Source organism: Staurois parvus, unplaced genomic scaffold, assembly GCF_062004578.1.
Source record: "Staurois parvus isolate SC_StPar_1 unplaced genomic scaffold, SC_StPar_1.0 ptg001417l, whole genome shotgun sequence".
Classification (NCBI taxonomy): domain Eukaryota; kingdom Metazoa; phylum Chordata; class Amphibia; order Anura; family Ranidae; genus Staurois; species Staurois parvus.
The window spans coordinates 288,765-398,492 of record NW_028319213.1 but is presented as its reverse complement, the minus strand read 5'-3'; the positions used below and the strand labels follow the sequence as shown (position 1 = coordinate 398,492).

General features: G+C 41.6%; 1 protein-coding gene across 1 annotated transcript; it reads left to right on the top strand.

Moving 5' to 3' along the window:
• The first annotated feature begins 9,721 nt into the window (after nt 1–9,721).
• Nucleotides 9,722–93,552, top strand: LOC149436154 (low-density lipoprotein receptor-related protein 6-like). The gene is made up of 21 exons (XM_089661963.1): nt 9,722–9,915; nt 26,921–27,117; nt 29,804–29,935; nt 35,603–35,999; nt 38,463–38,634; nt 55,753–55,969; nt 56,075–56,364; nt 57,394–57,620; nt 62,917–63,101; nt 65,250–65,576; nt 65,664–65,863; nt 66,850–67,061; nt 71,215–71,405; nt 75,135–75,344; nt 77,356–77,481; nt 79,159–79,395; nt 80,327–80,437; nt 80,921–81,151; nt 84,160–84,296; nt 84,401–84,498; nt 86,192–93,552. Exons 1-21 carry the CDS (start codon nt 9,722–9,724, stop codon nt 86,472–86,474), a joined length of 4,374 nt encoding a protein of 1,457 aa, XP_089518089.1. The 3' UTR covers nt 86,475–93,552.
• Nucleotides 93,553–109,728: the final 16,176 nt, after the last annotated feature.

The window sequence follows — 109,728 nt, the reverse complement described above, 5'->3', positions numbered from 1 at the left end:
ATAGTAAACAGTGTTCAAACCACACACATGAGGTATCGCCATGAACGTCGGGGCAAGAGCAATAATTCTCACACTAGACCTCTGTAACTTTACACTGCTAACCTGTAGACATTTTTAAAGCATCACCCATGGAGATTTTTAAGTAGCGCAGTTTGACGCCATTCCACGAGCGTGCGCAGTTTTAAAGCGTGACATGTTTGGTATCTATTTACTCGCCGTAACATCCTCCTGCATATTTTACAAAATTGGGGTATATATTGTTTTTTGTTTCTTTTTTTCATTAAAGTGTGTAGTTTTTTTTGTTTTTATTATATATATGTATATGTGTGTGTGTGTGTGTGTATATGTGTATATATGTATATATATGTGTATATATATATATATATATATATATATATATATATATATATATATATTCATATTTAAAAACTGTGCATTTCTGTTTTTGGCCAAGTGCATTTTGAATGTTCGGTTTCGGCACCAGAATTTTAATTTCGGTGCACCACTACTCCATAGACAGGTGTTGTCACCCTACAGCAGGGATTGTTACTGGCAGGATCATCAGGTGAAAATAAAGCAAAAAAAAATGCATTACATTTTGTCTTTGGGTTCCTGTTGGCTTTGCGGTTTCTGGGTTTTGTAACGTTACTAGGTCCTTGTTCCAACCCGTGCGTGTATTTGCAGCAGAGTTGCCCTGTTTTACTGTGAATCTGAGAATGTTCAGTCTGTACTCTGGTTGAAGAGCTCCTGGTAACAAAAGCCATTAGTGAGGCTTTCTGTAGTTACACATTCATGTAAAGCGGATGGCTCTGGGTTTTTCTTGTAGGGGGAGGTGCTGAGCCTGGGCTAGTCCCATGGTGGAATGCTTTTGAACTTGAGTTGCAAAATACAAAGCATGAAATGGAGCATGTGTTGATGTACAGCTGAGAGCTGTGCTGATGTGCCTGTTTTCTCACATTCCATCCCCCCTCCTCCTCTGTCCCCCACCATCACCGGCCAACCTGCCGCTCCTTGGCATACTTGGTGATCCCTGAAAGAAATGGGGGTACCTGCCATTGCTGACTGAAACCATAGTCCCTGACAAGCTGGATTTGGTTTAAATCAAGTTTATTTAAATCACTAGTGAAAAGGTTCAATTTAAATCATAATTTTTAAAGAGCAGCTGTCATCTCTGTCCCACAACGGCTCCTCTGACCTGGTGTTGACTCACCGACAGTCCCATTCACTTTAATGATGATGCTGCGGTGATACAAGGTGAGGCATGTGACGGCAGCAGGTGAGTGGATGCCCGCTAACAGCCGCTGCCATGATGGATCTGAAATGACAGGTGCTCTTTAGATGTAAGGAATCTGACTCATTCTTGCTGGTATTTAGAATCTTTATTATTTGCAAACCAAGTGAAGGTTTGCTTTTTTAGAATTATAAGCTGTCAGGTTAGTAAAACAGTGATATCAGAACCGATTTTAGGTTAATAGGTTAATCGCACATAGTTGAACTACTCAGATTCTTTTATTTCATGTTTTTTTTTTTTTTCCTCATGGTTACTGTGAAATTGTGTGAATGCATCAATGCAGTGCATGTCATCTCAGCTTGCAGAGCTTGGATTCATTGAGTGAGTTTTCCAAACATGCAAATATTATAGAATGTACAGCCTGCAACATAACTAAGCTCCATTTCATGCTGAATAAACTAAATTAATGTATTTTAAATAGAAAACCATCTTTAAATAGATTTTTACTCCAAAAGCATTTTATTAAAATACATTTGATTTAAAAATCTAAATCAATAGATTTTTATTAATAGATAAATAACAATCCGATTTAAATTAAAAAAAAATCCGTTTTTTTTTTTTTTTTTTTTTTTTTTTAAATCCACCCTGGTCCCTGACCTGGAAGAAACATGGAAATTGAAAAAAAAAAAAAAGTGAAGTCAGAACTCATGATCTGCATATTTGGTTAGTACTAAAGTCAATTGAGTCGATTAGTATGAAGGTTACTACTTTAGTTTTTTTTGGGCAGAGATCTTGCTTTACCCTGATGTGTGTTCTCCATTGCTAATTGGAAGCCTCAAATGTGACGAAGGAATGTGATCAGTTCCTTTTAAGGAGTGGGGGGGACATGTGATTCCAATGAAAGCAATGCATAAGACTGAAAATTGCGGAGCTTGCAGCAACAGCTAGAGAAACTCAGGTTGCCCAACCATTGATGAATACAAGATGTGATTTGGTTTAAAGGACATACTGCCGAAATATGAATGTATTTTAGTAATATGGTGCAGATAAAAGTAACCAATAAAGTGGTTCTAAAGGTTCAAATTTTTTTTTCTTTAACCGCTAGCCTACAGAGCACTTATACCCCCTTCCTGCCCAGGCCAATTTACAGCTTTCAGCGCTGTCACACTTTGAATGACAATTGCGCGGTCATGCAACACTGTACCCATATGAAATTTTTATCATTTTTTTGAGACAGAGCTTTCTTTTGGTGGTATTTAATCACCTCTGGGATTTTTATTTTTTCTTAAACTAAAAACCACTGAAAATTTTGAAGAAAAAAATGTTTTTTCTTAGTTTTTGTTATACAATTTTGTAAATAAGTGATTTTTTTCCTTCACTGATGTGCTCTAATGAGGCTGCAGTGATGGGCACTGATAGGCTGCACTGATGGGCACTGATGAGGAGGCACTGGTAGATTGCACTGATGGGCATTGACAGGCATCACTGATGCGCGGCACTGATGCGTGACATTGAAAGGCAGCTCAGATGGGCACTTATATGTGGCATTGATATGCACTGATATGTGGCACTGACTGGCACTGACAGGTGGCACTGATGAGCACTGACAGGTGGCACTTCTCGGGCCACACTGATCATCAGGGCACACTGATAATCAGTGCCCTGATGATCGGTGTACATGTCCCCTCCGCGGAAAGCCGATTACCGGCTCTCCTCTCGAGCTGTCGGCGTGACCGCTCAAGAGGAGAGAAATGCCGATAACCGGCATTTCCGTGTTTACATGTGATCAGCTGTGATTGGACACAACTGATCACATGACCGAGCCAACATCTTTGGCTCTTTCCGTGATCCGCTGTGACCGAGGGACACAGCGCACCGGTGATTGCTGTGCGCTCCCTGAGCCGCGCATGTGCAGTGAGAATGATAGAATGTCATATGATGTCCTATCAGAACAAGAGAACCACCTTGCACCCATCGTACTATAGGGCGGGCGGAAGGTGGTTAAAATAAACACTTATCTGCTCTCTGCAATGGTTTTGTACAGAGCAGCCTCGATCCTCTTCTCTGGTCCTCTGCCAGCGCTTCTGGCCTCTCTCCTATGCCAAGTACATAAAAAAATCACTACATGCTTTTCTGCAGCATCTCCATTGAACTCCATAGAACCAATAATGTAACATTTTGCGTTTTAAAAAAAGTCCCTGACCATTTTCAAAAAACACACTTGGAGAAAATGTGGAGATTTGAACTTGTCCCATAGGAAAACTCAACAGAAAACGCATAGATATTTATTTCAGATACTTACAGCACCATCAATTTACGCAGCTCTTTACATATATATTGTACATTCATATCAGTCCCTAACCCTCAAGGGGTGTACAATCTAAGGTCCCTAACTCACATTCATACATACACATACTAGGGACAATTTAGACAGGATCCAATTGACCTACCAGCATGTCTTTGGAGTGTGGGAGGAAACCCGAGTACCCGGAGGAAACCCACGCAGGTACATGGAGAACATGTAATATGAACCTAAAGGCTGAAGGTTTTTTACCTTCATGCATTCTATGCACTAAGGTAAAAAAAACCTTCAGTGTGCAGCATCCCCCCCACAGCCCATATCCCATGCACGAATGTACAAAACACCTTCAACCTTTAGAACCCCTTTAAATATTAACTTCAAGATTTCTGAGCTGCATGTGGTCAAATGTATTTATAGTATACAGAGTTTGCATGCAAGGAGAACAAAACATAATTTTTCATGTTTCTACATGCAGTATTTACCTCCGTTTGTAAAGGACCCAAAGCTGTGGATTTCAGTGTCCTGTCCTTACACCGCTTGTAGCATAGCCTGTTGACAAAACCCATGTGCTTGAAATGCATTGGAATTTGAAAGAAACTGCAAAAGCAAGCTGGGACAAAATTTAAAAACTTTACGTGCCTATTCACACTAGAAACTGCACATCTACTGCATGTTTTTCTTTGCACATTTGCATGCATTTGCACATTTTATGCGCATTTGAGTGTAATTTATGCTCATTTGCATGCAGTTGATGCACGTTTTTCTATCTGCATTTGTTCATTGAGGTCACTTCCTCCATTCTTTCCTTCTATGTGAGTTGCAGTGCATTTGCGTGTGTTTTTGCAGTTCGGGAAAAATGCAGCATGTTTTTTTGGACTGCTCTGCACTGCAATGGTATGAACTATGCCCATAGGATAGCCTGGGGTTCGGACTGTGCATTTGGAATGCAGTCAAAAATTTGGGGCTTAAAAGTCCAGTTGGAACACACTTTCCAATAAAGTGACCATGCAGATAATGGGCCTCAGTAGATTAAAACAAACTGATCAGCTCTTAAAAATATTAATTACTGTAGATGCCATACCCGTAGGCCATTTTCTGACCTCCCGAGGCTTGGCTGAAATACTGCCATCTTTACATTCTCCTTCTAGCTAAACTGTATATTCCCTTTCATTTTGCTGACAGGCCCTGTGCGTCACTTTTAAACTCAGGTGGCTAGAACATTTCTGAAATGTTTCCACTGTTCTTTTATCTTTCACTTAGAGCTTATTTTTCATTTAGAGAAAGCTTGTTAACCTCCCTGGCGGTATTCCCGAGTGTAGCTCGGGGTAAAATTTGAGTACCAAGAGCGGTAACACCGAGCTACACTCGGGCTTACCATGCGGCGTTGCGCAGGGAGTCCCTGCAGCGCTTACCTTGTCCTTTGCTCCCGCGATGTGTCCCCTGCAGCGTTCCCGGCCATCTCCTCCGGCCGATGCTGGCATCCGGCTTCTGTGTTCTGGTCCCTGTGACGTCGGGACGTACGGGCGCCAGAACTGGCGGCAAATTTTTAATTTTTAACAGTCATTTTTTTTAAAATGATTATTACATAGTAAAACATTGCTGTTTCAAACCATTTCACATACATTTTGTCCCAACTGCTTTGTCCTGTGCCCTGCCTGCATTTTGACTGTTCTTTCTGCCTGGAAACTTAGAAAAGTCCATGGCGTCCAAAAAGCGTCCCTTTACATCAAAAGCGGTTTTAGACCAGCTAGAGAACAGCGATAGTAAATCAGAACCACTTGCAGAATTGAGTGATAATGATTCGTGGGGAAATTCGTCATCAGACACTGAAAACGACTTTGCGACTTTGCTCAGCGATGTGCGAATTTGCCTCTGTATTTCAAATTTCAGTGTTTTTGGTTTGATTATATTATTGAATTAAATTTATATTATTTATGATTATTTATTAAATTATAATTTATGATTTCGTGTTTCAAATTTTATCCTGCCCGGGATGTTTACTAGACTTGTTCGTACAGATTTCAGTGAGTTATTCCTAAAAATTACAGCCTACAATAAAAAACAACATATTTCCATGTAAAAAAATGGTACCGCTTTCAGCACAAAAAAATCGGAAATAATACCGCCGAGGAGGTTAAAACCCCGAAATCATACATTTTCTGAAAGCGTAGGATAAGTAAAATACAAAAAAGGTGTTACTAATTATCATTATTAATTTTTTTTTTTTCTTTCTTTTTTAGGTCCTGTGATATTTGTGCAAATGTTTATCAAAATATTTTCACAAAAAATTCACCAATATCATTGTTGGCAGACATGAACAGCAAAACTTACAAAATTCCTGCTAAATTCCCAAAACTGTAAACAAGTAAAATTTGCTCTAAAAATCTGGAAACTGTCATTTTTCACTTTAATGCTTTCAGAGATTTAAAGGACCCCCAAATCATACATTTTCTAAAAACACATGACCTGTAAAATAAAAATAAATAAGTGCTTCTGATTTTTTTAGGTCTTGCAATAGTTGTGCAAGTGTTTATCAAATCACTATTTTTCTATAAAAATACGCTAAAATCATTCTTAGCCGACGCAAACATAACATGGCTTGGTAAATTCCTACTAAGACCTTGTTCACATGGGATGCACTAAAGTTGTATGCCTGTGGAGGACCTGCATTTACCCACACGGGGACGCACAGAAGGGGGTGGGGGGGGGGGGTACATTTTGGGTAAATAGCTGCTATAGGTGGCTTGTCAGCTGTTGACCAAAGCTATTGGCTTGTTCAGCAGAGTCAGTTCCGTTATAAGCTCAGTGTCTCTGAAGTGGTTCTGTAGGTCCATTCACTGTATGGACATAACATCGAAATGGTTAAAGTGAACCTTTCCATTTTGGAAATATGTAATTGTTGTGCTCATGCGGGGATCACATGCGAGTTATCCAAGGCAGACTGCTCGCATATGATTGCCGCGTGAGCGATTACATGTGAGTAGCCATGATTGGCTGCGGAAGCCGTCACCTTTTGCATTGCTTTCAATGGGCTGCCTCTTGTAGCTAATCATGGGAACCCTCACTGGGGATCTCCTATCTAATCGTAGTTCAGGTGCGTCCTCAGGTGTGAATGCACCCTGAAAAGGTCCAGTAAACCCTCCCATCAAAACATATTTTTTTCGATCCTACCATGAAGGTGTTTGGTTAGGCACTTCCTGTTATAAAGCGACTTTGTTCTGACCTTGTCTTCCAGTTGTGCTCTGGTAGTGCCACCCTATTACGCAGACTTCCCATTGAGGCAAAAAGTGTCTGTTTCAACACGTCATGCAGACATGATCCACACCTGTCCCCATCAGGAAATACACCCTGAAGAATGCCATTTTGTGATCACTAGAGTGCATGTAGACAGGAAGTGGCTGTAAAAAGGCTGTAGAAGATTGGTAGTAGTGAGATGAAAAAAGATGAAAACAAGTATTTTTAAAAATGGCAGTTTAGGGATCACAGCAGTTAAAACAAACTAAAATGTCATTGAGTTAGTGTTTACATCTACAAGTCCAGGAAGTTGCTGAGTTCTTTTGTGAAAATTACCTGTGAAGATTGTATGTTATGTTAGCCTAGGTATCCTGTTTCAGGCCCTTGGATTAAATGTCTAGTTAGTTTAGAATGGTTTGCATTAGACAGGGACCCCATAGCCATAGATTCAGAAGTATCCCCCCCCCCCCTTGGTAACGTATCCTTTTCATCTTTCATGAAGTATGTGTGAAGGGCAGGTGTGTTCACATGAGTAGATGGCATGCTCTGTCATGTTGCCTGTTTTCATGCACTCTGTTTCTGATACTGTTGGATTGGCTCTGAATAGCTAGTGTTTGCACCAGCCTGTCTCAGAAATCTTGACATAACTGGTGCTAAGCATCTTCCCAAGCACCAGCTTTAAATTGGGCATTATTACACTGAGATGCAACTTTGGCTGTATTTGCACAGGCATTTAGCCACCATGTGAATTCCAGCGGCAGGAATCTGATTCTTGCTGCTGGGATTGACAGCTGGGTGCAGATAGCAGTGGCTGCTTAGCCTGTACAGTGCAGCAACACCGTTTCTTGTCACTAATGTGAAAGATGAGATTCCCCCCTCACTTCAGGGAAACCTATTCTTCCTGTCATGTCCAGAGGTTGGGAGTGAGGGGAAATCTCACAAGTATGGACCAACACTGGGGGAATAAAGATTATCTCCCACATTATCCCAAACAAAGATTTGGCAAGAATTCAACTTTGAAGGGGGAGAGAGGCATGTGCCTGGGAGGGGGATATCGGAGTAGTGACAGACAGCAAAGGGCAAGAAATTTTTCCATGTATGGATCATAGCAAGTGACATAGGACCACCTTTTAATGGTCAAATAACTTTCAAGCTTAGGGGGTTGGTGATTATTAAAAAAAAAAAAAAAATTAACTTTGCAAACATGGTGTACTTACCTGCTCTATGCAATGGCTTTGCACAGAGCAGCCCCAATCCTCTTCTTGGGTCCCCTGCCAGCTGTCTGGGCTCCTCCTCTTCTCAGCTGCTTCCTATGGTGGCACATGTGTGGACTTAATCCTGAGCTATGCTCTGTGTGTCCATTGACACACAGTGTGGTTCAGCCCTGAACCCACCACCCCCACTGCCTTGTCACTGGGTTTGATTGACAGCAAGTAGGTGCCAACGGCTTCCATTGCTCTCATAAAGTCCAGTGAGGTGTGGGAGAGAGAACAGTGCTGCTGCTCTTGGGCAGACTGCTGGATCGAGATTGGGCTAAGCATTTGAGGGGCTGGGTGAGAGCTGAAAATAGTTTTTTTGCCTTAAATTATTAAAGTAAAAAACCTTTAGCCTTTTACACTACCCCCCCCCCTTTTTTTTTGTCATCATTGGAGACCTAGCCTAGTCAGAAATCATTATACTATTTAAAAAGATTTTTTTTTTCTGCGGAGCAAAGTGCCTAAAGTAATCTGAAGTAACATTGTACAGTTATCTTTACAATTTAGAGAGAAGTCCGATGGAAATAATTTCTTTTTAATTCTTACCCTCTTTTTTTTGTTTTGTAATTGTAATGTTGTTTGCATTAGACAATTGGCTGGATAAAATGACTTTTCTGTAATACCAGTATTTGTGTTATTGTATCATTCACTCCTTACCAGTTAAAAACAGTGAAAGACTTTGCCATCATCAGCATGTTTCATGAATGCTGCACATGACATACTAAAACATTCAACAAGTTATATAGATAATATACTGTATATCGATTGCGCTTTATTATATAATGCTTATCTCCTCTTTCTGCTTACTGTTGATAACTTTTATAGTTGGAATTTCACCTTGCAGTTCTCTAGTGTCATTGTGTTTGTTACCTGTAACCTCAACCCCCCCCCCATCCCCTTTTCCCCCTTGATCTGGGATTGGTGGCTTTGGGAGGCACCTTTTTTGTGTTGCTCTTTGTTTCATTGGAGAACAAATTTTGCGGTTTACTATACAAGCTGGGTGATTTCTTTTAATGATTTGCTAATTGGAGGTGGCGCAACTGTCTGTTTCAACTTGTCTTCTCAAGGCTGCACTTTTTGTCAGCTACAAAGAGTAATTGTCTGTGGCATTTACTTGAGACATAATCCCCATACTGGAGACAAGCCCCATTCTTCAGATACAAGTGATGTTAACACTTTCTATGCACATGTAGCCGGGTCATACTTGGTACTCTCATCTCTGAATGTATATGCTTACTTTACTGTGATGTAGTTTTATAGTTCATGAAGTATCCCCAGACAGCTTTTCTTGAAAGTCACAATACCCAGGGCACACTGTTGTACGGTTATTTGCTTTAAAGTAGTTCCCAAGCCTTAAGGTTTTTTTACTTTAATGTAGTCTGTGCAATAAGGTAAAAACCTTTTGATTCCAGGATTCCCACCCCTTATACTTACTTGATCCTGATCCCGATCCAGCACAACAGTATCCAGCAGATTGGAGGAACCAGGGAAGGCAAAATATAAACCTTAAACTTTGAGGGAACTGTAGCAGGTTGGAATTTTATGAGCACTCGTTTACTTGTGATCTACAAACATTTGTGTATTGCAGTTGTGTATGCCGCCTTTATTTTTGTATCTTTTTTACTGTTGATTGGTTGAAATAATAGTGTCTCCCTTCTTTGACTGGCTTTTACAATGCAATTTTTGTCCTTCAGGTACATGTACTGGACTGACTGGGGTGAAGTGCCAAAGATCGAGCGTGCAGGGATGGATGGGACACAACGATCTGTTATTATAGACGCTGACATTTATTGGCCAAATGGCCTTACTTTGGACTATGAAGAGCAGAAGCTTTACTGGGCTGATGCAAAACTCAGTTTCATCCACAAGTCCAACCTGGATGGCACATTTCGGTAAGTGCTGAGGCTGTATTTATTACAGGACTCTACCGTGTTTTACTATAGAAGTTTGATCAAATGGGTTCTTTTGGGAGTGTGCTGATGGCCTTCATTTCACATCAGTCTGAGACACTTGAAATTTATTTGACAGGAGGATTTGGCCTGCATTTCAGTATTGAAAATAACTTGTTGAACAAGACTGTATAGGGACATTTTAGAGACAGTATTTTAATTTTTTTTATTTTTTATATGCATTATCCACTTCAGCATTAGAGCAATTTTCAAATTTTTTTTTTCCAGGAACAGGAGGTGTTGCATTGTGTAAACCCAGGCGCCAGGACAAAGTTTTAGTCACCATGGCGACCTGGCATCTGGGAATTGTTGAGCCCTGCCTTAAAATTGATATGAAAGGCAAATAAAAGAAAAAAAATAACAAACCTGTTATACACCTGCTCTGTGCAGTGGTTTTGCACAGAGCGACCACTGTTCTTCTCTTCTCGGGTCCCCTAACAGCAATCCTAGCGCAAGCAATTTGCTATGGGGACACCCACGCAGGCTCGCTCCCAAGCTGCTGCTCTGCGTGTCCATTTACGCACAAATGTGCAGCTCAGCCCTGCCCACGCTTTCCCTTATTGGCTCACTGGCTTGTGATTGGCAGCAGCTGGAGCTAGTGGATCCCACTGCTGTCTTAGCCAATGAGGAGAGTCCCTGGAGAGCCGATGCTCTCATGCACATCGCTGGCACAGGTAAGTATTTTGGGGGCTGCTGCACACAGAAGGATTTTTACCTTCAATCTTAAAATGCTTGAAGGTAAAACAAAAACCTTGAGCCTTTACAACCACTTTAAGCCATTTGATTAAAATTTTAAGGCAAGAAACTTGTATTTACAGAGGCAAAAGTCTGCAACAATAGTACAGGTTTCCTTTTAAAGTGTATTTTAACCAAAGCCACTAACTTCTATTATTTGCTATCTTTTGGTCTGCTAAATATACCATCAAACGTGTTTTTTATTATATCTGTATGAGAATGAGGAGGGGTCTTTTGTTCTTTGTATTGAAATGAAGTAGGCACAGTTGACCCCATACACTTGGGTATTTGAATCCAAGTATATTGAAGAAAATAGGACACCATCTGGGGAATTCATTAAAATTATCAGACCCCGTTTAGAATCCTGTCAGAGCACAGCACCAGAAGCCTCAGGTGTTTGTGCCCAATTCATGTATTTCTCAGTGCCCAAATGGAGGACAGCGTATCCATACCGGATACTCCTTCCTCTGTGCATTCCCTCCCTCTCTGAAGATCACTCTATAGAAAGCATTTGATTAGCAGTGAGGAGGCATTGTATAGCCTCCTCACTGCCTATTTTAACCTCCTAAATGCTGGGCTACCTCACCACAGCCATATGCGTTGTGTGTAGTTGCCCTGCAGCAGTAGCATGGAATCATTCATTTAAGTGTTATGGGATATAATTCCTACTGCAGCCATCAAGCAAAGCATCATGGTTCTGTGGTGTACAGCCCCTGCCACTGCCTTCCCAGCTATAGGGAGAGCAGTTGGAGGGGGTAAAAGCGTGGTCCAACTGCAGGGATTTTCTGCCCCCAACTACAAGTGTAAACAAGCCCTTCAGGTACAGAAGTGCTCAAAGGGAGTGCACTTCTGTTTTTAGTCTAAGGCCCAGAGTTTGTGGGCTGAAAAGTGTCAGTCTTTTCACGGGCTGGGTTAATTTTTTTTTTTTTTTTTTTTTTTGTGCCTTAATGGTTTCTGAATAAAAAAAATATTTTTTTTCATACAGTGTTAGTGCTGGACTTGCATTAAAAATTAGGGTCTATGCTGTTTAATATCAAGCAATATATAGTCCCTGCACATGCTCAGTTGCTCTCTATTTTTAGGCACTGTGCCAAATTTGTAGTGGCTGGTCTGCTGACAACCTAAAGATTTAATGCTGCTCAGGGCTCTGGGCTTCAGCAAAAAGGCAGCCTCTGGCAAAAAAACAGGAACAATGCTGGAGGCAATTTACGGCACACGCTAATTTTGGTAGGGGAATTATCAATGTGGAATGTGTGTTTCTTGTGAAAGAACATTATTTTTTTTATTACGTTATGGATACACTTCCACTTTAAGGTGGCCTCTTACACCCCTCTGCATTTATTGGGGAGCAACATAGCCACTCTTGGACAGCAGCATTGTTAATCAGTGGAGATGGTGGTGTTAGATGGACTAGTAGATTTAGATGAACTTTATATAAGTGACCAACAATTTAAAGCCAAACTCCAGCTAACTCTTTGTAAGCAGTTACAGCAGCTTTTTTTTTTTTTTTTTTCCTTTTTGGGAAAAAGGTTTTACTGAAGTCAATCACAGCTAATGATTGTAAGTACCCCTGTCAGTGTTAAATGGTTTGTCTCAGCTCTCTGACAGTTTTGCTAGAAATCTTGGCTTGTTAAAATGGAACTGAAGTCGGTGAAAGGAATGATTTTCTTTTCCCCTCAGAGACCCCCGGTCTGTGGAGAGATTCCTGGTTTATCAGCAGAATTCTGGGAACACCCCTTGAACACGGAAATCACGACAGCTTATGTTCAGAGATGTTCAAAGTTTATTAGACATTAGTAAGATTATATAGACTACAGATAATCATAAGGGAGGGGGGGGAGCGAGTTTCAAAACTGTAACTTGTAACTTTCCATCATGAGCTAACTACATGAAACATAACATATACATTTCTTGGTACAAATTATTTTGGCTAACTTTCTGGGAAAACAGCCAGACAAAGACATTGTCAGGGTCGTGTTAGCTTCTGTTGATACATCCTTGAACAACCAAAAACAGTTTCATTAAACTTCTAATATCTCTACAAAAAGCTAACTTAATACTTAATACTTAAAATGGCGTACATAATACGCAATAATTATCTTGGCTCCAAAGGTCCAGAACCACCTGTGAGGTCTCTGGACAGCATCTCCTCCTCCATGGTTTCCTCTGAATGCCAGTCTTTGGCCATCTAGATTTGTCAACGCAAGGTGACATAACTCCTGCACATGTGCCGGAATTCAGTCATCGCAGCACACAGGCACAGTGCCGGAACCTTTACTGAGTGGCACTCTCAGCTTTTCCTCCTCTCCGATTGCCCCCATAGCAAGCTGTGTGCTATGGGGGCACCTGTGCAGGCATGCCTCCAAGCCGGGTTCTGTGTATCCATAGACACATACAGCATGGGTTGGCCACTCCCCCTGCTTCCTTCTCACAGGATTTGACTGACAGCAGCATGGACCAATGGCCTTTTGTTGCTCCTGTGACAACAAAGAGAAAACATCACTGCTGGATCGAGAGAGAGCTTTCTCTGGTAAGTGGTGTATGGGTGGAGGGGTTGGTAGAACTAGTAGTGAGACTTTTTTTTTAACTTATTTATTACAGGTACCTATATACAGGTACAATTTATGCAATGCTTTTACATGTAGATGTACATTCACATCAGTCCTTAACCTTCAAGGAGCTTACAGTCTAAGGTCTCTAATTCACATTCATACATACACATACTAGGGCCAATTTAGACAGGAGCCAATTAACCTACCAGCATGTCTTTGGAGTGTGGGAGGAAACCAGAGAAAGCCAACGCAGGCACGGGGGGGGCATGCAAACTTCACGCAGGTAGTACCACGGTTAGAGTTCGAACAGATGACCCTAGTGCTGCCAGGCGGAAGTGCTAACCTCTTTAAAAATTAATGTAAATATTGATTTGACTTTAGATCCACTTTAGGTTTACATAGCGTTGGTGGAGATCTCACTAGTTACCTGATGTACTAGGAATATTCGTTCATTTTGCTGACTGCAGTATTCTGCCTGTTGTATGGACAGGGCCTTGTTAGGGTTTGTGTAGAGGATGTTATGAAGAGAATTGGGTGACAAATTCAGCACTGGTAATCCTGTGTAACAGCCTGACTTGTGTTTACACAGCTGTAGGATATTATGCTGATAGCAATCATTTCCTGATCTCTTTACAAGCCTGAGGCTACCAGTTTCTCTACAGTAGCTTTTTGTTTGTGTCTTCCTGTCAGAAATTTTATTTAACTATTTAACAAAGATAGTGTATAGGAGGTTGAAGGGCATTTGTGGTCTGCATCCTCACATTTACTTGAGTTTGCAAAATTGTATTGTTTTCCTTTTTTTCATTTACGTTTTCGTGTCCAGATGTTTCAAGTTGTGCTTCTATATGTTTTTCCTGTTAAAGTATGTACTGTAAATAAGATTCATATTTTCTTCATGTACAGTGCTTGTAAAATTAAAGCCCTGTCCTTGCTGAATTGCCTCAGAAATTGGTGATGGATGCATATGCAGGCCAGATGTGTAAGGTAGCTGTGGCCTGCTCAGAATATAGCCAGGGGTTTTGTTGGGTGAGCTAGTGTTTGAGAACACAGCCTGGAGATTTGTGAGAAGCTCGTTTTAGAGAGCCACAAGCTGCTTTGCGGGACATTTATGAAGCAATTTAGGAACGCAAAGCATATGTAACAGTTTGTATGTGTATTTGGGACCCCTGTGAATGAAATCCCAGACAGCAAACTGAGACAGATTTGTATAGGTCTGTGACAGATTTAGCACTGAATGAGACATACCCCAGACAGGCACACAGGGTCAGGGGCAGGTTTTATTCTGTTGCAGTTGCTCGTTTGAACCTATAATTGAACAATATAATGGGAGACAATACAGCAACAATACAGTTCAATACAAGAGGGCCAGGAGGGCCCTGCTCCTTGGAGCTTACAATCTAAGAGGGAGGGGCTAGTGGTACAAAAGGTAATAACTGTGGGGGGTGGACTGGTAGGAGGAGTAGAAGATTCCATTATTAGCTGAGGGCAGAATAGGCTTCCCTGAAGAGATAGGTTTTCAGAGATCGCCTAAAAGTGAGCAGAGTAGGCAATAGTCTGATAAATTGGGGTAGAGAGTTCCAGAGGATGGAGACGAGCATGGGAGGAGGAGACAAGGGAGTAAGAGAGCAGGAGGTCATGCGAGGAGCCGAGCGTACGGTTTGGGTGATATTTGGAGACAAGATTGGTGATGTAATTTGGGGCAGAGTTATAAATGGCTTTATATGTTAATGTTTTGAATTTTATCCGTTGGGCAATGGGAAGCCAGTGGAGGGATTGGCAGAGAGGGGTGGCAGATATAGAACGGTTAGTAAGGTGGATGAGTCTGGCAGCAGCATTCATGATAGACTGAAGAGGGGATAGCCTGCGATGAGGTAGGCCAATGAGGAGGGAGTTACAATAGTCAAGTCATGATATAACAAGGGAGTGAATAAGTTGCTTAGTGGTTTCTGAGGTTAGGAACGGCCGTATCTTGGAGATGTTGCGGAGGTGAAGTCTACAAGATTTGGACAGTGATTGGATTTGGGACTGAAAGGACAGATGGGAGTCTAGGATTACACCTACACCCTGGCATGAGGGGAGGGACTGATGGTTGTGTTATTGATCTTGATGGAGAAGTCAGAGGAGGGGGCACGGGCTGGGGGGAATACAAAGAGCTCCATTTTGGAAAGATTGAGTTTGAGGAAGTGGAGTGACATCCATGCCGATATGTCACTTAGTAGGTTAGTTATGCGTGAGGAGACTGAAGGGGTGAGGGGTAGAAAGATAGATTTGTGTGTCATCAGCATAGAGATGGTACTTAAAGCCATGGGAGTTTATCAAGTGACCAAGGGAGGAGGTGTAGATGGAGAAGAGAAGGGGTCCAAGGACAGAACCTTGAGGGACCCCTACAGAAAGAGGAGGTGGAGAGGAAGAGCCAGAGTTACAGGTAACGCTGAAGGAGCCTTTCTTTAGGAATCTGCAAATGTTTGCCATTGATAATATTTGGAATGGTTCAAAGAGTAGTTGGACATGTTGCCAAACACTCAGTACATAGTGTAGTAACCTATGTCTTTGTTTGCTTAAATGTTTGATCTGTTTAGGCACTCTTGTTACACACTGCATTACAGATTATCACTTTTGCTGTCTGTAGCTTTCTGTGTCACCTGTCTGCTCACTATGCTGTTTAGGTCCTCCATGTGCTGTGTGTACTTACTGTGATGTAGACTTCTCTCCCTTCATGAAATCACATTATAATGATTGCACAGTATGGCAGAGCCTATTTAAAACGAGAGAACGGTGAGATGGTATTAACCTTTTATTGGTGGAGGTGAGCTCCTGACAGAATGTGCAAGTATGCTTATTTATACTTGTACATTGTCTCACCTCTTACTGTGCTGTTTCAATGATAATGGGTCCAGGTGCGGGTTACCACTTTATCTGCCATCTTCTCTGCTCCTTATGACCCGTACACACTATAAGAAAATCGGACGAACGTATTTGTCCGAGCAATCGTGTAATTTTTTGACGGTGTATACATAATTTTCGACAGCTGATTCCGATCTTACAAACGAAAATGATGGCGCAAACATCAAAATTTTTGTTGTTCGGGCACACAATGAACGATTTTCGGTTTCAATGTGTACTGTTTTCCTAGAAGAAGAATTGAATACGAAATACCGCGCATAATCGGTAGCTGCTTATGACCCGGAAGAACCTGAAGAAAATAAACACCATGGAATATTTGTAAGCATTACAGCCAAAATTCGTCGCGAAAGATCCAACAATGATGGGGGATAACAAATATGGCACCAAAAGGTGTGGATACCGGGTCACACGTACATTACATCACTTCCACAGCTACCGCTACGACGTTCGTACGCAATGCCTTTATCGTACAATATTTTTCTCATGCATAAAAGCACATCGCTTTCGACCAGCTGCTTACAATCGATGATAATCTGACGATCATTTGTCCGACTTTCTTATAGTGTGTACGGGGCATTATTCTGGGTCCTGCAGCAAACCTCTTTAATTATTGGACAGTTACTGATGGTGTAACTCCTATGCATGTCTGTGGACCCTGGCCAGGGTGTACAGCACATGGCATTTATGATGCTAGCTTTCCTATAATGTAATGTGGTTCATGGAGGGTGCAATTGTAAAGGTAAGATAACATTTGAGGTGGTGGTCCTAGTCATCTGTAGTATTAATTTGCTTTGTAACTCCATGTTATATGTTCACTTTAATGTTCTATAAGATATTTATTAAATTGCATATCAATTCTTAGGTGCAATGTCTGCATTAGTTTTTTTTTCTAGGCTTGCTTTCTACTATCTTCACCCGATAATCTGGCCTGTACGTCTGTTGTGTGTTGTGTTTTTTTTTTTTTCCATGAACAAGTTCTCCAGCAGATAGCATCAGTTACAGGTTACAGTGAGCAGACACGCCATTTACCACTGACTGGTGCTTACAATTCTCATATTTTATTTACGTAAACCCTGTATCCCAAAAGGGAAAAAAACTGCTGTAATTGCTTAGTGTTAGCTGGAGTTTGGCTTCAATTTTTAGTGTATCTAAATCTGCTAGTACGTCTAACACTCCAGCCCCGCCTCCCCAGACTGGCAATGCTGCTGTGCCCTCTGTGTGCCTTCATCCGCAGTGGGGGCGCTCTAATACTGGAGATGTTAATGGCCTGATCACCATGTGAAAACAGGGGGAAAAAAAACACAACTAATGCAGCCACCACATCTAACAATTGGTAAGCTGCCATATATTACATTTTCGGTTTTAGGTTTAATAGCACTTTAAGATTGTGCTGTAGCAATATCACATATCAAGAGGAAGGAAGGTGGGAGTAATAGTGGAATAATGTGTTTGTGGCCTAAGAAGGCTGTCTTTCAGATTTGTGAAGTTCGTATTTGAAGAATGGGGACACTCTTCAGTTGCTGCTGCTGACACGCTGTGAGATGCCTGGAAGGCTCCCCCCCTCCCCAGCACACATAGGGCTGTTGAACTCCTGCCAGCTCTGCTGTGTAAAGTGCTGCCAGCTTTCTTGAACTGTTTGGAGTGATGGAATTCATTCACCCATTAAGAAAATAAAGCCAAAGGAGACATCCAAGAGATAACTAGAAGCAAATGGATCTGCCTCTGGATGCCATCTGACTTGGCTGCGAATGCTTCATCTATAGTCTGTGTAGAAAAATAAAAATGTGAATAATGTATAGCTCAGTGACCCTTAACATCTAAATGATATGTTTACATACCTGAGATGGTGTGCCTATAGGATGCCAGGCCTTGTGTTCAAGTAGACTGCAGTGAATCTGTAAAGTTCTTTATTGTTGACTTTGAGAACACAGCTTTAGTGCCAAGAAGACACTTGTCTGGTTGGTGGGTTATCCTTCTCCTGCTTTCTTGCCCTTCTAAGTGAAAATGAAGGTCGGTGTGTATGTTTGTATGTATATATATATATATATATTCCTTTTCGTGTTGCTTATGTCCAGAAAGGATTGTTTACATAGCTGTTGCACCTTTTATATAGATGTGACTGCTGCTCTTCCTGTCCTTGTTAGCCTCTCCACCTCTGTATCAGCAGGAAATGATTGTGTGTATTACACGCACCATTAACAAATTCTTATTTCCCAGTTCATGTCATGACCCTGGACGGCAGTGGCTGCGAGAAATTTTATTCTCTACATTATAAAATGAAAACGCACTGAATCTCCTTACAGAATTTTCCTGATGTGTGAAAATGGATCTGATATTCATCCTCATTAATCTGTGTACTACATTCTCTTGCTGGCAGTGTCATTCAGCCTTGACAGCTTTCTGATCTCTGCTGCTTTTAAATACCTGTTTATGAAAGAAAAACTTTACCTCTTTGGCCCTGACTCTTAGCTGAGCCACTTCTCTGTTCTGTAGGATTTAATTGCTCTTATAGCCAGTCAATGGCTACTTCAGTGACGCAGACTGATATAGAATTGTAGAGCATGCCACCATGGAAATGGTTCATCGAAGACCCATACATTGATCTCCCCCTTTTTTTTTTTTTTTTCTTTTTGTTCAACTAGCGGGTTGAATAATGGAGTCCCCAGTCCACACATTCAAAGTGGATGGGAATCGCTCCCACTGCGCTATTATGTTCTGAAGATGGGCAGACTTCCCTGCCATAAAAGTACAATGATCAGTCCTGCCAGCTATAGCTGGTGGCATTAATCAATCGGGAAGAACTTGACAGACTGGTTGTATAGAAGTCAATCAGTAAATTGATTTCAGTACAGCCAGGGTGTCTATACATGGATCTAAATCTGGCCAATCCCTGCTGATCCGTGTATGGCTGGCTTACGTCTAAGCATGATCTGTGTTTTCCCGTTTGTTGCCTGGCTTCAGGCGTATGTTCAGTGTCCCATTATTACTCTGCTGGTTCACAATATGTAACGTTTCTTGTACTCTTGCACGCCACACCTAAATCTCTTTTTATGCTTTGGTTTTTGAAACTTTTATGGGCTTAATTATACCTTTTAAATACACAGAGCCTGAATTCATGAACAAAAATGGGTCTGTTACTCATAGCAGCCCATCAGTATCAGCTACTCTGTACAAGTGGTGAATCTAAGGGGAACAGCTGGATTGTTACCTTTCCTGGAAAAATACCAGGCCTCCTATGCTTTACAACTATGCTTGGGATACAAGCAAGGAACACGGCACTCAAAACACATTTAGACTCCATGCACAATAGCTTAAAAACACTCCTAGCAGCAGCTTTTGAGCATTTTCATTTTCTGCTTCTAAATAGTGTTTTTCTATGTGTCCATATACACTATTGTCTACAAGCGTTTTTGAAGCTTTGCCTTATAGGAGCAAAGAAAAAAAAAAGTTATTTTTTTTTAAATTGCCAGTGAATAAAAGCTGAATGCTGGAAAAACCTGGCAAAAAAAAACGCCATTTTAAGTATTTTCCTGGCATCTTTTAGCTTATAGTGTGCATGGAGCCTTACTGCAGTCTCTCTCTGCAGAAAGCTTCACTATTTGTACAAAAATAAAATTGTCAAGGCAAGACCCCCATTCACCGCCCCCCCCCCCACCAAAAAAAAAAAAAAAACCTTCAGCATGTCTGTGCAGTCAATTTATTTTCACTATGTTTTATCCCTTTAGAGATCCTTCAGGTACAGATAGATACCCGTTCATCTGCCAGAAATGTGCTCTGAAGTCCTGTTATGGGCTGACAACACACAGCATTTTTGTGGACTGACTGGTGTCAGCCCTGCCCAGATCTTTATCTCTAATCTACTCCTACCCACCCACCTTCAGATTTCTGCAAAATAAAGGCGAATCATTCTCTAGATCGAATGAAAGAACTAGGAGAGTAAACTACAATTCTTGATATAACAAAGAAATGCGTAGAGGACACAGAACAGCTGTATGACATAACACTTGAACAGAAATGACCTAACGTGTTCAGTGGTGTCTTTAACAGACCCAAAGGGAGCAAAGAAGACAATCATTTTAAAGCCCAACTCAAGAACCCCTAAATAGCCCCTTTTGCAGTGGGATTGCACCTGCATTGCTAGTGTTAAAAAGTAACTCCACTTTTGTTGAGGAAACAAACCTTCCCCTCTGGGTGATCTATGTACATTCCAGGGATTTTAACAAACTTTTGTTGCAGATTCCTACCTTTTTATTATTCTGAAAAAATAGCTGGCTGTTTGTATCCATGCACCGAGAGAAACTGTATGGGAGTGATATCAATCGGCTGTTGCACCTGCAGGGCTCTGAGGAAAGTAGCAGGGTCTGCATCTCTGTAGATGTGATTTCCCTTTCGGAGTATCTCTCCAAAAGTAATTTTTTTTTTTTTTTTGCAGGCAATGCTCAAAATCTGAATTGTATCTTGGTGCATACCTCTGGGAAAATTAGCCAGTCACACTTGTAAGACATTACATTTCTGGGGGGCATTTTGTATACTATCTCTGTACAAAATGCCTCCAGGTTGTCATATTGCAATACATTTTACAGAAAATTACAGCACCGTGAATTGAAGTTGAAATTTATTATTTTTTTTTTTTTTATAAAGTTAACTGCTTGTTTATCCCTCAGGAAGTTGAATGTTGCTTCACTTACCCAGTTCTTTGTCTGCCCTTCAGATGCTGCTCCTTTCCGCTCTTAATGTTGATTATTCCTCAGTGTTCTCATGTATAATGCAGTGCTATGGTCCCTGCTTCAGTCATGATGACACGAAATGACACTTACCGAGCAGACTAGTGTCTGTGTTGGCTTTGGCAGAGAGCAATGTGATGCAAAATACTACTTGTTTTTGCTTCTTTTAACTTTATTGAAGTTAAAATGGTGACACTTCATTTATCTGTGCACATCAGTGTGTTGTGCTGCTATGCGGTGACCTGTGGCGCTATCCAGTGTAGTGCAGAAAAATGTAAACATGCTATGTTTGTGTACCACACATCACACCAGCATTGTGATATGAGGGGAGCTTATACAAAACGATTGTTTTTATCCAGTGTGGAAAAAGGAATTTCTGCAGATAGTGCCCTTAGACCATCGACGCAAAGGTGAGAAGAGTCTGCGGGGACCTGTATGGTAGGATCAGGTAAGTAAAAGTGCTTTATGGAGTCCTCTAGACAGAAACCAACCATTGCGGTGCAGACACTACAAGGGGGTGGCTTTATTTTTTTCTGGAGTTCAGCTTTAGCTGCTCCAACACACTTGTCATTAGGGCCAGGCAGCTGATTGCTGCTGCTGCTGGAATGACAGGTGAACGCAACTCGCTGTGGCGGGAAGCCTGTACAAAGTAGCTGCAGTTGTACACTGCTTTTTCATGTATCCACACAGAGGAGTTGCCTGTCGTTGGGGACTGATTATTGGCCCTGAATGCAATCATCTGTCCCTAACTGCAGGTAACTGCTCAATGTGCAGACACATGTGAACAGCAATGAGCAGTGGTGGACAGCTGCGGCTCCTGTCAACCTGTCATTGCTTTATACAGGATTCCTGCCACAGCCGTTTGCATACACTTGTGATTCCAGCTGCTGGAATGCGTTGTCTGGTCCTAATCATGGGTGTGAATGAGCTCCAAGAGCCCAGTTTTGAAACAGTGGTATTGCTTTACCATTGCTATTCCACTGCTAAATAAAGGCTCCTTTATAAAGCACAGCGCTTTTCGTTACTATTGTGCTTATCCTATTAACATTCTTTAATTCTACAATTTTGTAATTGTATATGCACTTAAGGGCAGTCATATTTGTAATTTGATGCTGGGTCTGCTCATATTTATGCCTTACAATGGCAGCCCATAGAGTTGTTAGGTTTTTTTCATTCAACCAGCTGACTCGCTTTCCCCAACCACACACTCTGTGGAGGGGGGAATCCTCCTCACTGCGCTATTGTATTCTAACAATAGACCTCCGCATCATCAGAATAAACCGATCACCTGTTGCAGGCTATAGCCTGCAGTGCTGATCGAACGGGAAAATCCCTCAGGAAAGTTGTACAGAATCTCATCGATAGATTGACTTCTGTACAACCTCAGTGCCTATATACAGTGAAGGAAATAAGTATTTGATCCCCTGCTGATTTTGAATGTTTGCCCACTCACAAAGAAATGATCAGTCTAAAAATCGAATGGTAGGTGTATTGTAACACAGAGACAGAAGAGCAACAAAAAATTCAAAAGAAATGCATGTCTAACAAATGATGCACTGATTTGCATGTTCATGAGGGAAATAAGTATTTGATCCCCTTCACAAAACATGACTTAGTACTTGGTGGCAAATCCCTTGTTGGAAATCACAGAGGTCAGATGTTTCCTGTAGTTGGCCACCAGGTTTGCACACATCTCAGGAGGGATTTTGGCCCACTCCTCTTGGCAGATCCTCTCCAAGTCATTAAGGTTTGGTGGCTGACGTTTGGCAACTCGAACTTTCAGCTCCCTCAGATTTTCAATCGAATTAAGGTCTGGAGACTGGCTAGGCAACTCCAGGATCTTAATGTGCTTCTTCTTGAGCCACTCCTTTGTTGCCTTGGCCGTGTGTTTTGGGTCATTGTCATGATGGAACACCCATCCATGACCCATTTTCAATACCCTGGCTGAGGGAAGACGGTTCTCACCCAAGATTTGATGGTACATTGCTCCATCCATTGTCCCTTTTGATGCGGTGCAGTTGTCCTGTCCCCTTAGCAGAAAAACACCCCAAAAGCAGAATGTTTCCATCACCATGTTGTAAATAAATTCTGGACCAAAACCAGAAATTCAAGATTAACTTTTATTAAAAGTAGCACACAAAAGTTGGACAGAAAATAAAATTAAATATATAAAATAATAATAAAAAAAAAAAATCGGCATTATTGGCACCTTTTTTTTTTTTTTTTTTTCTGCAAAGCGCTGATAACCTGATCATTTTAACAATACTTTTTGGCAGCTGATATATTGGTGCATCACGGATAGACTTCCTGCATTTCTTGTACCCAGAGACCATCTGATACTAGACAAACTTCTATGAGGGAGTTTGGGAGCAGCAATTATATGTGCCAGTCAAGAGATTTTTCTTCATTCTAAAGAACATTTGATTGAGTAAGAGATTGCTGATTGATATGAAATGAGAAGTTCACAAATGGTCAAGTTGCCAATCTCTAGTACAGTTTGCAAACTGCAAACAGGACACAGGAGACCTAGTGAGCTCTGGTTGAGTGAACAAATAATTGAAGTGATGGTGAACCTATAGTTTCAATTGGAAAGGGAAGGTTGCAATGGTTAGAGGAGACCTTTGTGAGAGTCCCATACACAATTTCCTTATTCTAGGAAATCCTTTTTTTTTTTTCCCTTATTGTGCTGTTTTACCCAGGAATTACAGTGGATATATACACAGTATTTTGTGTGTGTGTGTGGTTCTAGAATAGGCAGAAACAGCACTGGAATAGTTAAGGAGAAAATGTCTAACCAGCGTGTTTAGTCTTCATACTCCTTCTCCAGGCCTTTGTTCTTCCCAGGGGTTGGTGAACCTAAATTTGTTTTATTTGTAAGTACCAAACGGTTCCAGCTGTGAGGACTCTCTGGCTCAGGGCAAACCTGTTTACTTTAGCCGGCTGCTCACCTCTGGGGGATCTGTTTTTCATTGCTCCCTGTGTCTGATTACACTTGTGATAATCTCCCAGAGCTCCAGGCAGGAAATGGCAGCGGACACAAGCCGTACTTTCCATGATTTTCCATAAAGTCTCCTTTGTTTTACTGCGTTCTCAGACTGATTGCATAAAGAGTTCCTTGTGACCGGCTACATGACACAAAATCACTCGCTCGCTTTCATTTGCAGCAGAATGGACCCTGATTAGCGCACGCAGAAATTTACATGCAAATATTCACTAGATTATATTTAATACTAAAGTCTGGGAGCTTTCCTGAGAGGCCTTACAATGGCTTTCTGAGAATGCTGTTCAGTGTATATGTTTTAGTTGCGTAAAACTGTTTAAAATAACACCAGACCTTTCTTTATAGGGAAAGCATAGTGTAGAGCAGGGGTATCATACTCCATTTCATTGCAGGCCATGTCAGCATTATGGTTGCCATCAAAGGGCCGGATGTGTCTGTAAGACTAGATGTCAGGAGTACCCCATCACCCATTACATCAGATGTCAAGAATCCTACACCCTCCCTAACATCACTGTGAACCCCCCTTTGGGGGCAGAGCTGGAAAGCAGAAAGTGCAGGGTCTGGAGGAGGATCAGAGAAGGAGTACAGTCAATTACCAGAGTCTGCTGAATGCTGAGACCAGGGGAGGCAGAGATGAGGGGGTGCTGCAGCTGCAGGATTTGGCAGATGAGTTCTATTCTCCTCTCTGCTGCCAACTGCTGTGATAAGGTGGGGGGTGGAGACAAGGGAGTACCTGCAGGAGAGGTGCAAGGGCCACATGAAATGGCCTGAAGGGTCGGATTTGGCCTGTGGTGTAGCGTGAGCACAGATGTGCTTAATATTGCAGTGCTTACTATGCTAGGCTTTACCCAAACATTATCCCAAACCTCCCTCTCCTCTAGATCATGTTCTAGCATTCAAAGTATTTACCTTGTTACTGTAGCAACAAACCGCTTTCATCACTCTGTAACCTCATTACCAGGCTTATAAAATTTCTTTTGCTGGAAGGTCAATTCTTATTGACTTAAGCATGCCTCCAGAACTACTTTTCCAAAGTCCTTCCTCTATACCAGTGGTCGGCAAGCCGCGGCTCGCGAGCCACATGCGGCTCTTTACACACATTAATGCGGCTCTTCTGTGTGCCGGGCGCCCGCTCCCCTCCCTCCTCTCGTGCGGCCGCCCCAAAAGTCAGGACTCTGCAGCTAGCCCAGCAATGGGCAAACTACAGTCCGCATACGGCCCGGCGCACCTTTTAATCCGGCCCGCGGAGCGTGGCAAACATTGGCTGTCAGGATGTAGGCGGGGCAGCGTGACAAACTCCTCTCCTCTCACAGTCCGCCCTGAAGACCGGAACGGCGTGGGAACACGGCGAGAGGAACGCGCGGAGCAAAGGTAAGTGAATTGACACAATATGGGGAATGAATTACTATAGGGGGGATGAATTACTATATGGGGGATGAATTACTATATGGGGGATGAATTACTATATGGGGGATGAATTACTATATGGGGGATGAATTACTATATGGGGGATGAATTACTATATGGGGGATGAATTACTATATGGGGGATGAGTTACTATGGGGGATGAGTTACTATATGGGGGATGAATTACTATATGGGGGATGAATTACTATATGGGGGATGAATTACTATATGGGGGATGAATTACTATATGGGGGATGAGTTACTATATGGGGGATGAATTACTATATGGGGGATGAATTACTATGGGGGATGAATTACTATATGGGGGATGTATTTTCAGTTTTAAAAATGTGGCTCTCAAAATAAATTTCAATTGTGGTTTTGGCAAGATTTGGCTCAGTTGAAAAAAAGGTTGCCCACCACTGCTCTATACAGTGTATGGGCAGTCAAGGCAGCAACATTGCTTTGCTGTGAAAAGCATTCACATGCTTATACCTATTTAATGTAAAAAGCCGTCCTTGAGCTCTAGTCATTTGTTCTTGTGGACTACAGTGATTAAATGAATGTGCTTAAGGCCTGTGGCAGCCATTGTTAAGGTCTCTCACTCTTGGGGGTTCTTTGAAATTTTGTGTTCCCATCCACCTCTTGCTTTCTTCATTTTAAAAACAATGGGTGGTAACAGGACCAGGAACTTTCAGCACTGGGGCCCCGCTAAACCTGCAGATGTATTAAAGGATTAATCCATATTTACTGACAAATTGAGATACAGTTATGCTACTGTGGGTAGCACAGTGGTCCTGTGTGTAGCACTTTTGCCTGCAGCTCTGGGGTCCCTGGTTTGTACAGTATGTCATGGAGTATGCATTTTCTCCATGACTTTACATGGGTGTGCTCCGGGTACTCCGGTTTCCACTCCAAAGATATGCTGGGAGGGTATTGGCTGTCTAAAATTGGCCATAGTATAATATTCTTCTGAGCTCACTCAGAAATGGCTGCATCACTAACAGCAGATAAAGCACTTTGAGTCCCCGAGCAGAAAAGCCCTATAGAAATACAAATTCTAATTACGAATACATTAACCTTTTTCTCGTTCCAGAAAAGTGGTAGTAAAGTCTGCTTTTTCTCTTGTACCTAAAAGTGAGTGTATAATGAGGCTTTCCTGTAGGTACGGTGAATATCTCCTAAATGTACATAGTTTAAGAGCTATTTACATATGTAGCAGCCAGTGATGTCACCAGCGGGTCCACACTGTGTTCTCAATGGATGGCATTCTGTCCATATAAGAGCTGTGCCACGACTGTCACTCCCACACACATGTGCTGGACTGAGGTAATCGTGGATCAGCCATTCAAATAGCCGGAGCCCGACAAGCGGTAGGATGAAGAATGAATCTGTCAGCGGTGACAGCGCGCCAGTGGAGGGATCTGTTTTTAGGTAAGTTTGTCATTAATACGTTAACCTGCAGGGGGATCAGTTTTTTTTACCTTCTTTTTTTAATACAGTTTACTACCGCTTTAAATAGAGTGTCTAATCTGCAGCATAAATGCAAATTATAACCGAATATAAAATATTTTGCAGCCTTGTATGTCTCTCCTTTGACTTTCATTTTGCATTTTTTTCTTTAGACAAACTGTTGTGAAGGGCTCTCTCCCTCACCCTTTTGCTCTAACCTTGTTCGGGGACACAATATACTGGACGGACTGGACCACACATTCTATCCTGGCCTGTAACAAGTATACTGGAGAGGACCGCCGTGAGGTGGACACCAATATCTTCTCTCCTATGGACATCCATGTGTTCAGCCAGCTGAGACAGCCAAATGGTAAGTACTCAGTCATGTTTATCCAGTAAAGCAGATTTTAGTTTAACGGAGAAAAAGCGATTATTAGTTTTTTGCTCCCTTGCCTTTACACAAACAGGAAACCATTTCCACAGTGGGGACTTGTATAGCATTAAAAGAGAAGTATGACCAAAGCTTTTTTTGGCCATACTTCTCTTCTGGGTTACATAATTGCATGCACTTTTTGCTCTCCTATGACCCAGAATCGCCCAACAATAGGCTAAAGCCCTCAGTCAGCTAACGTCACAGCGCCGCTCTGGAAGGGCCCAACTGTATTGTCAGGATTCATCCAGCTCCCAGATTAAAGCTGGCTCTGGCTCTCATCGCCCAGCTGAGTGCTGAAGCCAGCTACACCCACACCTTCTCCAGCCTGGTGCTCCATTGAGCGCTGGGGGAGCAGAGAGGAGAGCAGTGACTGGCAGTCATTGCTCTCCATTCCAAGAACTGAGCGATATGTGGTCAAGTTTTAAGGCTTTGAGCTGGTAGGGACAGCTGCAGCATCAGACTGATGCTGCAGCATGGAGGTGAATATGTACAGTTGCAAGAAAAAGAATGTGAACCCCTTGGGATTACGTGGAGTTTTGCATGAATTGGGTATAAAATGTGCTCTGAACGTCATCTAAGTCACAACAATAGAAGAACACAGTCTGCTGAACATAATACTACACAAGCATTAGATGTTGCCATGGTTTAATTGCACATAACATGTAAACATTCACAGTGCAGGGAGGAAAAAGTATGTGAGGCCCTAGCTTAATGACTTCTCCCAGAGCTAATTGGAGCCAGGAGTGAGCCAACCTTGACTCCAATCAGTGTGATGATATTGGATGCGTTGCTGACAGCTGTCCTGCCCTTAAAAAAACACACACCTGTTTTGGGTTTACTGGTTTCAAGAAGCACTGTCTGATGTGAACCAGGCCTTGCAGAAAAGAGCTCTCAGAAGACCTACGATCAAGAATTGTTGACTTGCATGAAGCTGGAAAGGGTTACAAAAGTATCTCCAAAAGCCTTGATGTTCATGTGTCCACGGTAAGACAGACTGTCTACAAATGGAGAAAGTTTAGCACTGTTGCTACTCTCCCTAGGAGCGGTCGTCCTGTAAAAATGACTGCAAGAGCACAGTGCAGAATGCTGCATGAGGTAAAGAAGAATCCCAGAGTGTCAGCTAAAGACCTACAGAAATCTCTGGCACATGCTAACATTTTTGTTGACACATCTACAATAAGGAAAACATTAAACAAGAATGGAGTACATGGGAGGACACCACGGAGGAAGCCATTGCTGTCCAAAAAGAATATTGCAGCATGTTTGAAGTTTGCAAAAGAGCACCTGGATGTTCCACAGCACTACTGGCAAAATATACTGTGGACAGATGAAACCAAGATTGAGTTCTTTGGGAAGAACACACAACACTATGTGTGGAGAAAAAAAGGCACAGCACACCAACATCAAAACCTCATCCCCACTGTAAAACATGGCGGAGGGAGCATCATGGTTTGGGGCTGCTTTGCTGCCTCAGGGCCTGGATGGATTGTTGTCATTGATGGGAAAATGAATTCCAGAGTTTATCAAGACATTTTGCAGGAAAACGTACGACCATCTGTCCGCCAACTGAAGCTCCACAGAGGATGGGTGATGCAACAGGACAATGACCCAAAGCATACAAATAATTCAACAAAACAATGGCTGCAACAGCACAGAATACGCCTTCTGGAGTGGCCCAGTCAGTCCTGACCTCAACCCAATTGAAATGCTGTGGCATGACTTAAAGAGAGCGATTCACACCAGTCATCCCAAGAATATTGCTACACTGAAACAGTTTTGTGAAGAGGAGTGGTCCAAAATTACTCCAGATCGTTGTGCAGGTCTGATCTGCAACTACAGGAAATGTTTGGTTGAGGTTATTGCTGCCAAAGGATGGTCAACCAGTGAAGTCCAAAGGTTCACATACTTTTTCCTCCCTGCACTGTGAATGTTTACATGTTATGTGCAATTAAACCATGGCAACATCTAATGTTTGTGTAGTATTATGTTCAGCAGACTGTGTTCTTCAATTGTTGTGACTTAGATGACGTTCAGAGCACATTTTATGCCCAATTCATGCAAAACTCCATGTAATCCCAAGGGGTTCACATACTTTTTCTTGCAACTGTATGTATGTATGTAGGTTTTTTTTTTTTTTATATACCCTACACATCTCCTTTAAGCTGGACAGTTCTGATCCTTTTTCATTCTATCCAAAACTAAAAAGTTTTGAATGTGTTGCTACATGCAAATACCTGCCTGATTATAAAAGGGATTTTCCTCTTTCATAGAGAGAACCTTTGCTTTGCAAAAACTCCTTTTGAAAATGCATTGGTTTTTAGTTTGTTTTTCAAGGCCAGTACTGCACGCAAATCATGTAGGCCTAAGGCCTATGGAAGCCCTGAGCAGCACTTTTTCTGAGGATGGTATTTCAGTCCCTCTGATCCATCATTTATCCTCCTCACTGCTAGCATAGCTCGATGCTAACACAGGAGATTTAGGTCCTCTGTAAACAGCAAATCAGCAAAGCTTCCAAAATTGGATTCCTTTGCCAAGCTGCTGCAGGTGGGGCAGGTTGTAGCGGCTTTCACAAATGGGTATTTTATTACTCAGTCTAATTACATTTATGTTCCTTTTCTTGCAGCTACCAATCCATGTGCTGGTCACAATGGTGGTTGTTCTCACCTATGTCTGATGTCACCAGCAGAGCCTTTCTATCAGTGTGCCTGTCCCACGGGTGTGCGCCTCAAGGATGATGGAAAGACCTGCATGCATGGTAAGTGGGAATAGATTGTCTTTTTGACAAAAAAATGCATGAGGCTGGTTTATTTGTGAAAGTGACATAAATTTGTTTCCTTTTTACAAGTTGCAGAAATGTTTTTTACAGCTTTGCAACTGTGGGTGATGTTTGTTTTGTTTTTAATTTTCTTCTTTGTTGCTTCTCATGTTGCCATATTTTTAGATATTCCTCTGTCGACCTGTCAGAATCTGGTGCATGAATCTGTGCTCCCTTCCTGGCCACTGTGCCCATTACACAGTCAAGTGCATGACTGATGTGTTTTGTAGTTGGGTGGGCGGGGCTTGATGGGAACTGACAGTACATTTTCCCCGTCAGGCCCTCCTTGCCTTTGATTGACGGTGCGTGACAGTGAGCACATCCATAGCTGTTGTTCAGTCCAATAGCGACTTTTAAATCCACCCAGTGCCATCTGCTGTTAACCAAAAGCAAAATGGACCTGATGGGGAACTAGTTTCTCTGTTCTTCTTCAAGCTTTGCCCACCTAACTGGTGCTACGGCCTGGAGAGTAGTTCCCTCTCAGGCCCACCTCCCCAAATCTTGGCAATGTAATATTTGGATAATGACATCACCAGTATCCCTGACCCTTGGTTTACATCCCCAATTACAAAAAATTTTTGCCGCTGTCTAAAATCTACATAAAAACCGAATGCAAAGATTTACAATTCTCATAAACCCATAATTTAGTCACAATAGAAAATAGAAAACATATCAAATGTTTAAAACTGAGAAAATGTACCATTTTAAGACGGAGCTCCACCCAAAAGGGGAAGTTCTGCTTTAATGACTGCTCCCCATTAAGGATTGGCACCTTTGGGGAGTGGGTATCTGAAATTGACAGGTATCCGCTCTCACTTCCGCTGCGATCACCTAGGCCAGGGGTCTCCAAACTATGGCCCTCCAGCTGTTGAAGTACTAAAAGTACCATCATGCCTCCTGGGAGCCTTGCCTGTGGCTTTCAGTTCTGCAAGGCCTCATGGGACTTGCAGTTCTTCAACACCTAGAGGGCCATAGTTTGGAGACCCCTGGCCTAGGCGATCGGGAGTGGAAGCCGCAAGCCGTCACAGCCGGATGCTCACGCTGAAGATGCTGGCGCCGGGAACACAGGACGGCTGTGGAAACGGGTTGCGGGGAGGACACTGCTGCATCAAAGGAAAGGTGAGTGGCTGTTTTTTAAGTCAGCAGCTACAGCTTTAAGAAAATCACGGTCTGAACACAGTTTGCCATGCCATCCAAATAAGCACATTAAAGCACTAATCACACGAAGAGTCCGCCATACCTGAACATGATCCAGAAAAGCCACTCTCTTCTCTGGGCCAAAGCTGACTTTAATATGGTCTGTTGCAAAGTGGAAAACTGTTCTGTGGTCAGACGAATCAAAATTTGACATTCTTTTTGGCAACCATGGGCGCCGCGTCCTCTGGACTACAGAAGAGAGCTTCCAGCTTTATCAGAACTCTGTTCAAAGGCCTGCATCTCTGATAGTCTGTGGCTGCATTAGCGCATATGGAATGGGCAGCTTGCACATCTGGAAAGGCACTGTCCATGCTGAAAAATATGTCCAGGTTTTAGAGCAGCATAGGCTCCCATCCAAACACCTTTTTCAGGGAAGGTCTTGCGTATTTCAACAGGACAATGCTAAACAGCATAATGTATCTATGGCAACAGTGTGACTTTGTAGTAGAAGAGTTTGGGTACTTAACTGGCCTACCTGCAGTCCATACCTTTCATCAGTTGCAAATATTTGGCACATCTTAAAATGAAAAATAAAACAAAGACGACGACCTAGGGATGTTGAGTAGTTAGAATCCTAAATCAGACAAAAATTGGACAACATTCCTCTCCCAAAACTCCAGCAACTGGTCTCCTCACAGTTTCCAGACGTTTAAAGAGTGTTAGAAGAGGATATGCTGCACCGTGGTAAACATGGCCCTGTCCCAAGTTTTTTGAGATGTTGCTGCAATTACCTAACAGGTATCTTTCTGTTCTTGCAGCATTTTCAAGAAACCAGACATGGGGAAACCTGCATGTATTTTCCCAGACATACACTTCTAGTTTTAGGTGGGCCTGTCGGGACACAGTATGTAATGTACATGCATTTGTTTCTGTGATGTAAATAATATGGTAATCATTACCAGCTGTGTAGGGGAGGGGTTAACACTGGGTGTTGTATGTAAGTGGGGGGACCTGTCAGCATAGTGGTATAGCCCTGCACAGTCAGATAACAATCACTTCACAGCTGTTCATGGCTGCCTTTTGTCTGGCTCCTCTCACGCAACTGCAGCTGCCTGGATTAGTCAGCAAGACAGAAATGGCAGGTATTTACAGGGCAACAAAACCCGTCCTCTGACTACCACCTGTATTTTAGCTTCCAGATCTCTACCACTCTTACAAAACTGTGTGTGTCACCTCCCAGAGCCCCTCTGGGCTGTCCTCCGCAGCTCAGGCAGAATCTCCCTCCCTTGTCTGCCACTGGAATGTTGGACCTGCCTCTAGATCAACATTGAGGAATTTTTCTCTGTGGGCCCCATGTTTGTGTAAGGGGGGTTGGGGTGCCTAAATAGTCATTCTCAGAGACCTTGCAGAGGAGGAATCAGTTGTCACTAGACTAAACAGAACTGGATCTGGTTCCTTGTGGACTTACGTCGGGGGAGCAAGGCTGCAAGTTTTTATTTATTTTTAAGCACTGCATGTTATCCCTGGAAAAAGGTTACAGAAAGCTTAATTTATTAGTTCTACTACTGTGGTCTTTGCAAATATTTGTACTTGCACTGCGTATTGTGAATGTTTTTCATAATGTAGAGTAAGTTCCTTATTAGTGTGCCCCACAAAGGTTTTTTTAATGGTCCCTCTGAGTAAGGGTCTCTATAAAAAAAAAAACCCACAGTATTTTTTTATGCCCTGTTTTAAGAATAGCAATGATTTTAAGCCTGATACATTTGTATGCCCTGTTTAACAATAGCAATGGTTTTTAAGCCTGATACATTTTCCCTAACATGAACCAACAAAGTGGTAGGTGGGAGACTGTCCTGTAACCCCAGTGAATATTGGCACTTAATTGTTCTCACGATTACTGCAACTGGTGACATTAGATATAGGGTAGCAAACGGAAGCTATAAAAATTTTGACCTGGAAAGCGTCCTATGGAATGACTAGCCTTCATTCTTCTCTTTGTATATGATTCAGAACTCTGTGTTTCAACCTTTATGATGAGCAACGACCACAGACTTAATTGAATTATGCCTGTTAATGTGGGATCTTGCTGCAGATGAAGCTTCGATGTCCGAGTCCATAAACTCTAAACTTTCTGTATTGGCTAAGCTGAAAAACTACTGAATATTAGGCCCGGTCATGTTTGTGCTTTCTATATTGTTACAGCAAATCTTCCTAATGCTAATATTGGACTTTTTGGTGGACATTGACAAGTGAAATCACATATGTGCATCTTGTTTTTCTCTGCAACTCTATTTGAGTTCCATTATCTTCTTGTTTGGCCAGCTTACCCCTTAGTACTGACTTTAAAACACTTTGTTTGCCCTTCCCATCAGGGATGTGAAATTCCTATCGCCCTATGCCCGGGACATGCAGTTCATTTACTTGCTCAGCTGGGAAACATGGAATAGCTAAAGTATATAGAATTCTCACAGATTTAGACACAAACACTAAACCATTGCACATTGTGAATTGGGAAAGAGATATGGGGGTGGTATTAGATGAAGGAAAACAGAGGAAAATAAACAGATTAGTTCACGGAAATGTAAGTTTGAGGGATGTAGAATTAAATTACAAATGTCTGACAAGATGGCACATTGTTCCGAGTGTGGAGAGTAAGATAAGTGCGGAGAAATCACAGTGGTGTTGGCGAGAGTGTGGGGAAGTGGGGACAGTTTTTCATATTTGGTGGGAATGTCCAAAGATTCAAATATTCTGGAAAAAAATAATATATTTAATAGAGAACATCATTGAAATGAACATCGGGTTAGATCCTGGGTTGTGCCTGTTACTCATTTACTTGCTCAGCTGTGCATAAAGAGTGTCCAACTCTCCACTTTCTTGATGAGCACCCAATCATTGCTCATTACACTGCAAGGTGTCTCCCCTCCCTGCTAGTCCCCGGGTGCGGGTGCTGGAAACAAACAGGGAGGTGCAGGAGATAAATAAACAGCACAATGTTTGTTTATTTTATTTATTGCAGGTGTTTGTATAGCGCTGTCAATTTACTCAGTGCTTTACATATATATTGTACATTCACATCAGTCCGTAACCCTCAAGGGGTGTACATTTTAAGGTCCCCAACGTACATTCATACATACACATACTAGGGACAATTTAGACAGGAGCCAATTAACCTACCAGCATGTCTTTAGAGTGTAGGAGGAAACCGGAGTACCCGGAGGAACCCACGTAGACACGGGAAGAACATGCAAACTCTAGGCAGGTGGTGCCATGGCTGTGATTCAAACCTACGACCCGAGTACTGCCAGGCGGACGTGCTAACCATTTAGCCACTAATGTTAAAAACATTAAGTTTAAGTTGCCATAAAGCCTCATTTGTTTTTAAAAGCACCGCTGCCTAACAAAAAAAAATCAACCCTAGCTATTAATAAAAACCTTATTTAAATAAGGTTTTGGTTAAAATTATAAGTTTTTTTTTGTTTTTTCTATCAGGACAGGTAGATTGTCATGAGGGACAAGTAGATTGGGACCCCAATGTTGTCTCTTGGACAAGTAGTTTTTAAAACAAATTTCCACACGTCTGTACCCATGTTCCTCTTCATGCTTTTCTCATGAACAAACAGTTTTAACAAAAGTAAGAAAATTGAGCGTTGGTAAAATGTGTGCCTGATGGGGGGGGTGGGGGGGGGGATGAAAGGTAAGAATTCCTTGGTTTTTGTAAATGTAATATAATATCAGAGATTGAACAATTAGCTTTTTAATGTATTATTCTAGCCAGCTGGAGGTTTTTGTGGCAATAAGGATCCTTAATATGTATATAGACCTTGTTTACACTTGTGTCTGGGAGTATTCACATACTGTGATGCGTTGCATCATTGCAAAGATTCCCACCATCCTGCCGCTGGGCAGTACCGCTACCAAACACGACCTATTCATATTGATGGGGTTGTGCTCCAGCAGCAATCCGAGTTCTAGGCTTGTTTTTGTGGTGCATTATTCCCATTGAAAAAAAAGCCCATTGACTTAGAAAAAAAGGCAATCAAGAGGCAGCAGTTTCATCTCCTAAAAGCCTGTCAGTCACCCCTTTGCTGTTTTTTGTAAAAGTGATCCAACTCAAGTATAATTATGCTCTTACAGTAAAAGACACTTAGGTCTGGTTCACACCAGTGCGATTTCAGGTCCCAAGGAGCTGTGATCATTGGAGATCACTAAACCTGTACATCTGAATGACAACTTAGCAGCTGCTGATGACCAGAAGACCTGGGATCTTGGCCATAGGTAGTCACAGAGGGCTCTCTTTATCTATGTGAATGAGGCCTAACGGATGTTTGTGCTGGAAAACTGTCATTAAAATTCATGTATATTTACTTTTCCCTGTATGGTCTTGAGTTCTTCTTTAAAAAGTCTTTTCTTTTTTTTTTCCCCTCAATACTTCCTTTTGTCTTTTTAATGTGTTTCGTTGCTTTTCAGGTGCTACAGAGCTGCTGCTACTTGCCCGGCGGACAGATCTCCGGCGAATATCCCTGGACACCCCTGACTTTACGGACATTGTGCTCCCTCTGGATGACATCCGCCATGCCATTGCCATAGACTATGACCCAGTGGATGGTTACATATATTGGACTGACGATGAGGTGCGAGCCATTCGACGGGCTCAGGTTGATGGTTCTTCCAGTCAGTTCATTGTTGTCTCTCAAGTATCCCACCCTGATGGAATCGCTGTGGACTGGGTGGCTCGCAACTTGTACTGGACAGACACGGGAACTGACCGCATCGAGGTGACACGGTTAAATGGAACTATGCGCAAAATTTTAATATCTGAAGATCTTGATGAACCCAGAGCTATTGTCTTGGATCCAACCAATGGGTAAGTCCTCTTTTGATTTTTTTTTTTTTTTCCGGGTATAAAGTAGTGTATATTGAATCGGACCTGCCCTAAAAACTCTTAAGCCCAGGTTCACACCGGATCCAAGTTTGAGTTTCAAAGTCACATTTTATTGCGACTTGGAAAAATTCTGCGACTTTATGCACAGATGTCTATGCAAATTGCACCTGAAATAGCAAAAAGTAGTGCAGGAACTACTTTCAAAATAGTCGCACCAATTTTAACGGTTCCATTGCCGACAAGAAGGTGTGACTTGTCATGCGATTTTAAACGGTCAGATCACATGACAAGTCACACCTGTGTGAATCCGGGCTAAGATAACAACTGTGCTCAAGTGCTTGTAATAACTAATTTTAGTTTCATGACCCATCAATCCTAAGCCTCTCACACAATCCTAACACAATAAGCTCAGCGGGAGATCGCTGGACTAACATAGAATTTTTTATATATTTTTTTTTTTCGTTCAGCCTGTGTGTACGATGTGTTCGGAGTTGAGGCCAATTTTTGATGCTGGGCATTGACAACATAGTCCGGAAAGTAGCATGAGGCCAGCTCCTCCTGAAAAAATTTGGTTTGCTTATATGCAGCTTGGACTTTAGATCCCCCTCCCCTATTGTAAAGTTAGGCTACACAGCACTGTTTGGCTTGTACGATAGTGGAGCCTTTTACATTTTTAACTTCTGTTTCCAAGTTATGTTCTCCTAATCACCATCATTTCTGGACTTCAGAGGTTACAAATCTTACACAGCTTATTGTTCGGTAAAATCATGGGGAAAATTTCCTTTTTGCTTACCAGTCTTCAAGTGTTTTAACACTACTCACACTGGAAAATCTGCAAACAACCCTGTTAAAATGGTAATTAAAGATAAAGGGCCCCATGCAAAGAAATTAGTTCATAATCGCTTCCTACTGCCAGTGTTGCTGATCTGTAATATAAATATACAATTGCTTGAACTATCAAGCACTGCAGTAGTGTAACCTGGTAACCTGCGGACACAGTAGTGACATCAGGGGTGTGGAAATTTTGAAAAACTACTTGTCCAGGGACTAAATCGGTGTCCCAATCTACTTGCCCCGTATGACAACTTCTCCTGATTAAAAAAAAAATCAATTTTACCCAAACTGTATTTAAATCGGAGGTGATATTAGGAATGTTTGGGACTTTTAAAATCAAAAAGGGCTCTATGATGACTGAAACGTTTAAATTTTTTTAACATTGCGCTGTATTTCTTCTCCTTTCCCCGGGAACTAGCAGGTACAGGAGAAGACCGTGCAGTGTAATGAGCACTGATTGGGTGCTCGTCAGGGAAGGGGAGTGTCAGGCTTATCCTTTTTGATGCCAGAGCCATTTTTGCGTTTTTTTGCACACGTTTAAAATTAATTTTAGGCTTGAAGATTACATAAAATCCCCAAACATATCTTTTCGGAAGGCAAAGACCCTAGAGAATAAAATAGCGGTAGTTCCAAATTTTTATGTCGCACGATATTATTGCAAAGGTCTAGAAAACGCAAAATTTTAGTAACAACATACACTGAAATTAATTTTAGGGCCCAAAAAAAGCAATAAATTACCCTATTTTTGTAAAATATAAAAGATGAGGTTGCACTGAGTAAATAACTAACATGTCAAACCTTAGTTATCAGTCATCAGTATAGTGTTACGGAGGATGTCTCATGCTAGAATTATTGCTCTGATTCTGGCATGCACAGCGATATGTAACATATGTATGAACATTTTCATGCATAGGCGCGCACTTTTACTTTTGTAGGGGGGGGGGGGGTGCCTCGGTCCCGTGGTGTGTCCCCTGCAGCTCGTTTCACCGGCCGTCCTGTATTCCAGGAGGCTGGCATCTTCAGTGTGGGCACCCAGCTGTGACAGCTTGCGGCTTCACAGCCGGGTACCCACTGCGCATGTGCGAGTAGCGCTGCACTTCGTGAATGGTCCTGTAGTCTTCTGGGACCTGTCACGTGTCTCAAAAGACTACAGGGAGGGAGGGAGGACACCTTCCGTTTCCAATCGCCCAGGCGATCGGACCAGAAGTGGGAGCGGGTACCTGTCGAGTTCGGGTACCCGCTTCCCAAAGGTGCCAATCCTTAATGGGGAGCGGGGGAGCAGTCCTTAAAGCGGAACTTGCCCTTTTGGGTGGAGCTCCGCTTTAAGGATGATCATTGTAAGCTCTCCGGTCAGTGGTAAATGGTTTGTCTCATCTCTGTAACTGATATATCTGCAGGACAGCTGCTTCTTTTTAAAAAAAAACCAAAAACTTACTGCCTGGATCAACAGATAAAACTAAAAGCCTAAAAAGTATAATACTGAGTGACTAGTACATGGATATATTGTACCATGTAGTCTTTCGATTTTTTTTTTTTCCCAGTGCCTCTGTAACTATTGGAAAATGTAAAACATTTCCTAAAGCCGTTGCCTTAATTTGTGTTTTTCTACAGATACATGTATTGGACCGACTGGGGAGAGAACCCAAAAATCGAACGTGCTGCGATGGATGGCTCCGATAGGCTGATTTTGGTGAACACCTCCCTAGGCTGGCCCAATGGTCTTGCCTTGGACTACACTGAAGGGAAAATATACTGGGGAGATGCCAAAACAGACCAGATAGAGGTGGGTTACTTTTCTGTTTTTGGAGAGAGTATGGGCTCGTTCACACCACTACCATACTGCAATATAGCTGTGTGAATAGCACCTCATGAAGTGTCACTCAAAGTTAATATATTTTCATACCCCAACAAGTGGTGTGTGTGTTTTTTTTTTTGTTTTTTCTTAATACATGTGGCTTCCTAACTTTCAAAGATTAGTTATTTTGATGGAAAATCTATATGTATGTTTATCTCCTCCATCCCCCCCCCCCAAAAAAAAAATCTAATTATTGTAATAATATGGTCTTTTTTATCTCCTAGTTGGTACTTAAGTCCTGTGAGTGGGTGATAAGCTGTATTGGTTTGTAGCTTCTATGTGAGCCTACTGATGCTTATGTAGTTATCCGATGTGCTATCATCCATCAGTATGAAACCTTTCAATGATGGAATGAGTATCTAGGGCCCCCAACATGACACTGTTACAGCAAAGCTGCTTTTCTCAGGTGCTTGCTGTGACTATTGTAGGCCAGGATGGGCTTGGGAAAGCTCTAAGCTGCATAAAAAATATATGTATATTTAAAATTTTTATACACATTTTTAATGTCATTTTTTTTCCTTCGAAGTACAGTAATTACTTTGTTGGTTCACTGGCAGCTTCTGAGACATTGATAAGCTGACCGTGGTGGTTAATGGAGCCCAGCAGGGGGGTTCAGAAGGAGGCCTTTGTTCCCCATTTTATCTGGCAGCCGGCAGCAGACAGAACCAGACTGTGTCTCTACAGCAGTGACATTAATCTCGCTCAGATTTCTCAAAAAAGATGGCTGCCTCTCATTGTGGCATACCAGCGGGGTGTGGGAGGTGCAATTATTATAAACTGCACATCAAGACTTGCTTAACCTCATGTCTGCCAGGCCTTGTAGCTGGGTTTTATTTCTGTTCTATTGCAGATATATGCTCGCCTTTAGTTTGTTGAGATTTTATATTCAGTTCACTGTGCACTTTTGAAAATTAGCCTTCGAGATCTGTTTTCGGGTAGCAAAAGTAACAAAGCCAGTAGCTGCTCCGGCTTTATCCCCAAATATTCAGAGTACCAAACAGTGTAGTGCTTGACAGAAATCTTCTCAAATAGCAACATACCTCAGTGTGAATCCAATGGTTTCTGCCTCACAGGCTACGTATGTGGTCAGTGACATAACTGGTAATATAGCTATATAGGTGCAGCTGTGGTGTCCCAGAAATCGGAGAATGACCTCTTCTATATGGACCCTCTCACAGGTAGTTTTAATGACAAATAACTTTTTAAAAACTTTGGCTCTTTGTACGTTTGTACATTCAGAGAGTGGAGGATTTAAAACAAGCTCATGGCTGCAGTGTGGACATGTGAAAAGACCCCTAGGGGTCTAATAGACCTCTGATGTTTACCTAAAGAGGACCTGTCACCTTCCCAATGCTATCACATAGGCAACTTGTAAAAAATCAAAGCATTGAAAAAAAAAAGTATAATAAGATTGAACAAAAATGTTATTAAATTAACTGTAACCCAGTTGCCCTGCACACACCTGAAAATGCAAAACTGTGCACACATGTGAGGGATCGCCACAACTGTCCAAGTGAGTCCAGAACTCCTAGGGGTCATGGTATCTCTAAACTGGTAGTTCACTTCTAGTTACTGCCAACCTGTTGACCTGTTCAGGCTTTAAAGCATTGCCTATGGAGTATTTTAGTACCATAGTTTTTTGTGATATCGCGGTACATGCAATTTAAGACTTTATTTGTGCTTATGGAATCCTTTCTTTTATATTTATCTGAGAAAAAATGTGGGTATTATAGTGTGCGTGTGCACTAAAATTAATTTCTATTCTTCCCTGAATAATGCGTTTGATAAACCGTTGCACAAGTATTGCGCAACGCAAAAAATTGCTACAACCATCTTTTGATTATTAAAAATAAATAAAAAAAAAATATTGAAAGTTGATAAAGTAGAAACAATTATCAGATGACAGAAAATTGTTCATTGTATATCTCATGCAAACTGTTTGACCAGCACTGGAAGAATAGACGACAAAATAAATACATGGCAAAGTGAGTCATTTTTTACAATTCTGAATATCTTATGAAGCCTGAGCCATGATATCCAAACTAGTGACAATCCATTGTAGAAAGTAATTTCAGTACGGTTTTTAGGCAGGAGTAGATTAAACCATCTGGAATATACCAATATGGAGGTAAAAAAAAAAAGGGGACAGGGCAGAGAAAGACAAACCTAAACACAAGAAAAAATACCATGTACTTAAAGCCGGAGAGAATAATCCTGGGACCTATCTGACGAGCATAAAATTACGCATTATGGGTGTGCTCTGTCACATATCCACCCTTTCCTGTAGTGGAAGGGTAAAAGGTGGCCTTACAGAATTCCTTCAGCCAGAGTGTGCCTGAGACTTAATTATTTGCAAGTTCACTAGAGTAGTGTATATCCATTCCTCCCACATATCCCTAAATTTTTCAAATGTGTCTTTAGTAGTGTGAACTAGTGGTGCACAGAAATGAAAATTCTGGTCTGAAACCAAAAATTCAAGATGCATTTGTCCTAAAACTGAAATGAACCGTTTAAAATAAATATTGGGATGCCTGCCATTACACGCACCTGTACTTTAATGGCATCCCAGTCTTAAGCCGTAGGGTTCAATATTGAGTTGGCTCACCCCTTGCAGCTATAACAGCTTCAACTCTTCTGGGAAGGCTGTCCACAAGGTTTAGGAGTGTGTCTATGGGAATGTTTGACCATTCTTCCAGAAGCACATTTGTGAGGTCAGGCACTGATGTCGGACAAGAAGGCCTGGCTCACAGTCTCCACTCTAATTCATCCCAAAGGTGTTCTATGGGGTTGAGGTCAGGACTCTGTGCAGGCCAGTCAAGTTTCTCCACCCCAAACTCACTCATCCATGTCTTTATGGACCTTGCTTTATGCACTGGTGCGCAGTCATGTTGGAACAGGAAGGGGCCATCCCCAAACTGTTCCCACAAAGTTGGGAGTATGAAAATGTCCAAAATGTCTTGGTATGCTGATGCGTTAAGAGTTCCCTTCACTGGAACTAAGGGGCCAAGCCCAACCCCTGAAAAACAACCCCACACCATAATCCCACCTCCACCAAACTTTACACTTGGCACAATGCAGTCAGGCCAGTACCGTTCTCCTGGAAGCTGCCAATCTCAGACACGTCCATTGGATTGCCAGACAGAGAAGCGTGATTTGTCACTCCAGAGAACACGTCTCCACTGTTCTAGAGTCCAGTGGTGACGTGCTTTACACCTTTGCATCTGACACTTTGCATTGCACTTGGTGATGTAAGGCTTGGATGCAGCTGCTCAGCCATGGAAACCCATTCCATGAAGCTCTCTATGCTCTGTTGTGTTAATCTGAAGGCCACACAACGTTTGGAGGTCTTTAGCTATTGACTCTGCAGACAGTTGATGACGTCTGTATGCTTCAGCATGTGCTGACCCCGCTCTGTCATTTTACGTGGCCTTCCACTTTGTGGCTGAGTTGCTGTTGTTCCCAGTTGCTTCCACTTTGTTATAATACCACTAACAGTTGAGCGTGGAATATTTAGTAGCCAGGAAATGTCACGGATGGACTTATTGCACTGGTGGTAATTTTATAGCCAAAACTGCGGATTTTAATGTGTGCAGAAAAGGGGAAAAAAATGCTCTAGAGGGGAAGTAGTTAAAATGCCTCACCCTTTCCATGTTACAAATCTCTCCTCAATTGAGAATTGCAGCCAATGCCATCAAAATACCATTGATTAAGACTAATAAAAAACTTTTGCCAGGAACTGTGTAGATTTGTAGTGGCCACAATTGGAATATGGATTGTTTAATATATCCGATGGAACTGTCTGCAATGTGTAGCTTGTTTAGAGGTTTGCATGATCTTCTGTTAATTAAATGCTGACATATATTATTTGAGTGCATGCCAAAGTGCACATAAAAAGGGAGGTTTTAAAGGTACAACTTGATGGTACTATTAAAGTAGTGTCATATGGTGTCCAGCCACGCAGCTCAGCAACCAAGCAACAAATTAGAACTGGGTCGAAGTGCTATATGCACTTGGACCCTTGGGGGATTCAAATGGGATTTTTAAAATGTGGTGATGCTGCTTTAATACCATTTATTAGACTCTCCTAAACTTCATTGAGAGGGAGGAGATCCATATGCTTTTGGCCATATAGTGTGCTTGCAGTATATGTTTATTTGTGAAAAACTAACCCCATGGAAGTAGTTGACTTTTTCAACACATTTGAACAAACACTAGATCTTGATGCAAATGCAGAAAAAAGGTTGATATACTTGAACAAACTACACACAAAAAAAAAAACATTGTCATTTGGAAAAAGTAAACCCTTACGTTTTCCATCCCTCCAATCTATGAAATTAAACTCCAGTGTTCAGATTAGGTGCCAATGATTAGACCTCCTTAGGGTATATGCAGGTGAAATCTATCTATCTTTCAAACCTAAGTTATCTAGGATCTAGTGTTCTCTTTGCTAATTATGTTTTTTGTCATCATGCCAGTATCAATCAAGCTCTCCAAAGATGACCATTCACTATACAGTCTGATTGTACAATATCCTTCAGGCTCCATGCCCACTGGGTGTTTTGATAACGCTGGGAACGTTAGCTGTGTAAAGTCACGTTAAAACGTGAGGTTTTTTTAGCGTGTTTGCATTAGCATTTAGCAGCGTTATGCCACATCTAGTGGCGTTTTTCCACGTTTGCGGTTTTTAGCGTTTTTTGATCCCCTTGGGGGGGTTAAAAAGTCCAAAAACTGCGGTTTGCTGCGTTTTTACTATGTTTTTCAGCATTAGAGCGTTTTTTCAGCTAAAAAACTCCTAGAAACCCACTAGTCCTGGGGTTTTTTCCACCTAAAAACCGCCACTGCCAAAAAATGTTGATTACAGTCTGTGTGCATGGACACATAGGATAACATGCTGGGTGGGTTTCCTAGCTGTAGTAAAAAGTCAAAAGCCGAAATAAAACCGCTGTAAAAACGTCCAGTGTGCATGAGGACTTTTATTTGCTAGCAACTAAATGAATGTACAGGCCTGTGCATTTGGAGAGAAATTGACAGGATTGTATAGGTTTGTAATTGTATTCCATAGTTTGTGGAAACACAAACATATTCTTCCCAACGCTTCTGATTCCACCCTGCTTCTCACAGTCTTTGGCTTTAAGGGCATGGTTGTTGAAACCGAGGTCTTCAAGAGTAAAGGAATTATGAAGTCTGTGAATCCTACCTTGCTGAAAGCAAGAAAGGGCCACTTCTAGGAAGATCTATTATGGTATTTGGAAATCTTACTTTGATGCAAATGTAGTCCGTTCAGTCCCAGAGATTACTCTGTGCCTCCTGTTCTAGCCTTCCTGCAAACAGGTCTTTTGGGTTTCTCATGTTAGGTCACCCTTGCAGTACCCTGTGCATCCCAGGGACCTTAATTTGGTTCTCTCTGCCCTGCAGAAACCACCCTTAAAACCCATTATGGATATTCCTTACAGATTTTTGCCAGCAAAGTAGCCTTTTTGGTAGCCATCACATCTGTCAGATGTGTCTCTGAACTGGTGGGCCTTTCCTGTTAAGAGCCTTTACTCTATGACAAGATTGTAGTAAGCCCAAGACCACTCTTTATTCCAGTGGTGATTTTAGCGTTCTCATATCAAAAGTGAAGAGGTTACATAAATTCTTGTACAAAAGAATAAAAATTTGGAAGAGATGTAATGTATTTGTATTGTATTTTTGGCTGAAGACTGTACTGATTAAACGAAAATCATACAATCTGGTATCGTACGAGATCAGATTGTCGTACGATCTATTTGAAAGCGGTATTTTTTGCACTATTGTCTAATTGTGTGTGCTGGGCTTAACTGTCCCTGTTACTGTGCATTGCTTGCTATAAAAATGAGGACTGATAGAATGGGGTAGGGTTATAGGGGAGGCATTCCAGGTGCGCATGCCTACAAAAGCTTGCCAATGTCCAATCACCTTAAGGGACAAGTTAATAAAATCCCCACTGTGCTCCCCTAAAATGAAGGTGAAAATAAAAAAAAACTAAACAAAAACCAAATTCACCCGAATATCACAGTGAGCTGCTGCGTTAACAAAACCTATATGTAGATAAGACAGGAGCACAGTGGGTATAAAAAGTCTACACACCACTGTTAAAATGTCAGGTTTCTGTGATGTAAAAAAATCAGACAAAGATAAATCATTTCAGAACGTTTTCCACCTTTTAATGTGATCTATAAACTGTACAACTTTGTTGCACAACAAACTGAAATCTTTTAGGTGGAGGGAAGTAAAAATAAAAAACTAAAATAATATGGTTGCATAAGTGTGCACACCCTTAAACTAATACTTTGTTGAAGCACCTTTGATTCCAAGACTCAGTCCTTTTTGGGTACGAGTCTATCAGCATGGCACATCTTGACTTGGCAATATTTGCCCACTCTTCCTTGCAAAAACACTCCAAATCTGTCAGATTGTGAGGGCATTTCTTGTGCACAGCCGTCTTCAGATCACCCCACAGATTTTCCATCTGGTTCAGGTCTGGGCTCTGGCTGGGCCATTCCAAAACTTTAATCTCCTGCTGGTGAAGCCATTCCTTTGTTGATTTGGATGTATGCTTTGTGTCGTCATGCTGAAAGATGAAGTTCCTCTTCATGTTCAGCTTTCTAGCAGAAGCCTGAAGGTTTTGTGCCAATATTGATTGGTATTTGGAACTGATCATAATTCCCTCTACCTTAATGAAGGCCCCAGTTCCAGCTGAAGAAAAACAGCCCCAAAGCATGATGCTACCACCACCATGCTTCACTGTGTGTCCAGTGTTCTTTTGGTAATGTGCAGTATTGTTTTTGCACCAAACATATCTTTTGGATTTATGGCCAGAAATTTCAACCTTGGTTTCATCAGACCATAACACGTTTTCCCACATGCTTTTGGGAGACTTAAGATGTGTTTTTGCAAAATTTAGCTGGGCCTGGATGTTTTTCTTCATAAGAAAAGGCTTCAGTCTTTCCACTCTACCCCATAGCCCAGACATATGAAGAATACGGGAGATTGTTGTCACATGTACCACACAGCCAGTACTTGCCAGATATTCCTGCATCTCCTTTAATGTTGCTGTAGGCCTATTGGCAGCTTCCCAGACCAGTTTTCTTCTCGTCTTTTTTCCATCAATTTTGGAGGGACGTCCAGTTCTTGGTAATGTCACTGTTGCGTCATATTTTCTCCACTTGATGACTGTCCTCACTGCATCCATGGTATATCTAATGCCTTGGAAATTATTTTGTACCCTTCTCCTGACTGATACCTTTTAACAATGAGATCCCTCTGATGCTTTGGAAGCCCTCTGGCTTTTGCTGTAGGATGCGACTAAGAAAATGTCAGGAAAGAGGGTGTGCACACTTATTCAACCAAAATGTCAGTTTTTTTGTTTACTTAAACCCCCCCGTCCCAAAAAAAAGATTCAGACAGGTTTTCAACTGAGTTGTAGGTCACATTAAAGTTGGAAAACGTTCTGAAATTATTTCTTTGTCTCTTTTTTTTATTTTTATTTTTTTTTTTTACATTTTGGAAACCTGAAATGTTAACGGGGGTGTGTAGACTTTTTATATCCACTGTATATAAATTCACACATTCCCCTGATACAGAGCTTAGTGTTTCCTACAGCATTATAAAAAAAAAAAAAAAAAAAAGTGCTATGAACCTTAATCAGCAAATTTACCTCTCCATGCAGCATATAAGGGTACAAAGGAACAATTCCTGAATGTGTCAACAGTAAAATATAACCATCACAAAATCCAGTTCATTAAATATTCTTGAATAATTATCCATCCACCAAACCATGTTCCCTTCTTTCTTCAAGTGAAAAACTCCATCCTCTATATATTTCTCGGGAATTTTTTATTTGTGGAGGAAAGGAATGGACATTGTTTTACTGGATGTGAGTTTACTCAAGATTTAATAGACTGGATTTTGTGATTGTTACGTTTCAATGTTAATACATATTCCAGAATTGTTACTTTGTATCTTTATGTGCTGCATGAGGAGGTGATTCACCAATTTACTGTATGTTCCTACACTCCCCATATGCAGTAGGAATATTTTGAGCAATATATCAGGAACATATATAGTTGCTTGTGTTTTGTACTTGTACTCGAAGATATGGAATTTATAGGCAAGTCAGAATTCATCAAAATGTTTTATATTGATGTCAGAGACTGGTGGTCAAATATACAATATGCCTGCAAGAAGTAATTTTTTTTTTTTTACACCCCCTTCATGACCAGGTTGTTTTTTGTTTTGCTATTCAGCCCTGCACTACTTTAAATGGTAATTGTGCGATCATGCAACACTTATACAAATGAAAAAATATTGAAAATGTTGTGGGGAAATTTTTTTTTTTGTTATAAAACATATCTAATAAAAATCGAATTTCTTCATTAATTTAGGCCAAAATGTATCCTGCTACATGTCTAAAAATTGTATATAAATTGATTTGTGCGAAAGTCATAGTATCTGCAAACTATAAGTGTATACTGGAATTTAGGCAGCGATGAAACTACACTGGCAATGGTGGTGAACAATGACTTACTGTGTGGCTGGGAGGTACACTGACATTGACATCATTAGTGACACTAATACAGTGATCAGTGCTAATACTATACTCTGTCACTGTTTTGAAACTGGCTGGGAAGGGGTTAACATCTAGGGCAATCAAGGGGTACTTGTCTGCCTAACAATGTGTAATGTGTGCAGAATAGGTTGCTGTTCTCTGTACACAGAGTTCTGTGTTTTGTAAACCCAGAGCTCTGTGTGTGATCATACACAGCCAAATTAGGTGACTTCATCCAAAATCATTGGCTGTCAAACTCGTGCTGTGTCCAGTCACCACACTGTGTGCATCCGCTGACGCAAAAGAAGGTATACATATATACGTGACTGTGTCTGCCTGTGCTGCCCCACTCTGCGGGGTGGCATTGGTTAAAGGAAATTGTTATTTGGGCTGCAACTATATATTTCTTTAATCGATTCGTTTGCCGATTTGTTTTGATTAATCGCATAAAAACCTAGAAATAAAAACAATTTGTTCTTGAACATGTCTATGCAGTGGTAAATATAAATACATAGCTACAGTTGTGTTCAAAATAATAGCAGTCAGACATCACTAACATGATCAATCACTGTTTTTGGTAGAAATTATATTTCTACATGGCAAATCATTTACTAGCAGGTGTAGTAGAGTAATAGAAATCCAACAGTCATGACATGCATGCTGCTGATTCTATGTAATTGAATCACTAATTGAAAGGGGCATGTTCAAAATAATAGCAGTGTGGAGTTCTATGAGTGAGGTCATTCATTCTTTGACAAACAGGTGGCAATTATTGCCCTTATTTAAGGAAGGAAGGCAGCAAATGTTGTACATACTGGTTACAGTGCATTTCTCTCTGAAAGTCTGAGGAAAATGGGTTGTTTCAGACATTGTTCAGAAGAACAGCGTACCTTGGTTAAAAAGTTGATTGGAGAGGGGAAAATATATAAAGAAGTGCAGAAAATGATAGGCTGCTCAGCTAAAATGATCGCAAATGCTTTAAAATGGCAACCAAAACCTGAAAGACGTGGAAGAAAGTGAAAAACTACCATTCGAATGGATAGAAGAATAGCCAAAATGGCAAGGACTCAGCCAACAATCAGCTCCAGGAAGATCAAAGAAGGTCTAAAGTTACCTGTGAGTACTGTTACAATTAGAAGATGCCTATGTGAAGCCAAGCTATCTGCAAGAAGCCCCCCGCAAAGTCCCACTGTTGAAAAAAACGTGCTGAAGAGGTTACAATTTGCCAAAGAGCACATTGACGAGCCTAAAAAGAAATAGCGCAACATTTTGTGGACTGATGAAAGTAAGATTGTTCTTTTTTGGTCTAGTGGCCGGAGACAGTTTGTCAGATGACCCCCAAACACTGAATTCAAGCCACAGTACACTGTGAAGACAGTGAAGCATGGTGGTGCAAGCATCATGATATGGGGATGTTTCTCATACTACGGTGTTGGGCCTATTTATTGCATACCAGGGATCATGGATCAGTTTGAATACATCAGAATACTTGAAGAGGTCATGCTGCCTTATGCTGAAGAGGAAATGCCCTTGAAATGGGTGTTCCAACAAGACAACGACCCCAAACACACCAGTAAACATGCAACATCTTGGTTCCAGACCAACAAGATTGTGTTATGGAGTGGCCAGCCCAATCCCCGGATCTTGATCCAATAGACAACTTGTGGGGTGACATCAAAAATGCAGTTTCTGAGGCAAAACCAAGAAATAGAGTAGAACTGTGGAATGCAGTCCAATCATCCTGGGCTGGAATACCTGTTCACAGGTGCCAGAAGTTGGTTGACTCCATGCAACACAGATGTACAGCAGTTCTCAGAAACAGTGCTTATACAACTAAATATTCATTAAGTGATTCAAAGGAAAGCAAAATCTTCAAACATTTTTCAGTTTATATAGTGAATGTTTGAGTTTGAAGAAGAATACAAACACTGCTATTTTTTTGAACAGTCTAATCACTTTTCTTCAATTTTTTTTAGAGGAGCAACACAAATTTGATATATTTTTCTTCATGTTTTGATTTGGAATAGAATGTGTAGTGTTCCCAATGCATTTGTGTGTATGGAAATAAAAGCTATTAGAAGGATTTTGAGCTTTATTCACTTTTTTCAACACACTGATATTATTTTGAACACAACTGTATATGGATAGGAAAGAAAATATCTAAACCCCTCAGAATAACAGAAGAGAAACCGTATATATATTATTAGAGCTTGAATCTGGTACATATCAGGCTCAGATATCAACATTTTTATTTAAAGAAAAAAAAATTAAAAAGACCTAAAACATTGTTTTGCAAATTTTCAGACTGGACCATCATGTAATATTTATGAGAGAGTTCCTTGTCATAGGCAGGTAGCTTGATACCTGTACCTGCTGTCATTTATGCTGGCCATACATGAACAAATGTTTTGTATTCGAAAAAGTTTCTTAACGTTTATTCGATTTTCTAATTGTTAATGGGGTCAGTTCAACGTTCATATTTGACCATAGTGATGGAGCAAATCGAAGGAGCAGAAACTTTTCTTAACAAATAAATTTTCTTGCAGTGTATGTGGGGTTTTATTAAGAAATTACATATATTTTAAACTTAAATATTAAAAGCAAGTGATGTTTTGGAATGCCATTTGTAAGTTCATGGAATGTACGAGGAATTTTTGTACGAATATTCTTGTCTGAAGATCGGTACGCGTATAGACGGCATATTTTCTTTTATCACCTGTCTATGATGGGTAAAAAAAAAATCAGTATATAATCACTACTAAAAAGGGTTAATTTATAATGCGGAACAGTAAATGTAATATATAACTTTGAAAAAAAAGGTAAAAATAAAATAGAACCTCCAGCTTTTCTGGGTTCAGATGCTGATCTTCCCCTATAGCGAGCCGCAAAGTATAGTATAGAATGCCCCTATAGCAAGGTAATAAACCTTCTGCCTTTTTAGAATTGCTCACGATGTACTGAGCTGTTTGTGTACTGCACTGTATTTTCTGATATACAAACAAATAATGCATTCTGTATGCAGGCCAAGTAATTGGCTGACCAATTAATCGATTATAAAAATAGTTGACAATTAGTTGGATTGTCAGTTGTTTCAGTCCAATCATCACTGTTAAAGTATGTTATAAAACCAGTGCGCAAAACCACGTGATATAGTGGTTTAGAAAGAATGTTAATGTCAGTACGTTGTTTCCATGGGGTATACTTTTTCATAAAACTGTAGTCTGTGTATTAATTTCTGATGAATTTTATTTCCAAAACATTTGGCCTTCTCAATCTGGGGGAAAAAAAGTTGTTGTTTTTTTTTTTTTTTTGTGTGTGTGCTATGAATTGTAGAAAAACGATTGAGATTTGCATTGTGATAACCTGTGTTAAATGAATGTTGGTGCAGTTTTTTTTTTTTGTCTTTTTTTCCTGGAGTGAATCCTAAATATTCAGTTCCTGACACTGTCAGAGCCTGTTGTAAGATCCTGATTTTCTGCATATCCTCTCTTAAAAGCATCTATTGTGTTTGGTTTTCTCTTTGTGTGTGGGCAGGGTTCTTTGGCACCCGGTAAAGTGTGGGCTGAGTGTGTGTAATGGTATGTAAGCAGGATTTCAATGAAACAGTGATTTTCCAATTATGATAATTGTATTCAGCCGCTGTGTGCTGATAACTTGGCTTGTATGTTGATGAACCCTCTGGCTGTGTATAAAATCAGTTTTGGATGAGGGAGGGTTGTGCATTTTCTCTCCTCACCCCAGACAAGTATTCAGAAAAATATTAGAATAACAAACAATTGCCTCCTTGGTCTTGCAGTTGGATGATTAATTTAACACATTTGATATAGTCAGATGTCTGGCATTCTGAAGCCGGGTAATAGGGTTGGTCTTGCATCGTTTTGCTGGTGCCTTCCTTGCCAGCTATCAGCCAGAGGATCTGGGTCGATGTGGTTGAAGCCACATGTTTCCTCTGCTCTCCTTTCTCCTGCTCTGTGGTTTCTCTGTGTTTAGACTTTGACCCAGAATGTGAAACTCCATACTGCTTGGCGGTTCCCAGAGTAAAAACCACCAGAGATTAGATTTACCTTGGTTTTTTAGCAGATGGAAGGAGAAAAATGTAGTTTGCATAAGACTTGGTGCAACGCTACTTTTGTTGAGAGGGAAAAAATCCACTCTGGATGGTCAATGTAAGTTGAAAGAATTTTAACACTTTGTTGCAGTTTCCTACCTTTTTCTGCTGAGTCTAGGTTCACACTTAAGCATTTTGTGGTGTGTTTTGCATTTAGCAGAAATTCACTACAGTACATTTAACATGATTTCCTATGGGATACGTTCACATAACTGCGTTTTTCATCTGGGGTTTTTTTTTTTGGAAAGGGTCAGAGACTTTTTTTAAATGCAAAACATTGAGTTTTGGTTCAATGACTTCAACTGAGTTACTGTAGAAATGCATGTAGTGTTTTTGATGCGTTTTGTGGTTTAATCTGCCCAGCAACAAGTTGTCAAAAAAGCAAAACGCGTCAAACGCAGCGCAAAAGGCACTGCAGAAACAGAACAAACGCAAACTGCATAGTGTGAACCTTGCCTGAAGGAGTGGCGGTTTGACAGCGTCCTTTTGAATACTGATGATGAATAAGAGAGTCTGTTTCATTATCAGCTGATGCACTTTTTAGTGTTCTGATGAGAAAAGTTGCAGTGTCTGCGTTCTTTTAGAAGTAATTAACCTTTGGGAATACCTGACCAAAAATGGTACTTTTTGTTGCAGAGGGTGCTAGGGCTGAAACAACTAATTGACATAATAGATTATGAAAATAGTTGTCAACTATTTTGATGAGATTAGTTGGTCAGCCGATTTAGTTGGCCTGCACACAGAATGCATTATTTGTTTACATTTCAGAAAATAACAGTGCAGCATACCTACAGCTCAGTACACCATCCATACATGTCAGTAAGTGCCTGAGAACTTGTGATTGTGAATGTGTGAGGAGCAATGCATCATGGGGCATGTAGTCCTGGGCAGGAGATGAATTGATAAAAGCAGCAGTTTTTTGTTTTTTGTTTTTTACCTTGCTATAGGGGCACTCAGTACTATACTTTGCAGTTTGCTGTAGTGGCACTCTATTTCAATGGTTTTTATCAATTTTTAACAGTTTAACACAGGAGCAACAAATCATGCCCACACAGGGGCTATCAATTGCACATAAAAAATTAGAAAAAACAGTGCTCTAACACCATCAGGTGCACCCACGCAGGGGCTATCAATGGCACTTAAATAACAAAACATTAGTATAACACCGATAGTAACTCAAACTAAAGGCAGCTATCCACTGCCACGCTAAAAACAAAGAAAAGGAAGGAGGAGTACAAAAGAAAAAAGATAACAAAACCAAGATCAGGGGTCCAAGAATGCCAATACCGAGCAACATCACATCCCCAGACTAGCTGGGGGGAGCGTGGAAAAGGCATATTGCAACCACTGCTCCCATATTTTCAAGAATTTACATTGGGAGTCGTTGCAGATACTCAACATCTGTTCATTGAGCATCATAGTGGTCATATGGTCCCGCACCCCCTGAAGGACGACAAACTGGCTCCTTCAGGCCTGAGCAATTTTTCTAGTGGCCAACAAAAACAAATAGGAAGCCAACTTCTGCTGTTGAGCCAAGAGGCCCAGTATGAGACAATGAAGCAAAGCATACCGAGCATCCCGGCATATGGAGAAATGGAACAAGGTGAAAAGGAGGCCAAACAAATGAGACCAAAAATGAGACAGTCTCGGGCATGACCACCAGATATGCAATATGCAGGGTGTTGACTTAACATACACACCCGCAGCGGTTTGCATGAACTGGGTGCGATTGTGATGCGGTGCGGAATTCACACAGAAGCTGCTGCGACTTCTGCACCACATCAGTGTGAACCCAGGCTCATTGTATACTTTTCAGTAAGTTTACATCACTGTATGTTTTAGCCACTTCAATACCAGGCCAATTCTAATACTATATTTTTTGCTAGAAAATGACTTGGAAACCCCAAACATCATATATATTTTTTTAAGCAGAGGCCTCAGAATAAAATGGTGGGCATTGCAATGTTTTTATGTCACATGGTATTTATGCAGCGGTTTTTCAAACGCAGTTTTTTTGGGAAAAGATGCACGTGAGTGAATTGTAATGGACAAAAACACAATATAACGTGATTGTTTAGTAAAATGTAAAAGATGTTACACAGAGTAAATAGATACCTAACATGTCACGCCAAACTGCGGTACTTAAAAATCTCCAAAGGAACGCGTTTAAAGCCATAACAGTTTAGAGATGCAGGGGAATTCTGGTGCTAGAATTATTGCTCTTGCTATAACATTCACGGTGGGTGCTGGGCTGCCTGGGAAGCTGTGCAGTCTGGCACCTCGTAAAAGGATAACCCAAGCCTTCCCCTGAGTTCAAAGACATTCCAGAGGAGTAAGAAACTAGATAACACTTTTAAAATCCATTTTTCTCCTATATCCCATATCTCGGAATATGAGAGACTTACATAAAAACCAGGCATATCTTCAGATTGCCCACGATCAGACAAATTGTTTGATAGGTCACACTCGCTGGCTGGAATAAATAGAAAAGCATAAAATGACATCTCTTGAACCTTTCAAGTATGTATTTCATATTTCATATCTAACCGTTCCTCAGATGCATCTGCATATTAATCTACCAGCGGGTGGAATGTTACTTGTGCCTAGGAAAAGTTATGAGCCAAAATATGAGCTACGAGAGATTTTGGTTCTAGTTTGGGTCTCCGCCCAGACAACCCCTCCCCAAATGAGGCATTGGTCCTTGGCTTCAGAGACACCGCCTGCTTGGGGACTACAAAATAGGCTGTCAGGCCTAAGGGTTGAGGTTGAAGAATTCTCCCTTTTAACATCAGAACCAACTTGGGAGACGGTAGCCTTTTGGCTCATGAGACTTGAAGCTGCTTAACCCAAGGCTTTTTGGCAAGTACTTGTCTACCTAAACTTCTTTCTGTTTATCTTTTTTGCTGTGTTATTGCTCTGTGTGTGTGTGTGTGTGTGTGTGTGTGTGTGTGTGTGTGTGTGTGTGTATGTATGTGTGTATATATATATATATATATATATATATATATATATGTATGTATATATATATAGATATAGATGTTACATCTTTTTTCTGTAAATATTTTTATTGCACCCTTTTGACCTTTTAGTAATCTTTTCTTGCTGAAAGTGTTGAACTGTTTCTAAAGCTCCTTTAATGCAACTTACGAATTCCTGCCGCTGAAGAGCGCTACTGTGTGTTTAACCCTCTGTATAACCTGTATGCGGTGACAGTGGTATATAGACGATCAATCCAATCATCCTAGTGTTATTGCTGATATTGCCGAGTTTCCTCTTTGTACAAAAAGGAGGTGGTGGCAGTGTGAAGGATTAATTGCATAATTAATCTGACCCAGTAAAAATCGCGCTCAGGCTGCCGGTACATCAATTTGTGGTCCAGTGAGCTGGAAAATCGTTGTGCAGATTGCAGCTGGGTGTGGCATTGTTATGCACGTGACATTGCGGTTTTAGATTGGCTAGTCCTTTGGTCACGAGTTTGGTGAGAAGGTCAGGGGTCTGACGCCGCGATCGTCACACCACCTAGGTAAGTATAACCGGGAAAAAAACAGCCCTACATCTTTTTAAATCATGCTTTACTTTTGTAGTAGTATTATTTTTTTTTTTTTCAATTCAGTTTTGCTTGTTTTTTTAACGCAAATATTTTTGGGGGGTACTGCTGCTTTGTGTGTGTTGCTGCTATTTCAGGTATACACAAAAATGAACACCACTGTGTGTGCTGTCTCGAGTTCAGACAGACATATTGTAAAAGTGGTGCACTATGTAATGTTATAAGAACTTTGTCCACAAAACTGGCCAAAACGTTGCATAGAGCCCATGCTGTGTGTGGAAGCAGCAGCCTTCCTGCAGAGGTCTGTCATGCCCTTAACATTTTAAAGCTAGAGCTTTCCAGTCAGCATGAACTTTGCTTCTTGCAGAGTTGTCGGTCTCGTGGGTGTGTTAGACTTCTGCAAAGAGACCACTGCTTGCACACAGAGCAATGGTCCTTTTCTGCAGGACGATAGCATGAGGCAGGCTTTCTGCTCAAGCTGTTTGCTTTCCAAGGAAAACCTACTATAAGACTTTGTACTCCTTTTGTCTCAATGTACCTGGGATGTATTTAGAAGGTTTAATCTGAAAATTCAGTTGCTCTTTTAATGGCAGCAACATTTTAAAAAGATGTTTCTTTTAGGCAAACTGCAGCTTCTAAGCTGTGTAACCTTTCTTTCATCTCACTCCTGAAGTGTTAACTGTTCATTAACAACCCGGAAAGTATATACAGTAAGCTTACAGGGCTCTTCAGTTCCTTTTCCCAGGCATGCAACACTGCTGCCTATTTGTATAATTGTGCATTAATTGTAATTGTTTTTGATTCTCTCTATTTTGTTTCCAGGTCATGAATATGGATGGTAGTGGGCGCAGGGTGCTGGTGGAGGACAAGCTGCCACACATCTTTGGTTTCACACTGTTGGGAGATTACGTCTATTGGACGGACTGGCAAAGACGCAGCATTGAGAGAGTCCACAAACACACGAGCGAGCGTGAGGTGATCATTGACCAGCTGCCTGATTTGATGGGCTTGAAGGCCACAAACATTCATAAGCTATCAGGTGAGCTGCTTGTGTGCTGCTTGTGATATTTGTATTTATGGGAATACACAGCAAATATAGATTTGTTTTTTTTTTTAATTCTTTTTTTTGTTTTCGTTTTTTAAGGTTCCAATGCTTGTGCTGACAGCAATGGTGGCTGCAGCCATCTGTGCCTGTATCGACCGCAGGGACCTCGGTGCGCGTGTCCCATAGGGCTGGAGTTGATCAATGATATGAAGACTTGTATTGTACCAGAGGCATTTCTTCTGTTCTCCCGCCGAGCTGACATCCGCCGCATATCGCTAGAGACCAATAATAACAATGTAGCCATTCCACTGACTGGCGTGAAGGAAGCCTCCGCTCTTGATTTTGATGTGACCGATAACCGCATCTACTGGACAGACATCAGTTTAAAGGTATGTGCTTATCTGAGATTCTCCATGCGTTGGCAGTATGTTGCCTATATCGCATTGACAGCATAAATTACAGTTGGTACTTTTTAAACTGTTAATCTATATTTTTTTTCTTAGATATTTTTAGAAAATCTTTTGCCAACATTTTTTTTTTTTTTTTTTGAAAAGGTGAGCTAACACTTTAAACACATTTTAATGGCTGTGCTGCCACTCTGAGAGCTCTAAATTTAAAGGATAAGTTCACCTTTTTAAAAAAAAAAAAAAAAGCACATTTTTGCAGGTACAAAAATGTGCATTTACTATTTTTTTAAAAGGAGACTGTAAAGCATTGCACCCGCAAATCAGATTGCGGGTGCAATGTCAGGCTCCTGCAGACTTTCAGTGTAGCTATCTTCCCCTATCTCCGATACAGGCAGGCAGTTACTTCAGTCCAGGAAGAATCCATGAGCTATGAGGATGCTCATCAACAAGCTTGTAGTTCATTGAGAACTACAAGCTGCCAGTAGCAAAGACTGTTAGTACTTGTAGTCTAGTCATTCTAGTCTATTAATTTGCAGAAATGTGTGAATGAATGATGCGGCCGGGTGGGCAAAGCCCCGTACGGACGCGCTCTATTCAAATTGGTGACAGCGGGTGCAAGGAGAAGATTCTCAGCCCGCTGTCATGGGGGGAGGGGTTGATTGGTAGAAGAGCTACAGGAGCAGGAATATGTTATATGTTCAACCCTAAAAACATGTTCCTGAAGGTAAAATTCTCCTTTAAAGCTGACCATCCCGCAGTATCTAAAAACACACTGTTACCCTACTATATTCCTGACCATATTAGGTGTACACAATCTTATTACATTAGCTTGAAATTTGCAGGATGGCTTCTACATTGGGTTGACAGCTGCATTTTAAACACATTTGGCTCTATAGTTGGTAGGCCGCCTTGTCACTTGATCACCACTCACATCTTTTGGGATAACGTGAGATTTTTTTGTAAGCCATGCAGTCTGTTTCTGTAATGAGCACTTGTTTTCTTTCCTTACAGACAATTAGCAGGGCATTCATGAATGGAAGTGCTCTAGAACATGTGGTCCAATTTGGCTTGGATTATCCTGAAGGCATGGCTGTGGACTGGCTGGGGAAGAACCTTTACTGGGCAGATACTGGTACAAATCGTATTGAGGTTTCCAAGCTGGATGGCCTGCATCGACAGATACTGGTGTGGAAAGACTTGGACAGCCCACGGGCATTGGCTCTGGATCCAGCAGATGGGTGAGTTGCCAGAAGTCAATTTCAGTATAGACTTTCTGATGGAGTAAAACTATGTGAGAAAAATCAATGTATATTTTCAGACACTTGCCAGTTATTTAGAGTAATTAACCCTAGATGATGTTTGAGTGTACACTCATGGTCGGACATAAGACAATCAGGTGCTGTAATGCTGTGTGAGACAGAAGCTTTCTTTGATGTATCTGTAGACTTGGCTATGGCTATGCAGATTGGCTTAAAAAGTTAGGCCCCTTTCAGATGGATGGACTGCGCAAAGCAATTCTGTCTGTTCAGTAGGGGATTTGTCCACTGATCCCTGCTGAGTGGGCAGACAACAGGTCCATGTCTGCTTGTGCAGAGCGGACACAGGCACAGCCCGCTGCTCTCTGAGACGGCCGGATGCAAACGGACCATCTGTCCAATATACATCTGACTGTCATCCAATCCGATAGACAAATAGGGAACAGATCCACCAGGGGTACTGGCGAGGAACCCAAGAAGAGTAGGTCTGGCGCAGCTCTGTGCAATTTCATTGCAAAGACCAGGTAAGTATAAACCTGTTTTGTTAAAAGAAAAAAAAAAAAAAAAAATTAGCATTTACAGTCAGTTTAACCACTTGCCCTCCAGAGCATTTACCCCCCTTCCTGACCAGGCCATTTTTTGTGATACGGTGCTGTTACTTTAATTGACAATTTGCACGGCCATGCAACACTATACATAAATGAAATGTGTGTCCCTTTTTTTTTTTTTTGCGGTTTTTATTGTTTGTGCTATAAACAAAAAAAGACCTACCATTTTGAAAAAAAATATATTTTTTGACTTTGTTTGCTATAAATCATATCCAGTAAAAAAATTTAAGAAATCAAATTGTCAAATTTAGGCCAAAATAATAAGCTACATGTCTTTGCTAAAAATTAAAATCCCAATACGTATAATTTAATTGATTTACATGAAGGTTATAGCTACTACAAATATATACTGGGATTTTTTTTTTATACTAGTAATGGCGGCAATCAGCAACTTACAGCGGGACTGCGACGGGCATTTTGACACTGGGGGGGAACTGACTAACTGCCACGGACATCCCAATGACACTAATACAGTGACCAGTGCTAATAAAAAGCACTGACACTATACTAATGACACTGGGCAGGAAGGGGTTAACATCTCGAGCGATCAAAGGATTAACTGTGTGCTGTTTTACTAGGGAAACATACTGCTGTGTATTTTTGCTGTGCAGAGAAATACACAGCAGCATGTTACTGCTGGCAGGAGAGAGACCTGTGTTTACACACAGGTCTCTGCCCTGTCAGTGATACTCTGTGATCGCTGGGTGCCGACACGGAATCTCTGGCCGTGACCCGGTGATCGAAATCTGTAGCCGCCAATGGTGGTGTGCACGCCTCCTACCCGAAAATGCGAAATCACGTATATATACGTAATTTTGTGCAGCCCTGCTGCCCTGTAGCAGCAGTTCTGCTATATGGCGGTTGGGAAGTGATTAATGTGTACCTTTTTTTTTTTTTTTTTTTTTTTTTTTTTTTTTTTGTCTTTCTGGAGTACAGCTGTAACATGGCAAATACCTACTTTAGGTTTACCGCCTTTTCACTATAGTGTTTTTTCTTTACCTGATCTCCAAAAGCAGGCTGACTGTACACAATTTATAACCGAGGGGTATTATGATATAATATCCTTAAAAGGAAATGGAAAATTCCACAAAAATAGTAGATCTTTATTTTTCCAGATCTCAGTAGTTCTTTGTCCCCTGCTCTCTTTGCCATAACAAAGGCACATTATCCGCTCTGCATCCTGGTCTACTATCAGTAATTACCCTCTCTGGGAACACAAACCTGAAATACTATCTGGTCATTCAGCCAGACAGCCCTGTGTTGGGCACTGCTCCATTCCTCGCCTTTCTCTTCTCACATGTTAACTAGGTCAATGCTCTGCTGCCACTAGATCCAAGGGAAGGTTTATGTACACAGAATCTCTTATTACAACCAGGTGTATATGTTAAAGAACTATTACAAACCTTCATAAATGTATGTACAGTTTACATTGTCAGAGCTCTGGTAAAGTTTGTTTGAATAAACAAAATAAAAAATGCACATTTCCTTGTGTTTTTATGCTTTTGAAGCTGAAGGCTGGGCACGAAACATTTTATTTTTAAAATATTTCTCAATACCCACAAAGGATATGAACCCACTGTGTGCACCACATTTACAAACCCAGACAGTATCAAATAGCTGTGAAATAATCACTGCTGCGCATAACCTGAGCAGAGCTGTGGGAGGGAACCCAGGAGGCCTTTGTTAAAGCTGAACTCCGGGGCACAAACTTTTTTTCATATATATTCCTTTATAAATATACTTTTTGTGCACCAAATTCCCTTTCGAAACCCAGATATCACCTTGTAAAAATAGCAGTTACATCATCACTGTGCTGTACATAGCCTGTGCAGAAGGCAGAGCTGTGAGAGGCTCAGTAGGCCCCACCCACTACAGGCTGCCTGCAGAAGACTACACAAGGTTCAATACAAGACCAGTCACCCTGAACAAGGGGAGAGTGGTCTTTATTGCAAGAATCCCCTGCACAGAGGCAAAGGTTTACATTGGATTACTACACAATTATTGAAGAAACACACAAAGTACACCAAGATTCAAGTGAGAATACACATGTCTTTTGTACTCAGTCCATATCTGCTTATCCCAGAGTTCAACTTTAAAGTCCTTGGCGCTGGTGTCACACAAATATGCCGCCTCACAGAACTGGGCTTTTTTTTTTGCGCCCCATATTTGTGTATCTGTGTGCTGGGAGCGCTCCACGATGTTTTCCCAGCACAAAGGCTGGGTGTCACTGAGAGACCCCAGTTCTGTACTAATGATCAGGACCCAGAACTCCTGATTCCGGTCACCTGATTGCTGTAATAGCCTCTGATTGGTTATCACTGTGAAGACCAACTCTGTTTGCTTTCTCTCTGAATGGAGGAGAGAGATGCATTGTAAATATTTCTCACTCGCTCTCTCCTGTACTACGGGTAGAAATAGCATACACATATGGTATCGCTGCGATCGTCAGTAGCTTGAGAATTTATTTTGGGTTGTTCTTTGGTAGATTATAGTAGTAACAAGAAACACGCAGCTACATTCAAAAATAAATAATAAATAAATATATATCTATCAATATATTATTTTTTTTATAATTTGGCCCAGTTTTTTCCTTTGATAAAAAAAAAAAAATTCAGATATTCATTACCATTTACCACCAATTGAAAGCCCAATTTATCCTGAAAGAAAAGATAATTTACCTGGATGTACAAATTAAACTACTAATAATTACTTGGGCATTAAAATTTGTTTTACCCTTGGGCGTGAAGGGGTTAAAAATACTGCAAATACAGAAAAATACCTGGAGATCTAGCAAGCAGAATCGAAGAATCCTACAAGCTTCTAATGACCCAAAAAGCATTTGAGGAATTCCAGAATCAGACAATAAATAAATATATTTGCATGGCCAAGGTTTTTATATACCGCCATCAATTTACACAGCATTTTATATTGTACATTCATATCAGTTTAATTAATACAAAAAGTGTAGCGCTAAATGAATATACAATAAAAAATATATTAAATAATGAACAATATAGTGACACACAAAGTCCCCTTAAAAACACACAAAAAAGGGGATAACACACAAATTGTGCAACACGTGACTTCCCACTACGGGAATATAACAAGTGCAAGTGACTCACACAAAAATGCAACAGTGACTCTCACAAAAATAATATAAACCTCAAAAACAGTCCACACACAGTGCATATATATACACTATATATAATCTGATGAAAGTGCTCCAATTCAACTGTCATGCAAGTGACTGTGTATAATCCATGATCAATCCTCCAGTGACCTGAGTGGCCCCTCACCTCCTTATCTCGACCCCACAGGGTCAGCTCGATCAAAGGTTAACACCAATCCTGATAAGGGCAGATTCCTCACAGGCTCCCCTCAAGCAAATGAATGCTCCTCATTCCAAGCCTCCATACAGTGCAGTATCACACTCCCCGGATCATAGATAGACAAAAAAAGCTTCCATAGTGTAATCCGTTTTTATTTAAACATATATAATATAGATTGCCCACTCACATGTAGATCCTTCTTATGCACAGCTCCGTATCACCTCATGTTAGAGGTGCACTCCATGGATATCCAAAGGTGTTCCAATATGGCCCCCACGCCGGAAGTGACGTCACCGCGCACCCGGAAGTACCTCCTCGCGTACCGACGCATTGCGTCACGTGACTTCCTCAGAGTATCCTCAGGGTACGAGGAAGTCACGTGATATTTTTTATTGCATATTTATTTAGCGCTACACTTTTTGTATTAATTAGTCACGTCACCTAATAGGTATAAGGTTAGTGTCGGCAGCTTTTAGGGTTAGGTCCCCATTTAAAGCGCAGGAGGATATTTCTTTATTCATATCAGTTTGACTTCAAGGATCTTTCAATCTAAAGTCCCTAATTCACATTCATACATACACATACTAAGGCCAATTTTAGACAGGAGCCAATAAACCTACCAGCATGTTTTTGGAGTGTAGAAGTAAACTGGAGGAAACCCATGCGAGCACAGAGGGAACATGCAAACTCCAGATAGGTAGTGTTGTGGTTGGGATTCAAACCCAAGACCATAGTGCAATTACAAGTAGTTGTAGTATGTGCAGCTTTTGCTTTAAAGTGTTACTAATCCCACAACAGTAAAAATCAATCTGTATATGCAGTAAAGCATGCTTGCTATACTCACTGTGGAGCCTAAGGGGCTAATCCTCTGTATTGTGTATAAATGCTTTTTGATCCTGTCTTCTCTGATCCTCCCCTTCTTCCAGTGTCCCCCTCTTATCTCCTGATAAGACATGTTGTGTGGAGACACTCTGCACATACTCAGTTTGGTGTGTATTGCTAGAGTTTCTATTTTTATTTTTCTTGGGAGAGTGCATGTGATCAGCACAGGGCCTGTCAGCACTGTCCAGACAGAGGTCAGGGGTTCTGCATCCTCCTAGAGGAGAATGAAAACTCCTACAAGCTTTACCCAGTGCTCTGCTGGACACTGATAGAAGTCACAAGACTGCTCTAACTGCTGATGAGAAAAGGTATTTAGCAGTTTGTATTTAGTAAAATAATTGCATTTCCATGTTCTGTATACTGTGGAAGACTGGATATAGTGAATGCAGGCTCCTGCGTTTAGGAACACTTTAAATTCTCTAATTGTGTTTACTTCCACTGTCTTTGCTCCCTATATAGCTTTATGTATTGGACAGAGTGGGGAGGAAAGCCCAAGATCGACAGGGCTTCTATGGATGGCAATGAGCGAATTACTCTGGTACCCAATGTGGGCCGGGCCAATGGGCTGACAATTGACTATGCAGAGAGACGACTATACTGGACAGACCTTGACACCAACCTCATTGAGTCGTCCAACATGCTGGGTAAGTTCAGCATCCTTAGAACTGTTTTGTAGACACAGTAGAAATAGCACTTTATAAGCCTGTTTTAAAATTTGCAAAAAATTGAATTTCTGGAGGCAATCTGTGCAAAATACCTCTGAACCAATTTAAACTAACTCCTGTGGTAAAGGGCCTGCCGCCACATCACAATATTATGACTGACAAATTAGTTAAGTGGATGGAAGGAAGGTCAGTTTCTCAACCATGAACGTTCGCCCACGTTTGCATGCTAGCAGACGTGTGGTCAGTAGAAAAACTAACGTGGAGGTGCCTTTTAAATACTAGTGATTTTCTTTGCATGCAGTGTTTCTTCCTGCTAGCCAGTATGTTACTGTTACTACAGGTTTTAGATTTTTTTTTTTTTTGTTCAAAAAAACTGTGCTAGAGTCATAAAGGCTCACATTATATATTCATGTTGTAGGGTTTGTTTGTTTTTTTGTATTTATTTTTTTGACCCAGTGAAGGCTTGTAGTAATGTTTGTAAAAGCTGTGTCTAGTAGTAAAGAAAACAAAAAAAAACATACTTTAGTACATCTTCATTTTAATAAGTCTGTGCCATTTCTGTTGCTGCTGTTTAAAATTTTTCACCAACCTTCATCTCAAAGGTAATATTTGATAAATGGCATGGGTTGTCCATGTTGATATTATACACAATAAGACAGAGCTCCAAGTCTGTACACAAATGCAGTGGAGCTGTGGAAGGGCCAGCTGTCGGCAGGGCTCAGAGCCAGCTCTCTTACTGCAGGTAAATAAGCTGCCTCCCAGCTGTGCCCGTTGGGCTGCTGTCTTCTCTCTGTGGCTGGAATGTTTCTGTGGAGGAAATGAGCAGCACCATGGACAGGTGCCAAACTCCACTTGCTGCTCTGACTTCATTTGCATTAAAAAGGATTTATCTGCAGGGGGAAATGTTAAACATGCTGTTTTAAGTAACTGATCCGCTTTGTATAAAAGCTTCCCCTTCTATCAGTTTCTTCCTGAACCTATCCGCTCCTTGCCTCAGTTTTAAAGGCCCTTTTCCTGACTCTACAGCTCTCCATTCCCCGATACACATTTCACTGCAAGATGTATGTTAATTATTCAACAACTTTATGAATGAAACCGCACAAGGTCATAAGGTTTATTGAACTAATGTTCCGCAGTTGTACTCTTTTCAAGCATGTGTGTCCTTTGATAAATAAGATGAAACAGAGAGGCTAATTTAGTACTGTAGATGGCTGTGGAAGCTGTAGCCCCCAAGATGTCCTCTCTGCTGGCTCTTTTAGTTTCAGTGCACAAATGGAAGCACATAGATTCCTCATACTTATGTGATTATGGAACCTGCTTATCAAAGGAGAGAGCCAATTAATTTCTGTGACATTGAGCTGCTTTCTTCTAATGTGTGGTGATTTTGTGCATCATTTCATTGTTCTGGTAGCAGCCACAAAAAAAAACATTTTAACACTTTTTTCCTTAAGTCAGAAAAGTGTGATGTATTTTATATCGGTATTTTTCTTCCTCCTTTTTAAGTCAGCAGTTGGAGCATCAGGCTTAGTTTCATATATACAGTCTGTTCTCTGTGTTCATAGATCCGAGATTTAAACTGAAGTTTAAAAAAAATAAATACAAATTACTAAATTTACATTAACATGTTAGTTTAAACTAGATTTTAATGAATGGCTTTATAACTAGTTTTTTTGTTTTTGTTTTTAAATTTATAAGGTTTGCATCCAAAAATGACAGAAATGACATAGGTAGTTTGTATAACACATCGGAGGTGGCAATTTACTGCTAGTTTTATAGAAAATCTATGCCTACATTTTCACAGGTTGGCCTAATTTTCCTTCTGAAAATGCAAGATACTTGGCTCCATGTGGTTTTTGTTGTTTTTTTTTTCCTTAACTGATTACTTGGCATACAGCATACAGGTTAAAAACGCAGAACACCTTATCTGTGTACTGTGTTCAGGTCAGTGACTCAGAAGTTATTAAAACCATTTTGTTTTTGTGACAGCCAGTCAGATAGTGTTTTCAGACATAGAGGTCAACATTGCAGCCCCCACAATAGGTCTACTTTTAGTCACTTTTGTACATGACGCCTGGTCTTTCCCTGTCTTTTCTTGAAACTTACCATGCTTGCCATTTCTTTTCACAGGACAAGACCGAGAAGTGATAGCTGATGACCTGCCTCACCCTTTTGGGCTGACCCAGTACCAGGACTTTATATACTGGACAGACTGGAGCCGCAGAAGTATCGAGAGAGCCAATAAAACCAGTGGCCAGAACCGAACCATCATACAGGGCCACCTGGACTATGTCATGGATATCCTAGTGTTTCATTCCTCCCGACAGTCTGGCTGGAACGAGTGCGCATCCAGTAACGGTCACTGCTCTCACCTCTGTCTTGCCACGCCTGTCAGTGGCTACACCTGCGGCTGTCCTGTTCATTATTTCCTGAACCCAGACAACAAGACATGCAGCGGTAAGCACCTTGTCCAGGCAATGTTTGGCAATCTCCTTAGAAATCTGAGCATGTATCATAAAATGACCCTTTACCCATCTCTTGCAGCGCCTAGCTCATTCCTGCTATTCAGTCAGAAAAATGCCATCAACCGTATGGTGATTGATGAACAGCAGAGCCCTGATATCATTCTTCCAATTCACAACTTGCGTAATGTGCGTGCCATCGACTATGACCCTGTGGAGAAGCACCTGTACTGGATCGATTCCCGGCAGACTATCCGACGTGCCCTTGAAGATGGGAGTCAGGTATGATGTGTCTGTAGCCTAGCAGGAAACTGTTATTAGATATTTTGTTCCTGTAGAGAGTAATGTGGTCAAGTGAGTAAAGGATGAACCTTCAGCCTGTGACTCGACATTGAAGATGCAGCAGTAGATAGATGAGATTGTCTTTGTGTTCTGATAATGTTTTGGACCATGCTTCATTTTAAACACATATTTAGGATTTACCATGAAGCTTGGTTGCGAACCAGCTGTCAACCCCCCCACTTAAAGAATTGCAGGGTTCTTCTGTTCAAAAGGTCTAATGGTTTGTTTATTGCGGCTCCAACTGTACAGCCGTATCATTCAGACCTGGATTGTTTACAATTAATTTCTACCATGGCAAAGGGACTGAACTGACTGTGGCCACTATCCCACTTACCTCTTCCTTCTGTAGTGCTGCCACAATTTTTTAAGCCCTATAACAGCAAGTCAGGTGCAGATAAAAATTATTTGCGAATGGAGGGTGCTTCAAGGGGATGGGAGCTGGAAACCAGTAAACTTGTTGGGCCTTAATTTTGTGAAGCTTACTTGTCAATTGTTCATGGTAATGTGCATATGTAATTATTCATGGTAGCAGATACACATTTCAATTTTCCAAGAGTCCTTTACTAAATGCACAGAAACTAATACATTGGGTTCAGACACCCCGCCCCTCCCCCAGTGTGGCCAATGAGCGCACCCAGTGGCCAATGAGCGCACCCAGAACTTTAGCTACGAGCTGGGTCGACTGCCCCATCCTGGACCAAGGGCGATCACGAGTCACATTTTGCTGGGACAAACCAGAGTTTGTGTCAGTGTTACCCTGGCCAACAAGAGAAGAGCTATGTCTCTCAATGAACTCAGACAGTGAGTAACAAAAAAGAAAATACATTTTTTCCTGATTGGCAACTTTCCTACTAGTATGCCCATTTCCGATTGATCCCCTTTGTTAACATAACATAACTCCATTTTTGTATTTCTGTCCTGCATAGAATGTAACTGTGGTCTCCAACACGAATTCTAACCAGAACCTGGACATGCAGCCATATGATATGAGCATTGACATCTACAGCCGCTTCATCTACTGGACTTGTGAAGCCACCAATGTCATCAATGTTACACGTATGGATGGACGTGCTGTAGGCGTAGTCCTGAAAGGTGACCAGGACCGACCCAGGGCCATTCTTGTGAACCCTGAGAGGGGGTGAGTAGACAATGCTGTGCTTCCTGGCAGACTGGGCCAAATATTCACGTAAAAGAAATTTGTGCTGGGAACGATATCATGGCTGTGATCACTGTCTCTTAACCATGAAAATGTTAGTTCCCTAGCTGACTTCCTTATGTAGTGTTTTTTGTTTTTGCAGTTTTCAAAAATCATTTGAAGTATATTTCAACTTTTGCAGCCAGGTTTGGATAACACCCCCTTTATTCGGTACATGTTCTCATAAACAAAACTAAAAACAAATATTTAAAAATTGCACCTGACCTTTCAGATGTTCTGCTCTGGATATTCCAGTATTGGAAAATCCTACTAGTTCGCTTTATGTGGGTCTGGATGGTTGTTTGTGATAAATAACCCTGTCTGTATTGTGTAGGCAGAGCTTGATTGGAAGTTGTAACTAGACTTTAACTCTTTGTCCTTCTCCTGAGAAACATCTAAAAGTTTTTTTTTTTTTTTTTGTAAAGCTGCATGCACACTGGGCTTATAAAAACGCCAGTTCCCTTGGCATAAATAAAACCACTTGTTTAGAGTGTTTGTACAATATTTAGGAGCAAGTAGCATATTTTTTGCCAAAAAACTCAACTCAAAAACGCAAACCGGAAGGATTTTTTTTTGCCTATAAACGCTGAGCTAAAAACGTGCCTCTAAATGTAATGTGCATAAACTCATAGAATACCTTTTTGAGCTGCTCCTGCAGGCAAAACCCAAAACTCCTGTAGAAGCAGCATTTTTTTAAGTCAGTTTGCATTGCATGTATCCTAAGCCTTGTGAATGAAACACATAACAAATGTATGGTGGAGTTCTCAAATTTGACTGCAAAAGTAATAAGATGTACTTTTTTACATTTTCGTTCTTCAAAGAAATGCATCGGGTAAAATAAACATTGAACACGTCACCATTTTTCTAGGTAAATATATTTCTAAAGGCGCTATTGACATTTTTCACCACATGTCGGTAACAACCAATACAATTCATTCATGCAAAGAAACCAAAACAAATAAGTTCAGAAATTAAGTTGTGTGTATTAAAATGGAATGACACAGGGAAAAGTATTGAACACATGAAGAAAGGGAGGTGCAAAAAGGCATGGAAAGCCAACACACCAGCTGAAATCTATCAGTAATTAGAAAGCAATCCTGCCCTTTGTTAGTGAAAATTAATATCAGTTGCTTCAGTTTCAAATGATGGCCTATCAAAAGGTGTCTCACTGCTAAGGTGTTACACAAGAAACATCTCAAGATGGGTAAAAGCAAGAGCTCTCTCAAGACCTTTGCAACCTTATTGTTGCAAAACATACTGATGGAATTGGTTACAGAACAATTTCTAAACTTCTGAATGTTCCAGTGAGCACTGTAGGGGCCCTAATCTGGAAGTGGAAAGAACATCATTTCACCATAAAGCGGCCACGACCAGGTGATCTTCGCAAGATTTCTGAACCATGGACCATTTGGGGAGAGCTTCAGAGACCTGAAACTAGCAGGTACAATTGTTTCAAAGAAAACCATAAGTAATGCACTCAACCACCATGGCCTGTATGCAAACTCCACCACGCAAGACTCCGTTGCTGAAGAAAAAGCATATGAAGCTTGTTTAAAGTTTGCTGCACATCATTTAGATAAGCCTGTGAAATAGTGGGAGAATATAGTCTGGTCAGATGAGACCAACATTGATCTCTTTGAATGCCATAATGTACACAACATATTTGGAGGTCAAATGGCACTGCACATCACCTCAAAAACACTATCTCAACAGTGAAGTTTGGAGGTGGGAACATCATGGTGCGGGGCTGTTTTTCAGCATTCGGTACTGGCAAACTTCATGTCATTGAAGGAAGGATGAATGGAAAAAAGTACCAAGACATTCTTGATAAAAATCTGCTGCCATCTACCAGGATGATGAAGATGAAACGAGGGTGGACAGCAAGACAATGATCTCAAACACAAAGCCAAGGAAACTCTCAATTGATTTCAAAGAAAATAAAGCTGTTAGAATGGCCCAGCCAATCACCTGACTTGAATCTAATAGAAAATCTGTGGAAAGAACTAAAGATCAGAGTTCATAGAAGAGGCCCACAGAACTTTCAAGATTTGAAGACTGATTGTGTGAAAGAATTGGCCATAATCACACCTGAGCAATGCATGCGACTAGTTTTTCCATGCAGGAGGCGTCTTGAAGCTGTCATTACCAATAAAGGATTTTGTACAAAACATTTACTTAACTTCAGTTAGCGTGTTCATTACTTTTTCCCTGTGTCATTCCATCATATTACACATAACTTAACGTCTGAATGTATTTGTTTTGGTTTCTTTGTATGTATGGATTGCATGGGTTGTTACTGACGTGATGAAAATGTCATGTCATTTGCACCTAAAAATATATTTACTGAGAAAAATGGTGACCTGTTCAATACTTGTTTTACCTGCTGTATTTGTGAGAGATACTGCAAATACCAATACCCTCTTCTAAAGTCACTATTACCTGAACTGTCACCTGCATCCGCTCAGGATCTGCACAGTGGTAGGTCTCCCTCACTGCCCCTCTGTGGTTCTTAGAGTGTTGTAATAAACAGTGTGAAGCTATGTGGGGTATATTATAATGCAGTTATCATCAGCCTACCTGCCCTGTCCTCGACTTATCTTCCTTTTTGCACCAATACCGAAATCCTCACATTGCTGCCCGTGACTACCTGAGAACATGATCTGGGTGTCTAGGAATCATGGGAAATTTTTCAGAAAACTATTGTAAATGATGCGAGACTGCTGCCCAAACACTCTTCCAGGCATCATAGTGTTATTGGGTGGTTCACTGATAACATTCCAGGTACTAATATATAGGAGGCTTCCTTTCTGCAACTAGTAAATTAGTTTTGAGATTGATTTGTGTATCGATTGGGCAGAACAATAGTAGAAGAGGAACATGAGAATCCCAGAATTACTCTTTAACCACCTGCCCTCCTGAGGATTTACCCCCCCTTCCTGACCAGGCCATTTTTTGCATTACTGCATTTTGCATTACTGCTGCATTACTTTAACTGACAATTGCGCAGTCGTGCAACGCTGCACCCAAATGAAATGTATGTCCTTTTTTTTTTTTTCCCCCCACGAATTGAGCTTTATTCAGGTGGTATTTGATCGCCTGTGCGGTTTTTATTTGTTGCGCTATAAAAAAAAAGACCGACAATTTTGAAAAAAAAAACAATAATATTTTTTACTTTTTGCTATTAAGCATGTCCACTAAAAAATGTAAAAAATCTAATTTCGTCATAAATTTAGACCAAAATGTATTTTGCTACATGTCTTTGCTAAAAAAAAAAAAAAAAAAAAATCCCAATACGTGTAAATTAATTGGCTTATGTGAAAGTTATAGCGTTTACTAATGGCAGTATATATGCTGGGATTTTTATGTTTACTAGTAATGGTGACAATCAGCAAAGTTATAGATGGACTGCAGCGGGCATTCTGACATGGGGGGGGGGAGACTGATTTCCGCAGTGACACCAATACACAGTGATCAGTGCTTAAAACAAAAAACAACTGACACTATACTAATGGCATTAGGCAGGAAGTGGTTAACATGAGGGGCAATCAAAGGGTTAACTCTGTGCTTCACTGTAAGCACACTGCTTTGGCTGTGCTGTGCATAGCCATGCAAAGCAGTGTGCACGAGCTGACAGGGAGAACGTGTTTTTTTTTTTTTTTTTTTTTTTTTTTTTACAAACCGTTCTCCTCCCCCTCAGAGATCCTTGGAAGTCACTGGGCGTTGCCGAGTAATCACTGGCCGGGACCTGGTGATTGACAGCCGCAAGTGGCAGTGTGGGTAGGGCACGTGTGCGCCTCACATGCGTCCCCTACCCGGAAAAGCAAAATCACGTGTGTGTGTATGTGTGTGTAGAATATATATATATATATATATATATATATATATATATATATATGTGTGTGTGTGTGTGATTTTGCGCACCCTTGCCACCCTGTAGCAGTATTTCTGTTATAGGGCTGACAGGAATCGGTTAAGTATAATTGCCAGTACATAGGTTGATTTTGACTTTTTCCTGGAGGTATGCTTTACTCTCACTAATAAAACTTTAAACAAACTTGCATACGAACTGATCTTCTATTGCTCTCTTTCCTTTCAGGTACATGTATTTCACCAACTTACAGGAACGTTCAGCCAAAATAGAGAGAGCGGCTCTTGATGGGACAGAGCGAGAAATTCTCTTCTTCACTGGCCTAAGTAAACCCATCGCCTTGGCTCTAGATAACAAATTAGGAAAACTGTTCTGGGCTGATTCAGACTTGAGGCGGATAGAAAGCAGCGATCTATCTGGTAAGAAAACCCATTGCTTTGGAGCTGAACTAAACTAAAATTAAAAGCATAAAACATTTTGTATATATGAAATATTTATGGAAATGAAATACTGTGGGCAGATTAGCTGTGCTTGCCTAAATTTCACCCCGCCCTCAATCCCTAACGGTTTTTTACAGTAACCCCGTTAAAAATGGCTTGACATCGTTTACACACTCTCAGCCAGAAGGTGGTTTGTTTTTTGGAATTTTTCAGACATTCATTTTGTATTTTTTATAACTCCTACAGTACAGAACCCAAGTTCACTTAAACCTTGAGTAAGGGTTACATGCTGCCACAGGTCAGGTAAGGACATTAGCAAACAAAGTTGTTTAGACATCCCCTAAAACCCCTCTGCTCCCTGCAATCTTCAGTTCTTTGCCAGTGTACTTAGCTAATGGACAATCTTTCTACTGAAGGCAGCTTGCTGACCATATTTCTGACATTACTGGAAGATTGAAGACTTAATTTGGTAACGCTGGGCCAGCCTGTAACATTGTTTTTCCACTCCATACTCTACTTATTACCCTTACCTTTAGTACAACAGTACATCGCTGTGTTGTTATTTGCAGTTCCAGGGCAGTGGCGGTATGATTACCAGTAGTTCCAGTCTCTGAAGACATGGCATGCCCTTGTAAAGTGGGGAATTTCACCTTGTGGTTTAACCCCTGAGAATGTTCCTGTTCCCTGGTGTCTTCCTCTGGCCCCCTTCCCCTACACCCAGTTCTCACCCCACAGCTTGGACACCGAAGCATTGCTGTGGGAAGTGAGAGAACCTTAGGCCAAGACCAAGTTACATATTTTGTGACCACTTTAAACTGTTTTGCCACATGTGCTGTGACTCATTTGAACATACAGTGGTCCATTCTGTGTGCATAGGCCCTCTGGCTTCAGCACCATTGAGTGTATTACTTTGCTGAAAACAGGTACAGCAAAGCTCCAGCTGCTACTCTACTCCTGTTTGTGGCTTGGGTCGTCACATCAGTCTTCGTCTGGTTATTTAGCGACCTCAGTTGTGGGATAAAGAATGGCTGCACCCCTTCTTTGCACTGATCCGCACAGGGGATCTCCTCACCCACATGGCAGACATCGGATGCGGGGGCTGGCTAGCACACTACACACAGGACTATGAGCAGGTTGTACAGGGTTCCTCTCAAAACTCTGCACCTGAGTCCTTGGACCTCAGTCTCCTGATATTTCCTGGTGTACTCCCTATATCTTCTTTTTAACTAAAGGGGGTGGCTCACACTGCTCCCTGTTTGTTCACCTGTCTTGCCTTGGACTCACTTTGGTTCTGTTTACTCAACAGAAGACTCTTTTAGCCCCTTCGGGTTATTCCTTTGGCTGACCTTGTAAGGTGCATTTTCCTTAACTATCATTTCAGCAAGATGGGTTCCAAAACTGGCAGCCTTATACGGTAAGAAACCCTTCTTCATTCTTTATAAAGACAAGGTGGTTTTGAGGGCCCAGGCCTCTTTCCTCCATACAGCAGAAATAAATTTCCACTGTCACAAACTGAGCAAGCAGGCTCCTCATTGCAGAGAAGACATGCAATGTCTCTTCTGCAATAAAATACACCTACCTTGCCTGTGGGCCCTCAAAAAGGTTGTCTTGCATCTCATTCCACCATCTCTAGGTGGATTAAGCAGGTTATCACTAAGGCTTATGCTCTGAATAGGGCTCCTCCTTTCCCTCTTAAGGCTCACTCATCTCTTTCAGTCAGTGCCTCTTGGGTTTCTCAGTGCCAGGCATTTTTCTTAGATTTTCAAGGCTGTTGTTGGTCCTAAAAGTATATGAAGGTTTATCAGGTGGTTGTTCAGGTCTCAGCTGATGCCAGCTTCAGCCAGGAGGTGCTTCAAGCCACTCTTTTGAGTTGAGAATCTGATTCCCTTGTTGGGGCATGTTCGCTTGTTTGATGTGTTGCCCACCCTTCAGGTGTCTTGCTTGGGGATGTCCCATGGTCGAGTTTTAAAGGAACCTGTGTCCTGTATTGCAGGGATGCTCAACTTTTTGAAGAGCGAGGGCTACTTAATTGATTTGGTAACCGGTCATGGGCCACAATGAAATGAAATGTATCAGAATTTCAAACTTTTTATTTTGAATAGCAAATTGTTCTCCTGCAGTCGCTGAATGCCACAGGGAGGGAGAGGAGAAGAAGCCAACTTTTACCAGTTGCAGGAGGAAAAGGAAGAGGATCTGTTCCTGTGTATGTTGTCCTCGCCGTCCCTCCTGTCCAAGTGTAAAACAGAATGTGCCCGTGAGGACGCATGGGATGGGATCTCGGTTGCGACCCCTGATGCCACACCATTGTTTGAGGGTGTGTCAAAAACACATCTCAACTATGGGGTTTTACCAACCCCCCAAACCTCAAATGTAAATTGTGCACCTGCAGCTTTCCTGTATGTACATGTTGCAGATGCGGTGCACTTTCTGAAAGTACACCAAAACTCCTGCATTCAGACGTTGCACTTATGGATCAGTGTGAAAGCAGCCTAATAGTTAACCTTTTATAGGTGCCAGTATGCCCATTGCAAAAGCACAGTGTAGGTGTTAATACACTGACCTTCTTTTCCTCTTCCATCTTCTGCTGGCATCGCTTTACAGGCTGCTAGAAAGGTTGCAGGTGAAGTGCACTTGGTATCCCTCCACCTGGGACAGGAGCCGGTGCTACAGAGGAAACCTCATCTTATGCGGCACCTGCTCCCTCTGCTGCCAGCGCTGGCTCAATGCACTCTGATGCTCTGGGATGGCAGGATCAGATCAAGATGAGAGTTGCTGATCCTGGGCATGCGCTTCCCTGGTCTGAGCTCGAGAGCCACATCAGAGGGCTCCAAGGGCCACCGGTTGAGCACCCCTGCTGTACTGTATGATTAAAAAAAAATTATTTTTGACTCGCGTGTAAAATCCTTTCCGTACAGTACAGGACACCGGTTACCTCCCCTTTGTCTTGGTGTCTTTCTCTGATTACTTGCAGAAATACCGAGGATTTCTGGAAGCGGGACAAGTTATATGGGTTGTCCTTACAACTTTGCAAGTGTCCTAACCTGAACATGGTAGTGTGTTACCCATGGTCAAGATTGAAAGTAGCTTGTGTCCTGTACTGTACACTAAGAAAAAGATTTTATAGGTAAGCCAATACCCGCCCCCCCCAAAAAAATAAAATTTGGTAAAAAATGGCCAATGTTTCCTTGCTTTTGCCCCTCTCCAGCAGTGTCCCCACCTTCCCCTTTAGGTTCAGCACCTGATGTCCTCTTCAGGGCAGAGTGACTCTGGGTTCATAGGACAATGTGCAGAATGACACTAGTCAGTGTTTTTACTCCAACCTCCCGCCCCCAAGGGGGCACATGATCGCATAGGCTGGGCTCATGGTACTTTAGGACTGAATGGTGCTCACATGTCAGCATCACCCAATCTAGGAAAAAGCCCACCACTGAAACAAAGAGAAGAAAAAAGCTGAAGTGGTGTCATTGGACCAGTAAGAAGACATAAAGAAAAAAGGTATGTAAAGGTGTTTGCAAAACAATAAAAAATTCCTGGGGAAAGGGGGTTTCAGGAGGAAGGGGGGAAGTACTGAAGTTCTATTTTTAAATGCTAATGAATTTCTATGGGAAGCATAAGTTAATTGGGCTATCACATAATGTGTAAAACCAAAAAACTATGGTTTTTGCTTAAGAGTTAATAATAATAATCATATTCACCTCTTACCTTCAGGGGGGAACCGCATTGTCCTTGAGGACTCCAATGTGCTGCAGCCAGTGGGGCTCACTGTCTTTGGCAATCACCTTTATTGGATCGACAGACAGCAGCAGATGATTGAGCGCATTGAAAAAACGGGACGTGAAGGACGCACCAAAATCCAGGCTCGTATTCAGTTTCTGACTGACATCCATGCAGTGACTGAGCTCAGCATGCAGGAATACAGTGAGTGTCCACATAGTATCAGGGCTACATTATACTCTGCCATGGCCGAACGGGCTACCACAGCTCTGCAAGGGGGAATTGTTTTATATTGAATAGTATCATTTGTTTTGTCACACCTCAGTGTTGGGTGTAAAACAGGGGTCAGCAACCCGTGAATCATGACCTACTTGTCGATCATAGCCAGCCAAAAGGTAGATATCGAAAATTGCTTTGCCGGTCCTTCCCCTCAGCCTCTGCTGCTCTCATCTTCCCAGCAGAGTGGAGATCTGGAGGCAGCAAAGTGGACGAGGGCGGGATCTTGAGCTGCAGCAGTTAACCAGCAGTTAATTGATTGTTAGGAAGTTGGGCGGTCCTAGTAACTAATCACAAGCTTGTTGATATGAAAAGTTGCCACCGGCAGCTCCTGCTTCTGCCCCTCATTAAGTACTGTGTTGCCTCCTGCTCTCCGCTCTGTTTGTCCATATTACAACGGGTAGGAAAATGCTACCTGCACACTCCTGTTTGTGTCTAGGGGATGATATGGTGGAAGCAGAGGACACTGCTATGTGGGGAGGGGACGAGAGGGGCTGCGGACAGTTTGGTGGGGAGGGGGGTGATGTGAAGGGGGCAGAGGACACTGCTATGGGGAGGGCAGAGGGGCAGCCAACACTGCTATGGGGGGGAGCAGCAGACACTATAATGGAGGGGCAGAGGGCACTACAGTGTGGAGGCAATGTGGAGGAGGCAGAGGACACTGCTGGGGTAGGGGGAGAGCAGGGGGCAGACTGCACTACAGTGGTGGGGTGATGTGAAGGGGGAGAGGACAATGCTGGAGGGAGAGCAGAGGGGCAGAGTGCACTACATTGTGGTGGTTGATGTGAAAGGTCCAGAGAACCCTGTTATGGTGGTAGTTGGAAGGGCAGACACTACAGTGAGGATAGGGGGGGGGGGTCCCAATTTGAAAGGGGCAGGGTTGATGTGAAAGGGCCAGAGAACCCTGCTATGTTGGTAGTTGGAAGGGCAGAATCTACAGTGGGGGGGGGGGGTGTCACAGTTTGAAAGAAGCAGGGCACAGAGGGGAGGGGTGGTGGTGGGTCAAACAGAGGGGTAGAGGACACTATAGTAGGGGGATGGTGATGTGAAGGGCAGCAGAGTATACTACTGTGACGTGATGTAATGTTCATGCTATCCTTTTATTGGGGGCTTGATGGTGGGTTGTTTTTTTTTTTTTTTAAAAGGCTTTCCCTGTGGTTGCTCATATGAGGAATTGGGGGTTCCAGTATCCCCAGGACCATGATCCTTAGGAAAGAAAATTGTCAATCTCTAATGGATTTAGAAAATTTTAAAGTAGAGCTAAAAGCATGTTACTGTCATCATTTGTTGGCAGATGGCAATTGTTTTGTAAGCTTTACTTCAGAATGTTGGATAAACACCTTTTTTTTTTAAAAAAAAAAGCAAAACTAAAAGCAATATATTTTTTATTTTGGATAGAGTAAGAATTTGTTTTTGCCATTGGGGAGATTTCCCTTCGCTTTCTGTCTCATTGCCAAAACAGGAAGTGAGATGAAATCTCTCCAAAGTGAGGGAATCCCAGGGTGTGACCAGAACTAGTGTCCCATTTGGAAGGTTCCCCTCTATTCCTGTTTTGGTGTCAACCCAAATTTTGGCTTTTTCTTTTACTCTTCCTTTTGATGATAACTGGAAATAGAATAGCCTGAATCCCACTAACTGGGACACACAGGACATTAAAAACCTAACAGGGATCCTAATCTCTTCACTCAATATCCAAAATTTAAAAAAAAAAAATGCCTTTTAATTACACTTTAAAACATGTTTTTGGCTGAAAAGTTTTCTCATTGCATCCTGTTCTGACAGGAAGTTAGGGTAACGCTCCCTGACAGGAGCACAGACTGCAATAAAAACCTTAGCAAGTCTCTAACCTGTTTCACACTGTCCAAAATAAGTTTTATCATGCTTTGCAAACCTGACATAATATAGGATTTGTTTTCATGTTTTTCTTCTGTTTTTGCAGAGGAGCATCCATGTTCTCAGGATAACGGTGGCTGTTCCCACATTTGTATTGTAAAGGGAGATGGAACAACTCGCTGCTCCTGCCCCATGCACCTGGTGCTTCTCCAAGATGAGCTGTCTTGTGGAGGTAGGAAGCTGCTTCCCGTCATGGGGATATCTGCTGTTCTGTGGGAATTGGAAGGTTTCTTGTGAATATGGAATATGTAGAACATCTACACTGTGGATTGTGCTGTTTGATCATAAAGACATTTACCTAGAGCAGGGGTAGGCAGCTTTAAAGAGGTGGAGATCTACCTGAACAACATGGGAGAAGTCAAAGATCACCAGGCGGCACAGTGTTGTCTCTTCACACCTGATTTAAACAACTAATTGCCATACTACCATGTTGCAGTCGTGTACATTGTACACAATCATGGGCCTAAATCAGGTAGTGAGGAGGCAATATGTTGTCTCCTCACTTCCTGTCCTCCCTTATAAGGCTGTGCTGCGGTTTACCTGCACCGTGCGTGCAGTACAAGTGCACCTGCGGCTTTCCTGGGTTAGCTGCGCTTTGCCATAGACTTCTATTATATCCTGTGGGTTTGGTGCTCTTTCAGGAGTTTTGGTGCGCTTTTAGAAAGTGCACCAAACCCGCAGGATGTAATTGACGTCTATGGCTAAGCGCTGCTTACCCGCATTAAAGCTGCCGGTACACTGCACTGCACCGCACCCATGGCATTTGTAAACCGTAGTGCATCAGTGTGAAAGCAGTCCTAAACTATTGTGCCCAGTATATTACTTTACACTGACCTGAAGATCTCTTCTTTCCTGCTACTGGCACCACTCTGGAAACCGCTAGCCGGGATAAGAGGTGGAATGCAATATCACTCCGCATGGGAAAGGGGCTAGCACTACAGAGGAGGCATCGGCTTATGCAGCTCTTGCTCCCTACACATTTCCAACTTCACAAGTAGTCACTTTGCATTGCACTTTGTTTAATCCCCTGGGATGGTGGGTCAGCAAGCCCAGATCGTGATCTACCAGTCACCTGGCCATGATCTACTTGTTAATGATCCCCGGCTTACAGTTTAATCATACTTAAAGCTGAACTCCAGCCTTTGCTTCTGTCTTGCACAGTTGTACAGGCTCCTCTCCTGTGCTGAAAATATTTACTTTGATTTCACTGCACACTGTGAGCTTCTCACTTTATATTTTAAAAATATTAAGTTTGGCTTCTTCATACAAGGATTGCTTTTTTTTTTAATTAATGATTGGACTGCTGTAGGATAAGTATTTCTTTGAAAAGGTTAGTGGTGGAAGGTGCTTATATTGTATAGTGCGAGAATTGAGAATTTTGCCTGAAAAAAGCTTGTCTAGGACAGCCTTTTTCAAACTTAAGTAGCAGGGACCCCTAAAATAACAGAAGTCTCAAGGAACCCTTGCTAATAAAAATATTTTCAGTAATAATAAAATAGTGAGCTACATAATTAATGGCAGAGTCAAAAGAAATACAGAAAGTGAAAACTGCAATGTTCCCTCACATTGGTGGTCAGTGAAGCATTCATTAGTGAACGTTCACACTAGTGCACAAGGGGAGAAATTCTCTTTAGCTTAAAAGATCATTGAAATTAGTGCTTACTTATCTGAGCTGCAGAAATTGCGATTTGCAACCTCTATATGAACCCTGGTTGAGAGGGCCTGTTCTAAGAGGAAAGGAGGATTTGGCAGTAGAAATTATGCAGTGTTAATTCGCATCTTCACATGTCACATTTGAGAGTTGCAGGTCATGAGATCCCTGGTTTTAATATTGTGTGTTCTTTTTTAGAACCCCCAACCTGTTCCCCTCAGCAGTTCACCTGCTACACGGGGGAGGTAGATTGTATCCCTGCTGAGTGGCGATGTGATGGTTTCACGGAGTGTGTGGATCACAGTGACGAGCAAAACTGCCCTATGTGTTCTGATACCCAGTTTCAGTGCGCCAGCGGGCAGTGTATAGAGTCCTCACGAAGATGTAATGGCGATGCAAACTGCCAGGACAAGTCTGACGAGAAGAACTGTGATGGTACGTGCCAATAATACAGAGAATACAACACACCTAGCCCAGAATGGTCTTTATAATTATTTATGCTGTGTGATTAGCTCATACAATTTGAGAACTATTCAGATCTAGTAGGTTCTTTCCTTTCCCTTTCCCTTTTCCTTTTTCTTTTTCTTTTCTTTCTTTCTCCCAGTGCGAATGACAGATCCAGCCCTGAGTTCCGAGCCTGCTTAGCAAGACGGCCCTGGGGACACACTCACCCCCACCATAATTTCCACTCGCCAATGCGAGGAGGCGAGTGGAAATTTCAAGGCCTTCCCTATCATTTACATTTAGATTTCGACCAGATAATCTCCCTGCAGATAACTAAATAAGGCCAGAGATACAGCACAGGCGTGGCGTACCTCTGTAAGTAGGTCTTGATTACTGCAAATTTCCAAAACCAACAACTGGTGGTAATTCTTTAAGAATTTGTCACTGTCATAGCAATAGATTCTAAAAGGGGCAGTAGTAAGAACTAACTGAATTGGCAGCACATACCAGTAATGTTACCCACACTGATGCAAATTCTCGCCTGGATTAGGCGCAGGTACTTCTTAAGGGGACAATCTTCAGAAAAGTGGCATTGGAGTCATTATGAATTCCCCGGAGTATTATAAATGAGACCTATTTATGGGAATCAGCACCTCCTTCCTCCTGCTGGTGATCCCTTTAGTGATAAAGATCTTTATAAAGCAATAAGGACCTCCTTTCTCCTGCTGATGATCCCTCTATTGATGATTAATAATCTATAGATGGTAATCAGGACCCTCTTCAGTCTGCTTGCAATCCCTCTAGTGCTGCATCTCAGAATTTTCATTTCCCCCCTGGGAGACCCACACTGCTCATTTTTCAATGATCTTATTGGTCATATATCTGTGTAAATACTGAAAATTGCTGATTCTTATCTTCTCAGAAATCTGCACACCAGACCAGTTTCACTGCGGCAGTGGACAGTGCATCAGCAAACATCGGCGGTGCGACCACAAGCGAGACTGTAGCGACAGCTCTGATGAACTGGGTTGCTGTAAGTGATCCGCAAGTCACTGTACAAAAATATAAAACTGGTTAATTTAGGTATTCCAGCAAAATTCTGCTCAACCAGTGTAATGACCTGAAATCTCACTTTATTTCAGAACCCCACATAGCAGCCGCAGGTTTAAAATTGATATGCAGTAGGAAAGACTACTCTGTAAAGTGATTGCAGAGCAGAGGGTGGGGGTGTGGAGGAAGTTTTTTGGGCTATGTGAAGGAGAGGGCCCAGGGTGAGTAACAGCAGTGTGGTGATAGTGGAAGTGCAGGAGGTGGGGCAAGAACTGCATTTTTGTCACCCCCTTATGTTAGGCAGCTAGAAAGCAAATTGGTGGTGTGTGCGGGGAATCACAAAAGTATTTAGCATCATTATACAATCTGTGGCAGGTAATACTTGTATGTATTTAATTTAACTATTTAACTGGTTTTGGTCTTTAATTTGCTGTAATCTGACATTACACTTTTTTGATCCTTCTAGACCCTACAGAAGAACCACCTCCACCCTCAACCAACACCATTGGCTCTATCATTGGGGTTATTCTTACGGTTTTCGTGGTGGGCGGAGTTTACTTTGTGTGTCAGCGTGTGCTGTGTCCCCGCATGAAAGGTGATGGAGAGACCATGGCTAATGACTATGTTGTGCATGGGCCAGCCTCTGTACCGCTGGGTTATGTCCCCCATCCCAGCTCCCTTACTGGATCGCTACCTGGTGAGGAACATGTGTTTTGTGTTTGTATATTTGTATCCAGTGCACCTAGCTGAGCGAAACAGAAAATAAAATCCTTCAATGGGGTCATTTGTTCGGGCAATACATGATTGAGAGGTTTGGCCTCCTTTTGAAGAGATTTCTTTTATTTGGATGAGCCTGGAAATTTTCCTTAATGGGTAATATTGAAGCACTATTGCTCCTTTTAAGAAGGAATGTTTATCTCATGAATGAGGCTAGATGTTTTAATTAGGCTATGCATTTTGATAGTTTTCAAATCCGGCCCCCTGAAAAACATTCCCTTGTGCATCAGCAACCATCCAAACCGTCTCCTATTACATCAAGTGAAGGAGGATTCAGTTTTGGGCAAATGTATATTTGGGTAAAATTTTCAAACCACCTTGATCCTTTACAGATCTTGAGACCATCTGTACTCTGTACATGAAGTGGTCACTTGCTTGCACCAATAATGCTAGTATGATGTTACTGTCTCCTCTCAAGAACGGCCAACTAAAGCTGGCCATAGATGTGTAGGATTTCAAATGAAAATTCTTAGGAAAACAAGATTCTAAATTTCTCTAAACATTAGTGGATTAAATCCACGTTAATTTTTCGAAAGCAGTGACGAGGAGTAGGACAGAAAATTTTATCGATTGAACAAATTTCTGTTCATTCTAAAATCAAATGTTGAAAGAAAATTAAATCTTTAAAACCATAATTGAATGTTCTTAGAATATTCTGACATTTTTTCTTAAGACTTTTCCTCAGAATTTTAGTTCAACATTCTATCCATCTATGACCAGCTTTAGGCAGCCCATGTATTGGTATTCTCCCCCCCCCCCCCCCCAACTAGTAGGTTGAAAGAAAAAAAAAAAAGACCCAATTTCCCCCATCTACACATTCAAGGTGGGGGGGGGGGGGGGAAATCGCCAGCAGAGCTATTGTGTTCTGACAGCAGGGAGACTTCACTGCTGTAAGAATGCAATGATCAGTGCTGCTGGACATAGCCGGCAGCGCTGACTGCAGAACGTTTACAACGGACTAGCTTTACAGAAGTTGATCTGTAGATTGACTTCTGTGCAACCAGTCTGCCCCATGTATGGATCAAAATTTGACCGGTAACTGCTGTAGCAGACAAATTTTGATCCACATCTGGCTGGCTGTAACTGTAGGTTACATCTAAAATGTTTTGTTATATCCCCCACATGAAGATCCCTGCATAGAGGAATTATAGGTGGAGCGCTCATGCTGGCAGGGTGTATAGACTGTGTTTGCTCTGTGGCCCTTTGTTGTGGCTTTTATATTTGATTTCTTCTGAGGATGTAGCCAGTATCTTATTGCAGAAATCAATGAACAGCCACATCTGACCCCCTGTGAAGCTATTGTGGAAGTCAGTGGAGTCATGTTACATCCCTGCTTAGGGACACAATGTGTGGAGTGGAGCTCTCCTCCTGCCCTCTGGGCTTTTCCTTTAACTGCCTCTAGTGTGTGTGTGTACACCAGCATTTTCTTACAGAAATGTTCCCAAAACGTTAGCTGTTCACATCCCACCAATCATATCTTTTCTCAGGTCTAGGTGTGCCATCTGAAAACCCGCAGTTTATTTGTGCTGAATTTCTGCATGATACCATTTTAGCATGGAGATTAGGGAAACCCTTAAATATGTGGCTAACAATAGTTTTTGGGGGTTTTGTTTGCTTCTTAAGGATTTCATACAATAACAAGTCATAAGCATTTTATGTATTCAAGTTAGACTCTATCATTGGTTCATAGATATAAAGAGTAGTTGAGCCAATGCTCTAGGTCAAATAATTGCATATTACTAGTTATACAAATCTAACTATCAAAGACTTCCTTGTAGTGAAAAATTATCTTATAGAAGGTTTCCATAATATATTCCCATTCAAATCATTTTTTTTTCTTGATCTTAGTCTAACTTATTATAAGATTACTTGGTGATACTGTCATTGCCTTGCTTTATAACCTTATTTCTGATGTGGGGCTGACAATGCTATTCAGCCACTATTCAAATAGCTAGTGCCCCAAGCACTGTCAATGCCCAGAAGCTGTGCTGGACAAAGCGTCCTAAGTGCCCAACACTTCTTGCATGCATAATTCATTATGCGTGAAAAAAGTACTTGGCACTTTAGAGGCTTTGTGAGATGCGCATGTGCTTTATTTGTTCAGGAGCTATTTAGCTGTAATTGTTTAGAATCTGGTGTTCAGTTGCCTTGGAAATTTTGGGCATAGTTCACTTCTGGTAGTTTTCAAGAGCTGCTCTGTTAAACGTCCACCAACCGCAGTGTTAAGATATACAAGATAATTGCAGTCAAGTAACTGTGTTGAAAATACACTTTAAAAGGTGAAGGCTTCTTCAGGGCTTGAGCAGTCGATGTTAATAAAATCAGAACAGAATGCACTAGGGGACCTGTGTTAAGGCTTAATGAAGACTAACATTTCTTGTCACTAAAGGCAATTGAGTTATGGGTGTGACCCACCACAATTTTATTTACTGATTTCACATAAAAGAATCGTTTGTGTACAAATGTATTTTGTACTTTTGAAAAGTGGGGCTTCCTGTGTCACCTTCAGTCATTGAGCAATGAATATGCATCTTCTGGTCTATCCAGTGAGCAAGATGCTAAACCAGGAAGTATCCTGATCAGCAGAGCTGTGTCTATCGCAGAATGCTGGTCAAAATTACAATTCCTTTGCAAAAAAACTCTAAACGTATGTATTGCAACTGTGCGTTTGGCTTTTTGCCTGGAGTTCAACTTTAATATTTTCTCATCAGTTCAGAAGCTGTAGTTAACTCTTACTCTGCCCTAATCATTGAAGTTATAGTCCGCATTGCTTAGTTTTATTGAGCCATAATTGGCCTTCAGTGATGGGATACACATTTCACATTAAATATGGTGGTGATAGTTTGATATTCTATAAAGTAATCTCAACCACTTAGAAGATCCAGAGCTTCTACTTCTATCATCTGATTGTCATATCTCTCTATTCAGGCATGTCACGAGGCAAGTCTGTCATCAGCTCACTGAGTATTATGGGTGGGAGTAGCGGACCTCCTTATGATCGTGCTCATGTGACCGGAGCATCATCTAGCAGTTCTTCCAGCACCAAAGGAACATATTTCCCACCTGTGAGTTTTCTCTACTGCTGTAGTTTTTTTTTTATTTGCTGCTAAAAATGCACATTTAACATTTTTGCTTTTTTTTTTTTTCCCCCTATCTCCTTAAATTGTAGATTTTGAATCCTCCTCCTTCCCCAGCCACAGAGCGTTCACATTACACTATGGAGTTTGGATATTCATCAAACAGCCCATCCACACACAGATCGTACAGGTAAGCTCCAGATGGGAGTTCTCATCTTTCCCTCATGTTCTAGTATTCAGTGGGCCCTTACTGTATGCAGGTTTTTTTTTCCCATTCCTTTTGTGCCATCTCTTTAAGAAATGTTGCCACTGATTGGGGAAAGTCACACTTCCTGGCTTTTCTTATCATGTGATCACTGTAATTGACTATCACAGGGATCAGGAGCCCTAGTTGGAGATCTTTTACCTCGTTGCTGTTCTGGTGACCACACAACATGAGGAGATACCTCCTTCCTCAAACAAGGACAGAGAAAGCAACAAAGCCCTAATAATGTTTTCACCCTTCCTAGCTCTGTTTAAAGTGTCTTACTTGTACAGTAAAGGACCACAGGCTGCAGGTTTTAGGCTGCTACATTCAGGTGATTGGACACTGACAAAGCTTTTGAACACTGCTCCTGGCCATACCCCTATAATCCCCTCCCACTCCATGGGACCTCGTATTTTTGCTAGTATCTTCAGGTGAAAAACTTGTCCAAAGTTTTTCTACGCTTAACCATTTTCCTTATTTTTGATTTATAGTCAACTTTCCACTGCCTTATTCTATAGTTTTAGCTAGGATAGCATCCAGATTGGTGTAATCTCAGTGTTGGGAACTGTACCTGGATCTCACGCTGTTGGGATGGCCTCTGATATTGCTTGGGTCACTGGATCCTTCTTTTGAGTGTTCACCTTGGTGCTGAGTGGGGAGCTATTCATGTCCAGGGTCATGGTCCATTCCTCTAGTTACCAGCTCCTGAAGCCTCCTCCATGGTACTGCCCTTCTTGTTAACCAAAGCTGGACCCAAACAAGGATCAGCAACATGAAAAGGTGTAAGACAGGTTTGTCGTGATTATCGAACCAATGCTGTAGCTTTATAGTAGATATAAGACTCCGTCTTTAAATAAGTGCACTGCAACTAATGGAAATATTAAGTTCATCTTTAGAACATGAACCATCTCTAAACCATTTTTTGTCCCAGGAGGTAGTTGTGTCTGTACCTCCAAAAGACAGGTTCAAGGTTTCCATTGAAACCTGTTCACTGTACCAAAACCCAACAAGGGTTTTTGTCATATCCTGGACCTAAACTTCCTAAACAAACACCTTTAAAATTACAAAGTTTTGCATGAAATACTTGGCATCCATAGACATCTATGATGCCTTTCTTCAGCACTCTGAAAGGACAGGTTTAGGCCTTTGCAGAGGGTGTGTCCTCAAAAGCTTCCCAGTGTCCAATCGCCTGACGGTACCAGTCTATAACCATGGTCTATGAATGTTCAGCCATTGTACAGTTTTTTGCTCCAAGATATGGTACTAATGGGCAAGTCAAAATTCCTTTTTTTTCCTTGCAATTTTCAGCATTTTATCTGTCATAATACCTGAAAAAGAGGTTTAAAGCTCCAAAAGCTTGTATTTTTAAAACATTTTGGTTAGCCACTAATCACTTTTTGCTTTCCCCACCTTGGTATTTACCTAAAATTCAGCTTTAAGCAGAATTGTTTGTGATCCTCTTGTTCTTGTGAAGCAGCAAATTCCTGCATGATCTAAAAATGCTTAAACTTGTAGTTGCAGTTGGAGTATTTAGGACCCTTTAGCTTTTGGGATATGGATATATTTAAATAGGCACAGAAACACAGTGTAGTTTGTTTGCAATACCGTGTTGATGGTTTTTGCTTTCTCTCTTCAGTTATCGACCATACAGCTACCGCCATTTTGCTCCTCCCACCACGCCATGCAGCACAGACGTGTGCGATAGTGACTATACCCCCAGCCACCGCCTGACCTCAACCACAGCGAAAGGCTACACCAGTGATCTCAACTATGACTCAGAACCGGTCCCACCTCCACCGACCCCACGCAGTCAGTACCTGTCTGCTGAGGAGAGCTGCCCGCCATCCCCTTACACAGAACGCAGTTACTCTCATCACTTATATCCACCGCCCCCCTCTCCTTGCACAGACTCTTCCTGAGATTCCAACCCCCCACTTGTATATACGCAAACCCTGTGGAGAGAGGGGGGTCCATGGAAAGCTTCATGTACAGTTCTATTTTCACAGAACTCTTCAGTGGCGAGCAAGGAGTTCAGCCAGTGGACCTATTTGTACATAATGAAAAAGGATATTTATATATTTTCTTAGATCACTCCATCATCCCTGTGCCATAAACCCAAAAACCCAGCTCATTCCCTCACAGATCCAATTTTTGTACAAAGGATTTTTGCTCTGCCAGTATATTGTACAAATATATATATAAATATCTATTTTTGCAACGTGAACACACAAAATGCCTTAAACGGATGCTGCGGAAGCAAAGAAGTCTTAATGCCAAAAAGATTCCGAGTGATTGTGAGCTACAGGAGACGTCTAAACTCAACTGGGGTAGGTGGCGGTATTCTGAGAGCAGCAGTTAGCACCAGTTCATCCTTCCTTGTGGCACTTCCTGGGTTGTCAATGTGTCTTTGACATTTGATTTGTTTCTAAGTTCAGCAAGATGAACACTAAACAGAAGCATTTTACCCATATAGAATTCTACTTTCCAAAGATGGTAAAATCTGTAATATGCCATGTGAACCAATTAGACTGCAAGATCAGAATGTTTTTATTATTGGGTTTTAACCGTTATACTCTGTTCTCTTCTGTGTTATTGGACAGGTCTACAGTGTTTTTACAAAAATGTGGGTTGCGCTGACTTAGATCAGGTTACTCCTAAGAGACTGGGTCCTGAGAACCTGCAGGGGCTCATCCTACACCACAGACTGCAAATGACAAGGCAAAAGTCCAGCTGTACTCCATGGAAATTCACAGGCTGGTAATTTTATTCATCTGGACAATAGAGTCCCTGATTGGGACCTCTTCCTCTGAAGAGGGGGGACCTCTTTGCCTTTATTATTCAAAGTTACCATCATTTGAATTTCCACGCAGTGCAGCAGTTCTTTTCCCTTGGATTTCTACAGTGTTATAACCTTTTACTGTGTAAATTTTAATTTTATGTGGTTTTTTTTTTTTTACTGTTTTTTAATTGTTGAAGAGACAGGGGCTCTTCCTGCCGTTAACCCAGGATTTTGCTCAGTGCGGGAGGCTTCCATAACTCTAAAGTGCCGTTGAAGTGAAGCACCTGCTCCCAACCTAGGACTGATTTTGGAACCTGGATAGGTTCAGCCTCTGTCAGTGACAAGCAACTTCATGATAAGGGTCCCCTTAAAACCGACATAGGCAGGTGGAATTTGGATGTTGCTGATCTTTTCCCGCGTGCTTCATTCAGGCAACAGTGTATGCATGTCCACATGAGAGGCATTTGCATCATTAGAAACTTGACACAGACCAAGAAATCCCAGACAGCACAGCGGAGACGTTAGATGAAGGTGTCCTATCATGTAGATGTTCTAATTTCTGCAGCATCAGAAGGAAGTTATCGAATGGCTGAGGACCTGAAATTTTAAGTTTTCTGTCAGGTGATGAAATTAACACATCCCCCTTCCACTTGTTACAAGAAAAAAATAATAAAATGTTGTGTTGATAGTTATAGCACAGTGATGCTTGTTAGCTTGGCCATACATGATTTTTTTAAAAAAAAATTAAATTTTTTTTTCCATTCAGTTAGGTTGCACGGAAAAAAAATGAGCCAATTCCTCCATCCACACATTCGAGGTGGATGGAGGAATCCTTCTGTCGTGCTATTGTGTTCTCATGACTGGGAGCCTTCCCCACTGTCTGAATACAATGATCAGTGTTGCTGGCTATAGCCAGTGGCACTGATCGTTCAAGAAATAACCCAACAGGTTGGTTGTACACAAATTGATCAATTGTTGATTGACTTGTGCACAACCAAGCCTGCCCCATACATGGTTTGAAACTTGGCTGGTCCCTGCTGAACCAGCTGAATTGTGATCCATGTATAGCCGGCTTTAGGGGATAGTTTGTACCTGTTTTCAGAAGCCTGCTGATCTGAGAAAAATATTTTAAGCTGTTTTATGACTTTTTCCCCACTTTTTGTCCTAGCACAGGTCCTGGAAATTCTATACTATCTGCTCTGTGACCCGCAAAATGAAATGTACCACTACTGTCATGTCAGAGATACATGCTGGGACAAACCACTAAAACCAGTGTGCAGGACTATTAACTGGAGCCCTCCAGCTTGCCTGTGCCTGTCAGATCACCAAAGTAGCTCGGTTTTGTGTTTAAAATGAACCTAAAGTGATCCAAAAGATGCCACAGGATCAGAACTATTTCACAGCAGGCAGCTCCTCTTAAATATTTTAGTTGGAATGTAGCCCCAAATCATGTAGTACTGTAGTATGCAAATTTCAGCCTGCTCTCCTGATAGACAACCTGCTGTCTCTGCAGTGGGTGGCTTCAGTGGCCATTAGAAAGATAAAGCTCAAGGCAGCTGGCCAGTATTTACATGCTAGATTACCCCACGAGTAAAGCTGACCTCTCTCCCATTATTTTAAACCACCAACATCTATGAAATGTTTATAGTAAAATATTTTAATATGGTTACTGACTTGCCTTTTGAGTTTCTATTTTTGCTAGTTTCATTGCTTTGGCTTGAAATCCTGCACCACCATTTTAAAAATTAAACTTAATCGGTGGCTGGCTTCTTCTTCCTTGTTCTCTGGGATAGCCCACCGATGGTGCCCCAACCGAAATCTTGTACATGTTCTGTATGAGATCTGAAATGGTTTATATATGCATTGTGAAGACTTATGCAAAGTAAGCTTCATTACGCCACCCAACACTCATTGCTGAAGCCATGGTAATGTATAAACAACAATTTGCACTAGCTTGCTTAAGGCCTGTGTGGGAGATCTGGAGTGGTTTGTTATTTATATGTTCCATGGCTTAATCTCTGCTTTACAAAAGAAAAAAAAGCCTTTTCCTTGACATCTAGCGGGATTTCACATAAAATCTTGTGAGCATTTGCTTTTTACCCAAAAGAGTTTTCTGGAAAGCACTGGTGACATAGCCTTCCCAGGGGACAGCTACCTCACCAGTGTCTTGCAAATTCCGGGAACAAAAGAGAAGCAAGTGTGATTTTATACCATTACTGTTTTAACATATGACCAAAACATGTTTACATGTTGTATAGGTTTGGGGGGAAAGGTCCGCTTTAAGCTTTTTGGGTCTGTCAGTAGATTATGTTTACGGTTTCATAGAATGGATTCTTGGATTACAGTATGTTCATTTTAACCCTTCTGTTGTCTGAGGTCTACTGGAGCTTACCCCGGTAGTCAAAGCCTGAAAAGTGTATTTTCTATTTTCCAAAGCTGCGAATGTTAAGTGTTTTTTTGTTTTGTTTTTTAATACCTTGTATGATGTAGATACTGTATTTGTATTTATAAACGCAAAATGTAACATTTTTCTAAAAGTGTATATCCCATTTATATATCCTTGCAGTATGTTCAGATAATTGCTTCGTGCAGTCACCAGAATGCAGGAGTTTAAAATGTGTCCATTAGTATTGGGGTTATGAAGGGTTTTGTGACTGTTTTGCTTTGTAATTGCACATTTTATGTTTGGATTAGATACACACTTTCATCCTTTTATAGTGTTACAGGAAAATCCAGCCTATTGAATGGTGCATGACGGCAGAAAAGCTGTTAGTCCATCATTGTAATGTTGACCTTATAGGAGGTGGTTGTTGGACTGTAGGACAGCTGCTGGCAGTCCATGTCACCCACCCTCCCCTCCATTCCCACAATGCAGTTTTTACGCACTCCAGGAGTGTCTCCGTTCTTGGACTCTTATGACTGCTGAATCCTGTAGTGATGTTCAGGTTGGAGTATGAAGCCATAGCAGGCAGCAGGGGACACAGGCATCCAGCACTCCAATTGTTCAATACCCAAGAGTCCTACAAAAGTTGCAGCGTTGGAATGGGGAAGAGTCCAGAGACATGGGCCATCAGAGGAAGATTCGCTATAAGTAATAGACCATGATAAAAAGTTTATTTTGTTCATTAAAATGAAACTAAAACCATCAATGTAACCGTTTCCCAAAACCGTTACATTCAGGGCATGTCCTGAATGATACTCAGTTTCTTGTACTCTCAATGTAACTGTCAAGCCTTCAAATGGCTGGTGTCATAACTGATCACATGTGCAGCGCCATGACAACAGCAGATCAGAAACTAAGATGGTAGCTTCCTTGAATGTGAAGAACAGCAGGGTTTAGTTCCACTGTTATTTACAGAGATTTTAATTCTAGAAGACTACTCTTAAACCATGGATAGTTATCGGTGAAGAGCCAATTAGTACACACATCCATTGACTACAACAGGAAAAAGAGTTCTACAATTGCAGGATTCTGATGCTGGTCCCTAGGTTTTGCCCAGCCTTGTCCTAGCAAAGTAAAAGTTAGCCTGCAATGTTGGATGGACAAAAAACAACTGGCGTGTGCTGTCATTTTAAACCAAATTGTAAAATGTTTACAAAGTTGTTAGCGCATGCAGACCAGTGTATTTAATCCCTCATTCTTACGTCATGGGAGCACCTTGTATGTACCATGATACATAATAGTGGGTTTTTTTTTTTGGTTTTTTTTATATACTCGGGCATTGGTCACTAACAACTAAACCATTTTAATTCCTTCAAAGACATGGGGAAGTCGGACCTGTACCTTTTGCATATTCACATGTGCACCAGTACAAAAAGTTTACAGATACTGCTTGTATGAAATTACATTTTCATGTGTGTGCTTTTTTTTAATTTTTAATTTTTTTTTTTTTTTTATCGGAGCAGTTATTCTGCTCTTCAGAAACATTCCCTCTTGCTGATGGCATTTTTATTTACTTCCCTTTTTGCAAATAATAGTTTTGTATTTTTTTAGATTACAAGATTTAGCCCTAGTTCACACGTGCTTTTTTTTTTGCACTTTAAACTACCAGATTCACATGAAATAAACTGTATTCCTATGGAGGGTGTTCACACGCTTGCAGTCCAGCTGTAGTGCGGTTTTGAAAAGGAGTCCTGTGCGAGTTTGGAGACCAAACTCATCCTGCTTGTTGGATGGATTTTCATATATAATTCTGTTGATCATTCTATTCTGCTTTATTGGAGAAACTAAAATGCAATGAGGTTTTGTGGTTCTGCTTGTCCTTGTTATATGAATCTCCAGCTACATAATCCTGTGAGGTTACTTCTATTACTTTTTGATAAAGGCACCCTGTCTTGCCCATTCAGAGCAATATGGCAGTGTCTGTGTAAGGACCTGTATCATCTGGTTTTGGGCTTGTGTTAAAGGCTTCAGTATGAGGTGCTTCTGAGATCATTCAGAATTCAAGAACAGATATATGTGGCTTGCAGTTGACCTCCTTCTGACCTACATTTGACCTGCTTCAAGTGGATTTTGCATTCCCATAGATTTGTATAGAAATGGAATACCTGCTTGAAGTAAAAGCCTGTCAACACATATTTGGTAACCTACCCCTGACCACCTTCTACTTACATCTTTAGTGCTTGACTGCCAATCCATCTTTAGAGAAAGTTGTTGCAAAATATCCAGCATTTTTCATGATCTTATTTCATGCAGGGCTCAGGGCTAGGCCCAAGCAGTGTTACATAAGTTCTCATGCATACTGGATGTTTTTACAGCGGCTGTTTTTGGCGTTTTTTTTTTCTACAACCAGTTAACTCCCCAGCATGTTATCCTGTGTTATCCATGCACACACAGACTGTAATCAATGGTTTTTGGCTGGAAAAAACCCCAGAACTAGTGGGTTTCTAGAGGAGTTTTGTAGCTGTAAAAATGCTCTAATGCTGTTAAAATGTGGCAAACTGGCATTTTTGTACATCTTCTTTTTTTTTTTTTTTTTTTTTAAGAAAACATTTGGTAAAAAAAACAGCTAAAAAACACAAATGTAAAAGAAAGGTTAAACGCTAATGCAAAAAAACACTAAACGTAACTTGTCTTTACACAGCTAACGTTACCAGCGTTATTAAAACGCCCAGTGTGCATGGAGCCTAATGGATAAACCAGATGGGCACCCCAGCAGGGGATCACTGTACAGGTGAGAAAAAAAAGTTCTCGGGAGTTTTACAGACCCTAACATAACCCTGACTAGGCAAGGTGATACTGTCTCTTTATAATTTAGTGTAATTTCCATTTATTAGGAAATGCTGGGAATGAGCAAGGGCTATCACAAGGTCTCTGGTACTGTGAACTCTAGACCTCTGCTCACCTTTTTAGCTTAGGCTGCTTTCACACTTGAGCGTTTTGTGGCTTACATATTCTCAACAACAAATTCCATTCATTGCAATGGCCCCTGTTCACACTCGGCTGTGAACAGGGGCCATTGAACTTAATGGGATTTTGCTTTTTGCGCGTCTGAGTTTTGAGCTACAAAACACTTAGGTGTGAATGGAGCCATATTTCCCAACTCTTCTCTACTGCTCACTTTGGCTTTTTTTTCTGTAAAAAGTCTTCACTTCTGCTGAATACTCTTTTTAATACAGATGGAAAAAGGCCAACAGCGAGAGTAGGACTCACACAGGTTCTTCCATAGTTAATACATCCAGGCTGTCAATCACAGAAACGGTTTTGATAGATGGGTGCATTCTCAGTGACATATCTGGTGGCTAGTGCATGAATAGGGCCTCCAGTCCTACTTGTCATATTTCCTATTCAACTTCTTGAAACACTCACCTGTATATTACATGTAAGGCCTCCTTTTAATTATAAGGACAGTGATGGCTAATTCGTGTGTGCTATGACTACGCGAGAAAGATTAGATAGAGACGGCACTGATCCTATATAAATGTCGTATCTGTGTTCAAGCTTTAACGCTTTTCCACTTCCCATCTCCTGCTGCTGGTACGACAGATCTGCACAAGGATGTATTGTTTTATGCTATCGGCCAACATTTGGTCATCTCAGAGCCACTCATTCAAAGTTTTTCTTTTTCATATATTTTTTTTGTAAAATATGGGCTTTATTTGGAAGCTGTGTATAATTAAAAAAAAAATCCAATGACCTTGTATAAAGTTTCATTATTACTGTAAGCCGAATTGTAACAAAGAATTAATTTTTATAATAAAACAAAAGCTTAAAACAGTGTTTTGAATATTGTTTTGGAGATGGTGTGACATTCTTGTATGCTAATGAATTACTAAACTTTAAAGTTATTGTATATGCACAATAATCTGTAGTGTGGATAGTAAACAAATTCGCTGCTTTGCAAACCTGGGAGACTGAAGCCTGGTAAAATGGCTGGTGCCAAAGAAAGGTTAGATTCCTGATGTTTTGAGGCAAAAGCCATTTGAGGGGGCTGGCTTTTTTTTTTCTTTTTATATGCGTAGTGTCCAACATCCGGCTGAATCTCTGAGAAAAGTATATTATGAAGAATACAAAAAAAGCCTTTCGAGTTTAAAAAAAAAAAAAAGTTTTGTTACAATTTTAACATTTACCACAGGCAAACATTAGATCTTATCAAACAGTACCAGATTTGCCAACCTCCCAAAGTGAAATTTACTGATACGACACAGAGATTTACTAACAGAGCCAATTTTGTACTATTGAAACACAGAAGATTCACGGACAGCCAAAATGACCATTTTCGTTGCAAATACAAATATATTTAAGCTACAAACATGTAGCTAGTGCGACTAGCAACGTACATAAGGTATAACAAAAGGCAAACCTACTTCCCTTTTACATGAAGGTCAGGTTGATGTAAGGGAGAACTTTGTGCTGAGTTTTATTAGAATCTTCAAGGTTCCCCTTTACAGTGCAAGGGGGGAACTCTGGACCTTGATGTAAAAAGGGAACACTATGGACTCTGATGTAAGGAGGAATGCTGTGGACTCTGATGTAAATGGAAAATCTGATGTAAGCAAGTCCCTGGTTACCAGAGCCCCACCTTGCACAAGAGCCCACAGGTTTCCCCCGACTCCAGTGTTCCCCTTTACATCACAGTCCACAAGGTTCTCCTTTACATCAATCATATAATACTGGTGCACAGAGGTGTGTTATCCAGAATATAGGTAAAAGTCAACCATAATAGTCAAGTGGCTGTGTGGGTGCTATACAGAGCCATGACCAAGAGAGTCCACAAAATAATCAAAGACTTTGGTGAAGGTAGTGGCTGCCTTCCTTTAGAGTGTTGCCAACTCTAAATAACAGAAGAAGAAAGAAAAAGAGGCGCCAAATGAGTGTAGTAGATTAGTAAGCAATGTAATGGCACAGGACAAAAGACACTCACAAGAGTAAATCTATAATAGGGCTCATCTGTAAATCCATGGGCTGCTCCTTTCCGTCCTGCAGGAAATGCCAGCTGCAATCCTAGGGGTTCATGGAGATGAAGATGGTCACCAGACTGACTGGAAGAGTTGGAGGCCTAGATCACAGAGACACACAGGTTACATGCTCTGAGCCGCTAGCTCCTTCTATAGGCCTAAGAGTATACTCCTATAGCTGCCAAATAGGAGGCGATGGTTGAATGCCATGATCGTGGGAAAACCGGTTCCAACAATATTAACGGTGGCATAAACTGGATGGCTGTACTAAACACCAGTTCCCTAGTTTCTGGCCATATAAAACAAATAAAAGTAAGAAGACAAGGAATAAATAACAGTAAATAAAGGGATACTAATAAACACTTTACATATTATCATTATCCAAAGGTAAAACGGCGAGGTCATGAATAACAAATATTGAGATAACGTTATGGGTAGTCTTGATATATGATGTTGGTGTGGGAATATACATGCATACAGTTATGTCCATATATATTTGGACACAGGCACAATTTTCATACTTTTGGCTCTGAATGCCACCAGAATAAATTAAAATGAACCAATCCAAATGAATTTGAAGTGCAGGCTTTCAGCTTTAATTCAAGGGGTTGAACATAAATATGTACACATTTTAGGAACTGCAACCATTTTTATACACAGTCCCTCCATTTTCAGGGGCTCAAATATAATTGGACAAATGAATATAATCATAAATAAAATGTTAATTTTTAATATTTTGTTGAGAATCCTTTACTGGCAATGACTGCCTGAAGTCTGGAACCCATGGACATTACCAAAGACTGGGTTTCCTCCTTTCTGATGCTTTGCCAGGCTCTAACTGCAGCTGTCTTCAGTTGTTCTTTGTGGGCCTTTCTGCCTTTAGTTTTGCCTTCAGCAAGTGAAATGCATGCTCAATTGGGTTGAGATCATGTGATTGACATTGCACATTGCAGAATATTCCACCTCTTTTACTTCAAAACTCCTGTGTTGCTTTTTCAGTGTGTTTTGGATAATTGTCCATCTGTACTGTGAAGTGCCGTCTAATAAACTTTACAGATACAATGAGGAACAGAAGTATTTGAACAACCTGCGATTTTGCAAGTTCTCCCACTTAGAAATCATGGAGGGGTCTGAAATTCATATTGTAGGTGCATTCCCACTCAGAGACAGAATTTAAAAAATAAATTCAGAAAATCGCATTGTATGATTTTTAAAGAATTTATTTGTCTTGCACTGCTGAACATAAGTATTTGAACACCTAAGAAACAGCAAGAATTCTGGCTCTCAAAGACCTGTTACTGTGCCTTTAAAAAGTCCACCTCTACTCCACTCATTAACCTAACTTTGTAGCACCTGTCTGAGCTCTTTAACCTTTTGCCGCCTGGCCAATGGCCGTTTAGCGGCCGGCAAAATCCCTCAGCGTTCCGGGTGGACGCCATATGGCGTACTCCCGGGCATGCGCAGTTTGCGCGCCTGCAGAGCTGCACAGCGGCGCGATCTGTCTCCGGCCGTGTACCTCGGACATGGCCGATGACAGATCTAAATACCGGCCCCGTCGCCGGTACCATGTGACCTGCTGTGACCAATCACAGCAGGTCACATGACAGTTGTATGCAATGGATGACTTCATGCCATCCATTGTATACTAGTGTGTCTAGCTGTGATTGGTCACAGCGATCACATGCACAAACTGGGCCAATCACAGCCCAGCTGTGTCATGTGATTTAGCCGTTGCCAAATCACAGCTAAGCACAAAAAAAAAAACCCTGAATGAATCAATGTCATTCAGGTAAATGCTTGCTTATAGCAAAGTAATTCTTTGCTATAAGCAAATTGTGTAAAAAAAAAAAAAAAAAATACTGATCACTTCCCCAAAGTAGTACAATGTTACTATGGTAACATTGTACTACTTTGGTCATAGTAAAATATGAAAAAAATCTTAAAGAAAAAAGTAGTAAAAAATTAAAAATAAAAAAAATTATATATATATATATTTTTTTTTTTTTACAAATAATTTTATTATAGAATAGGAAGCAGCAATCGGTCAAGAACATATACAATGACCAGCAGGAATATAACATACAAAAAATTTGATGGATAATACGGAATATGTACTGATGAGAAAACATGAAAATAAACTGCATACATAAGTGCCGTACAGAAAGAAAAGACAATAAATTGCAAAAATGATGGACATTTAGAGACTAATAACATAAACTCTCAGGAAAAATTGTTGCAGAATCAACATACAGAATGCGAGATAAATAGGAGAAAGAGCCTCTCTGCGTACAGAGAGGTACTTAACACGCAGGGCTCTCAAAGGAGTTCAGCACATGGGTGTAGTATTGCTGGTACGGGACTCAAAACAAGAATTACAATCAGCACAAATAACCTGAAGAAGACACACTAGACAAGAGGAAAGAAAGGAGACCAACAAACAGACACCAACAACAGGGGGACCGCGGCAGAGAAAAGAAAAGAAAAATATAAAAATAAGCTGGTATATAAGCTTTTTATTGACAAGAGGGATTGGTCGAATCTTGACGGTTGAGCTATATCAAGCCAAGGACGCCATGTCTAAAAATTTTGTATGGGTGTCTAACAGTATAGCTGTCAACTTCTTGTTGACCATTATAAAGTTCATCCAGTTTTTGACAGCTGAGAAGAGGAGTCTTCCAAGCTCTCGCAATTGTCATCTTGGTGGCAATGAACAAGTGCGATGCCAGCTGCTGTTCAGGATGAAGTAGGCCCACTAATGGTTTAAATAACAGCGCTTTGTACGGGTTGCGTTTATTTTCTGTGTGGAACATAGTGCGGAGAAGGGCATAAACTCTGATCCACAATCTGCCCAAATATGGACCATGGTACCCGTCTGCTGGCAACCTCGAAAGCAAGTCGGGGAATATGTGGGAATAAAACGAGCCAGAGAAGCAGGCGTGTAATACCATCTATAAAGAACCTTGTATGCGTTTTCTAGAATGATAACATTCCTAGAACATTTGGATAATTGTTGGGTCATGATCTGCCAATCCTGCTGATCTAGAGTGCCCCCAAGTTCTGACTGCCAACGCTGATGATAACAATGGACTGGAGGAGTTCTATGAGAAATAATGGAAGAGTAGACCAGGGAAATTAAGCCCGGAGCATGGGGTCTATGTCTACATTGGCTTTCAAAGGGGGTCAACTTGTAGGGTCCCGAACGTATCTGTATTAAAGTACTGATAAAGTGGCGGAGTTGAAGGTATCCAAAATGTTCCCGCAATGGGATATTGTAAGAAGAGCGCAGAGTTTCAAAGGCGAGTATCCAAGTGGGAGAGAGCATAGAATGAATATCATGGAAGCAATTTGCTTGCCACCAAGCAAACTGTCCAGGATTGTCACAACCTGGGGGAAATAATGGATTGTGTAGCAACCGTAGTAACGGTAGATGAGCAGAAATGAGGGCAGTAGAATATTTAATGGAGTCCCAAAGACAGAGCGTTAGCGCCAACATCGGACTAAGGGATGAGGGCTGATGAGTAGAAGGATGCCATGGTAAAGAAGAGAGTGGAATCGGGTGGGAGTCCATCAAGTCTACAGTAGCCCACAAGGGAAAATGGTGAGATGCATGGAGGTGGGTTAAGGGGGCAATATTGGCTGCCAGATAGTAAGACTGAAGGTTCGGGACAGATAACCCACCCTCGGTCTTACGAGCAAATAAGATTTGTTAACTGATTCTGGGTCGAGAGGAGCTCCAGATGAAAGAGGAGTTTTCGCTGGTGAATACGGAGTATATGTGAAGGAACAGGGACTGGTAAAACTCGAAACACGTACAATAATTTGGGAAGGTAAGTCATGCGGACCGCATTGATTATACCGAACCACGAAAGCGGATAATGAGACCAGGAGGACAACAACTCCATCAAGTCATTAAAAACAGTGGGGAAATTAGCCCTATAAAGTCCTTCGTAAGTCGGAGTAAGCTTGATTCTTAAATACGGCAAGGCAGAAAGCCATTGAAAAGGGAACAAATGTTTTAGAGTCTCCAAAAGTGATGATGAGAGGGTAATCGACATAGCTTTGGAATTGGCAGCGTTAACATGGAGGCCTGAGAGAGCTGCAAAGGAATCCAAAACTGCAAGTAAGTTTGGCAAAGTAACCCCCGGGTTTGCAACCGAATAATATATCGTCTGCGAACATAGATAACTTGTGTTGGGAACCAGCTACATCTTTTCCCTTTATATCAGGATGTATACGAATGGCTTCCGCCAATGGTTCCAAAGCCAAGATAAATAGTATGGGAGAGAGTGGGTAACCTTGTCTAGTTCCCCTGCCAATCGAAAACGTTGAAGACTCAAAACCATAATATTTGAGTTTTGCTTGAGGGGATGTATATAGCGAGGAAATCCAACGCAAGAACGAGGGACCAAAGCCAAAATGGTGGAGGACCGACATGAGATAAGACCAGGACAAGGTGTCAAAGGCCTTATTTATGTCTAGAGATAGGAGGATCATTTCAAGTTTGCAAGTATGGGCCAAATGTTGTAACTGTATAATTCGTGTGATGGCATCTCCAGCTTGTCTGTGGGGGACAAAACCCACCTGGTCCTTCTTAATCAAGCGAGAAAGGAAAGAATTCAAACGAGTGGCTAAGATCTTAGTGAGGGTTTTTATGTCAATGTTAATAAGAGAAATTGGTCTGTAATTTGCCCAAGAGGAATTATCCCGATCCGGTTTGGGGATCATAACCACGTTAGCAGTCAAAGAGTCAGGGGAAAGGTTTGCACCTCTCTTCACCGCATTGAACATAGCGGCAAGGTGAGGGGCAAGCACATCAGCCAATTTTTTGTAATATGAAGCCGTGTATCCATCTGGACCTGGGCGTTTGCCCACCTTCGGGTCTGCAATGCATTGCAGAACTTCCGATACTTGAATATCACGGTCCATCAGGTCCTTATGGGCCTGGGTCAAAGTAGGTAAGGATAAATGAGATAGAAGGTCAGAGATAGATTGGGGATCAGCCCGCATAGGATCCGCATAAAGTCTGGCTAATCGATGCCGGAACTTCTCCAATACCGCTACAGGATTACTGGTGAGAACATTCTGACGAGTGCGTAGAGAAATCGGTTTAGGATGGTGCGCGAAAGAGCGCGATCTATGTGCTAACATGGAATATGGTTTATTTGCTTTACTATACCATTTCTGGCATGTCCATCGCAAAGAACGCTCAGCCTCATCAGTCAAACAGAGATCTAGTTCCAGGCGAGCCTGATCTAACAACCTACGGTTTGATGGGGTTGGTACCTGCTTAAATTGAGCCGACGCGGAAGCTAACTTTGATTCCAGCTGACTCTGTTTATGTTGTCTATCCCTCTTCCGCCTCAAAGCTATCTGAATAATATGACCCCGTAGAACAGCCTTGTAAGCTTCCCACAACGTCACCGAAGAAGAGACAGAACCCGAGTTTAGCTGAAAATATTCTTGGGATTTACGCACTAGTTCTGCCTGAATCTCCTTCAGTGAAAGTAGAAAGTCATTCATAATCCAAGAGGAGTAGGATGGCTTACAGAGGAGAGATCGACAAACCACCAAAATGGGGTCATGATCGGACCATGGAACCGTGAGGATAGAGACGGAGCATATTAAGGGAAGATGTTTACGCAACAAAAAAGCATGGTCAATTCTTGAATGAGAATGATGAGGGTGAGAATAGTAAGTATAATCTTTTCCCCGGGGTGGATTTCACGCCATAGATCTACCAGGTCATAGTTACTTAACGTACGGGTGAAGGATTTGGCCGACGTGGAATAATTAGAGTTTTCTGCAGGGTATTTATCTAGGGATGGGTTTAATACTAAATTGGAATCTCCTGCCAGCAGAAGAGTACCCCGTTGATGGACAGCTAGGAGGGAGCAGATATGTGATAGAAAGGGTCCAGGGTTAACATTGGGAGCATAATAGGTCAGTATTGTAACATCGATACCCTGAATCGTGCCCTGTAATAAAAGATACCTGCTGCTTGGATCAGCAATACGCTTCACATGAACAAACGGGGTTTTGCCGTGAAAAGCAACAAGGACTCCCCTTTCTTTAGTAGGGCCAGTAGCCTGAAAAACCTGAGGGTAGCGTGCATCAAAATATTTAGGGGCAGAGGTATTTGAAAAATGAGTTTCCTGCAGACAAGCAATGTCGACATGGCGAGCCCGGAGAAACTTAAATATCTTTACCCGTTTTTGTGGAGAGTTCATACCCTGAACATTCAAGGATAACCAGTTTAGCGACATGGCAATCGGAAGGGAACAAGATCATCTCCGCCACGATCCCCGAGAGCCCTGAAATTTTTTTTATAAAAACACGAAACACACATGACAAAAAACTGAGAAAAAAAGACAGGAAAGAAGGAAGAAAACAAGAAACCATCTGGTATACGAGCAATATTCATATGAAACAGTAAGATTAGCACAAACATCTTAATAATCCACTGTGGGTGAAATACCCACAAAAAGGCTGGATAGCAGGCAGGACAGCAATCCAGTCCACTAACCAGCTTGAAGGGGGACCCTATAGTCCACCGGAACTACTCGACTCAATTAAGGCAAGAAAATACCAAACAAACAATTTAGGCTAATAAACCCAGGAACAATTGACCTATACATGGCTAGTAAGGCAATAGGAAACTCAGTAGGCTAGAACTTCAAAAATGAAGATGCTCCAAAATAGCCGGAGGGGTGAAACCGCCCACGGGACCGCCCAGTGAGCTGAGTCACACCCACGGCCTGAGATCTGCCGCCAGATCCGCCCATCAACTATGACATAAGTAGAAGCATCTACACAGAACTAACATGGTTATTTAGGCACTAGCCGCTGTGGAGAAAGTGCTACTAGGCATAACTGCATAGGAACACATATGGGCGATGTTGCCCGAATCTCAAAGAGTAAGAAAAAAAACATATGTGAAAAACCCAACCGGGCACAGAATGTCAAGTCGCAGAAACCTTCTGGAAACGCTGGGCCTGTAGAGATCGGAGAGCCTGAGAGCTACTCTGACTTGGAGGAGAAGATTTACGTGAAGACTGGGAGCTCCAAGGGCATGTAGAAACTGTAGCCTCCTCATTCTGGGGGTGTGGTAACTCCAATTTCAGTTCCTGAAAGTGGTGGCGAAGGTCTGCTCGTGAAGAAGCTTGGAACTGACGACCTTGGAAGGAGAAAGAGAGCTTGAAAGGAAAGCCCCATCTGTACTTAATATCAGCTGATTGTAAAATCTGGAGGTAGGGTCTCAGGGTACGACGTTTGGCAATCGTGACTGGGGACAAATCCGCAAACAGCTGAACAGAGTGACCCTGGAATTCCAAAGCCGGACAATTCTGAGCCGCCTGTAGTAAACGCTCTTTAGTACGGTAAAAGTGGAATTTAATGATAATGTCCCTGGGAGGGCCCTCCGTGGGCTTAGGAGCTAAAGCTCTATGGATACGATCAAACTCCAGTCATTCCAAGGGGATCTCAGGAGCCAGTTCCTGGAATAGAGCGGTAGCAGTACCATGTAGATCGGTTATTACCTCAGGGATCCCGCGGATGCGGAGATTATCTCTGCGGGCTCTATTCTCAGTATCTTCCAATTTACCTTTTAAAGTGTCCAGCTCAGCATGCAGATCATCCACCTCCTGTTCATGGCCCTCCAAGACCGTAGTCGCTAGATCCATACGTTGTTCTAGTTGAAGGGCACGATGGCCCATTTCTTTTAGGCCTCTTACCAGATCAGAAGATAATTTACGAGAGGCAACCGTAATCTCCTCTCGCACTATGGCGCGGAATTTGTGTAGCAAGGCTTCAGGGTTTTGTTCAAGAGGGCCGGTCAGGCCCGATGGGAACTGTTGCTGACTATCGCCATCCGACTCAGGATCCCCTGTAAGCTGCGTGGTGTCATCAGGCTCTGGGGGCCTAGGCGTTAGTTTGCTAGTGTGGGATGCGGAGGGGACTTCTGCTGGGCCCGGTGTTTGGGTTTGGTGCGTGGGGTACAATGCATTTTTAGAGAAGTTCAAGTAGTTCACAAACACCTTCAACCGGTTGAGATTATACGCCAGGGTGTAGAAGCCCAATTGCCGAGATATATGTTCCGGTGGCACGGCACTGGGAGATCACTTGGTCATCTTCCCTGATTACGTGTGCGTGTCCCCAGACGGGGTTGCTTTCACATAAGATCCATTGCTGCGGAACACATCATGCGTCCCGCCGCAGCCAATAAATTGTAGAAAAGATTATTACACTGGGTAGGGAGGAGTAGATACAGGCAGCTGATGTAACTGTAGTGGTACCCTCCATAGAGTGATGATGAAATCCCAGGTAGAACGAGCGTAGGCCCCAAGATCTCAGCAGCCGGTGGGGCGCGAGGATCTGCTACAATCAAGCCAGGTGGTCAACAACAATGAAGGCCTGCCAGGGGGGCCACAGAAGCCCCTAATTCACCCTCTATGGAAGGGGGGGGCTGATGTGTGAAGCCTCCACCCCTATCAAGGGCCGCTTATCCACTTCAATGGGCCTCCGAGCCCTATTGGAATCCCAGTAGGCCTGGTGTGATCCCCGGGAAGAACACAGAAGCCAGGGGGACCCACACAGGCTGTCCCAGCAGCTGGCCCTATAGCAGGCAGGAAAGACCGCGGCTTCACATGCCGCGGTAGGCCGCAACTCGTCCGGAGCTCCCCCTTAGGTGTCAGGCAGGGTCCACAGAGCCTCCGGTGGCCGTGCAAAGCCCACTGTCACCTGGATGGCAGTGGATTCAACTTCAAGTCATCGGAGCTCAGGAACAGACATCCGCTCCGGTCGCCATCTTGGACACTCGCCCCTATATTTTTTTTTTCATACTGTCACCAATCAGTGTCCCTGATCACCGCCATTCCAGTTATATGATGACGCTGTACTGCACTGGTGACCGTATGTAAAAAATAAATAGTGAAAATAATTTTTTTAATTTTCCGAAAAATTATGACAAAAAAATACAACTTCAAAAAACTCGCCATGCCTCTTATGAAGTACATCGGACTATCTACTTTGCAAAAAGGGGTCATTTGGGGGATATCTGTACTGTTCTGACTTTTTTGGACCTCAAGAAATTAGATTGGCCGTCAGTACTTCAGAATTGATCAATTTTCAGATTTTTACCATAGTTTGTGAACTCTATAACTTTCCTACAAACTAAATAATACATCCTAATTTGGGTTATTTTCACCAAAGACATGTAGCAGAATACATCTCGGCCTAAATTTATGAAGAACAATTATTTATTTGCAAACTTTTATAACAGAAACAAAGAAAAACTTTTTCGGTTAATTTAGCAAAAAATGAAAATCCCAGTGGTGATTAAATACCACCAAAAGAAAGCTCTAGTTGTGTAAAGAAAATGATAACATTTTAGTTTGGGTACAATGTTGTATGACCGCGCAATTGTCATTCAAAGTGTGAGAGTGCTGAAACCTGAAAAATGGCCTGGGCAGGAAGGGGGTAAAAGTGCCTTGTATTGAAATGGTTAAAGACACCTGTCCACCCCACAGTCAGTCAGACGCCAACTACTACCATGGGCAAGACCAAAGAGCTGTCAAAAGACACCAGAGACAAAATTGTGGACCTCCACAGGGTTGGAAAGGGCTACGGGGCAATTGCCAAGCAGTTTGGTGAAAACAGATCAACTGTTGGAGCAATTGTTAGAAAATGGAAGAGGCTAAAGCCGACTGTCAGTCTCCCTCGGACTGAGGCTCCATGCAAGATCTCACCTCGTGGGGTATCACTGATGATAAGAAAGGTGAGGAATCAACCCAGAACTACAAGGGAGGAGCTGGTCAATAACATGAAGAGAGCTGGGACCACAGTTTCAAAGGTCACTGTCGGTAGAACACTACGCCGTCATGGTTTTAAATCATGCATTGCACGGAAGGTTCCCCTGCTCAAGTCATCACATGTTTAGGCCCGTCTGAAGCTTGCCAATGACCATCTGGATGATCCAGAGGAGGCATGGGAGAAAGTCATGTGGTCAGATGAGACCAAAGTAGAACTTTTTGGTCTAAACTTCACTCGTCGTGTTTGGAGGAAAAAGAAGGATGAGTTGCATCCCAAGAACACCATCCCTACTGTGAAGCATGGGGGTGGTAACATCATGCTTTGGGGGTGCTTTTCTGCGAAGGGGACAGGACGACTGCACTGTATTAAGGAGAGGATGAATGGGGCCATTTATTGTGAGATTTTGAGCAACAACCTCCTTCCCTCAGTCAGAGCATTGAAGATGGGTCGTACCAAATATTAACACTGATTTTCCCAGGTGTTCAAATACTTATGTTCAGCAGTGCAAGACAAATTCTTTAAAAATCATACAATGTGATTTCCTAAATTTTTTTTTAAATTCTGTCTCTCAGAGTGGGAACGTACCTACAATGTGAATTTGATACCCCTACATGATTTCTAAGTGGGAGAACTTGCAAAATCGCAGGGTGTTCAAATACTTCTGTTCCTCACTGTATACTGTCAGCCCAAATGCAGAATTCATCTGGCTGCTTCTGTCACATCACCAACAACCCAGTGCCACTGGAAGCCATGCATGCCCATGCCATCACACTGCCTCCACCATGTTGTACAGATGACGTTGTGTGCTTTGCATCATGAGCTGTTCCAAGCCTTCTCCACACTTTTTCTGTCATTCTGGTACAGATTAATCTTAGTTTCATCCATCTAAATAATGCTTTTCCAGAACTGGTGTGGATTTTTTTAGATTTTTTTGGCAAAGTCTAATCTGGCTTTCTATTCTTTAGGCTTATGAATGGTTTGCACCTTGTGGTGAACCCTCTGTATTTTTTCTTGTGAAGTCTTCTCTAGATTGTAGACTTTGCAAATGATACACCCACCTCCTGGAGAGTGTCCTTCACTTGTCTGGATGTTTATTTTTTTTTTTTAGGTACTTCTATAGCACTGTCAATTTACTCAGCACTTTACATACATATATATATAGTACATTCACATCAGTTCCTAACCCTCAAGGGGCGTACAATCTTTAAAGTCCCTAATTTACATACACATACTAGGGCCAATTTAGAGAGGATCCAATTAACCTACCAGCATGTCTTTGGAGTGTGGGAGGAAACTGGAGTACACAGAGGAAACTTACAGAGGCAGAACATGCAAATTCCAGGCAGGTGGTGACATGGTTGGGATTCAAACCAATGATGCTAGTACTGCCAGGTGGACGTGCTAACCATTTAGCCACTGTGCTGTCCGTGTTGTGAATGGGTTTTTTTTCTTACCATAGAGAGGATCCTGCAGTCATCCACCACTATTGTCTTCCGTGGACGTCCATTTTCATGTTTGAGCTCACCAGTGCGTTCTTTTTTTCCTCAAAATGTACCAAAGTGTTGATTTGGCCACTCCTAATGTTGCTGCTATCTTTCTGATGGATTTGTTTAGTTTTTGAAGCTTTACAATGGCCTGTTTCCCTTGCATGGACAGCTCCTTTGAACACATGATGTAGGTACACAGCAATAGATTCCAAATACAAATACCACACTTAGTCAACTCCAGATGTTTTACCTGCTTAATTGATGAAGAAATAACAGAGTAGCCCACACCTGGCCCTGAAACGGCTTTTGATTCAATTGTCCAATTACTTTTGGTCCCTTGAAAAAGGGGGAAAGCTACTCTTAAGAGCTGTAATTCCTAAACCCTTCCTTCACTTTGGATGTACATATCCTCAAATTAAACCTAAAAGTGTGCACTTTCAGCCCATATCCATTATATTACTATAGCTGGAATATGTTTTGGTCCATACCTGAAAACTAAAATTGTGCCTGTGTCCAAATATATATGGACCTAACTGTGCGTGTGTGTGTATATATATATATATATATATATATATATATACACACACACACTACTATCCCATAACTGTTTGAGGACACTGGATTTGTGTACATAAATGATTTAATAATAAAGCAATAAGTGCATGAATAGCACATGTTGGAAAGGCTAATAACGTAGGTATTCCCGATAAAGGTGTTAATAGAGATATATATTTATACACATATTCTCATACTATCTCTTCTCCCATAACCATTTGGGACACCGGAATTATGAAAGAATATATAATATATGCATCACTACATATGCTACTTGTAGTACTATATAAGGTACTTTGGGTGTCTGAGCAAGTTGATTGGGAACAACAAAGACCATATAGGTCTAAAGTTCAAAATAGACCACAAGGGTCCACTGCAAATTAAAGGTAGATAAATTTAAGTGGATGGTTCGTGGTCCCATAAGGGTTATTAGAGCAGAACGCAGCATAGAGAGTATGTAGATTATAATATAGTATGTACCTCGATTTCTTCTTTTAGATACCCCCCCCCCCGGGGATAAGGGTATTGGGTGTGTATATCCAGTAGGTTTCACATTGGCAGAGACGCTTAAAGTGTTCTGCCATGGATAGTGATTTGGGGATGCCCTGTATGACCCATGCTCTCTATCCTGTGGTGGATTTTTGGTGGCATTCAAGGTAATGGGACACTGTTTATCTGACCCATCTTCTTTGAACCGCCTGTGCTCACCGAAGCCTTACCTCAGGGTTCTGATAGTTCTTCCCACATTAAACAATCTACATGGGCATGTCAAGCAATAAACAACATAGTCTGTAGATTAATTGTAGAATTCTTTTATGGGGTAGGTCCTTCCCTTTAATAGTAAAGGTTTTTTGGCCATGCTGGATAAACTGGCATGTAAGGCATAATCTCTTTCTGCACTGATACATGCCTGTCAGGAGGATCAATGTGGTAAGTTGATATTCAGTATCTGTGTTTGTTTTTGATCTTACTAAGGGCTATCTTACTTAATGTATCTGGCCTTACGGTATAAGTCTTTTGGGTTTACAGTGAGAGATGTTTGTAGAAGAGGATCCTCTAACAGTAGGGACCAATGTTTGCGCAGGATATTTTCCATCTTTCTGTACTGGATGTGAAACTGGGTAGTGAAGCGGATGGGTTGTGTGATATTGTTGGGAACCAGGTCTCTGGGTTTGCGAGCGGGTTTGTTGTAGTAGAATTGAAAAGCTTCTTGTTCAAGGGATGCAGGGTATCCCTTTTCCATGATTTTTTAGCAAGAGCTTCTCCATGTGTTTGGTTGTCCTCCTGCCTAGTGCAATTGTTTCGATGCCAACAGTAGTGACTTTTGGGGATATTGTTTACCCACCTAGGATGATGGCAACTACGGCAGTGTATATATGAGTTGCCTGCCATGGGTTTAACAATTTTTGCCAAAGATCTTATTTCCATCATGGCACAGTTCTAAATCCAAGAAGGCTAGGGTTTTGGAAACACAGTCCAAGATGGTTGTCGTTGCAGTGTTGTGGAAAGTCATCCATGATATGGGGTGGGCCGTCTCATATAACTACTTCATTAATGTATCTACCATAGTAGACTATGCGGGCGGCAAAGGGATTGTTATTTGTGATGTAAAAGGTTTCCCAACATTTCCCATGAGATAGGTCTCTGGGCTGAACAACACTTTTTAGCCGCAGATCTGATGAACCCCAGACAGGCCCTGTTTTTGCTTACAAAATATTTACTGCACCTACTTTCTTCAGAAGAATGGCACAGCTGTGGGGGCTAATTTTGCTTCAGTTATGCCAACCTAGCAAAAGGATGTTGGGAAAATCTTTACATCACAAATAATCTCTGCCGCGCACATACTCTACTACGGTAGATACATTGATGATGTAGTTATCGTGTGGGACGGCCCACCCCATATCGTGGATGACTTTTCACAACACTGCAATGACAACCATGTTGGACTGTTTCACCTATGTACGAGACCATAACACCCTAGCCTTCTTGGATTTGTAACTCTGTCATGATGGAGATAAGATCTTCGCCAAAAGCTATTTAAAATAAACCCACAGCAGGCAACTCCTATATACACTACCGTAGTTGCCATCATCCTAGGTGGGTAAAATATATCCCCAAAAGTCAGTACTGCCAGCTTCGAAACAATTGCACTAGGGAGGAGAATTACCAAACACATGGAGAAGCACTTCCTGAAAAATTAATGGAAAAGGAATACTCTGCATCCCTTGTACAAGAAGCTTTTCAATTCTACTTCAACAAACCCGCCCACAAAGCCAGAGACCTGGTTCCCAACAATATCACACAACCCATCCTCTACGCAGGATATTTTCCATCTTTCTATACTGAATGTGAAACTGGGTAGCGAAAACATTGGTCTATACTGTTAGAGGATCCTTTTCTACAACCATCTCTCACTGTAAACCCAAATGTCTCATACATAAGGCCAAAAACATTAAAAGTAAGATAGCCCCTAGTAAGTTCAGAAATATCACAGATACTGACCAACAACTTACCACATTGATCCCCCTGACAGGCATGTATCAGTGCAGAAGGAGATTATGCCTTACATGCTAGTTTATCCAGCACGGCTAAACATCTTTACCATAAAAGAAGTCTACAATTGTTCTACAGATTATGTTGTTTATGGCTTGACATGCCCATGTGGATTATTTTATGTGGGAAGAACTATCAGAACACCGAGGAAAGGCTTCAGTAAGCACAGGTGGCTCATAAAAGATGGGTCTGTTAAACAGTGTCCCAAGGCATTTCCTTGAATACCACCAAAAATCCACCCCAGCGTTGAGAGTATAGGTCATAGAGGGCATCACCAAATCACTATCCATGGCAGAACGCTTTAAGCGTCTCTGCCAATGTGAAACCTACTGGATATAGACGCCCAATACCCTTACCACGGGGGGGGGGGGGGTGGTATCTAAACGAAGGACTAGAGGTACATCCTATATTATAATCTACATTTAAGCGTTTCTCCCAACGTGAAACCTACTGGATATACACGCTTAATATCATGGCTGAATCTAGGGGGATGCTAAGAGGGGCTATTGCCCCCCCTCAAATTTGAGCTGCACCCCCTCCCCAGGCAACCCATGGACTTTGTCCAACAAGAGAAGCTGCCTGCTGCGGCTCTCA

Excerpts from the sequence above, each read along its gene's own strand:
- LOC149436154 (XM_089661963.1), top strand. The coding sequence starts at position 9,722 with ATGTACTGGACTGACTGGGGTGAAGTGCCAAAGATCGAGCGTGCAGGG. Across the intron at positions 57,621-62,916 it reads GCTCTGGATCCAGCAGATGG|CTTTATGTATTGGACAGAGT; the intron begins GTGAGTTGCCAG and ends CTCCCTATATAG. Across the intron at positions 71,406-75,134 it reads AGAAAGCAGCGATCTATCTG|GGGGGAACCGCATTGTCCTT; the intron begins GTAAGAAAACCC and ends TCTTACCTTCAG.